This window comes from Panicum hallii, chromosome 5 (genome assembly GCF_002211085.1).
Source record: "Panicum hallii strain FIL2 chromosome 5, PHallii_v3.1, whole genome shotgun sequence".
NCBI lineage: Eukaryota > Viridiplantae > Streptophyta > Magnoliopsida > Poales > Poaceae > Panicum > Panicum hallii.
This window is the reverse complement of record NC_038046.1, coordinates 56,978,091-57,095,270: the sequence shown is the minus strand read 5'-3', so window position 1 is coordinate 57,095,270 and position 117,180 is coordinate 56,978,091. Positions and strand designations below refer to the sequence as shown.

General features: G+C 49.6%; 10 protein-coding genes across 17 annotated transcripts; 6 read left to right on the top strand and 4 right to left on the bottom strand.

Moving 5' to 3' along the window:
- The first annotated feature begins 36,780 nt into the window (after positions 1-36,780).
- On the top strand, positions 36,781-38,799 carry LOC112894414 (zinc finger CCCH domain-containing protein 2-like). The gene has a single exon (XM_025962118.1). It carries the CDS (start codon positions 36,907-36,909, stop codon positions 38,038-38,040), a length of 1,134 nt encoding a protein of 377 aa, XP_025817903.1. The 5' UTR covers positions 36,781-36,906; the 3' UTR covers positions 38,041-38,799.
- Positions 38,800-45,729: 6,930 nt separating this feature from the next.
- LOC112894023 (transcription factor RAX1-like) lies at positions 45,730-47,415 on the top strand. Of its 2 annotated transcripts, XM_025961585.1 has the most exons (4): positions 45,730-45,815; positions 45,928-46,091; positions 46,201-46,330; positions 46,457-47,415. In XM_025961585.1, exons 2-4 carry the CDS (start codon positions 45,956-45,958, stop codon positions 46,980-46,982), a joined length of 792 nt encoding a protein of 263 aa, XP_025817370.1. In that variant the 5' UTR covers positions 45,730-45,815; positions 45,928-45,955; the 3' UTR covers positions 46,983-47,415. The 2 variants fall into 2 exon arrangements, with proteins under 2 accessions (XP_025817370.1, XP_025817369.1); XM_025961584.1 differs by lacking the exon at positions 45,730-45,815 and having other exon boundaries at positions 45,838-46,091.
- Positions 47,416-54,831: 7,416 nt separating this feature from the next.
- Positions 54,832-58,393, top strand: LOC112891692 (serine/threonine-protein kinase Aurora-2). The gene is made up of 9 exons (XM_025958619.1): positions 54,832-54,957; positions 55,710-55,820; positions 56,471-56,617; positions 56,709-56,804; positions 56,899-56,994; positions 57,081-57,177; positions 57,278-57,395; positions 57,799-57,871; positions 57,987-58,393. The coding sequence occupies exons 1-9, from the start codon at positions 54,919-54,921 to the stop codon at positions 58,086-58,088; spliced, it is 879 nt and encodes a 292-aa protein (XP_025814404.1). The 5' UTR covers positions 54,832-54,918; the 3' UTR covers positions 58,089-58,393.
- Positions 58,394-58,738: 345 nt separating this feature from the next.
- LOC112891690 (ATP-dependent 6-phosphofructokinase 6-like) lies at positions 58,739-62,121 on the bottom strand. Its single transcript, XM_025958617.1, has 11 exons — positions 61,906-62,121; positions 61,509-61,555; positions 61,351-61,390; positions 61,062-61,262; positions 60,519-60,731; positions 60,362-60,430; positions 60,142-60,271; positions 59,992-60,032; positions 59,670-59,894; positions 59,205-59,408; positions 58,739-59,116 (listed from the first exon to the last, which is right to left on the bottom strand). Exons 1-11 carry the CDS (start codon positions 62,119-62,121, stop codon positions 58,898-58,900), a joined length of 1,605 nt encoding a protein of 534 aa, XP_025814402.1. The 3' UTR covers positions 58,739-58,897.
- Positions 62,122-70,236: 8,115 nt separating this feature from the next.
- Positions 70,237-75,777, bottom strand: LOC112891691 (mitochondrial-processing peptidase subunit alpha-like). The gene is made up of 13 exons (XM_025958618.1): positions 75,619-75,777; positions 74,291-74,536; positions 73,890-74,186; positions 73,631-73,798; positions 73,371-73,538; positions 73,196-73,276; positions 73,017-73,083; positions 72,507-72,601; positions 72,153-72,225; positions 72,005-72,075; positions 71,560-71,609; positions 70,722-70,834; positions 70,237-70,639 (listed from the first exon to the last, which is right to left on the bottom strand). Exons 1-13 carry the CDS (start codon positions 75,652-75,654, stop codon positions 70,587-70,589), a joined length of 1,518 nt encoding a protein of 505 aa, XP_025814403.1. The 5' UTR covers positions 75,655-75,777; the 3' UTR covers positions 70,237-70,586.
- A 5,102-nt stretch (positions 75,778-80,879) lies between these two features.
- LOC112894583 (NAC domain-containing protein 75-like) lies at positions 80,880-86,851 on the top strand. 5 transcript variants are annotated; one of them, XM_025962339.1, is made up of 7 exons: positions 80,880-81,035; positions 81,139-81,329; positions 81,477-81,654; positions 82,119-82,693; positions 83,310-83,564; positions 84,560-84,676; positions 86,118-86,851. In XM_025962339.1, exons 2-7 carry the CDS (start codon positions 81,213-81,215, stop codon positions 86,196-86,198), a joined length of 1,323 nt encoding a protein of 440 aa, XP_025818124.1. In that variant the 5' UTR covers positions 80,880-81,035; positions 81,139-81,212; the 3' UTR covers positions 86,199-86,851. The 5 variants fall into 5 exon arrangements, with proteins under 5 accessions (XP_025818124.1, XP_025818121.1, XP_025818126.1 ...); XM_025962336.1 differs by having other exon boundaries at positions 81,474-81,654; XM_025962341.1 differs by having other exon boundaries at positions 80,881-81,035; positions 84,575-84,676.
- Positions 86,852-92,303: 5,452 nt separating this feature from the next.
- Positions 92,304-94,635, top strand: LOC112895681 (profilin). Its single transcript, XM_025963667.1, has 3 exons — positions 92,304-92,544; positions 93,498-93,635; positions 94,279-94,635. The coding sequence occupies exons 1-3, from the start codon at positions 92,422-92,424 to the stop codon at positions 94,411-94,413; spliced, it is 396 nt and encodes a 131-aa protein (XP_025819452.1). The 5' UTR covers positions 92,304-92,421; the 3' UTR covers positions 94,414-94,635.
- An 8,436-nt stretch (positions 94,636-103,071) lies between these two features.
- On the bottom strand, positions 103,072-105,131 carry LOC112895432 (protein IQ-DOMAIN 14-like). The gene is made up of 3 exons (XM_025963384.1): positions 104,658-105,131; positions 104,202-104,411; positions 103,072-104,080 (listed from the first exon to the last, which is right to left on the bottom strand). The coding sequence occupies exons 1-3, from the start codon at positions 105,129-105,131 to the stop codon at positions 103,376-103,378; spliced, it is 1,389 nt and encodes a 462-aa protein (XP_025819169.1). The 3' UTR covers positions 103,072-103,375.
- A 5,219-nt stretch (positions 105,132-110,350) lies between these two features.
- On the top strand, positions 110,351-114,128 carry LOC112892322 (hexokinase-8-like). The gene is made up of 9 exons (XM_025959488.1): positions 110,351-111,281; positions 111,825-111,975; positions 112,049-112,231; positions 112,458-112,532; positions 112,618-112,773; positions 112,903-113,001; positions 113,083-113,213; positions 113,406-113,484; positions 113,568-114,128. The coding sequence occupies exons 1-9, from the start codon at positions 111,091-111,093 to the stop codon at positions 113,901-113,903; spliced, it is 1,401 nt and encodes a 466-aa protein (XP_025815273.1). The 5' UTR covers positions 110,351-111,090; the 3' UTR covers positions 113,904-114,128.
- A 155-nt stretch (positions 114,129-114,283) lies between these two features.
- On the bottom strand, positions 114,284-117,154 carry LOC112892323 (proteasome subunit beta type-7-A-like). 3 transcript variants are annotated; one of them, XM_025959489.1, is made up of 9 exons: positions 117,006-117,154; positions 116,447-116,588; positions 115,775-115,916; positions 115,595-115,691; positions 115,424-115,493; positions 115,245-115,349; positions 114,929-115,027; positions 114,539-114,632; positions 114,284-114,451 (listed from the first exon to the last, which is right to left on the bottom strand). In XM_025959489.1, the coding sequence occupies exons 2-9, from the start codon at positions 116,585-116,587 to the stop codon at positions 114,378-114,380; spliced, it is 822 nt and encodes a 273-aa protein (XP_025815274.1). In that variant the 5' UTR covers position 116,588; positions 117,006-117,154; the 3' UTR covers positions 114,284-114,377. The 3 variants fall into 3 exon arrangements, with proteins under 3 accessions (XP_025815274.1, XP_025815277.1, XP_025815276.1); XM_025959492.1 differs by having other exon boundaries at positions 114,539-114,629; positions 117,006-117,153; XM_025959491.1 differs by lacking the exon at positions 117,006-117,154 and adding an exon at positions 116,855-116,997.
- Positions 117,155-117,180: the final 26 nt, after the last annotated feature.

Here is a 117,180-nt window from a genome sequence, read left to right as displayed (position 1 = left end):
CCAAATCCAAACCGGCTCTCCTCCCCGGCCGGGGGGGTAAATGACCGGTTGCTTTGAACACGATGAAGGCAGCATCGACCTAACAAGGCATTGCCGATACGAGCGTAAACAATTCTGCCATTAGGGGAGCTCCGTCAAGAGGCTAAACTAAAGCGAGGCGATAGGATTAGGACCCGGCGCGTGGATTCTTTTTTTTGGTTCATCGAGAGCCCCTGCACATGGTGAGGAGAAAGGTGGTGTGTTCGAGTGGTGATTAACGTGAGAAACGGGTGTGGAATGGGAGAGGGAGAGAGAGATAAAAGAGGATCGATCATTGATGGGATAGGGAGGAAAAATTCAAAAAGGGACAAAGCTGGTGCTGTGTGGTGTGCAATCTTATCCTTGATCGTCGTTGCGATTTTCCTTCCGTGGAGGAGGATACGGGAGGATAATCCGGTAAAGCCTTTCCCGGGTCTTTTTTTCTGACCAAACCAGTTCCACAACCAACCGCAGCACGCAGGGAATTATTAGGCACTCTGCTTTTCCAACTCCAAGAACAATCCCTCCCTACTCCTCTCGAGCACCGTTGGGGGGATTTGATAGGTGGTGGATAATCTTTCCAAAAATCTTACGAGAACTCCTGCTCCTGTGGTGGCTGGCTGCGTACCAGGTGTCCAGCGAGGTCACGGACGGCTGGGACGGCGACTCGTGCGGCGCGGCCCGGCCAGGCCAACCACGTCGCGCAGCGGCGTCAAATCACGCCACCGAACCGGAAGAATAATGGAGGCGGAGCCCAAACCCAAAACGCTGCGGGCCTGGGAGGGCAGGCAAAGCTGATCGCACACCTCTTGTTCCTCTTGGTCCCTGGCAGATGCTAGCACCACAGGCAGGTGCAGGAACTGACTGACTGAATGGGTGGGAAGGGGAGGGAGGAAGCTGCCAACGGGACCAATCAGGCAACCGAGCCTCTCTTGTACGATCCTATTTTTGCGACGACCGCTCCTCACAAGAAGTACTCTCACGATCGCATCAGCTCACAATCCAGGTCTTCTCATACAGCCGCGTATCATGGGGGAAAGAAAAACAGGGTCTACACACGCGGAATCCAGTGGAGACGTGAGCTCCGAAAAATTCTGCGTGGATGTGAGCAGAAACCTAATCCTGCACGAAGCGAGCGTACCTTCTGGCCAGGACGATCCTGTACGCGTACCGACTGGCGACTTGGCCCCCCATGGCGAAAGGAACATGTGTTGGCTGCGTCCAGGTACAGCAGATGCAAGACATGACGGAAGCTGGGCATGCGATTAGCATGCGTAGTATTAGCAGCGCCCACTTGTTTTTGTTATGATCTTATTAGATTAACCAGAGCGGTAAGAGTCAGACCGCAACGGGATAGGCCGGCGGCGGTTCCTGACGACGGGGAAGCGAGGTGGACGGAGACAGTCGGGGAAGAATCAGCGAATTCTTCTTCTGCCTCCCTTCCGATGCTACGAAAAATTCTCCAACAACGTGTTCCAGAAAAAGTCTTTGCTGCTTGGGTTGCAGCCTGTGATTGCAGTAAGCTTTGGGTTCCAATTCAAGACCTGCTTAGCAAGCCAACGGATGGTACTCCCATCCGTGGAGGGTTTGGCAGTTCACATTCAGAGATCTGTTGCCACAATAGCGCGTGGGGGGAGGCGAGGACTGAGGAATGGCTGGATTGCTGATGTGTCTTGCGTCCATCTTGTGTTCGCAGTTGCAGGAGGAAGCAGAGCGACTTTTCAAGGATCATGCCGTCTGAACCGCTGCTGTTGTCGACAGGGTGGTTTGCTGTTAAGTATAGCAACAGGGGGCTGCAAATCGTCAGAGTGGGTAGTGCAGACATTAGACCGGCTGACCGATGCTTAAGGCTGGGCATGGCATTATTGGCTGCAGATCACCAACAAAATCAGCAGACAGTAAAGGGATACGACCAGTTCTGCAATTCACCATTAACCCTCCAAAACACGTCCTTTCAAAGAGAGAAAAAAGAAAGGAGCAAAAGCGTGTCAAAGTCAATTACTACCAGCTGTGTTCAGATAACAAACAGTGGACTGGTCACTGGTCTGGTAGTCATCATGTCATCGCCGGATGACGAAAGGGTAGTGCCGAGGCAGCCCAGGTAGCGACCAATTCAAGTGCTACCGCGGGATTACCAACACAAGGTGCATAGACATTTTAAATGAACCACCATGCAAATTTCAAGGGTGAACAAAAGAACTTCTTACACGAATTTTTGTTAAAACTTAATCGTGCATGGTTGTAGATAATGATAGAATCTGGCTACTCATTTTTTTCTTTTTTGGTATCGAATTCTTTACGTATTCTTAAAGGTGCTACCGGATAAGCCCACATAAACTTTCGGGCCGAAAACGCATAAGCCCAAATAAACATGACCTTTATTTTGGGCCGACTATTCTGAGAAAAGAAGGCCTCGCCCAAAATAAACTGTTTATGATGGGCCTCCAATCTAATCAGACGGCGGCTACAGCAACGTAATAGCGGTGCCATCGCGCCGATCTGTTCCAAATTTCCAATCCTGTTCTCTCACTTAAGACTTGACGATGTTTTGTGTTCGGTCACCAAGTTTTCTTTGTCATTTGTTCCGTGGAGAAGAAAGAAGTTTTTTTAAAAAGAAAAGAAAAGTGCCATGCAAGAGAGCTACTGATTGTATTAGAAGGATGAGTTAAGTCCAAATCAGAAAAATAAATAAATAAAAGAGAAAAGAAAGATCATCAACGCTACCAAGTGTACCAACACTTCGAAAGCGAAGAAGAAACAAGGCTTGTTCACTCGCCGATCGCCGCGATCCTCTTCCCCTCATGCTCGCACGCTACGCGCATGGATCCTCGCTGTACCGCGAGTACCAGCACGACCGCACGAGAGAGGACAATGGTATCCACTGTGAGGAGTCATTGACGTTCCGAGGGCGAGGGGGAGTCACCGCCTCACCGGGCACGGTCGGCGCATGCACGGCGAGATCGGCATAAATGGCCGGTGGCGCCCGTGGTGGCAGAGGCCACCGACGCGCAATGATACGGCCTCTGCTGCCCTAGCACGCGCTTCACGGAGAGCACTTACTAGTCGCAGCAGCACTGCGAGAACAGTAGGAAACGTCACCGCCACGGGTCGCCGTTACTCCACGCGCCGGCCACCGGTCTCCGTGTCGCCGGCCGGGAAGCAGACCTGCCGCCCTCGCCACGGCTCCAGACGAGGACGCGCGCCGCGCCGCGCCATCAGGGCAGCCACCCAGCTGTGCCTGTGCGGCGCCGGTGCCGTGCGGGCGCGACCAATCCAAAAGCGTCCCTCCCTCTTCTCGTTCACCGACCGCGCGCGCGCGTCGTGCCCGTGCGTGCCGCCGCGGGCGACGTGTCCGGGCGCCCCCCACATGCCACGGCCCCCCTCCCTTTCCCTCGCCGCCTCCCCCACCCCGCGCCCGCCCATGCCCGCGTGCCCGGGCGCCGCGGCGACCCGGACCGAGCACACGTCGCCCGGACCGAGCACACGTCGCCCGGACAGCCCACCGGCACGCGCGTCCGCCGGCGTCCGCGGCGCCCCCAAAAGTCTTTTCCGCGGGCTCCAGAAGGAACCCTCGCGCGCGACGTGTTCCGCCTGGCCGCGCTCGCACATGAGCCCCGCATGTGCCCCCCGCCCCGCGGCACGTACGGCCTCTGACCCACGCCGGCCCAGCTGCTGACTCGCCCCGCTACGTGCTGCTACCATACCAGCCAACCACCTCCACCTCGAATCTCGGACCCAAACACCCAACGAACAGTGATCCACCAGCCAGCCTCAGCTCACTGACCGTTTCCATAGTTCATCACGACTGTGCGTGCAGCAGCGTACGTGGCTGGATTACGGTTGATTAATTACACGCTTACTAATGGTCCTTCCTGTCGTGTCGCGGGACAAGTGAAGCTGAAGCTTTGCGAGAGGCTGAGCCTGAAACGGCCTCAACATTCCATCCGCAGCTACCCACACCACTCACACAACCATGCCGTTTCGAGTGCATTCTTATCCGTCCCCGGGCGATGATTTGCGTGCTAGCCAGGGCTGGCAGACCTTTTCCTTTCCCGTCTGAACCCGGCCGCTTTGCTTGGATTACAATCCACAACGACGCTTTGTCGCGGGCATTAGCATTAGCATTAGCATTACACTACGCCAGAAGCCCTAATCTGAGACGCGCCCTAGGCAAAATGCTAGACGAGCAGGGGTCGCGTCCCGCATTACCGCGTCGCAGATCAAAAAGTAATCTGAGACGCGCCTCACACGCGTCTCAGGTTACCAAAATGCAAGACGCGCCTCACTTACGGCGCGTCTCGCCTTGGCTTCGCACAGGCTTCCCTGAGAGCCAAATGTAAGACGCGCTCTAGGCTAGGCGCGTCTCGCATTAGTCAAAGATGAGAGACACGCCTCTCTTACGGCGCGTCTCGCCTTGGATTCAAACAGGCTTCCCTGGGAGCCAAATGCGAGACGTGCTCTAGACTAGGCGGGTCACGCATTAGTCACAGATGAGAGACGCGCCTCACTTACGGCGCGTCTCGCCTTGGCTTCACACAGGCGCCCCTGGGAGCCAAATGCGAGACGCGCTCTAGACTAGACGGGTCTCGCATTAGAAGCAGATGAGAGACGCGCCCACTTACGGCACGTCTCGCCTTGGCTTCACACAGGCGCTCCTGGGAGCCAAATGAGAGTCGCGCACTAAGCGAGGCGCGTCTTGCATTAGTCTACCCCCAACAGGAGCTTTTTTTCCCCAGCTGCATCCTGGAACTAGCCAGAATTTGGCAGCTGCAATCAAATACCTGCAAAAGATTTCAATTCACAGAATTCACCGCAATCATCGCACGCATCCATACAATTCACACAGTGCGATACACACAAGCAAAGATAGTATTATATAACAAATGTACAATCAATTAGCCTCGTCCAAAACTCAAAACAAGGCTCAACCTAACTCAAAACAACAATGATCGATAAGAACAATAGAGTACATGCAAAGCAAGTCTCTCAATCTACCTCAATGTCGCCTGCCGTGCTATGATAAATGGAACTCCCCCTTTGGGTTGATCACCTCCATCGTGAGGAACCCCGCTAGCCTCTCTCGGATATCCTTCACGTTACCAAGCGTCGTATGATTGAAATAATCATCTTCGTCCTTCGAAATATAATTACAAGCAGTTAGAATACAAGATAAAGACAGATATACTTAATTAGAACACGTGAGAATTCTTACCGTGAAATCCGGTTCCGCTGCAACTAGAAGCATGTTGTGGCAAACATAGAACCCACATGAGTTACCCGAGGGTTGCCGTGTGCACTACATGTCAAAGATAGATAGAAATTAGCATTTTGCGACACTTAGAACCAAGAAAACATCATAATAGTAAAGCGATTTAGTTATAATAGTTACCATCCACGCGGTGTGATGTGTAAACGCAACTTGACGTTGCTCTTTGTATCCTTCTTCGGCCCTAAGATGCCTGGCAAGAGATCTAAACAAAGACATCCGGATGTTATATTAAAAATGATTGTGAAATGGGCAAATGACAAAAAATTAAAGCAAACAACAAACTTACTCGTCAAGGATTCAGATGACTAGAGAATAATCACGTATCTGAGGCTTTCCCGACTCATCTGATGGAATGCTCGAGTCAAGGTAGAAGACTTGCTTGCTCTTGACATTGATGATGAGTGTAACCCAATGGTTGCCTAGGTTGTACGGCACGACAATGTGCTCCTTGTCAGCATGTACTCGCATGCACTTCACCATTTACTCGATAAGAACAATAGAAGACATGGAAAGCAAGTCTCAATCAAGCTCAATGTCGCCTGCCGTGCTATGATAAATGGAACTCCCCCTTTGGGTTGATCAGCTCCATCGTGAGGAACCCCGCTAGCCTCTCGGATATCCTTCACGTTACCAAGCGTCGTATGATTGAAATAATCATCTTCGTCCTTCGAAATATAATTACAAGCAGATAGAATACAAGATGAAGACAGATATACTTAATTAGAACACGTGAGAATTCTTACCGTGAAATCCGGTTTCTCTGCAACTAGAAGCATGTTGTGGCAAACATAGAACCCACATGAGTTATCCGAGGGTTGCCGTGTGCACTACATGTCAAAGATAGATAGAAATTAGCATTTTGCTACACTTAGAACCAAAAAAACATCGTAATAGTAAAGCGATTTAGTTATAGTAGTTACCGTCCATGCGGTGTGATGTGTAAACGCAACTTGACGTTGCTCTTTGTATCCTTTTTCGGCCCTAAGATGCCTGGCAAGAGATCTAAACATAGACATCCGGATGTTATATTACAAATGCTTCTGAAATGGGCAAATGATAAAAAACTAAAGCAAACAACAAACTTACTCGTCAAGAATTGAGATGACTAGAGAATAATCACGTATCTGAGGCGCGCCCGACTCATCTGATGGAATGCTCGAGTCAACATAGAAGACTTGCTTGCTCTTGACATTGATGATGAGTGTAACCCAATGGTTGCCTGGGTTGTACGGCACCACAATGTGCTCCTTGTCAGCATATACTCGCATGCACTTCACCATGTACCTAACCAAGTTGAAATGGAAACAAGCGGTTACATGTGTTAAATGGAAACAAGTGACTACATGTGGCTACAAGTTGAAATGAAAACAAGTTTAACTGTTGCATGTGCGTACCTGACCAAGCTATCTCTATCTGAATTCATTACTGTCACCGTCATCATCTGTGGGTCAATGTACCCACACTTCTTTCCGGTTCGACGCCTTGTCTCTTGTTGCATGTGCCTACACGATCCATATGAATTGAAATAGAAACGACTTAAATTGTTGAACGTATATCAAATGCATTGAAATGGAAATAAGTCTTAATCGACTTACATTGCAAAGCACCGAATGAGAGAAAGATCCAAAGCGTCGAGGTTGAAAAGGTCGAACAAATCGCAGAAGGCAACAATAAAGATGTTACCACTGCCCTCAAGCTGCAGAAAGTGCCGCTCTTCGTATGACACAATGATTTCCTGGGCTTCATTGACATTGCGCATGTAGTAGTTGTGCAGGTCCACACAATATTGACCTGCTGTCCGAAGCTCAGGGACACTAAGCAAGAACTTTCCAACCCTGTACTTTGGATTCTCAGAAGTGTAAGCCCCTGTAACCGGGTGTTTTATCCGCTCCACCTTTTTCTTACCCTCTGAGATCTCCCACTTCGTCGCCATCGGCCTGCTCTGTTTCTTCCTCACAGGATTAGCCTTGCTTGGCTTCTTGGGAGCGGTAGCTGGCTCTGTCGGAATAGGTGGAGGGGGGGTAATCTGAGGCTGAGTAGGGACAGGAGGATGCGGATCCGGTAACGCTTCCCATGTATCCGGCAGCTGTGGCCGTGGCTTAGAAAACGTCGGTGGCACTGCAAGACTCTGTGGCTGAGGTTCAGTGGTCGGTACTGAATCTGCATCTGCTGGATCAATATCAATACCAGCTCTCCGCCACTGAACCCTTCTCGCAACTGCATCCTGCAAAGTGGTCGTCATGTCATCTGGTGGCACATCCAGCTTGATATTCTAAGCAAACTCATGCAGTAAGTCAATCTTGACCACAGCACAATCAGCCCTGACCTGCAACAACAACAACAACAAAGCCTTTAAATCTCAAGCAAGTTGTACAAACCAAAAGAAAAAAAACAAAAAGAAATAGGAGAAAAGAAAAGAGAGGCAAAGACCAATGCACTGACCTGGACACCTTCAAGCTGGGGCATACCGGGATACACAAGCCCTTTCCCGACCTCCAATCGAGATGAATCTCCGACCAGCTGCACGAGCCAAGCCATCTATCGTATCTGGCTCCACTGATGTAGGCACTGATGGCCTCTCTATCCCTCTACTCTGAGAAGCACCTGCTGCAGTAGAAGCGAAGCTGTCCCTTCTCTCTTCACTCATCCTACTCCCCGGCAAATCAGGGAATGACAATCCCTGAGACTCGAAGATGGTCTTCAGCTCTCCAATCATCTCCATCTTCACCTGCTTTTTGATCTCATCTATGTCAACCTTTGATGAGGAGTCTCGAGTCCGCTTCCAGTATCTGCCTTTGTGTTCAGGGAACCCCTCTTTCCAGGTCAACTGACTGGAAACACCACGGACAGGACCCCGTTGCTCACGGGTTCCCAAAGACCTGGTGAGCGCATGAAATTCCCTCACTCCTTCATTTGAACCTTGGCTGCTCTCCATCAAAGCCCTTTGAGCAACTTCCTCAGCGCTCGTGCCGTAGAAATTGATATTGCCATCCTCCGTGAGCTTTGACCTAGCACGCATAAATGGTGCCAGCCGTCCCTCAAACGATTCATAGGGATTCTCAATGCCCCCCTCTGCTAGCATCTCATCCTCCTGCTCCTACTTGCGTTGCTTTCCAGCATATCCCGCTGAGCCAAGGTGGTGGTCAAGCTCGTTCCGCGCTCGGAGACCCCGAAAATACTCACTTGACTGTTGGAACTCGGGAGTATTCCACTTTTGAACAAGCTCGTCCCAGGCTTCTTTGGTCAACTCCGCATACTTGTCAAAAGGGTTCTCTTTCTTCTTCCAACACTTTAAAAGCCTGCACGACAAAATAATAAATCTGCATAAGTGACAGTAGATAATGAAAAAATGTTAGTAGATAATGAAAAAATGTTAGTAAATGACAATAGTAAGTGACAACACTTTACTTGTTCTTGTAGCTCCTCCAAGCTTTAAAGATGATCTTCATAGCATGCTTCGTAGCCTTATCGTGCAACTCTATCGGATATTCAACATAGGGTTCAATATCGTTTTCGAAGATTCTCTTTTTGTCGTCCCAAGACAAGTCATCGAAATGTTCCAAGGCGAGTGGAACCCTTTGCCGGGCAGCGAGGCCACAAACCCGTCCTAATCTCGCCAAGATTGACGGGTCTTCGGGTGCTGCCTCAGAATTGACCCGGCCACAACTTTTCACATCTGATGGCCACGTTGTCTGTGACCTTTTCTTTCTGCCAGCACCAGACGTGCTAGCTCCTGATTGTGACCGTGACGGCCGTCCTAATGATGCTCTGTCATCTGTAGGTTGCTGCACACTGTCCTCACTGCCTGCAGCTTGCTGCACGAGAAAGAAAGAAAAAATCAGATACAACCATAGAGTAACCGCTCCGAATCAGATACAACCATAGAGTAACCGCATGAATCCTATACCTAGGCCTAGACATGCTTAATACTTTAGTGATACATATTCTCGCGAAGTAATCTCCATTTTTTGAAATATATGACTTAATCTTTGGTCATTAACCGGTCTTTTTTTTAATTTGGCTAGGTTGGTCTCTTTTTGCTCTTGATAATTTGATTTGTTTTGAATTCTGTGTAGCAAAACATATTGTTGCTGCCTCGCTGGTTAAGTTGATTTAACATAAATATGATCTTGTCCAGCAACCACAAGAAGCTACAATGCCTGGAGCACTTTGCACATTATGTGTGTTCATAGAAGATGTTTCTTGCCTCATACATTCATATACAGGGTATGAACACTGACTAATTAGAAAGGGGGAAAGCTCACCTACGGCGGCAGTGGACGACGCTACGGTGGCTTGGGGCGGCGCCGCGGGGCCGGGGACGACAGCGCGACGGCTTGGGGAAAGCTCGACGGCGGCGGCACTCGCGGGGACGGGAGCTCGGGCCCGGGGGGCGCCGAGAGCGCGGAGCGGTGCTGCGGGGCCGGGGACGACGGCCGCGAGGGAGTGATGGTGTGGCTCAAGGATGACGGGCGGCGCGAGAGGACGGCGGCAGCGGGGAGCAGAGAACGGGTGTGAAAATTTGGCGATTCGACGACGGGCGGCGCGAGAGGACGGCGGTTTCGATTCGAGGGGCGCGTTCTAAATGCGCGACGTGCTTTACCTAAGGCGCGTCGCGCATCTCCATGCGCGACACACGTTACCTACGGCTCGTCGCACATTGTGATATGTGCGACGCGCCGTAGGTAACGCGCGTCTCGCCTTTGATGCCCCCGAGCTGGTTGCCTAATCAGGCGCGCGTGGGGAGGGGATTTTGTCCCACCTCACCAACGCAAGGCGAGTGCGTCCAGCTTATAAGCTTGGGCAGTCCTTGCCGTTTCGAAATTCCGATACATGTACCTTTGAGCCGCTGTTTCGTCTCTTTGCCCATGCTGGCGGTGTGGGTCTGGGCCCCGAGGGCTCCCTGCGGGTCGAACCCGTTCAATCTGTTCGTGGTACCCTGAGGGTTGAGCCCGGTGGCCTCGGACCCCAACCACCCCCGGGTAACTTTTTTTTGTTTTCTCTTTTTAGGCACAAGTGTTTTTTACATCATGGACCCCAGGGTCCCTGGGTTCCGCCCGGACCCCCTAGGTTTTGCCCGGACCCCCTTAGAATAGGAAAAATAATTACAGATATGCCCCTGCCATGGGGAATGCGCGACGTGCGTTACCTACAGCTCGTCGCGCATTGTTATATGAGCGACGCGCCGTAGGTAACGCGCGTCTCGCCTTTCATGCCCCCGTGCTGGTTGCCTGTATTTGTTCAGTTCCAGAACTGAATTCGTATTTCACAAATATTCACACATTATCATATCTCACAAAGGCACAATTAAAGTCACACAATTACCATATTTCACAAAGGAACAATTAAAGTCACACAATTCCCATACTTGACAAAGGAACAATTAATATACATTGTGTGCCCAATCATTTTGCTACTTTCCGTTGTTCCCTTGGTTTTTTGAAATTCTTGACTTTTTCTTTATGGTTGTTGTGCAAGTAGGGAGTTTTGTTGGCCGATGGTATTCTTGGCTTGATCATTGAGGTGGTGAAAGGAGGTATCTCATCAAACTGATCAAACTCTTCCTCCTCGATCGCATTCTCAACACCGACGATTCGCCATTTTCCAGGTATAACCACCTTGAGTCTTTTGTTTGTTGTGTCAGAAACATAGAACACTTGAGCCACATGTTGTGCGAGGACGAAAGGGTCCGTCTTGTATCCGTGACGGCTAAGATCGACAGTAATGAACCCGTACTTGTCTTTTTGTACACCTCTATTTGCATCAACCCAATTGCAACGGAAAAGAGCAATTTTATAACCGTGAAAGTCAAGCTCCCATATCTCTTGTATTTGACCATAGTACGCGGTTTTGTCCTCTCCGTTAACATCGTAAGTATCAACACGTACACCACTATTCTGATACATGCTTTTCTTATCTTGTCGTTCGGTGTAGAACGTGTATCCATTTATGTCATACCCTTGGTATGTCATAACGGTGAATATAGGACCAAGAGCCAACTTTTTGAGTTGTTCACTTATAGGAGTATCTGATCGTGAAATTCGATTCCGGAGCCAACCACAGAATTTGTTCATGTGTTCATTTGCTAACCATGATTCACTGTGTAGAGGATTCTCTCTAAGCAACAGCTCCTTGTGCTCATCAAAATACTCAGACACAATGTCCATTTATTGCAACACATGGAAATGAGCCCTATGAAATAAATCTCGATCTGGAATTATAGCCTTCTTCCCGATCGTCCCCGTGCCTGTGAGCCTCCCCTCATGACGAGACTTGGGAACACCAACCGGGTTACTCGGGTCAGCGTAGTTTAGGGCCCACTCAATGGCTTCCTCTGTACAATATCCTTGTACCATGCTGCCCTCGGGGAAAGCTCGATTTCTTACTAGTGACTTCAAGATGCCGTTGAATCTCTCGTATGCATACATCTGGTGAAGAAATACAGGACAAAGTAGCTTTATCTCCTTGATAAGATGGCCCGTGAAATGAAGGCTGATATCGAAAGAGGCAGGTGGAAAATACATCTCAAGAACGCACAAAGTTTCATAGTGCTTCTTTTCCAATGACTCAAGATCTTCTTCACTTAGAACATTTTGATCAATTGCATTAAAGAAAAAGCAAAGGTTCATAATAGCCTCCCGAATATTGACCGGTAGGATATTCCGAATTCCTACGGCAATCATCTGCGTCAGCAATACATGGTAATCATGAGACTTTATGCTGGGAGATAGCTTTAGATCAGGCATTGATACAAGCTTCGAGACGTTGGTTGAGTAGCCAGTTGGAACTTTCACACTTTTTAAGAACTCGCAAAACTCCTTCTTCTCATTCTTTGAAAGGGTGATGCATGATGTGGCCAGCTCCATTCCTTTAACGGAGTCATCATTGAGCCACAACTCTTCTCTAATTTTCATTTTCTTCAGATCAGCTCGTGCATGTGCGTGATCTTTCGTTTTTCCGTCCATGTTAAGCAATGTGCCGAGAAGGCTCTCACAGACATTCTTCTCCACGTGCATCACATCAATAGAATGACGGACGTCTAAGTCCTTCCAATACGGTAGCTCCCAGAAAATCGATTCCTTCTTCCACATGTCATCTTCTTCAACAACGACCTTCTTACCCTTCTTGCCTTTCTTCTCTCCTTTCTGCTTACCGAGGACAACATGGACATTCTTAATCATTTCATAGACATCATGACCTGAGAAATGCGGTGGAGGACGCCTCTTCTCGGCCTTACCGTTGAAATGATCACACATGTTCCGGAACGGGTGTTTCATTCCAACGTAGCGTCTATGTCCCATGTACACTATTTTTTTTGACTCACTCAAGTACTCAGAGTCTGTCTCTCTCAAACAATGTGGGCACCCGCAACCTACTTTCTTGCTCTGTCCGGACAAGTTCCGTGCCGCTGGAGAGTCACTGATAGTCGCGAACAAAATGGCGCGAAGCTGAAAGTACTCACGCTTGTACTCATCCCAGACCTCCACTCCTTTACACCACAACAACTTCAGATTGTCAACCAAAGGACTGAAATAAGTGTCGATGTCATTCCCAGGTTGATGTGGTCCCGGTATCAAGCCCGACAGCATAATGTACTTCCGTTTGTTACACAACCAAGGCGGAAGGTTTTATATCGTCAGAACAATTGGCCAGGTGCTATGTGTGCTATTGTTCATGAATGGGTTCATGCCATCTGTGCTCATTGCAATCCTAATATTCCTCGGATCTTCCTTAAATTTAGGATATCGCAAATCTATGTTCCGCCATTGTGTGGCATCAGCAGGATGTCTTATCAACCCGTCCACCTTATGCTTCTCCTTGTGCCATCGCAACAATTCTGAGTCCTTTTTGTTTGCAAACCAGCGCACCAATCGTGGAACAATTGGAAAGTACCAAAACACCTTTTTAGGTCCGCCCTTTATTCTGTTGCAGTCCTCATCATCACCACCATCTTTTCTACGGTTGAATCGATCGAGTCCACAAACAGGGCACTTCTCAAGGTCCTGATAATTCGAGCCACGATAGAGAATGCAATCATTCTTGCACGCATGGATCTTTTCCACCTCCAATCCCAACGGGCAGATAATCTGTTTGGCCTCATAAACGGTCTCAGTGACGGTGTTGCTTTGTGGAAGCATGTCCTTAAGGAGTGCTAACAACTCCTTGAAACTGCCATCACTCCATCCGTGGATTGCTTTCAACTGGAAGAGCTTCACCATTGCAAATAGCCTAGAGTATTTCAATCCACAACCAGGATAGAAAGGTTTCTTAGAGTCTTCGATCATTCTCTTGTACTTTTCGAATTCGCCACCTTTGAACTCATCGTCGCCGTGTCTCTCAGCATTGCAAACCATCTCCTCTATATTATCAACCTGTCAAGCCAGACATGAAAAGTCATATTAGCACGACCTTATTATACTAATTGTAAGCTTTATTATGGGGCCGGGTTTGATTAGTACCTGTTCCATGATGTCGGCATTGCTCAACCCTAGTATATCCGCCTCGTCCACATCGTCGTCCTCTTCTTCGACAACGCTATGGACCTCCCTCTCCACATAGGAATCCCTACTCTCTGCTTCATTAAGTCCTTCTTCACCGTGTTTATTCAAACATCGATAATCCTCCATGAATCCACGTTTGATCAAGTGTAATTTCAACACGTGCTCTTGAAGATATCGCTTCTCATTTTTGCAATTTTTGCATGGGCAATAAAGATATTGTATACCATTGTCCACCATATCTTTCTTCGCGTTCTTAATGAAGGCTTGAACACCATCCATAAACTCCTTGCAAAGGCGTGGACCATACATCCAACGCCGATACGACATCTATATAGAATATGAAATCAAAACGTTAGGATTCTCATAGTTTGAGGCCATGCACAACTAGTGTTTAAGTTCAAATATTGTTAGATGGCAAATGACATAATATCATGTGTTAGAAAAAATATTTTAAGATTTTCATCTTTACTTTTCATGCTATATGATTTATCTCGGATTAATTTAGTATTAGATGCTCTTAACGTCTGAAGACAATCATGAAAAAATCTTGGTGTATTTTCGAACATAAGTTATAATGCCCTATTCTAGCCATAAAAGTTTGAACTTAGAACTTAATTATTACATGGTGAAACAAAAGGAAAATTCAAACATTTTCGAAAGTCAATCGAACCAAAATTTTATTCCAAGGCTAAATGGACAAAGAAAGCTAATTAAGGCAGTAGAATGAGTTTTTCTAACTCTACTTATAGCACTGCAGTAAAGTACCAAAATGTGTACAGTTGTGATGGACGAGAAACACATTAAGATGGGATGGATGCGGCGGCGGCCTCGCTCGAGTGGCTCAAGTAGGCAGCGACATCTGCCTGGCAGGACGCACACACTGGTTGGGGTGAATTCGTTTGGAAAATGGGAGGGAAACAATCGTATAGTAGTAATAGCTAGACTTGACTTGGGTATAAAAGGCCCCGCTCGGCTCAAGTACGACGGTCATTTAGATCTAGAGTTGCGCTAAATTTTATTGGCCCAAAAGAATCGATATCATGTCGGAGATAGCTTGCCACTGCCCCCGTGACACACAACAGCAAGAAGAGGCTCGATCGTGCTCCAGCCGCCCGCCGCGACACGCTCCCCACGAGATCTCCACCGCCCGCCGCGGCAGATCCACCCAGCCTCACATCCGCCAGCACCAGTTTCCCCAGATCCACCCAGCCGCACCACCAAAGTATCAGACTGCAAGTTCGAACAGCTTGTTCGGACCTCCAGACCCCCAGGCGGGTCTTGTCTGAGGTGGGAACAAATGCAAGACGCGCCATCCAGTGGCGCGTCTCCCATCCGCATGATCTGAGACGAGCCAACCAGTGGCGCGTCTCCCATTTGTAAAGCGATCTGAGACGCGCCATCCAGTGGCGCGTCTCCCATCCGCATGATCTGAGACGTGCCATCCAGTGGCGCGTCTCCCATTTGTAAAGCGAGACGCGTCCCGGCTATTTAACGAAAGAAATATAGTCGCGAGATGTACTGCTGAACGAGATGAGCACGGCTGAAATCCCTCTCCTCAGCGTCCCGGAGACCGAGGACCTCGCCACCACCTAAATCCCCCTCCCCAGCGTGCCAGAGACCGCGGCGCTCAGCATCACCCTCCTCGACGCTTCCTCCGAGACCGCCGCGCTCCCGGAGTGCACCGCTTCGGAGATCATGGCGGTCGCCACCGGCAGATCTGCGGCGCCTCCTCCAGCGGGCTTCTCCACCACCAGCCGTAGATCTGCGACACGGGGACCACAACGCCCTTCACCACCAACATCTCCCGCGCATAAGGATCGGGTACCCCCCATTGTTGAATGTATTTGTTGGAATCGTCGCATTCTGCCTGAATCTGCATCAGCAAACCCACGAAACCCACGGAGGAAGCTTCTCTTTGTTTGCTTTAGTGGTAGTACTCTATCAATTTCTATTGTCTCACGAAACCCACGAAACACGAGCTGGTCCAGGATGAAATTTCCAAGCTGGTCGAAGCTGTTTAGCTGCTTCGGCGGCTGCCTCCCCTGCAGCGACTGTTCAGCCAACGTCACCCTAAACTGCTGTGGCTCGGGGAACAACAACGTTTACAGGGGGCAGGACGATGATTCAGCTCGCAAAGCTGCTAGCGCTCAGCCAGCGCCATTGCCTGATTTAATATCTATGTAATAATTAATATCGATGTAATAATAATTGCTGGATTTAGCTAGACATTGTAATGTATTGTGAGATTATTTGTATTTGAGACATTGTAATGTATTGCTGGATTGATTCCATGTAATGTAATGTACTGTACGCTACAGACGCGCCCCCCGCGCCCCCTCTTTTGGGGGCCCTGGATCAATGCGAGACGCGCTGTAAGCATCTAGGCCCTTAAGGTATGTTTCGGTGATTAATGACAACCATTATTGTGACTAATGAGTTTGTGCAGCTTTATAAATCATTATTGCTCATTTGGTTATATGTCAAAAGAGGCCCCTAACTTTCATTATTCAAAAAGGCGATCTCGGCATTCAACTCTATAACATGTCAAGACTAAGGATCTTTCTAGTCCTAAGTGTCATAAGGTTGAGAAGGACACTTAGGTTAGTATAGGTTTTATAGTTTTGTAGTGATCGCACTATTAAGAGGGGTTTAGGCTTAGTAACTTGAGCATGGACATGGTCATTTGAAAATGGATGCACACAATGGTCACTCAGGTTTCTAGAAGCTCAAATAAGTGGTTCTCAACTTATATCTCAAAAATATTTGGATTTCATTCAAGACTCAAGTCAGAAAAGACAAAACCAGAAAAATCCTTATCACCGGATTAACCGACGCCTCAAGTTTTCTATACGTCGGTTAAACGAGGTCAGCTGGTCTGGACAAGTCAATACACCGGTTAAACCGACGTTATTTGAAATTGGACGTCGGTGCAGTTGTCCAGAGACTCGGTTTTCAGTTGATCATTGGACAAATAGACTCACCGGTTAAACCGACGCTATTTGAAATTTGACGTCGGTGCAGTTGTCCAGTGACTTGGTATTTCTGTTGATCAATGGATGATTACACTCACCGGTTAAACCGATGCAACGACGGTTAATCTTCCCAAACAGTAACGGCTAGTTTTTCAAAAGGGGAGTTTTACATTCACCGGTTAAACCGACGATGACTATTGGAGGGACGTCGGATTAACCGGCGCTACGCAGTTTTTCTGGCAGCTTTTTCTCCAACGGCTCTATTCGTGTGAGCTGCCTATATATACCCCTCCAATGGGTCATTCTACTACTCTTGACACTAGGCAACATCCAAACACACATACTATAGTCAAGAGCCACCTTGAGCTTCAACATTTCATACACTTGTTCATTCAATCATTCAAGAAGCAAGATTAAGGACTTGAGTAGAGAGAAGCTTGTGTGCATCCATTCTTGGTGATTGGGTTCTTGCTCAAGTGAAGGCCTTAGCTTGTTACTCTTGGTGATTGGCATCACCTAGGCGATCTTGGTGATCGAGGTGATTCTCGCGGAGCTTGCCAAGGATTGTGGAAGCCCGGAGATAAGATTTGTACGTGGCTTGATCTCCACCACACCGGGATGGTGAACGGAGACTCTTAGTGAGCGCCCTCGTCTTGGTGACTTGGGAGGTGACAATACTCTTTGAGAGTGTCACAACGTGGATTAGGGGTGTGTGCCAACACATCGATACCACGGGAAAAATCCGGTTGTCCCTTGTCCACTTTACCTTTTCAAGCATTATCTTTCATGCAATTCGTTCATGTGCTTGATTTAGGAATCACTAGTTAGCTCTACCTTGCTAGGCTTTATCTCTTTTCATCTTATCTAGCTTGTGTAGGTTGTTTAGTTATCCGGTTGGTGAATTGGTGCCTTTCTAGTTTTGCATAGGTTAAGGTTGCTTTATCTTGTTTTAGAAATTGAAAAAGGCCCAATTCACCCCCCCCTCTTGGTCCATCGATCCTTTCAATTGGTATCAGAGCCTCGTTGCTCATTTGGATCATTAGGCTTCACCGCCTAGAGCTATGGCCAAGATGGGTGGTTCGCCGCCTCACTTCGAGGGCAAGAACTTTGCCTATTGGAAAGTTCGCATGGCCGCATACCTTGATGCGATTGCCCCCGAAGTATGGTTGGCAATTAAAGTCGGATTCACCGGAGAACCCACCCCCGACCAATTAAAATGGAATGCTAGAGCTAGAAATGCAATTTTCGAAGCTATTAGTGAGGAGGTCTTTGCTAGAGTTAATGGCATGGACCTAGCAAGTGATATTTGGAAGGAACTCATTGAAATACATGAAGGCTCCACCAAAGTTCGTGAACAAAAATATCACTTGTTTAGAGCTAAGTATGATTCCTTCAAAATGCTAGCTCATGAAAATTGCAATGATATGTATTCTCGCTTAAACGTCATTGTCAAGGACATTAATGCACTTGAAATATCCAAAATTGACAGTGCATCCATCAACCGCAAGATCCTCATGCTCCTCCCAAAGCCCAAGTATAACATTATCAATGCTATGCTTCAAAAGGAGGATCTCGTCACAATGGAAGTAGGAGAACTTGTGGGGGAAATTCGCGCTCATGAAATGAGCATTCTTGGTATGACCGAAGAGCCAACATCAAGCAAGTCAATTGCTCTAAAAACCAAGACAAACAAATCCCGCAAGCTCAAGATGGTCAAACAAGACTCAAGCTCAAGCAATGAAGAAGATGATCATCATGAGAGCTCATCCGATATTGAAGATGATGGAGAACTTGCTCTCATGATGAGAAAGTTCACACGCTTGAATGAGAAGATCAACAAGAAAGGTTTCAACTTTGACTCCAAGAAGGGAATGTTCCGGCCAATGGATGTCAAGAACAAGATTTGCTACAATTGTGGCGAAAAAGGACACATCCGTCCAAATTGCCCCAAGCCGGACAAAAGAAGCAAGGACAACAAGAGTAAGCATCGCCATGATTCAAGCGATGATGAAGAAGAGGAGAGGAAGAACAAAAACAAGAGATTTGGGAAGAAGAAGACCCATGACAAGAAGACCAAGCTCTTCCCAAAGAAGAAAGGGCACACCAAGAAAAGTTTCTTGGTGGAGAAACAAGAATGGGTGACCGATGTCTCATCAAGCGAAGACTCATGTGATGAAGAAGACATTGTCACCATCGCCCTCACCAATGAAGAATCATCTCTACCTCCGCCTCCTATGTGCCTCATGGCAAAAGGTAACACCAAGGTATGTGAGGTAGATAGTGAAGATGATAGTGATGAAGAGCTTGATCCTAATGAATTTACTAACCTCATCAATGAGTACACATCCGTCATCAAGAGGGAAAAGGGCAAAGTTAAAGTTCTTGAGAGCACTCATGCTAAGTTAGAGCTTGCCCACTCCGACTTACTTAGTAAGTACAATGACTTGCTCAAAAAGCACAATGAGTCACTTGTACTTGCTAAGCAAGTTGAAGAGAGCCACAAAAAGCTTAAACAAGAGCATAGGGAGTTGGCTCACAAGTATCAAGAACTCGAATTTGCTTATGAAGTAATTGACCCAAGTCTTGAGAAAGTTGTAAATGAAACGGTCAATGCTTCTACTTCATGTGATGACCTACTCATTGATGCATATGTCACTAATGTTGTGCCCGAGCTTGCCTCTTCTAGGGAAAAGGAATTGATGGATCAAGTGGCAAGCCTCAAGAGTAGTGTGGAGAAACTCTCAAGGGGAGAATACATCCACAAGGAGATTCTCTTCAACAATGCCCGTGACTATGGTAAGAGAGGTCTTGGTTCATTTCCGGAGCCAAACATGGCTACAACTCCTTCTCCGGAGATCAAGACAAGCTTCATCAGGGAAGTTGGTTCATATTGCCAACATTGCCAAGTCACCGGGCACCACACTAGGGAGTGCACTTTACCATCACGTCCTCTTCCTAAATTACCCAAGAATTACTCATCAATGTTTCAAAATAATCATTTTCTCTTGAGTAAAGTGAAGGGCAAGGTGAAGGCCAAGTTCATTGGCAAAATTGCTAAGGAGTCAAAGAAGAAGCTCCCCAAGCAACTTTGGGTCCCAAAAGCTCTTGTCACACATGTGCAAGGCCCAAAGCTTGTTTGGGTTCCGAAAACTCAAAAATAAATTCTCATGTGTGTAGGTGAACTACAAAGCCGGTGGAAAACATTGGGTACTTGATAGCGGTTGCTCTCAACATATGACCGGCAATGATAGCATGTTCACCTCACTTGAAGACCCCGGCGATCATGAACATGTCACCTATGGTGATAACTCTAAGGGGAAAGTCTTAGGTTTGGGTAGAATTGCAATTTCAAAAGATTTATCCATTTCAAATGTTTTGTTTGTAGAAGCACTTAGTTTTAACCTCATTTCTATTGCACAATTGTGTGATCTTGGACTAACGTGTACCTTTGACAAGAATGGTGTTGTAGTGACTTATGAAAAAGACAAGTCATTGGTATTCACGGGGTTTAGGCATGGCAATATTTATTTGGTGGATTTCTCTTCAAAGCAAACAAGCACCATGACTTGCCTCTTCACCAAGTCGTCTCTTGGGTGGCTTTGGCATAGAAGAATTGCTCATATTGGCATGAGCAACCTCAAGAAAGCCCACAAGAGAGGGATGATCACCGGCATAAAGGACGTCACTTTTGACAAGAACAAGCTATGCAAAGCATGTCCAGCCGGGAAGCAAGTAGCAACTCATCATCCTATCAAGACGATGTTGTCTACCTCCAAGCCGCTCGAGCTACTACACATGGATCTCTTTGGTCCAACTTCATACAAGAGCATTGGTGGTAACCTCTATTGCCTAGTAATCGTTGATGATTTTTCACGTTACACTTGGGTCATGTTTCTAGGCGATAAGGGTGAAACTCCGGAAATTTTCAAGACATTTGCAAGAAAAGCTCAAAGGGAATACAATTCCCCAATCGTGAAGATTCGGAGTGACAACGGCACCGAGTTCAAAAACATGAAGATTGAAGAATGGTGCGATGAAGAAGGAGTCAAACATGAGTTTTCCGCCACCTACACGCCCCAACAAAATGGTGTGGTGGAAAGAAAGAACAAGACACTCATCACCCTAGCAAGAGCAATGTTGGATGATTATGGCACGTCCGAGAAGTTTTGGGCGGAAGCAATCAACACGGCGTGTCATGCATCCAACCGTGTGTATCCTCACCGACTCCTCAAGAAAACTCCATATGAGCTCATCACCGGGAAGAAACCAAATGTATCATACTTTCGGGTCTTTGGTTGCAAATGCTTCATTTATAAGAAGAAAAGGCTCGGTAAGTTTGAAAGTAGATGTGATGAAGGTTTCTTTCTTGGTTATGCATCAAACTCCAAAGCATATAGAGTATTCAATCAAACCTCCGGGTTAGTTGAAGAAACATGTGATGTGGAGTTTGATGAATCTAATGGCTCCCAAGAGGAGGTTGTTGGCTATGAGAATGTAGGGGATGAAGAGATTGAAGAAGCCTTGAAGAAGATGTCCATTGGGGATATCAAGCCGGAAGAGATGCATGAAGGCAATGATCAAGGGGGAGGACCTTCCTCATCTACACCAAGCACCTCCACGGCACCCCTAGTGGATGAAGATCAAGATAAAATTGATCCACTACCTCAAGAAAATGTGTCAACGCCAACACCCCAAGTCCAAGAACAAGAAGAGCAAAATGTTCCACCACAAGCACAAGTCACTCATGATCCACCCCAACAAGCATCCACGCAAATACCGCTAGTGAAGCATGGTCGCATCTCCAAGGATCATCCAATTGGTCAAATCATTGGTAGTCCTTCCAAAGGAGTAAGAACTCGTTCTAAGCATGCTTCATTTTGCGAACATCACTCGTTTGTTTCTTGTATTGAACCCACTAGCATAGAGGAAGCACTTGAGGACTCGGATTGGGTGATGGCCATGCAAGAAGAGTTGAACAATTTCACCCGCAATGAAGTTTGGGTCCTCGAAGCTCCTCCGAAAGACAAGAACATCATCGGCACAAAGTGGGTCTTTCGAAACAAGCAAGATGAACATGGGGTGGTGGTACGCAACAAAGCAAGACTTGTGGCAAAAGGGTTTTCTCAAGTCGAAGGTTTGGATTTCGGTGAAACTTTTGCTCCGGTCGCAAGACTTGAAGCTATCCGCATCCTTCTTGCTTACTCTTCACATCATAATATTAAGTTATATCAAATGGATGTGAAAAGTGCGTTCTTAAATGGCTTTATTAACGAACTTGTTTATGTTGAGCAACCTCCCGGGTTTGAAGATCCGAGGAATCCTAATCATGTTTATAGGTTGCACAAGGCACTCTATGGGCTCAAACAAGCTCCAAGGGCTTGGTATGAGAGGCTTCGTGACTTCCTAATCATGCAAGGGTTCAAGATCGGGAGGGTGGACACCACCTTGTTCACAAAAGACGTCAACGGGGATCTTTTCATTTGTCAAATTTATGTTGACGATATTATCTTTGGCTCAACTAATGATTTACTAAGCCATGAGTTTGCTACCATGATGTCTAGGGAATTCGAGATGTCCATGATTGGCGAATTGACCTTCTTCCTTGGTTTTCAAGTCAAACAAATGAAGGAAGGGACATTCATTTATCAAGAAAAATATACTAAAGATATCTTGAAGAAGTTCAAGATGGATGAATGTAAGCCAATCAAGACACCCATGGCAACCAATGGGCATCTCGACTTGGATGTGGACGGTAAACCGGTTGACCAATCCCTCTATCGCTCTATGATAGGATCTTTGCTTTACCTTACCGCATCTAGGCCCGATATAATGTTTAGTGTGTGCTTGTGTGCCCGTTTTCAAGCTAACCCTAAGGAATCACATCTTTCTGCTGTGAATAGGATCCTTCGGTATCTCAAGCACACTCCTAGCATAGGCTTGTGGTACCCCAAAGGCGCCAGTTTAGATCTCTTGGGATACTCGGATTCGGATTTTGCCGGAAGCCGTGTGGATCGCAAGAGTACCTCCGGGGGTTGCCACTTGCTTGGGCGTTCTCTAGTTTCTTGGTCGAGTAAGAAGCAAAATTCCGTGGCTTTGTCCACCGCGGAAGCGGAATATATAGCTGCCGGTGCATGTTGTGCCCAAATTCTATATATGAAGCAAACCCTTTTGGACTTTGGTGTGAAACTAGGAAGAATTCCACTCCTTTGTGACAATGAAAGTGCCGTAAAAATTGCCAAGAATCCGGTTCAACACTCTCGCACAAAGCACATTGATATTCGCCATCACTTCTTGCGTGATCACGAAGCCAAGGGGGACATTTCCCTTCAAGGTGTGAGATCCGAGGAGCAATTGGCGGATATTTTCACAAAACCTTTAGACGAGAGTACCTTTGTTAGGCTAAGAAATGAGCTAAATGTGTTAGATGCGGCAAACGTCATGTAAGTTGCCATGTCATATAGAAAAATGCATACATATAGGACACTTGTCTAACCATGGCAAGATAGTGATGAGCAAGGGTTTAGCTAGAGGTGGTGGTCCACTTGTTTTCCTCTAGGCTTGTAGAAAGGCTCATCATGATGAAGCTTTCCATGGGATCAAATTTGACAAGTAGATCTTGAATTCTCGTTATGCATTTCTTGTCATATAGTTGTGCATCTCATGTTTACCTTTCTTTCGCATGTGTTTGTAATTTGCATTATCATTGCATGCGTAAAGGTCACAAAGGAGATCACTTGATGAAAATGAGACTTGTTTTACGTGCAAGATCTTAATTCATGAGAAGTGAAAAGAGTAAAGTGTTAGGTGCGTTATTGCCTAGTGAGCAAGGTCATTGTGAGTTTGAAGCTTTCCTCCTTCAATATTCCTATGACATGGCTCATACATTTTAAATTGACACTTTGTCTCTCTTGCGACTTACCCTTGATTTTGAAAAGAAAAACTATTTAAGTTATTAAGCTATCCTATTTTGAGGGGTAAAGTCGCCTATGCAAGTCCATTAACTTGAGTTTGGTTGAATCTTATAAGTTCATTGGACTTAGCATAGAAAAGTGAGCTGAGAGAGGGTTTTTTGGGTTCACCGGTTAAACCGACGTTCAATGGATCTATACCCATCGGTTTAACCGGCGTTACTAAGTGACAGCCACAGCTCAGTCATTTCAGGCGTTCAACCGGCGTATACAAAGTTTGCAGCATCGGATCAACCGATGAACAGAACACAATTCTGACCTGAAAATCAACTGTTATTTGCATCGTTCAACCGACGCGTTCACTTTTCAGATCATCGGTTCAACCGGCGTACAGATATGGTTTTAACAGGGTTTCTGGTAAACTACACCGACGCAATCAACCGGTGCTCAAAACCTAAGCGTCGGATCAACCGGCGATAAGAAAAATTGCGGGGTCCACATGTCATATGTCTTTCTTGCTCCCGCACCGCCGCCCACGACCTCAGTCCCCTCGCCTTCTGTCACCCGCACGCCTTCGTTCTCGCCGCCCTTACGCCACCACTCGCCGCCGCCGTCCGCCGCCGTCGCAGTCCACCGCCGCTCTCGGTTCGCACCACCACCGCCGTCGTCCTCGCCTTGCGCCGCCCGCATTGCGCCGCCGCCACACCGCCGCCCTCGCGCCGCCGCCGCTTGCACCCGCGCCGCTGCCTGCAGCCCGCGTGCGCCCACGCCGCCGCTGTCCGCCCGTGCCCGTGCCTTCACGCGCGCCCCCGCGCCGCCACTTCCGCGTCATCGCCGCTCGCGCTATCCCAGCCGTGCCCGCACGTCATCGCGCCCGCACCTGCATTTCCTGATTCACGCCTCACACCTCCACCGTGCCGCAGCCCACGTGCCTTGCACCGCATTCACTCTTTCACGCCGCGCTTCCATTCGCTTGCCCTAGTTTGTTGCGTCGCGTCGTGTGATCGAGATGGGTCGTGACAAGAGGAAGGGGAAGGAGATAGTGGTCGAGGAGCCCGCGCGCAAGCGGACTCGCGCAGCCAGGGAGGCCGAGAGGGCCGAGATGGTGGCTAAGGCCGCCGAGGAGCAGGCGTCTGGCCGTGCTCGTCCGTTCGAGATCAGGGACACGCCAGCCAGGGGCAGAGCCAGAGGCAGAGGCAGAGGGATGGGCAGAGTCCGAGGTGCCAGGGCCACCAGAGCCGTGACAGCAGCAGCAGCAGAGTCTGAGTCTGGGCAGTCAGCTTCAGCGGCCGAGTCCGATTCAGCTTCAGAGTCAGAGCAGTCTCAGGGGCAGGACACACAGCAGTCACCAGCTCTACGACGTTCTGGCCGCACCCGGCAGACGTCCCCAGAGGAGACTTCTCCTGCGACCGAGCGTCGCACTGGACCTAGGACGCGAGGAGGCCACCAGCCACAGGAGCCTCGCAGGTCCACAGCAGCAGCAGCAGCAGCTCGACGAGCCGAGGCCCTAGCGTCCGAGCGCGCAGTGTTCCGTATGGACACTGTCGTGCGTCTGGAGCCAGGCGTACTGCTCCAGAACTTGACCAAGGCCAATGCGGCGAAGGTCAAGAGGCTCAGATGGAGTGTACAGGAGGAGGAGTGGTTCCCCGTGACGCGAGACTGCAGGGTCGATCGCAGATTCTGGACACTTCTACAGGCCAGTTTCTACGAGACCTACCAGAGGCGGGGCCACAGGATATTTCCGCACAGAGTACTTGACTGGGTTTCACTGAGGACAGCAGCAGGGGGAGCAGATGTCCGCGAGCACTTTGTGCACTTCAGAGGTCTGCCCAGGTTGCTCTCGATTGAGAGGAACAGATACATTGAGGACTGGGTCAGAGTTTTCTATGCCACTGCTTGGATAGCCCCAGAGCGCAGAGCTGTTCACTTCATGTTTGGGGGGCAGGTGTTTGGTTTGTCCAGAGCGACACTCGCAGGGATACTTGGAGTTGATCTTGTTGATGTCTCTCTGCACGAGATGGTCTACGGTGATGCCGATCCACCACGCAGGGCTATGATTGGCGGGATTGCACCTTCTCACGAGGCGATCTCTCAGTGCTTCCGTCAGCCATTCCCTGCTTCCTACGCCAGAGTCCCCAGCTTGCTGACCCCTGAGGCCTACGCAGTTCACATGGCACTCCGGAGGACTTTGCTCCCGAGGAGTGGCTACCCAGAGGGGTTCACAGGTCTGCAGCAGCTGCTTCTACTGCACATCCTCACTCACGAGCCGTTCGATATTGTTGATTTCATACTGGCAGAGATTGAGGATGTCATCACTGATGGGATGGGAGTCGTGCGTCAGTTCCCATATGCTCACTGGATCAGTTTCATTTGCTCCATGATAGTGCCAGCTGAGTCACCAGTCAGTGTCGTATACAGACAGGACGAGGTTCCCTGGTTCCCCGTCTACAGACCGACAGCACCTTCGGACCGGAGGAGAGGCAGGCAGGCTGATAGAGCTGCCATGGCACGTTTGTCACCGGAGATACAGGCCCGAGTGGCCCAGGAGGACGAGGCACTGCTTGCTGCTGAGGCACAGCTTCCCGGAGGAGATGATGAGATTCACTGGTCAGACCTAGAGTCAGACTCCTCCGAGGATGAGGAGTACTTCCCTGCACCAGCCCCAGCTAGTCATGATCATGAGGCAGGAGGTTCAGGAGAGCCAGCTCCAGTGACAGCTGCTACTGCTACAGTTTCTGAGTCTCAGGTGTCTCAGCCGTCTGAGCTCACCGCACTACTACAGCAGCTGGTCACACAGCAGAGGGAGGATCGCCGTGCTCAGGAGGAGGCCAGGAGAGCCCATGAGGCCCAGCTTGCACAGATCCAGAGGGAGGCCGCCCGAGAGCGAGCTGCGACTGAGGAGCGTTTCGTCGGCCTTATTGATAGAGTCTCTCAGAGGACGGACGCTCAGTTCCAGCAGATGCAGCAGGGCATGATGGCGATGTTCGGGATGATTTCACAGTTATATTCTCACACCGGACTCGCCCCTCAGCAGCCAGGACAGTCAGGCCTTCAGGGCACCGGAGCACCTCCACTTGCAGTCACACCAGCTCCGGCCACTACTGCTCCAGCTTCTTCCGCGACTCCGGAGATCATGTTCTCACTGTCAGCACTTCTCGGGTCTGCGAGTCGTCCTATCTTCTCTCCTCTGCCTGCGACCTCACTTTTCCAGGAGTCACCCACAGCGGTGCAGTCAGTTGGCCTCCCCGCAGTACCACAGTCATTACCTTCAGGGGGAGGCGGAGAGGTGTCCTTAGCCCAGCAGTCTTCACAGCCGGCAGCTTCAGCACTCACCACTTCAGATGTTGATACATCTTCTGCTGAGCCAGCTACTACGTCCACGGACCCTCTCCCAGGCAGTGCTAGCACCAGGGCCTCGACGACAGCCTCGACTACAGCTACACCTCCGGTCAGCTCAGCACCAGCAGGCCCTTCAGACCAGCAGCTACCGGCAGTCACTGAGGATCCTCCGTCTGACGACGACGACGACGACGATGACCCGGATCGCTTCCTCGCCGTCCCGCGGCACCCCGATCAGTAGCCTTTTTGTGCTTTGATGCCAAAGGGGGAGAGGGAGTCAGGGGGAGGGTAGCTTTAGAGAGAGCTCGATCTGACTTTTGATGTTTCTTATTGTATTATATTTGATGTTAGTTCATGGATATGTACATTTGTCATTTGAGCATGCTGAGCTTTTGAGACATATCTATGGATTTCGTTTGGTTCCTTTCTTTTCGAGTTTGCTTGTGTTTATTCGTGCCTTATCTTTCTCGCTCTCTCGATATCTATGTTTATGTTGTCATCAATCACCAAAAAGGGGGAGATTGTAAGCATCTAGGCCCTTAAGGTATGTTTCGGTGATTAATGACAACCATTATTGTGACTAATGAGTTTGTGCAGCTTTATAAATCATTATTGCTCATTTGGTTATATGTCAAAAGAGGCCCCTAACTTTCATTATTCAAAAAGGCGATCTCGGCATTCAACTCTATAACATGTCAAGACTAAGGATCTTTCTAGTCCTAAGTGTCATAAGGTTGAGAAGGACACTTAGGTTAGTATAGGTTTTATAGTTTTGTAGTGATCGCACTATTAAGAGGGGTTTAGGCTTAGTAACTTGAGCATGGACATGGTCATTTGAAAATGGATGCACACAATGGTCACTCAGGTTTCTAGAAGCTCAAATAAGTGGTTCTCAACTTATATCTCAAAAATATTTGGATTTCATTCAAGACTCAAGTCAGAAAAGACAAAACCAGAAAAATCCTTATCACCGGATTAACCGACGCCTCAAGTTTTCTATACGTCGGTTAAACGAGGTCAGCTGGTCTGGACAAGTCAATACACCGGTTAAACCGACGTTATTTGAAATTGGACGTCGGTGCAGTTGTCCAGAGACTCGGTTTTCAGTTGATCATTGGACAAATAGACTCACCGGTTAAACCGACGCTATTTGAAATTTGACGTCGGTGCAGTTGTCCAGTGACTTGGTATTTCTGTTGATCAATGGATGATTACACTCACCGGTTAAACCGATGCAACGACGGTTAATCTTCCCAAACAGTAACGGCTAGTTTTTCAAAAGGGGAGTTTTACATTCACCGGTTAAACCGACGATGACTATTGGAGGGACGTCGGATTAACCGGCGCTACGCAGTTTTTCTGGCAGCTTTTTCTCCAACGGCTCTATTCGTGTGAGCTGCCTATATATACCCCTCCAATGGGTCATTCTACTACTCTTGACACTAGGCAACATCCAAACACACATACTATAGTCAAGAGCCACCTTGAGCTTCAACATTTCATACACTTGTTCATTCAATCATTCAAGAAGCAAGATTAAGGACTTGAGTAGAGAGAAGCTTGTGTGCATCCATTCTTGGTGATTGGGTTCTTACTCAAGTGAAGGCCTTAGCTTGTTACTCTTGGTGATTGGCATCACCTAGGCGATCTTGGTGATCGAGGTGATTCTCGCGGAGCTTGCCAAGGATTGTGGAAGCCCGGAGATAAGATTTGTACGTGGCTTGATCTCCACCACACCGGGATGGTGAACGAAGACTCTTAGTGAGCGCCCTCGTCTTGGTGACTTGGGAGGTGACAATACTCTTTGAGAGTGTCACAACGTGGATTAGGGGTGTGTGCCAACACATCGATACCACGGGAAAAATCCGGTTGTCCCTTGTCCACTTTACCTTTTCAAGCATTATCTTTCATGCAATTCGTTCATGTGCTTGATTTAGGGATCACTAGTTAGCTCTACCTTGCTAGGCTTTATCTCTTTTCATCTTATCTAGCTTGTGTAGGTTGTTTAGTTATCCGGTTGGTGAATTGGTGCCTTTCTAGTTTTGCATAGGTTAAGGTTGCTTTATCTTGTTTTAGAAATTGAAAAAGACCCAATTCACCCCCCCCTCTTGGTCCATCGATCCTTTCACGCGCCTTATTAAGTCTCGTCTCGTATTACTTTCTGTGGCTTTATAAATGATCGGAGACAAGCCCTCCCACGGCGCGTCTCGCATTGAGGTGGGAATAAATGCGAGACGTGCCACGTTAAGGCGCATCCCAGATCTCAAAATGATCGGAGACGTGCCCTCCCACGGCGCGTCTCGCATTTGTCTCTTACTCTCCCCCACCCCACGCAGCGCCGCGCCCGTATTTTTAGCGCGTCTCTCTTAGTATAATATGAGACGTGCCCTTAGAGGCTTGTCTCATATTGCTTGCTTCTATTTGCTGTTTTGGCGTAGTGTTAACCGGCCGTGGCGAGGCGAGGCCCTTCTTCTTCCTTTTTCTTTCTTGATAAACATTGGCTGGCTCTTCTTATCGGCTTGCTACCAACACACGCCGTGCCACGTCGTCGGCCTGCATGCGCTTACCCGTCGGCGCAGGTGGAGCTGGGCTTGTCAGACGCGGACGGGTCGGGCCAACTAACAGGATCTGGCAGAAGAGATCGTTAGGGGATAGGATAAGGGAGGCTGTCGCTGACGGGGATCTCCTCTGACAGTTGAGCGAGAGAACAAAAGTGGAGGGCGGCGAGTTGGTTGGGACGGCCGGGTAAGATCGCGATCCGACGGTCACGTGGTGGGGGCGCAGCGAGGTGGCGCGAGGTCCGACCGAATGCCGTTGCAGGCTCGCAGGTTGCAGCGACGATGCGAATGCTCCAACGAACCGTGCAAATCCTTTTACCGTCTACTCCACCACAGGGCCTGTCCCACTATCTGCATCGACCGATGGGAGGAGAGGATCGTTGCTGCAGATTTCGCTCGTGTGTAGACTGTCGCTGCTCAGACCGCGTTCACCGAATGCGATTGAAACGTACACCGTGAGACCAATTATTGTGTGCCCAAATTGACCGCTCCTTAGGCTGTAGAGGGGGAAAAAATGCCAGCTCCTAGTGCCCTAGAATGGCTAGGAGTGTCTTGGCATCCAGCTGTTTGTCGAGCTTTGGCTTCACCACTCCAGTTGACGTTCTGCCTGTCTGCTTCGTACACGGCAGCCAGGCGTAGACGCATAGCATTGTCCCCAGCGACCAACCGCTACTAGCTCACCCCCTCGAGACGGGACATTGTTAATCGCCGCCGCGTCAGCGTGTGTCGCTGTTACTTGCTCCATAATCCACTCCCAGTTACCCCACTAGTGACCTGATGACCTCGCCGTGTCACTGAGAGCTGAAACGCAGCCAGCTACTAGCAGGGAGCAGCTACTCCATGGTCCATATAATTGCGGCCACAAACGGGCGCGGCCACTGGCGGCGATCCGGGGACTCGGCTCCCGCCCTGCGTGCGTGCGCCGAATCTGACGGCGACTCAACCGGTTAACAATGCGAAACCTTGGCCCATCCTGCCGGGCGGCAGACATCTCGATCTGTAGCTTCTCTCCTTCCGACTCTGAAAAAAGGTCGCAGCAACTTGCGAGGATCGATGCAGAGTTGCAGACCCCAGGAAGCAACCCGATTGGCCGTTCAATGTGCAGTTGTTGGAGCAGCTTGCCTTTAACAGAGCAGATGACGTGGCTTTAGTTTGTTGAGCAAGATAACAGCGGGATGATGGCTTTCCACTAAGCTGCCACCGTATCATCCGAGAATCAGGAGGTGAAATAACAAAAGGGTTTCGCGGTTGCCTGGGCCATGAGATAGAGGTCGATGAGCAAGAGAGGAGAAGGACAGCGGCAGGATAAGGAAGAATCTCAAAGCTCACGTGGGGGCGCAGTAACCTAATGCTAAGCCACCCCCACTTGGCTCGTGCGCATACACGTGCACGCGGCTCAGGCTCCATCCCCAGAGTCTCAAAGCGGCGAGCGATTAAGCAAGCGGCCCGGTGGTTGCTTTTTGCGGCCATGACCTGCAAGCCGGTTCATTTAAAATGGGATAGCTTAGCACTAGCAGCAGTAACCAGTAAGTACTAAACAAGGCAATGCCGTTGCTTTTTTATGTGCTCATAGCGACTAGTGGACCAGACAGCGCCATGGCTCTAGTGCTGTGTGCATGTTGCCTGTGTAAACTAAGCGGCAGGGGGGGGGGGGGGTTACAGACAGGGCCATGTAACGGGGAACAAAACAAAGATGTGCCAAGGACGACGACCGAGCGGATAGAGCTGCTCGAGCGCAATCTTGGTGGATGTTCATGCGGGGGGCCCCGGTTAAATCTTTGGGTCTAAGCACCTTGCCGAATCTTGTTATCGAATCCTCCATCTCGTCCTCCTTTACTTTACCTTTACATCCGAACACTTCACTACTCGCAGGATGTAGGCCGGCCGGGGATGGGCGTGGGCAGAGAGAGATAGATCAAAAGGGGCTAGGATTGAACCGATGTTCCTCTCACAGTCTCACTGGTCCCGCCCCTCTGAATAAGCGAGAGGCAGCAATGGCAGGCCAGGCACGATGAGCCCAGGAGCACCGCACCGGACTCGGATCCGTCGTCGCTTCGGTCGCGTGGTCCAACGCGATCACGACTCCCAGATCCTCCGCGCGACCGTACGTGACCCGCCGCGTGCGGTGCATGCACGCTCCCTCGTCGCGGGCAGGGCGGCTATCCGGACCGGGACGGCACGCCGCGATCGAGGGTGGGGTGCGAGGGGGACCCGTACGCGCATGATGCCTGCCCGGCCGGTACGGTGCATGCACCACCGGCCTCAACTTGGACGGTCATCTCGCCGAAGCAAAGGAGAAAAGGGATCGGAGGAGGAACGGGAACAAAGCTGCCGGAATTTTCCTGAAACGGCCGGCCAGCGAACGTTCGCGAACCTCCGCTCGGTTCCGAGGCAAGCAAAGGCCCCTGTGCGTACGTACGGGCGGGTGACGAGCTCACGACGCACGCCGCAGCTCTCTGTGCTGACCTGCCCCAACGGCACAATACCGTGTTTGCGCATCCATGGTCTGATGCTCCATGACCATGGCGACGAGTCTTGGCTCTCACTCAAGCAGCTACCAGTAGGATGGCGCGTGCCGCGGCCGCAGGAGGCCAGGCCGGGCCGGGGGTAAAGACGAAAGGGCTGGAAAGAGGCTAGTAGCCTAGTACTAGTAGGGATAAGAACGGCCGGAACCGGGATTGATGCAAAGCCGGGGGAGCTTGTCAGAGCCTCATCAGGCGCTCTCGACCGAGATCGACAAGACGGGGGTGGGAATGATGAGTGCAGGCTCAGTGGTCACGCGACAGCGCTTGGCTTTAGCAGCGCGGCTAGGGAACGAGGGAACAAGAGCCTAGGCCGGGGAGCAAGCGGAGCCGCTCAAGGCAAGCAAAGGTGCCTTGCTTGCTCGACGTGACACGGCTAGCGCGCGGTAGCATGTACCGGTTGCAAAGCCAGCCAGCCTGCCTGCCTGCTGACACGCGCAGCAAGCCATGGCGCCGAGGGCATCCTGGGCACCGCACGCCGCGCACAACTCTGTTGCTGTTGCTTGCATGAACCAGCCACTCGGCTGGATGCACGCTGTTCTGATGGTGTCAACTTTTTTTTTTGTTTGCTTGCTACTACTACTGTACACTTGCCGAGGAAGAACTATGAAGCTAGCGATGTGGTAGCTCTTGTCTTTTGATAGGAAAGCAACTGTGTCGGTGTAGATGCGTGCACTGTACCACCTTATATTAAAGAAACGACAAGAAACAAGAGCTGGAAAAATTCGCGTCTGCCTCACCACGGGCCGTGCATCCGGAGCGTGAAGCTGAAGCAGTCGGTCATGGCGGCTCGGGTTCCATGGCACACGCGGTGAGCTCGGCGGAGTCCAACGGCGGCACACCACCGGATCGGACAAAGGCGATCATCATGAACGGAGAGGAGGAGGGGTGGCGGTAGCATGGGCCATCTTAACGTGCGTGCTACGTACTGTTCCCCGGTGGTCAGCATTTGCATGAATGGTCCGGTTTTATGGCAGCACGGTGCGCCCCTTCAAGGCTCCGATTGAAACCACACACAGGGTTCAACTGTTGCTATAGGACCGGCGGTACCGTGGCATTGAGAGCGGCGGCTCATCTTTATCTTTTCCGCTCTTTCTTGTTTGGTTTTGGCCGGAGGATTTCTCCACCCGGGTGGCGGAGTGCATCCGTCTAATTCTAGTTTAAAATGAGTTTGGAGCAAGTCAAGAAATGTTCGATCAAGAGGTGTATGGACACGAGAAGGACACGAGGATTTCAAGTGGTTCAGGCCGCCGAAGCGTAATACCCTACGTCCACTGTGTGATATATTGCTTGTTTTGATGAGAAACGGCTAACCCTCAGTGAATGTCAACTTCCTTGTGTGAGTGAACTCTTCTAAGAATTTGTGAAACTAGTGGTGTGTGTGTAAGCTTGAGACTAGTGAGCTTGAGGAAGTTTGTGAGGGCTCGTGGAACTTGTTCAAGCTTGTGTTCTAACGTGCGCGCTCTCCCTTTTATAGGCTCAAGGGGAGCGCGTACACTGAGCGGGGTCTCAATAGGTGGACCCGGCGATATATTAAATAACGTACACATCGGAGCCTTAAATGCCTCACATCCTGAGATCTTCCTCATCACCCTCTGTGCGTATCCTCCGTCTAGATATGGTCCTGTCCGTCTTGTTGGCATAGGGTCTGCTGCCGCTGACATGCGTAGAGGGGGTCGTGCTGTCGCTGTAGAGTCAGCTCCTGCTGACAGGCGAAGGGGCTACACTGACCCGCCGTGCTGTAGCCTTTGCGCACTACGTGGCCTTCCTGTAGCTGTAGCAGGTCATAACAACTCCTTGCTCACGCGCGCGGCGCTGCGATGTGACTATTCGTCCCTCGCCCACGCACGCGGCGCGGTGACATGACGCGCCGCCTCGGTAACTGGCGGGCTTACCGTGATGTCAGCCATACCTACCCCTCGTGTCAAAGGGCAGCCCATGCACTGTCTTGGACACGCTCACCCCAACCACCCGCATTTAATGCGGTAGTCGGGCTGGCTTCTCGCAGAAGGTTGGAATCCTCCGGACACGTGGCGGCGCTGGTTTAGCAGGCGCCTCAGGGGCACGTGGCGGCACCGGACCTCCTCCCCGGAGGGATGGGAGGTCGGGGCCCCCTGTCTGGCCCAGGCGCTGAGGCCTCCTGGGGGTCCGGCTTCTTCACGTGGGGGACCAGGACCACCCCGCGGCGGTCCAGCCTCGTGACAGCCGTTCCTGAGCACCTTTGTCCTTGCGGGCACGTGGAGGCGCCGGACCTTCTAGCGCATGGGGAGAGGTTCGGAGACCGAGCCCCCAGCCATCAGGCCCGGGCCGTACGCTCTGTTGCCCAGAAGCTTAGCACGTGGTTACGGATAACCTCACGCTCATCGGGCTGGACACACTATTAGGAGGTATCTCTGTTTGTATGTACCGACAGTTTCTTTTCTCTTCTCAAACCTGTCACGCCACCTTGAACGAGTGAACAACCATGGAGAAGCTAGTTAAGCGTCAAGAAATAAGTGCCGGATCTACACCAAAACAATTATGCTTCCACCCTTTGGTAATGGTCAAAGTGGCAAAGTAGCCCGTGCACGTGGAACGAAACGCGAGTGCTCCGTGCTGCTTGTTATTGCTCGATCTGCCGTTGAAATGGGCGGCAGGCTTACCGGCCAGAAAAATGGTACGCTTGCATAGATGATAGATCGCCGGAAACCCATGCATGTAGACGGCCGCGCACGACAGCGGCAGCGCCGGCCGGGACCGAGGGGAAGACGCCGTCGCCATGGGCGTGTTGGTGTCGCCGTGTCGGGGTTCCGGGGAAGCGCCTCCGTCCGAGGAAGGGGGCACCGTGCACGACCGTAGTACCAGCCCGTACGCGTGCGCGCGCGCTCGACACATCTCGTGATTGCCCCCGCCGCGTGGAGCGCCGTCGTTCGCCGGCCGGCCTGCCGTCACCCCGGCTTTTGTCGCCTGGTCGTCATCATCGTAACCGACAGCCTCTTTTGCTGTTATCGGCTTATCGCCGCCGCGCGCGTGGCGACAAGCGTAGCGCAGCGTGCGGTGCCGCCGCCGCTGGCGCGAGCGCGGCCGTCGGATCGCAGGGCTGGCTGATCTACGGCCGGCGCCGCTGCACTGGGAGAGCCTACCTTGCCCCCGCCATCAGTCCTGGCGCTTATGCCCCGGCCGTTCCGGTCCTCGCCGCCGCACATTCGCGCGTCGTCGTGCCCTCGCTCTGCTCGCGCCCATCCAAGCACGCGACCGATCGCGGAATGATCGCCACTGCTTCGCCGCATGCGATCTCTGCTCCCTCTCCATCCACATCCATCGCGTTTCGGCTGCGGCTCGCCGGCTCGGTCACAACCGCCTCGGACGAGCCGCCCGATCCTATGGACGCCCATCCTGCTCCTGTGCTGCACGCATTGAGATCTCCCACTTGAGCTTCGTTTCCAAAACAAAACTTGGCGAGGATGGACGGCACATGACGCGACGAGGCGCCGGCTTCGGTTTCGCCCGCGAGACCATGGGACTTCCCACGCGGTGGGACCGCATCGGGTCGGAGCCCCTGGTCTAGTGGTCTGGCCTTATCCCCGCGAGACTTTCCCAGCACGACGAGTCGTTAGCCCAATAGAAAAAAAAAATCACGGGCAGGTGGTCCGGCTCGCGCGGCCGCGGCCCACGTAGCGCCCCGGTGTGGCAGGGCATGCGCGGGGGCGTGGGCTCCGGCATGGGCGCCGCGCCGACGTGGCGCCCGCGATCCCGGGGGCTGGCGCTGTCCGGTTCCGCTTCGAGATCCTCTCCTCCGGCCGCTGGATTGCGTCTATTTGCTGCCTCCACCGGACCTACTGTAATTAACAGCCACAATTTCTTAGGAGCGTACTAGTACACGACATTAGATGCTGAGTACTATCATTCCAGAAGTTTCCAAGCCGGACTAGGATACTCCTGCGTCGAAACCTGTTCCGTACGTGGACGGTTGGATCACTCAGAAAAAGAAATAAGAAATTGGCGAAGAAGGATGAAAATCAGGAGTAGATAATGGGTTCATCTGGCGATAAATCCTGCAAATAGAATTTACAATTATCCTAACCAAGAATAGACTGAAAAAGGACCAGCATTATCCACAAGCGCTGGATATTTCTTTTTACCGCCTCCCAAAACGGGAATACCGCCAAACGGAAAGCCAGCCAGCGGCCATGCAGGCGTGCCCTGGATTGGGGAGGCCGCCGCGCCCAGCTCACGGCCATGAACCCACCGCGCCGGTGCCCTCCCTGCATGTGTCCAAAACAGGGGCGCCAGCCCCTACCCCAGGTTTCCAGAACCTACAGGAATGTCTATCCCAACCCTGCGGCTGCCTGACGGACCCGAGCCCAGGCGCCCCGCGTCTGCTTGCCGGGCCGCCAAAGCATCGCGCCCCCCACGCCTCCCGACGTGTCCCGAACCGGCAGCCCCGTGCCTCCACCTCGCCCTCCGCATGCCTGACACCTTCCCTCCGCGCCCACCACGCGTCCGCAACTCACGCGATCTTTTGCTCCCCGGCTGGTGCCGGGAACAACCACTGACCGCGGGCCGTGCCCTATCTTCGGTAACAGAACGCGGACGGCGTTAGCTCTAGGGGACTCCGCCGTCCGCCATAACCGTGGTTAGCTAACCGCGGGCAGCTCGCGCCCCGAGGGCGCGACCGTGGTTAGCGGGCAGTTTATAAGCGCGCGCCGCGTCGGTCTCGTCTCCCCCGTCCCCAACCCACGCACTGTCCCAGTAGAGATAAGCCGAGTCCACGAGATCCCCGTAGACCACCGGAAGGAAGCTGAGCCCCCCCGCGATCCTAGCGAGGCAGCAGCCAGCCATGATGATGATGGGCGAAGGCGTGAGCGTCCCGCCGTGGTCGCACCACCTCCCCGTGAGCGGCGTCGACGTCGGCGGCACCACCGGCGGCGACGAGATGACGCCGTACCTGCTGGCGGCGCTGCGCCAGTACCTGCCGTGCAACGACGCCAGCGCCGACGACGACGAGGAGGCGGCCGCGGCGGCGATGGCGGCGGGCGTCGACGGGTACGGCTCCGACGAGTTCCGCATGTACGAGTTCAAGGTGCGGCGGTGCGCGCGCGCCCGCAGCCACGACTGGACCGAGTGCCCCTTCGCTCACCCGGGGGAGAAGGCGCGCCGCCGGGACCCGCGCAAGTACCACTACTCCGGCACCGCCTGCCCCGACTTCCGCAAGGGCGGATGCAAGCGCGGGGACGCCTGCGAGTTCGCGCACGGCGTCTTCGAGTGCTGGCTGCACCCGGCGCGCTACCGCACCCAGCCCTGCAAGGACGGCACCGCCTGCCGCCGCCGCGTGTGCTTCTTCGCCCACACCCCGGACCAGCTGCGCGTGCTCCCCGCGCAGCAGTCCAGCCCCAGGGGCGCCGGCGCCGCGGCCTCGCCGCTCGCCGAGTCCTACGACGGCTCCCCGCTGCGGCGCCAGGCGTTTGAGAGCTACCTCACCAAGAGCATCATGTCGTCCTCGCCCACCAGCACCCTCATGTCGCCGCCCAAGTCGCCCCCGTCGGAGTCCCCGCCATTGTCGCCGGACGGCGCCGCCGCCTTCCGCCGCGGCTCCTGGCCGGGCGTCGGCTCCCCGGTGAACGAGGTCCTCGCCTCGCTGCGCCAGCTCCGCCTCAGCAAGGCCAACTCGTCCCCGGCCGGCGGGTGGTCCGGCTACCCGTCCTCCGCCGTCGCTTACGGGTCGCCCACGGCTGCCGGGCTCTACAGCCTGCCCTCCACCCCGACGGCCATGGGCGGCTTCATGGCCAACCTGGAGCCGCTCGACGTCTCCTTCGGCGGCTGCGACGAGGAGCCCGTGCAGAGGGTGGAGTCCGGGCGAGCCCTCCGCGCGAAGGTGTTCGAGAGGCTGAGCAGGGAGGGCGCCATCTCCGGCGACGCCGCGGCCGCAATCGGAGGCCCCGACGTGGGGTGGGTCTCCGATCTCATCAACTGAGGCAGCTGGTCAGTTACGTCTTTTGCGAGTAGCAAGGTGGCGATGGCGATGGCGATGGCTTTCTGAGGAAGGTGGTGGTAAGCCGTGATGGAGAAGAATGGCATCCAAAAAAAAAAATTCAGTGTCTGCTTCTTTTGTTGCTTCCAGTTTCTTGCGCTAATTCCCCCTGTACATATCTATCGCCTTGTGAATATTCTCGGCTGGTAGAGGAAGGATGCAAGGTGGTGGGAGGAGGGGTGGATTCGTTTTGGGGTTCTTGAGGTAGTGGATATCCAGAAAAAATAGTCGAGAAAAAAATAAGTAGAAATGTATTAGGTGGTGGTGGTGGTGGTCTGTGTCCTCTGTTGTGCATAGGGTGTGGAGGCAAGCGTGGCGGGCAGCTGATGGCGACCATCAAGGCGACGGAAGATGGCCGGATTTCCAGCGGGCACGGCGGCGCCGCCGCGGGCTCTAGCTGCTTAATTTCTATGATGCCGGAGCATGCTAGTTTGGTGATGTTTAAATAGTTCATCGTTTGCGCGTTATCATGCATCGGCTAGTTGATCGATTTCAACCTTGTTGATTACTACCCACATTTTGTTGATGTAATCTCTGTTCATCAAGACCCTCATTCCCTACAGCATATTTTGCATTACCTTTGTTTAGTAGCTGAAATCTCATTCACCCGCTATTAGAGGTGAATTTCCCTTGTAATCTTTTGCTCAAGTAAATGGCCAATCCATGATCTAATGATCAGTGTTCCTCTTTTTTCTATTGAAAGGAAGATCAGTGTTTCTCTTCTGCAGTATGCTCTGTACAGCTCTTTTCTGTGTGCTTGGTGACTTCGCTCTGCGTAGGCCCGGCGATATCGGGGCGCAAGTGGAGAGACTTGCGACGGCCGAAGTGAGAACGCCGTGCAGTGTTGATGGTTGGAACAGTGCCGGCGATGTGGGCGTGGAAACTCCCGCGAGCGCGACCGGCGGGTGCCCCCGCCCCAGGCTGCACGGGAGTCGCCGGCCGGTCATTTTCCCCCGCGGCTGGGGAAGAAAGGGCTCGCACGGCCGCGTGCCGTCGCTGTCGGTCGCCGCTGCACATGCGCCGCGGTACGCTGCCCGCGGCCGCCGGTCCTCCGCCACACAGATGGCCTCCCCTCCGGCGCTCCGAGACCCACTGCGCGCCAGAGAAGCGGCTCGTCGCAATAATAATCCTATCGGAGCACGCACGACTCGTCCACGCGTCCGACGCTCGCCGCCGACTGTTGTGACGTCCGCGGCCTGTAGGCCAGCAGTGCGCGTACAGGAGTGCGGCGGTGGCGCGGGGCAGAGCTGTCGCCGCCGTCGGAGACGGGGAGGCGGGCGAGGGAGCACGCGGGCTGGGGCCGGCGATGGGGACGGAGCCGGGGATGATGGACGTCGCGTCGCCCAGATGTAACGAGACAGCATCGGGCAAGATCGGAGGGGACAATAATGGCTAACAACGAAGCGCAACGCTCCCGGACCGGACCAGCTCCTGACTCCTGAGCTGAGGGGCTCTGCTGGTCCGATTCGACGCGACGTCTGGATCGCGGCGACTTTTCTTCCGCTCGCCGGCACGCACGCCGGCTGCGCCACAGCGCGTCCACTGTTGGGTGGCGTGGATGGCCATCTTCGGCCTGGCCGGAGCAAGCAAGCGTAGGGTGTGGCTGGCTGTAGCCTGTAGACTGTTGCATAGCAAGCTAGGAACCTGCAAGTGCAATCGAGATTCGAGAGCAATGCAATGCGAGCAACCTGTATCTGTTTCACTGCACCTGTGGGCTGTGGCTTTCGGCTTTCGTCGCGTAGGCCTGGCCGCCTGGCTGGAGAGGAGCATGTGGGTGGGTCTGGGCTCTGGGGTTCGAGTTGTTCGTGGCGGTGCGGTGTCCTAGTGCGGAGTAGCCTGTCTGGTTTTACGAGACAGGATGGCCTCTCTATTTTTACCTTTTCTAGCTTTATCTACTCCCGGTATAATCTCTATTTCCTTTTTTTCTTTCCTTTGCAAAATGCCGCGGCACTGTTCATTGCGAGTCTCCAATAAGTTTATCACTCCCCCTGTAAACCCTTGCTTCTGTAATCTGGCTACTTGAGAGCCGCAATCAATGAAATATACAGGTGGGGAGCCTCCCCCCCGGTTGACCGTAAAAAAAAAAGATTTCTCGGTGGTGAACTCTTGGGAATCCAGCTCTGTTCCAGCCGACATCTCCTTTGTTGTTGACGTTAAAATTGCAAGTATAATTTTTGGTAAGTAGGAGTAAACTCCAACATAATTCAATGTGCATGTTATTTATGCTCGATTCATCGTCCTGCTGTTAACATTGCCTTGGTTGAGTCCGATCCGACTAATGATGATGGTAGATCTAGTCTAATCAACATATGAGGTTTTTATTTCTTAATTTGACTTTGTCATGGATTTAGGTTCATAGCCGATCAACAGATCTATGTATATGATATTTTAGCCGATGCGTTTTTCAAAACTATTTGGAACTCTACCCGATGCGTTCCTTATTGTTTTACTGATTAAATTTTTTTTCTCTTATTAATCGTAGGTCAAATTGACTTGCACGTTCTACACCCGATTTGCAGAACCTGCATTGGAGATAAGCAGAGCTCTCAGGCCTCAGCGTGTCGTGCTCCGCAAGATTTACCGACGCTATTTAATTAAAAGTTGACAGGCCTTGACGGGAGCTGTTTCTCATTTTCTCTGAAGCTTTGACGGGGCTGGTGAGAAAGTAGCCGTGGTAACGAGCGAAGACTAAAGAGCAGAACCACGAGGATGAGATCCAGCCGAGAGTATACGGGCGCCATCTCCCCTGGTCCTCCAATTTCGTGACCAGATGCAGACGCGGCCATGCAGGTGCAGAGGATATCATCATCGGACATCGGCGCCGAGAGCGGAAGGCCGGCCTACCACTCTGCATCCACACACCACCACTCTGCTGTCCGTACGGCGAAAAAGCGTAGCAGAAAAGCCAAAGCAACCCAACCCGGACGCCCGGTGTGTGGTGGACGGAGCAGAAAGCCGACCGAGGGAGAGCCGGAGAGGATAACCACGTACGTACACCACGGCTAGAGGCGGCGGGGCTTCATCCACAGTCCACTGGCACGCCCAATCAGTGACAGCACTTGATTCTTGGCGTGTACGCGTGGGAGCGCCCGCGTCTTGCTTCTTGATTCTTGGCGTCTTGCGCTCCGCCGGCGGCCCCCGTCCGCCTGCTGGCCGCAGTAAAAGAGTGCAGGCCCGCCGCCGGCCGCCCACCGCCTCACCGCTGTCGCTGCACCGGCGCATGGGTGCTTGAACGGCGGATCTAACGTGCCGAGAACTCGAGATCGGCCGCGACTGAGGCCGTGAGGCCGGGCGAGACGAGATTGCGCGCTGGGACTGATAGGCCCGGCGTCGCCACCAGCAGGGCAGCAGGCAGGACCGCGTCCAGGGAGGCAGGGCCGCCGGTGACTCACGGTGGTTATCCGCATCCGCAAGGTCGGATATTTTCGCCCTGGTTACTCGCAGCGCGGCAACAGGGAGGGGGCACGTCGCCGTCACGTGAGAAAATCCCGTCCCCGAATCTGCTGCCGCTGGCCCCGCGCCGCGGCGACCTTTCCTTCTCGGGTAAACAGTCCGGCCGCGCCTTCTCCGTGCCGCACGAGGCGCGCCCCGCTGGGTGAAAACCGGAAATGGCCACCGCTCAGGTCCGCTCCCACTAGCTAGCTTCCGTCCGCTTTGTGCAGTGCTCTTGCAGTTGCATCGTGCATGTCTTCGTTCCAGCTCACGGAGGCGCTCGCGGCTCGCTCGGCCGGTGTCCGTTTCCTACAGGCAGGCAGCCGGCAGACACGCCGAAGCGACGCCGTAGCCTTTGGTAGGCTCGACCTCGACCCCGGCCCGACGGGACGACGGCGACATGGCGATCGAGCCCCGCCCTTGCTTCTTCAGCGATGACAGCGGATGGCGTCGGGGCTGGTGGTTGGCGGAGCGTGAGGGAAGGCACGGCCGGCGGGCGAGGTGGACCAGCGGCGCTCCGGCCAATCCAAGGTGCTGGTACCTTCTCAAGCCGATCCGCCTCGCTAACGGACAAACCAACGAACCAGCAGACCCACCACGAGGCCACCTTGAGAGCGACGGCCGAGCGGGTCGGGCTGCCACGTTGGCGGCTCGAAAATATCTCCCCGCCCGTACGTGGCACCCAGGCTGCCCCATCCGTCCGTGGTGGCCTGTCCCCATGCAGGCGCACGTACGGAGCACGTGAGGTGCAGGGCAGGCGTTGCACGCTGTGGGCTGTGGGTGCGGGGGTGTGTGCGGATAAGGTTGTCCTGCATGGGGTACGGGTGGTGGTGCTCCCCGCCGGGTCACGTGACGCCCCCGCGTACGGCGTCCGTGAACGGGCGGTACGCGGCGTGGAGGTGCGTGCATGGCCATGGTGTGGAGGCCGAAGGGTGTGGCTGTGGCCTGTGGGTGGGTGATCAAGCAGCGGCGGGCGGGCTACGGGAAAGCGTGAACCGAACGGCGGGTGCGCAGCGGATAAGATTCAGGGGCTTCCAGGCAGGAAGAGCTGATGCCATGCACACCATGCGGCCCGGTTGCTGGATCAACATCCTATTGCAAGTTTGCAACAAGCACCGGGCGGAGAGATTGTGCTTGCAGCTGCGGCCAGAACTTGCCGTCGGTCGCCTCTCTATCGAAACTCAACCCGTGGCACGTCACGTTCCTCTCTCGGAACTACGCCCGTAACCAGAAGAGAGAGAGAGGTCGTCGTCGTCGTCTTGTGGCCGGCGAGTGACGGAAGCTATCTTCTCCGCGAGCTGCTCGACCTGCCTACTCTGCTTCCTGTGCGGCTGCGCTGCTGGAGGCGTTGAGGCCAGCCACTACTCGGTACTCGTAAACAGCAGCTGTACCGGACGTCGAACACCGAGCCGATGCGGCGTTGCTGGGATTAGCTTCCTTGATTTTTTTTTTGTTGAGATTAATGCTCCTTGATATTTGGCCGATGCTTATAATACTGGCAGGATTTTTATGCGCCAGGCCACGCTGATGGGCCATACACCATCTTGCTCCAACGGGCCGGACAGCTAAGCTCAGCGTCACGGGCTCAATTTACATGGGCCGGAGAGGACGCATTTTAAGCTCACGGGGCAAGCTGCCAGGCCTAGGCCCATCACAAGGGAAAACGGACGTTGCCGCGGCCCGCCCAAAATCTGCAAGCGCAAACCGCCTCGAGGCCAGGGAATTCTTTCGTGTCATGAAAGCCCAGGTCATGTCACGATCAAGGCCTTCGGTTGTGAGGGTCCACGATCCTTGCTGGGTCCTTCCACCGATTCCTTTTTTTTTTTTCGTCTGCCCTGCAAAAACCTACTATTTTCCTATGTTCCTACGATTAAAGTGGTTCCTTCGCCCTAAAATAAAAAAGGTTGAGCTTAGTTTCTTGACCCTTTTTCACTTGAATTTGGTTATTTGACCTTAAAATAAATTTCATTTGAGTTCTTGGTCCTTCCATCCATTCCGTCTACAGCTGCCGTTAGCAAGCACATAAGACGCGTGCAAAAAGACTAAAATACCCCTCCACGTGTCAGATCCTTCTTCTCCACCTTCTCTCCATCTTCCTCCTTCGTCGCGGGAACGCTGTGCGGCCGCGGACACCTCGTCGTGGGAACGCTGCGCTGCCGTGGGCACCTCCTCGTCGCGCGCGCACGAGCTTGGGCGTCTCGGGTGCGCTGCGCGGTCGTGGGCACCTCCTCGTCGTGCTCATCGTCGGAGGACGGTAGGATCCCGACGGCGACTTTGATCTGGATAGAGAGGAATATGAAGTTGAAGATTGAAGGAGATGGAGAGATGAGGGCCTGCGACCGCCGCCACACGCGAGCCACCGCCAGCGCTCCGCCACGCGCGCTAGCCGCCGCGGCCGAGCTCCGCCCCGAGGTGCGCACCGTCGGCGCAGGCGCGAGCTCTGCCCCATGAAGGCCCCGCCGTTGGCACCGAAGGCTCCCATCCTCCCTTCCCTGGACGCAGCGAGAGGAAGAGGAAGATGCTGATGAGTGGGATCCGCTCGTCTATGAGAGACGGAGAGAGTTGAGTGGGTTGACCGTGAATAGTCATTTTACATTATTTTTAACACTGTTACCTTGTGAACCTAACGGAAGGGTCGGGAACCAAACGAAATTCGTTTTGACGCCAGATAACCAAGTTCAAGTAAAAAGGGGCTAAGAAACTAAGCTCAACTTTTTTTTTAGACCAAGGAACCAATTTACTATTTTCCTATCCTATCCCTCCCTCCGTTGTTCTTGCGTACAAAGTCGTAAGCAATTCTACTGCCTTTTATCCTCTTTGGAGTTTGGAGATCACAGGCAATGGCGATACTGATGGGCTCTAATCCAGAGCAAATCGCATGAGTGGTGCCCGTAATGATGGGCACCAACACCGGAAAGCTACAAGAACTGGCGAACTGCAGTACTACAGTCTGTCTACGGGGCTGTAATCATTTTGGAAAAAAGATATTTTAAGATCCAAGTAATCATCTCCATAAGCCATAGCTGAAAGAATCACTCCACCTATAAAAATGTCTGACTGTTAAAAAGAACTCACCTGTACATGATCAGTTGATTGTGGAGTCGATTCTCTGCTAAAAAGGTTGCGTGTTCTGTTGGGACCTGGGACCATCTCATGATTCACTGCAACATGGCAAATCTGCATGAAGCCATGAACTGCAGGGTTCCAGGGTAGTAGCTCTCGTTTTGAAGAAGGGGGGGGGGGGGGGGGGGTGGCAAAGCTCTGCGAGAATGAGAGCTGTAAGGGAAGCCAAAGGATCAAGTTGGGAAACTCCAGTGGCGTGTTCATGTCTGAAGGAATGGATTCGCCCACGACCAGGCGGCCAGACGATGACGGGAGTACCGGGCGCTCTCCGCCTTGGAGCAGGCATTTCTGCCACGCCGTGCCTGCGCCTGCCGGCCGGGTGAGGAGCAAAACCTGAAACTGCAGGCGTGACTTGGACCGTGCGAGGGTCCCCCTAAACATGCACGCACACCATGCTTTAACCATAACTTTGATACTTTGATTCTCGCTTGCTTTTGTATTATCTCCTCATGACTGCTTCACAGTTGCATGCAGTTGGTACCAGTTTCTCCTCCAACAAAATAAAAAGGGTTCTCTCTCTCTCTCAAAAAAAAAGGGAGATTATTACAAAGGATTCAACACAACAGATTACTCTGGTGTTATACATCTTGTCTCTCTCTATTGTGATCATCTGTGAGACCTGAAAGTTGATCCACTGAAACTGAATCCTGATCAGCAGGAGTAATTAGATAACTGGATCTCTGTAATTTGATTACTGAAACACTGTTGCTGTTGGTGTTCTTGTTGAGTAGTTAACCCCATCGTGCCGTGTGCGTGATCATGTGGGTGATACTTGTACCAAAAGTTGATCCTGAATTCCTGATCGCCCAGCAGCACGGCTGCAGCCTGCAACTGCAGAAAGGGTGCTGTGAGAAACGGCAGAAGCTGCCCAGGCAGGCCGACAAGGGGGTAGAAAGGGGAATCAATTTCAGGATGGGAAACCACGCCGCAGGATCGGTCAGTCCACACGTCTTTTCCCCGACACGCTCTCCCTCCCTTTCAGCTTTCGGTTTCACCCCCGTTTGTCCAAACACCACCTTTTTTAAAGACTCTTCTGGATTTCTGCAGTCTGCAGTAGAGAACGAGAGAGCCTACTTAAAAAAAAAAAGAACAACAGCAAGAAGAAGAAGAAGAAGAAGGACGAGACGAGGGGCCAATGGATGGCTGCAACGAGACAAGGACAGGTACAAGTACCACCTGGCACCTGCTCCCCCAGCACAACAGCCAGCCAGTTCTCTCCTCTCCTACTCGTGTCCTCTCTTCTCCTCATCCTCTCCATCTTGCCCTTGCGCGTAGGAGGAGCACGCAGGGCGGGGGTGTGCCCATGGGGAGGACGCCGTGCTGCGACAGGACGGCCGTGAAGCGGGGCCCGTGGTCGCCGGAGGAGGACGAGGCGCTGCGCAGCTACGTCCAGCGGCACGGCAGCGGTGGCAACTGGATCTCCATGCCCTTGAAAGCCGGTGAGCTACCCGATCGATCCTACCGTGTACTATGTATGGCACCATGCACGCGTCAGCTGCTAGTGATCTCGACTGACTGGTGCACGCGTGGGTCGCCGGCCGGCCGCAGGGCTCAAGAGGTGCGGCAAGAGCTGCAGGCTGCGCTGGCTCAACTACCTCCGCCCGGACATCCGCCACGGCGGCTTCACCGACGAGGAGGACGCCGTCATCATCTCCCTCTACAGCCAGCTCGGCAGCAAGTAAGTCGTGCTCCTCCTCTCACCTCTCCCTGCTCGATAAACGAACACGGAGCAAATGGAGGTTCTCGATCGTTTCTTTGCGATGCCATGTATTTGACCAACGCGCGCGCGCGCGGGGGCACGCAGGTGGTCGCTGATCGCCTCGCAGCTGGAGGGGAGGACGGACAACGACGTCAAGAACTACTGGAACACCAAGCTCAAGAAGCGCCTCCTCGCCGCCGCAGCCACCGCCGGCATCGTCTCCACCCGCTCCCCGCCATCCGTTCCGCGGCTACCGGCGCCGCCGGCCTCGACACCTTCGGCCGCGGCCACCTTCGCCACGCACGCGTCATCGCTGTTCCCGTCGCTCGCCATCCCCACCGTGAAGACCGAGATGTACAACTGCGACGACTTCCTGGTGCCGGCGGCGTTCCGGGACGACCCGTTCGCCGCGGCCGGCGGGAGCGCGGACGCCGCCGCCGACGGCTCCACCTCGGCCTCCGCGGCGTCGTCGGCGTCCAACTGGTCGGCGGACAACGGTGCAGTGGGCAGTGGCGAGGGGTCGTTCCTCCTGGACTTTTGCGCGGGCTCCGGCCTCGGCGCCGCCGACGACCACCTCCAGCTCCCCGGCGACTACTACTACCCTCTCGACCCGAGCTTGTCGCTGGTATAGCTTCATCGGGGTTCAAATCACAGTAGCGGAAGGATCGGTAAGACGGTAACATGAACATGTTCTTGGGATTGCTTCGATTATCGGACGCATGCAACTCGCGCATTGTCGCCATGAGAACTTTCTGGCTGAAAAATTCAGTTGCCATCTGGAAAGAAAAAATAGCCGTCGATCGCTCAGAGTTTCAAATGCGGTGTTCATTTCGGTTGCTTGTGTTGCCATGTGGCGCGTTCTAGCAAAATTCTGGTGGGAAAAGCACGTTCTCTCGTGATTACTAGCGTCTGTGCTTCGAATTTTTCATCCTCGCTTCACTTTAAAATGTCCCCAACTTGGAAAGACAAGCTGTTGTGTGTTCGATCAGTTCGTCAGGTTTACAATGTCTTTGCTATTATATGCCTTGATATATAATTGAAAGATCTTGCTCTTGCTTTGCGTCTGAATTGGTGCCTAGTCTGTGAGTGATGGCTTTCAGAGATGTTCAGTTTTCCCACGCCGGGCATCATACTCATACCCACATTTAGTGTCCTTTCTCCCAATCTAGTTGCTTGTGGAAATCTGGAAACTGTACTTACCAGAAGGGATTGTTCATATCTTGTGCCGGAGAAGCTGCCTGCCTGACGAACTCATCCCCACTACATTGAATCCTGTTCTTCCTACTCCTGTGCATGTTCGATTGGAAACCGTGCTGCAAAACGGCTACTTTTGCTGTTGCTGTGCTTGTTTAATCTTGTGATGCGTACTAGACACCTGCATCTTTGAATCAGTGAATGCCCGTGCCAATTCCTTAGCACGAAATTTGCATGCTGGACGGCGCGACTAGGCTGCTAGCTGAAGATCACTGTTCATCGTCGGTATGAAGAATCGCTCTTCCTTGGTGGTGATGATGATGATAGGATCACAAGCCACAAGGGGGGGTGGGGGGGGTGTGTCTCTGTCCTCTCCTGGGGACGAAACAGAAGGGAAACAGGAAATCAGGAGGACGGGACAGTGATGGGCCCACCGGAGAACAAAACTAGATGGATGTGGGGTGGGGTCCGCGCAAAGGGACAGAGGAAGAAGCTCTGATGAGGTTGATTAAACAAGATCGAGATGAGGGCTGCTTATCCTAATTAGCAGGCGCTGGCGTGATCCATCACGGAGCTATGTTTGCATCAGCCGACGTAAGCAACGGGAAATTACCCACCACCAAAGACCTGGAAGGAAGGTCATGGTCTTGTATTCATTTTTCCTTGCTGTAGGAATCCTAACCCCGTTTTACCTGGGGTAAACAGAAGCTCGCTTTGCCAAATAGAATTCGCAAAAACTAACCAGCAGCCAACAATTCGAGAGGAACAATTCTGGTTGAACAGGCGTGATAACTGATGCGATGGAGAACCGGAAGATGATGCTTCGTGCGGCCGGCCGTTGCGGGCGTGTCAGAGAACCGTTCGCAAGAAGGGCGGCAGCGGCAGAGCGATCCTGAATTCCTGACCTTGCCCAAGCCAAAGCTGCACAAGCCTGATCGCTGCAAAAACAAAGCATGTTCAAGTACTACCAGTGCTAGCATATTCCCTCAATCATGGGTGACAACTGACATTCTGACAAAGGGCAAGCATCACGGTTACTACTGATTTCTCCTCCACTTCCTTTGTCAAGAACAACAACGACTAACCCTCATTTTCCCAGCTTGTTCCGAGACTTCAGAAGGGAGCCGGCGAAAAAGGAAGCAAGAGGAGAAGAAACAAAGGCATCATCACGAGACGAACTTCCATCCCAAACAGTTGGACACCAAACCTTCCTTTTTCGCCCCGTTCCCTCCAAAACCCCCCATGATCATTCATATCCGCTCGAGCTCGTCGCCCCGTTAAGCTAGACAGGTCACGTCGACGGCCGGGAAGCACAAAAGGGCCAAGAGGAGGAGGCGCCTCGCCTTTGAATTCTTAGCCCAGTGTCTATACTTAATTATTAAACAAGACTGCAGGTCTGCAAGAGAGACTGACCGGACTTGCTGGGTCGACAGCGAGGTTCCACCGCCCGGGCTCCTGTCATGACGCCGGTTTTCTGAATATTCCCGCACGAGAAAGCGACGCGACACTTCTTTGGTAGAGCGAGTCTCTTCGACGACATGCGTGTAACTTTCGATCAAGTCAAAGACTCGCCGTACCGATGAGCATGGACCCTGATTTGCACGCATCTTGGCGTTCCAGACTCTTCCTTCCTCCTAGTGTTCTACTACCAGATCAAGGCTTCGCTCTGCCCCAAACTGTAACCGCCTGTGAACCTCTATGCTGTGGCATTACGGCGGAAACTCTCTGGTCCTTCCAAGAGCTGTCCGTTAATGTTGGAAGCGCTGCGTCCGTGGCTGGTGCAGGAGGTTGGAAGTTGACTTGTCGCATCTCTATGCAATCCATTGTCGCTTCCAAAACGTAAGAGTTTTTCTTTTATCTGAACCTTAGACTTCAGGCAACACAGCTTTTGTTTAAGAGATTGTTACTGTGCAGCTTAGGATAGACTCTGTGGCGATGTTCATCCAAAAAATAATGTATCCGCGCCGTCTTCGTCTCCCTTCAACCATGCCGGCGGCCGGGGGATAAAAATGGAGGGGAAGAATATGGCACCCTCTCTTCGGTCAATCGTGAACCTTGTTTCTCTTCAGAAATTAACAATGCATCTGTAGCAGACCTGTTTCTTTTTTAAAAGAAAAGAATACGTTTCGATAAAAAAAAGTCTGTTCATAACAAGTTGAGAACGAGGACGTTAATCTAGTCAATGATGATGGTGACCCGGAGCGTCCCAAGCCGACAAGGAGCTCTGTTTGGCCGTACTTGTCCGGGGGAGAGTAGATTTAAGTCACCAGCCGGAGCCCGGAGCCTGCTTTGGCTTGGCTGTCTGTCTGACTTGGCCTCCGAAATGATAAGGCGCGACGCGAGGGCGATGATTTCTTAATCCGATCGCGGATCCATTCCGCCGTGTCATTACGCGCGGGATAACTGGTCGATCGGTAGCGTCTCGCGGCGCGTGCAACGTGCTCTACTGTATTTGCATAGATTCCAGGCCTACATGGTGTGTGTACGTGTGTGTATATATATATATGAAAAATTTAGTCTACATGCACTTCTATCTACTCCCACACGTATATCTCATGACGTAGGATGTATGTGATCTAACGAAGAGTACAAGTTGCGGTTTGTTAGTCTGTGTATTATGCTGGTGTTTCAGGTGATGCTGGATGCATCAGTCTACTTGCTAACGATGTGTTGCTTTCTGAAGCGTCATCAGCTCGGCTATAAGCTTGTTCCACTTGTGTGACTGAGGGGTATAGTTTTCGCAAGGGTGTGACTGGAGCCAATGATTGAATCTGTGTTTCAAAGAGGCAAGGGTGAGGGTCAAGGGAAATGCTTCACTTGTGTAGTTGTGTAGAGTAAGTGGGTTGCCTAATAAGCAGGTTGCATGTGTTGAAAGACTTGTAAAAAAGATGCTTGGCAACTTTCTCCATCGATCAACAGAAAAATTATATGCATGCACGGAGATTATGTGTTACATCCATTTCGTGAATTCAATTTTCCCAATGCCACCACGATCGTTTTCTTTAAAGGAAATCCAACGGTGACCCCAGAAAACCTAACGGCCCAGCCCACTCTTGTAGAAGGCCCCACAACACCAATACTGCAGTCGCGAGAATTTTTTTAAAAAAAGGGATAAAAAAAAATTAAAATTCGAAAAAGGGGTGGCCGTTGGGAAAATTTAGAGAAATGGGTGCCTCCCGCCCGCTGAACGGGCGGGACGCGTGGGGCCCGGGACATCCCGCCCACCCAGAGGGCGGGATGTCACCCGAGGGCCTCTTCGCAAATAAATTATTTGCGAAGAGGTCCCTGGGAGGGCATCCCGCCCAACCAAAGGGCGGGATGTCCCGGGCCCCACGCGTCCCGCCCGTTCAGCGGGCGGGAGGCATCCCGCCCTTTGGTCGGGCGGGAGGTCCCCCACCGGCTATTTAAGCCCCAACCTGCCCCAAAAATGCCATTTTATCCAGCAAAAATCAGAAAAAAGAGAAAGAGAGAAGAGGAAGCGGCGAAGCCCCGTCCACGCGTCGATTTTGAGGTATATTCTCGTTCTAGCCATATAAGTACTTGAAAATAACTATAATTTAGGAAATATTTGTTAGAGTAGTTATGTTTTGAATAATTTTAGTATTTTCATTTGTTTTTAGTATAATTTATAATCTGAATAGTTTAGAATCTGTAAAATATAATCTGAGAGTCGCTGAAATTTAGGATCGTCGTTCGTTGTGTATTAATATGTAGTATAACTAGTTTATTAATAATTGACAGATATGTCTTCCGAGAAGGGTATTTTCAGTATATATTACGGAGAAGGAAATGTGATTTATGGGCCGAATGGGGTAGATTTAAGTGAATTCAACTGTGCGGTCAGAGGAATTACCAGACCGCACGAGAGGACATTTGAATCCCTATGCAACTGGTTAATGAGGGGACTAAGGATTAATCAGGAGACACACACTGTGAGTGTTCAATGCGTCATAAATCGTACCACTCACGCTTTGATCTGTGAGCTTATGCCACTTGCAAGCAACGAGGACTGGCTAACTTATCTGCAAAATGCAAGTCATTGGCAGTGGCCACTGGTACTCCTTGTCAGTGTGCACCAAAACCCTCCTTTGATAAACATTGAAGCTGGTCCGGGGGATGAAAATATTGATGAAGAAGTCGAGGAGGCAAACATTGAGGCAGGTGGCACCGCAGCACCTCAATGCGTGGCTGATGAACCAAAGTCTATTATCAGGTACATTCAGGAAAAGTACAAGTATACCATCTCATACAGTAAGGCGTGGAGTGCAAAACAAAAGGTGTTGGAGATGAGGTTTGGTACGTTCGAGGCTGCATATGATAATGTTCCTCGAATGCTGGCCGTCCTATGTCAGAGAAATCCTGGAAGCTACTATGACCTGAAAACTCTAGACAGAGGAGAAGGTCCGCCCCACATATTGCAGCGGGTCTTTTTCAGCTTGGGTCCATGCATTAACGCATTCCATCACTGCCGGCCTATCCTGTGCATCGACGGGACATTTCTCACAGGAAAGTATAGATTGCAAATGCTGACAGCTATTGGAGTGGATGGAAACAATCAATTGCTGCCTGTTGCTTTTGCTTTTGTTGAGAGTGAGAACACAGACAGTTGGTACTGGTTTCTGGAACGGGTTAAGCTTGCAGTCGTTCGGGATAGGGAAGATGTCTGCCTGATTCATGATCGTCATGCCGGCATACTGAGGGCAATTCTAGATTTGCAGCAGGGGTGTGTGGAGACCGGAGAGCCGCCCAAGTGGCGTAATATTCGCAGTAGGTGGTGCATGAGACATATCGGTGCAAACTTTTTCAGGCAATTCAAGAACAAGCACCTTATGGATATGTTCAAGAGGCTATGCAAGGAAACGAATCAGCAAAAATTTAACAAGCAGTGGCAGAAACTTGATGAACTGACCGGGAAGAAAAGAGCCGAGGACGCATCAAAAAACATAACTGCACAGGATGAAGCAGAGGCTTTGTGCTCTTTGCCAACAGATACTGCACGTACTCGCAGAAGGTCTGGGTCAGCGGTGAAAAAATTTTCTGAATGGATTGAGAATGAACCTAAGGAGAAGTGGGCGTTACTTTATGATACCGATGGTGCAAGATACGGTATAATGACCACCAACTTCGCCGAAGTTTACAATTGGGTGCTGCGAGGTGTTCGTGGGCTTCCACTGGTTGCAATTGTTGAATTCATTGTCCGCGGGTGTACCGATTACTTTCGGGAGCGGTTCAATAAAAATCAGATATTCATGCGAGATCCAGACAGAAATTTTGGATTCAAGGTAACAGAATACATGACTAAGAAGGCAGAAAGCGCCCGGCTACACCATGTACGGCAATGTGGAACACAGGAGCTCAAGTTTGAGGTATCTCCTAAAGATAGGGCGCGACATGGCATGAGGCGTCAAACTCCTGTAAAGGAGTGCATTCTCAAGTTCGATGGAACTTGTTGTTGCTCATGCATGAGGCCCAAGTTGCTACACTTACCTTGTTCTCATGTAATGGCTGCTTGTGCAGATACTGGACATCCTATCGATATATATGTTTCACATTACTTCAGAAAGGAGACAATTGCTAGCACCTGGCAGTATGAGATCTATGGGTTCCGTTTGGTTGGATCGTTCACTGAGACAGCGAATCCTGTTATCTATATTCCAGACCCAAGATCATCACGGGTTAAGAGAGGACGCCGTCAGTCACGGCGTATTCGTAATGATATGGATGAGTCAGAGCTCCGTCCGAGGATACAACGCTGCAGTGCATGTAATCAGATTGGACACACGTATAAACGTTGTCCAACCAATGATGCTGGCTCCAGTTGTGCTGAAGCTGGCCCTACAGGTGATGCTACAGATGGAAGACCTCCGGTTGCATCAAGAAGTGGGAGACGTCGCCGATCGAGTGCTAGTACGTCATCAGGCATCATTTAGTTGTAATTCTATTTAAACGTTGTTTGCTCATATGTAATATTTGCTGCGTTGAGATTCTATCAGACCTAGATACGTATTTGTAATATTTGCCGCATTGACTGAAGACACAATATTTGGATTCATGTATTTGTAATATTTGTAATGTTCATTATCATATTATTTTATTTTAAATGGCTTCATGTATTGTACTATCGTAATATTTAGATTCTACGTTGCAAACGTTATCGTTTAACTATCTTCGTACGAGTTTTCGATACCGTAATCTTCTTTGCAAAATTGAATTAATATTTTATGTGCATACATAAGAGTATGGCGAATGAATCTTATATTTGAAAAAATTCTGAATTTCAAATAGTTTCTGAAACAAATAATCTAAGAAAAAATATAACAAAATGAACCAGGAGCATAAGATTATAGGTTTTAGAACTTTATAGGTTTTAGAACTTTGACTATATATTAGATATTAAATAATATCACATTAGAGAATAACAATAGATTTTAATTAGAAAAGGGTTATAATTAGGTTTAGTTAACATTTCAAATTTGAAAAATTCAAGACAAAAGAAGTTAAATTTACATCAAATTTGAGTTTCAAACTTTGCACAAAGGTACCTAGAGTTTATAGAATAGTCATACCAAACTTCATAAACAACAAAGCATGAAATCCTAAAGTTATGCATAAACTTTCCTTAATCTTAGTTTTAAAATAGGAGTAAAAGTATTTTGTTTCAAACTAAACTCCATTAACAAAAGTTATAGAGTTTGAAATCTACTTTCTAACAAAACTAGTTTTGCTATTTTTGGATTTTTCTGTGAATTGTTACGAATTTTGGAAGCCAGAAAACACGTACACATGAATTTTGGAAGCCAGAAAACACGTACACATGAAATAACAGTGCACAGGGAGGCATCCCGCCCAGTTGCCGGGCGGGAGGCATCCCGCCCAGTGGCCGGGCGGGAGGCCTGCCAGGGACCACTTCGCGAATAAAAAAAGTTTTTTTATTCGCGAAGAGGTCCCTGGAAATTTTTTTTGAGCATCCCGCCCTATGGTTGGGCGGGATGCCTCTTTCCGCCCTCCCAGCGGACGGGAGGCACCCATTTCCCTAAATTTCTCCAACTGGCACCCCTTTTTCGAATTTTGTTTTTTTTTATCCCCTTTTTTAAAAAAACTCCGGGAAGCCCATCGTTCAATTCGGCGGCCTTAGATGCCTCAGCATGCAAGCCCGGTCCAACTCCGTCTCAACGAGGCCCCGCACGTGAGCGGCACGGGCATCCAGCGAGGCGAGGCGAGCGAAGGATTCGACCGTTGCGCTCTCCGCCCAAATCTTAAAAGCCCCCGTGTCCGAGTCCCCCATCCCCCCAGGCCCCAGATCGCCCCCAAATTCCAAACTCGCCTCGCCGCTCCTCCTCGCCAGGCCTCCGGCCCGCTCCGCTGCTCCAGCCATGGCGATCGCCACCGAGACGCACGGCAGCGAGGACAAGGTACGCCGCTCCGCCTCCTCTCCGTCCCCTTCCTCCCTGGTCGGATCCCGCTGCGGTCGTCGTGAGAGGATTCGGGGGTCGTCGTGTGATTCGGCGGGTCGATTCGTGGGATTCGGCGAGCGATTTGCGTCCTGGTAGCCTCGTGTTGTCTGATTATCGTCGTGTTCGTGGTCAAATCGGTGGGGGTTTAGTTTCCCGGTCCGCCAAATCCAGGGGATTTTCCCATCTCTTTTGCCCCCTTTTCGCGGGTGCTGTTGGTTGTGGACTCGGCAGGGTCAAGGAGACTTTCCTTATTTTCGTGGATATAATATTCAGCAGGATGCTTGTATTAAGATATCGCTGCTTTTATTAGTTGTCCAGTCCATTTTCCAGAAATCCTTTTGCCTAGTCATGGTTAGGGTTTGACCTCCATTCGTGCAAGCATTTGCGCCCCCTTTGCTTGGTTGGTTACAGGCGTGCAGCGTCAATGAAGTGAATAAACCTCTCGTTTTTGCTCTTATGTGCTTGAGGTCCATGAGAACCTTGGGTTAGAATTTTAACGCTTCATTTCGTGCTCGGTCTGGTTCTCCCTAAATTTCGCTCCATTTGGGTGATTTTGCAAACGAGGATTCATGACTATTTCAGGTTTTGTTTGGTTAGCATTCGCACCTTCCGGGTACTGTGGTAGTGGTCGCAAGCTTTGTATCTGGTGTATAAACTCCTGCAGGCTGCAGTGTAGGAAAGGTAATGACGCCTTTTGTTTCCTTTTGCAGGCTTCAGCCCATGCAAATGAGGAGAAGAGGTGGGTCATGTCTGATTTTGAAGTTGGCAAACCACTTGGGAGGGGCAAGTTCGGCCATGTCTATTTGGCTAGAGAAAAGAGGGTAAACAAGATGCTTAAGCTTTCTTATGTTTACTTAGCACTGTAATTTGGTGTCTAAATTAAGCAAATGGTTTACTGCACTGAGATTGCTGGGAGTTGATGAGCTCAGTATTGTAACATGTGGTCATCTACTGAAATGCACTTTTTAATATTATGGTATAGTCAGTAAATATTACCGCTGTAAATAATGTTATAGTCAGAACTCAGATCCACCTGTTCTAGAGCAAATTTGGTGCAGTTCACTTTTTTGGTTTATAAGCACAAAATTTTTTATCTACATGTTTCAGTTTTTTTTTATTATCCAAGTTCAGAAACATAATATTTGCCATCATGAATTTTATATATAATATACTTTGAGGTAGAAATTCTGATGCTGCTGCCTGCTAGATAAGATACAAATCTAGTAAACATGGTTAATGTAACTTTTCATTATGCCGTGTGTATTTACTCTTTGAGATGGCAGACCAGAGAACCATTATGTACCCTTGAGATTAATGATCTGTTCATCTGGCCCTTAATCTGCCCACGTTAAACATGCTGAATGTGAACACTGGAATGTATACTTTAGTATGCTTTTGCCATTTGTATTCCTTTTGTTAAAGTCATCCTAGTGAGCAGCTAGGGCTTACAGTATTTGTGTTTATGGAACAGAGCAATCAGATTGTGGCTCTGAAAGTTCTTTTCAAGAGCCAACTCAAACAATCTCAAGTGGAACATCAGCTGCGCCGTGAAGTGGAGATTCAGAGTCATCTTCGTCATCCCAATATTCTTCGCTTGTACGGATACTTTTATGATCAGGTAAAACATACACATTTCTAATATGGAGGTACCTATTGCTTCATTTTTATGCCAGATTGATCAACATTTGTCTGTCATACTGAATTCGCAGACTCGTGTTTACCTGATCTTGGAATATGCTGCCAAGGGAGAACTCTACAAGGAGTTGACAAGATGCAAACATTTTTCTGAGAGACGATCAGCCACCGTAAGTGATGCTCCACACATGTACTTGGTGAATTCATCTGCAGGCCGTCTTTACTTCCAAGGAAGTAGTAATGGAGATTTCCTTTTTATTTTAGTACATTGCATCACTCGCAAGAGCTCTGATCTACCTTCATGGGAAGCATGTCATCCATAGGGACATTAAACCGGAGAATCTTTTGATTGGAGCGCAGGTACTTGCACTATGCTTTTTGGTCCTACTGACCTGGGGCTGTACGCTTTTGGATACTTAAAACTGCTGTATGTTTCCATTGAACAGGGCGAGCTTAAAATTGCAGACTTTGGCTGGTCTGTCCACACCTTCAACCGAAGGCGGACAATGTGTGGAACTCTAGATTACCTGCCACCTGAAATGGGTACTTTGCTAACCATTTGCATCCTTTTATAAACTTATTCATGTTTTTTAGTGGCCTAGCTTGATTTGCTTGATTCTAAGACCTGCTGTGATTTGTCCAGTTGAGAAAACAGAGCATGATTACCACGTTGACATCTGGAGCTTGGGTATATTATGCTATGAGTTTCTTTACGGGGTTCCGCCTTTTGAAGCGAAAGAGCATTCAGAGACATACCGAAGGTAACTCCACAGCTCTGAATGTAATATGCAGCAATTTTGTCACTAACTTCTCCATATGCGTGTTCATTCAAAAAAAAACTTCTCCATACGCGCTTCTCCCTCAATCCACAACTCTGATTTCTTCTGACTTTTTGAGTAATAATCTGATAATTGGTGTCATCCTTTGCCACCTTAACAGATGTTCCCAGTTATAAAGCAAAATTTGAAGTCACATACAAGTGTTGTATTGATCACCACAGCTCCACATGCTTTTAGATCCATGATTTCTTCTATCTATCAAAATTTGTTCCGCACATCCATGAATTAATTGATCAAATCATTTGTATAGCATATTTGTCCTTAACCGCGTTTGTGACTTGAAACAACTGCTGTTTCTGAATCTGTCACATTTACTTGGATACAGGATAGTGAAAGTCGACCTCAAGTTCCCATTGAAACCATTCGTTTCACCTGCTGCAAAGGACCTCATTTCACAGGTAAGAGGTTACCATCTCAATTTTTTCCCAACCCCGATGGCGACTACAAAAATGGTTGTGTTCAGAATCAGATAGCCAAGAACGTCCCCTGGATCTCACCAAATGTTCTGTGCAGATGCTGGTAAAGAACTCAGCGCACCGGCTCCCTCTTCACAAAGTTCTTGAGCACCCGTGGATTGTCCAGAATGCCGATCCCTCCGGCGTGTACAGAGGGTAGAACACCTTCGGATCACTGCTGCACCCTCCACTCTCCCCAATTCGAGGGGAGTGGGATTCTTTACTTGTTTGTGTTATGGCTTCGGCCCTGCCTTCTATGGCCCTAGCTTTCCCAGCCAACCCCGAGTTGTAGACATCTTGTAGTGCTGTGTAGCTCAACGGAAATTCCAAGCAATGTGGATTAGAGTGTGTATGTGTCATAGGGCCGTGATCTCATCCGTCAAATGCCCTGTACTATTCTAGCATTCCCTGTTGAACAATCTTCTTACTCGTCTATATGAATATCGGTTCTGAAAATTTAACATCTGATGCGAGAGTGCAGTTAGTTATGAACCAAGGATGGTTGTGGTTTTTGGATAAAATGCATGGACGGTTCTTGAACTTGTGTCAGGTACATGAACTTTGAAAATACATATTCGGATCCTTAAACTTGCCGAATGTGTCATCTAACCCCTATGATTGTTGATATGGCATATCATGGTGGAGAAGTTGGCAAGTCAAAATCTTAGGGGTATTTTCAGGCACTTTGGACCTAGATGATATTTTAACAAAATATTGTTCATAAACAACATGCTTCATGTCAAGTTATATACTTTTGATCCGTATGCACCATTACCTTGATCCAGGAAGGCATACAACACTATTAGCCCATTCAAGAACAAAACTGAGCTTACTGTGGCGAAGCATGTTATTACGAAATGCTCACAGTAGATTCAATTCTATCATAGAGGTCTGTCTCTCTACAACGCCAGCACCCAAAACCAAATGATCATCTATAATTACATGCGTAATACTATATCCTCGTGCCCCTCACACTCCCGCTGCCGACCCATTGCACTTGGCCGAGTTCTTCATCGGCGAGCTCTCGCCTTCCAGGAGCTGCGTGTTGTGCAGGTGATGCTCGTCGTCGTCGTGCTTCATGTTCTCCACGTCCTCGTGGCTCAGGAAGCAGGGCTGGTTCGTCGAGCACAGCACCCTCGCCCACATCCGGTCCGTGATCACCACCTTGTTCTGCTTCTCGGTGATCCTCTGCAAAAGATTGTCCAAGTTTCAGGCCGCCTGCACAAGTGGTGTCCAGGAGCTGAGCTCGATTGGACAGAAGGTCCCCTGGACTTACATAGAATGGGATGTAGGCATGTCTGCCGTTGACCGGAGCGACGGTGAAGCCAGTGTACCCCGCCATGGCGCCATGGAGGGCGCTATGAGCCAGCAGGGTGCAGTAGACGTTGTCGGATGCGTTTGATTTGACAGCACGGATCATGTAAGTCGGGTCGATGTATTTGAGAGTTATGGGGAAGTTGGGCTTCTTCTTGAAATGATCCTGCACGACCGAGAAAGGATAGGAATTCAGTATTGGAATGTGATCAGGCACACCATTGTTCTAGCTCAAGAAAAGGACAGAGAGAAACAAGATAGCATTCAATTCTACATGGGCTTGATTTCCCAGAACTCTCTTTGTTCAAAACTACTGAAAATGGGGAGTTATCCTTTTATGATAGAATGATTGATGGGTTAATGAGGCAGGGAGCATTGTCGGTCCCCACATGGACAAGGAAATGAAGACTTGGACCACAAATCTGACCTTTATCTTCTGGGATAGCCAAAGGCCAACATCCAGAAGCAGCTTATTTCCAGAGGCATCTTGAGTGTCCACGAAATTCATGCTTTTCGCGATGAGATCCTGCCCCGCACCCTCAGCCACCACAATGACCATGTGACCATTGTCCTTGAGCCGTCTCTCGATGAACTCAAGGAGCCCTCCCTTCCCTTCAAGGTAGAAGGGTGACTCTGGGATTAAACAACAATCCTGAGGTAACAAGTAGAATGAAGTGGTCAGCCATGTAACTCTATATTCATTCTCAAGTTGAAATATGAGATGAATTAGCAGGCTGATATGAGCATACCACATCGCGACTGGCTAGAGTAGCATACATTGCAATAAACCCTGCATCAGTAGAAATTTAAAGCCCTTTAGTAACTTAACCAAATGCTGCAAAATATGCAGGAATTGACACAAGAAGTTGCAGCAAGTTTGCATAAGATGATAAACATACCACTGTTGCGGCCCATTAGCTTCACAACACCAATGCCATTTTCTGCACTTTCAGCCTCGACATGTGCAGCATTGATGGCTCTCTGGGCCTCCTCCACGGCAGTGTCAAATCCAAAAGATTTGTCAATCACCTGTGTAAGCAATTCAACATCAAGTTATACCCAGGTATAAACAATGAATTACTCTTTAAAGATGCAGGGCCACTAGAAAGAAGAAAGTACCGCGATGTCATTATCGATAGTCTTCGGGACACCAACAACGGAACATTTGAGGCCTCGTCTACGGACTTCCTGAAATCATTTTTCAAAAGTTCTGAGACACACAACGCATTTGGCATTGGACAAGCAACTTCCAGAATGATCTGCATGCCTGTATTACCTCATAAATTACAGAAGCACCTTTCTGAGTACCATCACCTCCAATAATATAAACCTGGTTAATACCACGGTCCTGAAGACAATCGACAATTTTGGCAGTGTCATGCCCTCCTCTTGAAGTTCCAAGGACAGTCCCACCTCTCTTGTGGATGTCGTTCACCGATTTCGGAGTCAATGGAATAGTATTTTTGGAATAAAAACCCTTGTATCCACCCTACATATCACACACATAATTAGTCCAGAAAAAATGAAGTAAGACAGATCCAAATGTTGACAAGTAATATTTTCATACGATATTACACAAGAACATCTTGGGGCTAGGTGACAACAGGAAATGCTTATCATTGTTGTTACTGTCAATAATTGAACCTTAGCTAATCCAACGAAATAAGCAGTTAAAAACGGGCCAAATTAACTAGTGAACATTGCTAGCATCGTAACAAAGCAGTTAGATACACCTAAAAAACTAACTAGGGGCATTGTAACTTCCACATGCGAAAGAATTAAAATGTTTTCACAAGACAGCCACTCTAAAACTCCTCACCTCTATGCCAACAACGCTGGTGACACCATACATATCATACAACCCGCAAACAAGCTCGCGGACGACCGTGTTCAGCCCGGGGCAGAGGCCTCCGCAGGTGACAATGGCCGCGTTCACCTCATCGGACTGGAAATACACCCTCTGCCGCGGCCCGGCACGCCGGAAGTGAGTGCCCCTCGCACTGGTCTTATGAACAACAATCTGTAACCAGTGACGCACACGATTAGCCCCAAGAAAAATCACTCTGAAGTCTTCAATTCACTGTTTGCCGGGGAAAAAAAAGCCTCACCTTTTGCGTGACGGTGTCGTCTGGGTTGACGAAATACTGCCTGAGAGAACACGTGGTGGGAAGAAAGGTCAGCTTTGGAACATCCGTGTCTGGATGGATAAGAATCAAATTCGGATGGAAACAGTAGATTGGAAGCACGAAATGAGGAGAATTCTTACTTGACGACCGAATACGCCGGATTGTCTTGGAGGGGATTCGGGAAAGTCTGCAGATCGACAACACCGATGAAATCAGTAATCAGTGAACATAAAGCTGAAAGCTGATATGCTATTTCAGTCTTTCAGATGCTGATTCCCCCTAATGCTGCAAACTCCATCGGACGAACTAATCACTTTTACTATGAGATCAATACGTGATAACTCAAATCCAAACTAGAATCAGCATGCCCTGAACCAAAGATAGACCAAAAGGAACCAAGAAAAGGCAGCGAAAATCTGGGGAAAAAATGGCACAGACCGAAAAGACTCGAGAGCTTTCCACGCCGAGAACTAACCGTCAGGAAACCAACCGACCCCAACGTGAGACACCAAGAACATGGGAGACTCTCGCACGCACCGGGAGCTCGGGCAGATAATCCGTGAGGTGCGGGACGTCCTCGAGGACGTAGCCCGCGTCGCCGCCCACCAGCTTCTTCTTCATCGCCCACTTCCCCGCCGGTGACGCCTTCGCGCCGTTCGCGGCGGCGGCGGCGGGGAAAGGTTTCTCCAGGTCAAGGAGCTTCTTCTTCACCGGCGCCGCCAGGGGTGCAGGAGCGACGCCGACGGCTTCCATCGCAGGGGGGCCCGTGCCAGTGAACACAGAGAAGGGCTCTTGTCCGCCTGGTCTGCGATCAACAATTGCAGTCCGATCGCGCGGCTATCTAAATCTTTATGCGAGTAATCTGGTGATGTTCTTGGCGTCTGGGGAAGCCGCGCGAGCTTATATATCGGGTTTGGGCTGGATTAGCGGCCAGCGCCGCCGTTAAACGTCGCGTTTGACGACGGCGACGGAGGCGGACCGGAGGGGGGCAGGGGAGCGAACAGGAGGTTCGCGGGTTTGGAGGAGGGGCTGGGCTTTCCGTTTATTTGCGGATATGCCATTCCGTTGCGTGCCGTACGGTTTGGAGAGGAAGAAATGTTCCGGCGCCTATAGAAAGTGGAATATTCCCCCAAGGCATTAGTACGGCGCACATTTTTTTAAAAAGAAGTTTCCCTTTCCTATTTTATTTGGGATTAGGATTGGTCAGTGGATGACATGAAAGATGAAATGACATGATATTGTGTAGAATATTATTGATTATTCTAGTAAAAATGTGTAATTTTTTTTGAGGATACGTGGAATTGAGCAAATGTGAGATAGCTCGCACTAGGGTGAAATTTTTTCAGAAAAAAAGAAAACACGGCACATTGATACGGTTAAATATAATTAGATGTGGTTTATTATTAGTACCAGATAAAACGGATAATCTAGACAAAATGCAATGAATACTTTAAATACCATGCTAGATAAACAAGATAATCAGATATCCATTTTGCACCCCCTAGATCAAACAAGCCCGGACCGAATCACACTTTAGTGTAGTTTTACATGGTAATAAAGTATGTTTATCATGGTGTGTCCAACTTCGAGCTCGATAACCTTGTAACCATATTCTCCAACACTAACTTGTCAATGTGAATATGAGAATTGTCCACGTGATCTAGCTCGGCAGATCGAAGGGTTATGCAACACTAGATATTTCAACCGTGTCGAGCATTACTGTAAGTTTTACTTTTACTAGGAGGGAAAAAAATCCTGCTTAGTCATTGTGGTTTGGTCTAAGGTGCTCACGCAAAGGTTGATGCAGTACTAAAAGTAGAAAAGAAGTCTATATAATCCTCTGAACGTATCTATGCTCAGCTACATAACCCCTTAACTACAAAACCAGGTATTTAACCCCCTCAACTTTGCAAAACCGGTTAAATAACCCCCTAGATAGTTTTACATAGTGGTTTTGCCGTACTAATGCGCTGATATGGACAAAGATGCTGACGTGGATCGGCTGACGTGCGGGTCCCGCTTGTAAGTCCCCTCTCTTCCTGTCTTTTCCCTTCCTCTATTTCTTCTTCCTCCAGACAAAGCTTGGCCGCTCGGACTGCTTGTGCCACCGGCCAAAATCCGAGCCCTTCCCTACACTGTTTCTAAATTCCTCGCGGTGACAGCTTCTTAACCCTCCAAGCTTCCTCCCCAGCCGCTCCAACACCAGCTCTATCTGCGTCCAGCTCGGGAATCGTGGATTCCCCATCTGTTCTAGCCGCCATAAGCGCCGCCATGGACCTCAACATTGAACTGCACCTTCCGGCCACCGTTTTCCCCGAACGACGGCTCAAATCGAACCTCGGTGATCCCCTAAAGCTCATGCTTCCTTCGTTTTATCATGTTCACCGACTTTCTACGGTCGTTCTTAGCCCTCGTCATCGGACTGCGCTGCCGCTCGCCGCCGGCCGGCTCGGATCACCGGCTCACGTGTGTAGCTAGGGGTTGGGTGCGGCTTGTCTCTCTGAGTGTCCCGGTGGTTCCCCCCTCGCCAGAACTTCACCGTCGGTGAGGGAATCGCGGGTCAAAACTACAAAATTCAGCACCGTTGATCACCGGCAGAGTAATTCCTTGCCGCCACGAGCTTCGCCGAGTTGCTGTGGACCTCTTGGGGGCCGGGGGCCACCTCCTATCAGCGAGGCATGCGGAGGGTGCGGGCGGGATGGGCGTGCCTCCTGACGCCTGGCGGCGAGGCACGTGGGGCTCGAGGGGCCGGCGGTGCGGCACGAGAGGGAGGGAGTGGCATGGACGGCAACACCAGGAGGGAAGGAGGGACAACCGGTGGTGCGGGAGGGAGGGAGCAGCGGCCAGCAAACACGGGAGGGAGGGAGCGGTCGGCGACAGGTGCTTCGTTTGGAGGAAGAAGACGATCCGGTGTCACTGGTAGGTGGGACCCACTCGTCGGGATCATTGGGACAAAATATTGGTGGCAACTTCAGCGTTCACCATGGCAAAAACCGTCTACATGGCTGCCAACCTAGCAAAACCACCTTGTAAAACTACTTTAGGGTTTATTTATATGATTTTGTAAAGGTGAGGAGGTTAGAAATCCGATTTTATTGTTTAGGAGGCGGTGTGATCCACTATCGATACGTCTAAGGATGGCAACGGGTATGAAATACCCGCGTACCCGCGGCTACTAAACCCGGTGGGCGCGGGTACGGGTTTGGATTTGTACCCGCGGGTACGGGCGCGGGTACAGATCTAAACCCAACGGATATTTTGTAACGGATTTGAAAAATTAATACCCGAACCCGCAAACCCGCCAGATCCACTGACGTGTGCGCCCGGGTGGTTATATATATACACAATTTTAGGGTTTCCATACCTCCATCCGGCCATCCCCGACGTCCCAATTCCCAGCCGCCACCCCGTCTTCCCGCCCGCCCGCCTCCGTCCGCCCCCATCCGCCCCGCCGCCGGCCCCGCGCTCCGCCACCCACCCCCCGCCCCGGCCCCCGGCTCCGTCCCCCGCCGCCGGAGCGCCGCCCCCCCCCCCCGGGCCGCCGGAGCCCCCTGCCCCCCGTCGCACCGGGTCCCCTTCCCCTCCGCCCCGCGGGATCCGGACCCGCGCTCCGCCCCCCCACCCCCCGCCCCGGCCTCGGCCCCCGGCTCCGTCCCCCGCCGCCGGAGCCCCCTTCCCCTCCACCCCGCGGGATCCGGCCCCGCGCTCCGCCCCCACCCCCCGCTCCGTTCCCCGCCGCCGGATCGCCCCCGCCCCCCCAACCCCCCCGGGCCGCCGGAGCCCCCCGCCCCCCCCCCCCCCCGCCGCGCCGGGGCCCCTTCCCCTCCGCCCCGCGGGATCCGGCCCCGCGCTCCGCCCCCAACACCCTCCGCGGCCCCCGGCTCCGTCCCCCGCCGCTGCCCGCGCAAGCTCCGCCGCGGGGGAGCCCACCCTCCGCCGGCGGATCCGGCCCCGCCCCAGCTCCGCCCCCGCGCGGGAACCCCCCCTGCCCCCCCCCCCCGCCCCCCGCGCGCGCGCGCTCCGCCGCGTCCCGCGTGAGCCAGCTTGCGGGTACATGGGCGTGCCCGCGGGTACGCGGATAGCGGTTACAGGCGTCGTTTCGTGCCCGTAGCGGGTTGCGGGCGCGGGCGTGGGTACGGATTTAGAAAGTTGATATCCGCGCGGATTTTACCCGTTGCTATCTCTAGATACGTCAGACTTTTTCGCATGGGCATATGTCATGTCTAGCTATACCAGGCAATCGAACTCGGCCGTCTGCTAAAGTTTTTCCATGCACGGTTTTTGAAGATCGGTGCCAGGACTCCCCTCACGTCTTGATTCTTCATTTCGCAAACCAGGGGCAGAAATGGAAGGCTGCTAGGCTGCTGCTTTTCCTTTTGTTTCTTGCAGGACGCTGTTAACATTGACTCGCGTGCCATCCTGCTACGGGACCCACCACCCCCGCACCCACCAACTTGGAAGGAGAAGGGCAAAACGGTCAGTACGGACTGTTAGCGTCCAAGAGGACGGCGGCACGGCCCGTAATTTTGTGTCAAAACCAGGCGCCATTCCGAGTGAATGTCACCTAGAAGGGTCAGCCTAGAAGGGTCAGCCGCTGGGAGACGAGAGACCCGGCGCACGGGATTCAACTCACCACAAAGGCAAAACGATCACAGACCAGCAGAAGAAAACATGGACGCTTTTTTTCTTCTTTTACTTCTAGATCACCACTGCTAAACACGGTTCATCATGGAAGAAAAATTTAGTTTCTAGAGCACGATCACGTAACATTCTAGGTCTTGTACCAGAGGGCCAAACAGTGACATGACACACCGTGTCACCATGATCAACATCACCCACACATGGAGATGCAAGCCCGGCCATCTCTTTACCATCTGCCTTCTCCACCGTCCGTTTGCTCGCCGATTTGGACGTTCCGGATGCGCCACTTTTGGCTGGACGCCGTTTCATTGGCCAGGCACGCTGTGGCGGTGATTGGCCGGGCTGGGGTTGGCACAAAAATAACGGGAGATTTTATTGCCCTTGCTTTCAGGGTGACGCGTGGCCCTGCGCAGCACGCCGCGTGCCCGTGGGCGTCACGTCACGGCCTCGATATCTTCTTTAGGATAATGAAAAATGAAAATATTATTTGGGGTATATCATAATGGAATAAAAAAATCAGGTAGCATCATTGTTTCCAAGACGCCTGGAGAAGCTACTAGCTTGTACGTGGTGATGGTTTCTTAATCTCTGCCAAATTAATGGAAAAAGAAAAGGAGTGGGGTGGTCACTTTAAATTGTACTGCGAATAGCGGAACACGCCCTAGATCATTGACGCTGAAACCAAATGCTGCCAGAACTGCGCACAGGGAGGAGGACGACGTTGTTTTTGACGCATGTTTGCCCGTGGTTAGTGCTAGTTCAGGTTTCCTGATGCATCCATCGTTACCCCTTCCCCAATCCACGCGGTTACGTTGTGATTGAACGGCCGTCCATCCAGAACAGCCTTCTTGAGCACCAAGGCATGCACACACATTACCATTGGCTGCAAAATATTCTTCTTCTTCTTCTTCTGGGCACAAATGGAACAAATTTACAAGTGAACCATGCTCTCTTGGAAAAAAGATAGTTCATGAAATTCTATCCATCATCACGTTGAAATTTTTCAGCCGATCGGCACGTCCGTCCTCTCCGGCTGCTAATTAACATGTGGATCGAGAAATACAAGGGCAAGACAGGGATTGCGTGCGCTCTGCACCGCCCACATGCAGGACGCCACCGGAAGAAGCCAGCCACGGCCGACCACGCATGTTCCTCGGTCGCCGCCACGTGAAGCGGACAGCTACTGCATCGGAGAGCACCCAAACTTTTTCTCTGTTTCTCTTTTCATTTTTATCGGGAGACTATGTGCGATCCGTCTTGGCTTCCTCAACCGCCCACCAGCAGCACCCCAGCTGCGTACGCTAAAACTTTCTCTGCTTCCTCCAACGAATATAAAAGAAACTTTTTTTTTTGTCTTTGGTCCTGATGAGCAACCAAGAGCAAATAAAAGTTTAAAGAACTCGTAACAGCCACTCGTATAAAAGCATCAGGACATTATGAAAAGGTAGCGTAACTATAGAATATATGGTGATCTGTGGTCAAAACCAGCGGGCTTTTGATAAGCTCTCACATGGTTTTGTGATAAGCTCGTTGCTTGCCAGGTGATAGGCTGCCTGCCCCTCGTTTTCGCCCGCCCTAGCAAGTGCAGGCAGGAGCATGATCCCCTGGAAGATGCCCTGCGCCTGACACTTGATTGGATATTCGGCAATCAGCTATGAGAGATTAGGTTCGGATGACTAGTTTGATAGCAGCTTAGGCACTGGTACTAACATTCTTCTTTATTTGCCGACCTAATCCAAGCCCATCTTGCTACTAGGACCTTTTTTTTTTTTGAGGTTTTGCTACTAGGACCTTGGCTCGCCCTACCTGCGTGTTGTTCATGTAGTAATGTTAACCCTTGGGTGAATATATTCGAGGCTGAATTAACCAGACAACTTTTGGAGAAGTAACAAAAAGAAAGAATTAATTAAGCAGCTTGAAAAGTTGCACGCTTTGGAGAAACTTGAAAAGTTCCCTATATTTCCACGAAATGGAATTAGCTAGCCATGTGGTGAGCTAATTTCGTGCATGAAAAATTCCGGCACAAAATCCATGTGCAGTTGTATATAGTTGATTGTCATATGATACAATAAAAATGATTATTCTTGGTCTCGCTATCTGAACTTGACTACTGCTATTATATGTCACCTCCAAAAACTTGGCGTCCATCGATATGCCGTCTACTTCTTCCCCTTGGGTTTGCTCAAGGTTCACGAAAGCTACGACATGCGACAAATGGGAGCAAGAGACCAAAGAGGAATTCCTCTACGAAAAAGAAAGAAGTTTGAAGAGGATTAATCCAAAGATCCTTCTATAGAAAATAAACAAAGCTTTTAGCTAGAGGCGAAGTCAACCTTGCCAATTCCCTTGCTTACCATTCCAAGCCAAAAGGATGCAACGACACCAGCCACTTAATAATCAATTGGATGGATGATGAGTTCCATTCCATGTTTTGATCCCACTTTGAAATGAAAATCATGGCGATAACACTGCAAAAATAGTTGGCGTTAACACTTAACCCCAGGAGACCTAGCAACTCACGGTTCAAATTTACCCTGCATGTCATATTATACCATCTCTTTTTTTTTAACAAATAAAGCAATAGTTCATTGGATTCAACCTATAATTAGTCAATTGTAGTTTAATTATTTATGTGATACAAAGTTACGTTCATAGGCAAGTATGTTTGCATACAAATATAGTAACACCAATTTTGTGTCAAAAGAATTATATATGTGTTCATTGAGTAATTGCTGGTTAAAGACATGTTCTAACGAAACAAAATGAGCCCTGTAAAGAAAAATGGAAGGAGTATGTTGTAGGCGATCATGCACTCCTAATCAAGTGTAAGGAACAGAAACCAACTTGAAAAGTAGCATGCTTTGTTTATTATTAAGCAGTGATGTCTGCATTAGGTTGCACACTTGTAGTTAACAGGTATATCACCCAAGCATGACACTTGATGGCTACCTTCATGTACATGTTTCATTTGATCTCTATCCATTGGTGCCAGCTAAAGGTTTGATCTATGTGTATAAACTACATAAGTTCCAACTGGTGATGAAGTAAGCGAAAACTACATCCACCATGTATCACCTTGCATGATCCGCGTTTAAATACTCGAAGTCATCAAATAGCATTTGTGCAACATAGAAAAAAACGTGTAATTGCTACCTTTTGACGTAGCACCTCCATAATGTTTAGCTTTCTTTCCCCCAAGTTGGCTCTATCAAATGAACTATTGCTCAAAAGCAAAACTTTGTGATAGTTAAACCAGTGTTGGTGCGGTTCTGTGAAATCTACTCTTTTGGAAGCATGCGTATTGCACTGTGATGAGCTACGATGTTGTCTTTAGGGTGTTTATGCACAATCCAATCGCACCAAAGCCTGAATTCATGGAGAAACACGGACAACTCGGCTTAATGTTGTTTCGGTAACGGAACTACGTGACGAGCCCACTGTTTCAAAAAAAATAAGAGAGGCTGTCAAGGTATTCATGATGGTTGCCACGAGAAACATTTACCTTAAAACTCTATTGCTTCATTTTATATTGTACAAAAGAAAATTTATGAACACCGAATGGTGATAAGCTTGAGCAGCTATCAGCAGGCCTCGTCAAGTTGTGATACCTCGACCCTTGGCGTCCAAACCCCAAAGAGAGGGGGGACATGAAGCGATCGCGAGCTGCGACGGCTGAAAAAACTGAAAACCATGGGGGGCTCTTGGCGCCGCGGAAAAACGCCGGCGCCTCCCGTTCTCCGGCAGGCAGCCAGGCAGTTTAGAGGTAGCAGCCAACCACCCGTGCGCCCGCCCACAATGGCCCTGCCGAACTGGAGGCCAGGAGCCAACAAAGACCAGCACATCTGCCAGGACCACCGCGTCGTTTCCTTCCTCCGACGTTGCTTCCCAGCGTCCGCTCGCCCCTTCCCGCCGTCCCCGAGCTCCGGGTCAGAAACGGCGACTCGGGAAAACAAGAGGCACGCCAATGGTGTCGCCATCTGGCGATTGGCGGCTCCAATTCCATGGGCCACCGGATCGTGACCGCTCCCCCTCGAGTCAAGGAAGTGTGCCGTCCCTTGAAATCTTTTACCACCTCATTCTCATGGAACTTTTTACCAGCAGCCTCTTTCGTGCAATTAATCTTCGGCGCGCCTAATTTCCATCGCTTCGATTAACAGACAGAAAATATGAGAATAAAACAGCCGGATATAGGAGTCAGGCTAGAATAGAACCTGTTCAGAACACAAATCGTGCAAAATTTCAGTCCAGTAGAATCATTATTCATGTGCTTGGACCAGAGAATGGTATTTTGTACACTCTTTGGGCCTTGTAAACGAAAGAGGAGCCCCGGTACCAGTTAAATTTACAAACACGACTGGCCTATCACCAGCAATAACCACGAACTCAAGTGCACAAATGTTTCCGCAAAGAGAAGTGGGGGGAACGGGTAATTGCAAAGTGAGCAAAGATTCAACGAACAAAATTGTATGAGGTTCCTTATTTCTCTGAAGAAACTTTGACCGAGAATAATGGCCTAGGTGTGGAAAATACGGGCTGTAAACTTGTCCAGAGGGCAGAAAAATTGAAGGCCCATGTACTCATTTCGAGCTGAACTTGCCACTGACCGACTCGTAAGTTGGCATATTCAGAACTGCACAATGCAAGCAACAGAATCAGAAAACTGCAGTTGATGTTGCACTATGTAAAGGTTAGTCATTTGGAAATAAACTTACCGTTTCCATGGGATGCCATTGTCAGCGGTGATGAAATGATCTTTTCAGCAACTGTTGCTACGTCTTTCAGAGTAACACCGTCAACAGCCTTGAGAAGGTGCGCAACAGGTTTCCTGCATGGTTTTATGAAGCCATGATTAGGTGGACCGGTGAAAGTATGATACAGAGATAACATAATAGGAAAGCACAGTGATTCAATTTATTTTCACTGACTATGTGCAATAATTTGCACAAACTTAACTGAAAGTTTATGACTATGCTCTAGGAGAACTCATGCCCTATGTGCCACTTATGTATGCATCTGGAGTTTGTTATCTTCTAAAACTTCACTGCAAGTTCATGACTATACTCTAGAAAAACTGATTACAGGTCTTTCAAAGAATCATTCTCTCAGTAACTACCAGTAGTCTACATAGTTTCAGCTAGTAGCCTAGTATTGCAGAATTGAATCCAAAAGATTTACTATGTACAAACACCTGCTTGCCTCTAGACACTAATAAAAACCAAGTACACTCAATGGGCAAGGCCTCCTTGCCTTCCACAGTATAAGAGCTAAATCAAACTTAAAAAAGAGTAACCTCTGAATGCTCCATGGCATCTAACATGGTTTTAAAATTACAGTTTGTTCTAGACTTGTAGTTAGCACGTACTAGTTGAGTCCTACAAGAAGACAGCTTCAAGATAAAAGTTGCACAGTACATCTGAATATCCCTGAACTTAGTTTCTAAAATATTGGAATCAATCATTTGATTTATGCCTTTCTCTGAAGCTATATCATAGCAGTATTCTGTCCTGATCTTGAAGGGAATAATCATAGGTATCGAAACTTTATGGTTACCTTTCCCCAAATGCCAGAACTTGGCGCCCCATGTCTTCCGTTAGTGATGCCTGTAAGTTTCAATTATTAGAGTGAATCATCAGCACAGTTGCAGAACTATATGGAGTTGACTTCACAAAACTACAAATGTTCACGACTAACTATCAAGGAGCTACACATCTTGGGATCAACAGAATTACAACTACTTGTGCCATCTCTTTCACAAACATACAACAATTGGCGTAGGACCACATGCCAGCCACACAAGTTATGTGTGAACCTTAATGTGGTCTTGTGTGGCTGGCATGTAGGTCCAAATGTTTTAGGTTTGTGAAACTAAGGGCACAAGTAGTTGCAAGTATGTGAAACTGATCTCAAAATCTGTAGTTCATTGATAGTTACACACTGATAGTTGTGGTTTTGTTAAATTAACTCAAATATATAAAATTTGTTGTTTTGTACGCACCTTTGATTCCAGGTTCGCTAATATTGCATATTTAGCTGAGGCTTTAGCACGATCCAGTTGGCTTTGGTCAACTGCAACAAGAAGAAATTGAAGTTTCAGGCAAGCAAGTAATCTGGAAGCAAGAGCCAAGATAGGATAGGTAGGATACCTTGCCCAGGAGTTGCAAGGGAAGTGAGCTCTCTGGCTGCCAGGTCAATAGCTTTAGGTACAAATGATGCATCCTGGTTATGACAACAATTTCATTATGAACCATACTTTAAATATAAACTATGGAACACATTTGTTTATTTCTGAACAACTGTTTTAACTCCTCAAATGTGAGTTTTTAATGTGAGCATGGTTTAAGTCATCGGATACAAAAGGTCAAAAGGATAAAAGACAGATACCAGTGTAACCATTTCCAACTGGCCATTCGCATTGAACAGTTAGATGATAGTTAGATAAAACAGTAGCATTATGCGTCACTAACTAATTATCTTGTGCAAGTAAATATGATACTTACAGTAGATGTATGAATTCCAAAGATGCCAGTGTTACTGTGAACATCCTTGAAAGCGGTGATTGACTTGATTTGGTCAAATTCAGTTACAAGGTGATCTGCACAAGCCATAAAGCATACATCAAATTCAGGCATTTATGATCCCATTATCTATATATAAGGCTGGCCAAATACATAGAGCATGACTACCTGGATTCATGATATTGTTTCAATCTTATCTTAAAGGATACAATAGAAGAAGGTGAACTAGATATTTAACAATTTAGGTTGCTTTGCCTTATAATATCTTGATAAAGAATAACCAAACGGAGGGTGGGAGGTATCAGTCTAGAACAACCTGGGAACAAATCCTACTTGAATTATCAGCCAGAAAATGATTAAGGTCAGTCCTGTAATAGAATTGTTTACATTACCTACCAACCTCTCCAAAAGACCTACAGTTACTCAAAATGCAGTGTATGTTATCTGGCATGCATCCTACAGGGTTAAAATATGAACATATGTTCTACTTACTTAGACGTGAATGCAACCCCTTTCCCTGCCTTCCCCAAGAAAAGATGCCACCACCACCAAGAAGTGTCTGTAAAAAAAATGCAGAGCTCTTGGTGAGTCAAACCTGAAAGTTATAGCAAATTCAAATCGAAGTGTCCTGTTCAGTAAAATTGTGAATCTCAACGATTTGTCTACTCAACCTGAAGAACTGATACAGTGGCAAAATCTTTTTCTTTTAGCCAACCACCAGGGACCTCAAATGCCAATGCAACATCTGTGTTCTATTTTGAAAGGGAAAAAAATGTAACAGATAATTTAGGTGATGAAAGAGGTTGCATAAATCATGTGATAATTGGACAAAATCTAAATGCCTACCAATGAATCTGCAGTTCGTCTATATTCACCACCAACATAGGTAGATTTCGGCCTTGTGGTTCCAGTTACACTGGGAATGTCAGACAGAAGCGGTTCAGCAATAGATACCAATTCATCATGATCAACACCTGATGCAGCTAGAACGATTCGGGGAGCAGTGTAGTTCTCCTGATACCCAAGCAATAAAAAGAACAGATAGCACGTCAATAAGGATACTTGCACATAAAGAATGCTAAACAAAATTTGGAGATGAATCTCACAGCTATAAACTGTTCCAGGACATCTGTATTCAATCTGCTAATTGAAGATTCTGATGCAATCAGAGGGTTTGCCAAAGCACCAGAATAGCCAGTAGAATGAAGAGCCTCCAAAAGCAATTTTTCAGGGTTACTTGATGCTTTTGCAAGCTCTGCCTTGAGCCTCAAAATCTACAAAGGAAACAAGTCAGCAAAGAACATAATCTATTAATCTAAATATCTAATTGACAAATGTGGAGGGGGGAGATCGAAGATGAAATACCTGTTCCTTGACCTCCCAATCAAGAAAAGCAGGGTTGCGTACACAGTCAATAAGCACCTCAACCATTTCAGGCATGTATGTCTTCAGCGCTCCATAAGTGTAGCTCATCATCTCACGGCTAGCAGATGCTTTGGCACTGCCACCTATCGCCTCAATTTCACGCACAACACGCAATTCACTCCTGTTGGTAGTGGTTGCAAAGGCCATTGTCTTCAACAGCTGACTGGCACCTGTTGCCTCAGGTGCTTCATATACAGAACCACAATCAACATAAACTCCAACAGAACAAGATGGTCCCTGGATAGGAAATAGAAAGCAACCTATTATCACCAGTTATCACCAGTTGCCAATGAGGACATGGATGAAACGAGTAGCCATATATAAAAATAAAGAGCACATACTGCAGATGTCTCAGAGGCTATTTTTACACCATTGGAAAGTGTTGTGATTTTTGTCTTGCTAGGCTCCACGAGATCTGGTAACGAAGGAGGAATAGTCACTCCTGGAAGCGCGAAATCTGGAGGTGGTAATGCATTTGAGCGTGCACCAGTCAACCAAGTCCAGAAGCCAACTGATGAGCTCTGTGCAACACTTGTGCTGGCAGACCTAATTGCAATATTCATCATTTGAGCATCTGCCCTATGCCTCTGCAATCAAAACAAAACAACCAAGATTAAGTTCAGTGGTCAAAGGCCTAAAGCTGATCTGTTCACTTTAAATTCAAATGAAGACTCCAAGAAAATCAAACTCTCTCTTTGTTTTGTCAATTATTACATTCAAAGTCTGTATTGCACAGAAATATTCTCATGTTGAATCTGGATGATAAGTTTTATACATCCTCACATAGAAAACGTTATCTCATCAAATACTGTCGTTCTATCTTCTACTTATAATAAGACGCCACAGTTGGTGCTAACGGATGAATGGATGAAACACTCATCAACACACTCACTGTTATCAAGGGTTTGAAGCACATGTACTGAACAGGTACAGCATAAACATACAGTCATGAGAAGTAAACACTGTTGTTTGAGAAGGATAACTTCATTATTCAGTCAGCACTCAAGAAAAATACTGATAAAGAATGAATCACAAGAGACATAACTAGGCCTTCCGAAATCTTATACTTCACTTGATGCAGCCTAAACACATAAAAAAGGGCCAGTGTAAAACAGAAACCAAGTATTAAAATGGAACAAACTCTGGGATGGATTTAAAGAGCGCGTGTATAATACACTAAGTCACTAATACTATATTTCAGGTATCAAACAACTAGCATAACCGCTCCTTTCACGATTTTGCGACAAGGAGATAGCAATGAGCCTACACCGATCCAAACTCATTCTACACAAAGCTTTCATGCCAGAAGCACAGGGTTCACTTGTCCCGCACATTCACATATCAATTCTACAAAAACAATCAAACAGAGCATTCATCATCACATCTCAAAGCAATACTTTCCCAACTCAACAGGACTGGGGCAAACATTCAAACAACGATCGTCACATGCAGCGCCAGAAATGCCCTCAACTCCTACGCTCACGCATCAAGTCCGCGCGTGCTCGCACCACTGACGGTGCCCAGTAAGGATCCGCGGCCTCGCAACGCGACCACAAGCGACAACGTCGCGGATCGGGCGAATTGCGGCGCGAAGCGCGCCCAGATCTACCGGAAATGGAAGGAGGTGAGGTAAGGAATCAGGATAGAGCTCCAGGCGGGGACGGCTAACCTTGAGGGCGCCGAGGCCCGAGACGGCGCGGTACATGGTCGCCGGCGCCTGCTGCGGAGTGGCTCGACGGAGTCGTCACCGGCGGCGCGGAGGGGGAGGTGGGCTGGTGGCGGAGATGCGAGAGGGAGGGATGGGATGGCGACAGGCCGTGAGACAAGTGGACGGCGACGAATCGGAAAGCTCTTGAGCTGTGCGCGCAACATATCGAGAGAGGCCGCGTGTGTGGTCGGCCCACTCATTTTGGGTCTCGAAATGTCGTGGGTCCACTAGGCCCAACTCTGTTAGTTCTGTTGGGCCGACGGTCCATCACACACCACACACGTGAACCGCGACGCGCCGTGCTGCCGGGCAACGACGAGATGGGGGCGACGGGCGAGGCGGCCAACGGCGCCGCGTGGTGGCTCCAACGTCTTCGTCGACGGTGGCGACGCGAGGGTCAGGTCACGTCGCGCGGCGAGGATGGTCGAGGCTCACTCCGCGAGGCGACCGGTGTCGATCGCCGCCGGGAGTAGATTGAGGTGCGCAATGGCCCCGCAGTCCCCCGGGCCTGGCTTCGAGGTTCGAGCAGGTTAGTTGTTTGATCGATTGACGATTAGGGATTCCGTAGTCTGCTTCTGTGACTCCGCTCTCAGTCTATCGAATTGCTGCGACTTGCTATCTCGTTAATTTCGTTGCATTTTCCGTTGTGTTTGGCGAGATTGTTCCATCAGCGCAGTAGGTTGCTCTCATTCAGCTACCGAGTAATGACAATGGGTGCCTGGGCGGGAAATCGTCACGCTAGGCATGCGTATAGCTTCGACCACCTGCTCGATGAAATGCAGATGTCAGTTCATAAATAGTAGTTGCAGCATTGCAGGTGGCTTGCATTTTATTTTATTTTTTTGGTCCCTGAAGATCTGTCTTGCACAAGGCTGTCAGATGGTCCATGCTGCTTGTTGGGCTGTATCTGTATGTGTTGGACATCAACATGATGATATGGGCCAAGTTGCCATGGACAAATCGAGGTTTGGAGTTTGGACACGACTTTGGTGCATGAATAGGGTTGGTATATGCAGGTGATTGGTCGTTGTGAGCGTAGGTACAGTGTCATTGGTCATTTGGATCGTTCCTCCATTAGCAGTTATTACTTGTTAGTGCTTTGATCGGATCACAATAGCGTATCTGGTGGAAGGCACAGATCAGGCATGCGACTGTACATGATCTAATGCATGATAGTCCTCTCTAGCTAAAGATGATACGGTTTTACTGAACTTACAATTCAGTGTTTGTAGTTGTGACGTAGCAATGTAAAGCAGTAGCTGGTAGCTACAGGTTGCTAGTTAGCTAGTCTGTTGATGTTACTTTCATATAGTCAATAAAATCTCCTCTGCCAATGGTCAATCGGTGAGTCCAAACAGAACTTTAATCGCTGGCATTATAAAATCTGACAAAATGCCACAAAATTGTGCCACTTGTTGGTTAGCTTGTGGAGCAAAATAGATAGTTGATCATTTTGCTTTGAGCTTTTCATGAGTTGTTCGCTCCTTTTCTAACATTAATGGAATACAAGGTCCAGTGATCTTCATTTAGCTGTTAGCTCCTTGAACAAACCTTTCCTATACACCCACTTTTTTGTCTGAACGTTAAAATAGCTTCAAGAAACCCCGCACACCCAGTTCTGAAGTAGTTTGACACATCCCATAGCTTCAACAAAGCTTCCCTATTCCCCATTTTTAGAACTCAGAAACACAATATTCTGAAGTAGGACATAATGCTGTCTGCCAAACAGCACACCCAGTGATTCTATATTCTAATCGTTTAAGAAAGACAATGGGTGGCACTGGTAAATTATCTCTGTTTTCTCAGTCGCTTATGCCTCCCATGCATTTCCTCATGTAATGTTGCTTCTTTCGATAAAGCAGTAGCTGTTGCAGTGTGATCAGCTAATGATTGTTGCTTCCCTTTTTGTCCAATAGGCATACACTTAAAATAAGCATCAAGGGAAGCATGTGCCTGAAGCTTGTGCTTGATGATGTTTAAAAGTCCTCATGGCGCATGGGAGGGGACCTGTACTCTCTGCTGAGCATGACCACAGCAGGTGCAAGCAGCACCAGCACGCATGGTTTTACATAGGACCTTGGCATCCCGCCTGCATCCGCTGTCGTCTTCGCGTGGCTTGCAGGTTAGCCTGTTGATCAACTGTAAAAACTGCGACGCGCTAACATTTTGTTACTGGAGCTGATGGCTGTTTTCATCTTCCTTTCACCCTCATTAGGTACCTATCTGTTGTCACGGAATGTGCTGAGATCGATAATGCGACCTGACTTTCGATATGTCACTATATGCGCACAGGTGGCGTTGCGCGAAGATTGAAGAAGATATCCATGGCGAACCGTTGAATAACACACCGCCAGACGTCGTCTACATTTTCAGGTGGACGGTCAGTTCTCAGAAAGATGGCTGTTCAGGTCTTACGTGGGAGTGCAGCTGCATCCATCAGTCCGTGGAGCTCAACCCGGGGAGATGCTGATTCCAGTATCCCAGGCTCCTCCAGGTACTCGTTACTTCGCTACAGCTAATTGCTAAATTACTGATTAGTCAAACACAGAATGCATTGCGCTAATTGATACTCCACACTTTAGTACTGCATGATCATTAGCCTTTTCGGTTGTTGCTTTCAGTCAAGCAGGGGACTCCATCCCTTTAGTCTGGAAAAAAAAAATATATATATATATAGTGTACTCCATCCTTTGGTACTAGTATTAGGATACGTATTTGCTGCGACTTCAGCATCAGCGTTTGCGCGCCTACCAAGCAAGCGCGATCGCAATTATGGTGAGGTTGCGACAGATCCGTCGGTTGGCCAGAACTGCGACTCCAAGGGTCCAAGTGTATGTACGTACACATGTACACAGACAGACCTCTCTCCTCTCCTTCCAAACAACTCGTGCTGATCTTGCATTATTCTGGTGTGCATTAGTCAAACATGATTAGCCATTGGTGCAGCATTTGCGAGTCTTGTGAGCCCAGCCAGACCCAATGAGGTGAGCACTGTGCTGACAATGAGGCCCGGCGCCATTAAATTAACTTGCCAAAAGATGATGATGCGTGAATCGATCCTGATCTCCCCCGCAAAAATGCCACGCGAGAGTGGACGGGAGTTAATTCTCCTCGCGGCCCCGGGCGTCGTGCGAGATGTCGTGTCGGCATTGGGAGGGGTTATCAGGTCATAATGGCCTGATTTGGCCGTGAGAGGCACAATGCAACGCACGGGGAGGTGGACTGGTCGAGAGATCGGTTGGGTTGGGGCAGGCGGGGGCAGCTGGGTCTTTCTTCCCTTCCCTTTTTGCCCCTCCTGGATGGAGTGAGGCGGAAGGGAAGAAGACCAGCGACCCGGGGGCCGGGACTGGAGCTCAGCTGCCGGTGTCCAGGTGTAGTTGAACAACCGAACCAGCTTGCCTTTTCGCGCCTTCTCGGACGCCGACGACGAAGCCGTCGCGGTCGCGGTCGCGCGCCCACGCGGGGACAAGCGAGCCTACTTACCTAGGCATGTAGTACTCCCAGTCTGAGCAGGCTGGGCCCACATCGTGACCCTCTGCAAGTGGGGCCCGGGGCACCAGCTCTGCTGCTGTGCTCACTGTTCGGGGCCATGCTCTGCTCTGGTGTCTGGGGTCTCCATGACAGCAATGGGGGAGCCACAGGGATTGCTGAACGGTGCTGGGCAAGTGGCACCTGGGCCCCAGCTGGTCGGACTTGGTTGATTGCGATGTGTGCCTTGTTCAGCTTGGATTGAATTTGAGGTTAGCATTAAAGCAAGAGGGTATTTGCTTGAAGCGGAATTTGCCCAGAGCACTATTATTTCGCTTCTAGCCGCATATTACCCGTGCCAACCTTTTTTTTAATCATCCAGACCCATGTCATGTGGACAAGGAGATGTGGCGAGATTCTCTCTGACAATCTTGCTCGTGGCTTCTATTTTCTTTGCCACAACTTTGGTAAGATAGGCAAAAATGTTTGGCAAACTTAGGTCCAACCATCCACAAAAGTAATTTCCATGAACTGCTTAGAACTATGTGTGCATTTTGGATGAATGGAATCTGGAAATTAGATGAATGCGCTTCATTTTATCTTCTGCTAGTGGTTTTCAGTTTCTAGCCCATTGCTGTGCTTTTAGTATTCAAGCTCGATGCATCTGAACGATTGTCATGAATTTTTCAGAACCATTCGATTCGATGATCAGCGGGTCCTGTGAAATCCCGGCAATCGAGCTGCGCGGGTTCAGAATGGGTTTTGGATGTCCATGATCCGGCCAACGGGAGCCTGCATTCAGGGTCGTGCTTGTAGGAGAAGGTTGCTCCTTGCTCCTTCGTCTGGGCACGCGATGCAGCACGAGCATATTTTTATGTGCTCTACCATCTACCCAGGTTTTAGTAGTATGTGAGCTGTTGGGGTCTATCAAGTGTTGTACTGCTCCATTTGCCTTGGGTAGGAAGCAAGCCCTGGGATTCACCCTGCCTCTCTTTCTGTCCTGCATCACGCACTCTCATGGCAAAAAGGATCATCATTCGAGCACAAGGCCTCCTCCATATGCCCATGTGAGACCTCTTATCTCTGCTATTTCTTGCTCCTGCAATTTGCAAACTTCATTATTGTGCAGTGGAAAGAAAATTCCCCTTTCCATCATCCCCCATGCATGCAATGCCGCTAGAGAAAAGAAAATCGAAACAGTTTTCCCTTGACCAATATTCAAATGTTTACTTTACGTGCATCGTGATTACTAGACCCTTTTCTGGTGTACTTAGATAACCTAAGCCGTTTAGTTCTTGCTGATGTCAGATTTGCGTGTTTGATATAAGCATGCATTGCTGCTGCTGCTGCTGCTGCTAGCTTGAGTCTACTAAATCCCTAGTAGATACAATCTCTCTCTCCGCGTGGGAGTGAGTGCAGCGCAGTGTGTGGAATCTGCAGTAACAGCTGTGGTGTAGTGAGGCAGCAGTTCTCTACATGCCTTTTGCTTTTGGTTGTCCTAGCTTGCCAGCCAGACAGTCCCTGAACTTTGAAAGTCTGAAGCCCGATAAAATATACTTGCATCAACAGTAGAACGCCTAAGGCAAGGCAAAGGTGCATGGCGCGGCAACATCTTACGGGCAGTTTAATTTAGCGTAGATGAAAGGTGTCCATGTCTTGTTTTATGCTTAAGCGATAGAGAGAGAAAGAGATAGAGGGAAGGGCTAGCTAGGGAGAGGAGGGGCCCTTTAACTTTTCCTCATGGGGTGTGTGGCTTCAGTTAAAGTAGGCAGGAATTCTGCTCTCTCTTGTATTAAACCGGTGAAAGCAGCTGCCTGCCTGCCTTGATTTTTTTTATATGTATGCCTCTCCCTCACTCCTTGCTCTCTCCTTTGCACCCCTAGTACTGCTCCTCCTCCTCGCGCTCTTCGGTTTGCTTCTCTTTCCTTCTATCTCCTTTCACTCGTCGTCTCGATCTTGTGTTCTTGCCGAATTGTGACTGATGGCCATATGCTTGTTTGATTTACTTGGCAGCGCAGCAAGACATAGAAGAATCCCCTACTACTCATGCATGAGCACCGCCTCCTCGCGCCGCATATGAATCAGACATGAATAGGGGCCACAGCAGCAGCTCCTCGAAGCTCATCAACGAGAAGCTCGAGGAACACCGGATCTCCACCGCCAAGCACTGCCCCCACTGCGGCGAGAAAATCGACAGCAAGCCGGTATGCATGTATATGTGAAGTTGACAATTTCGTTTTGCCTTTCGTTCTATCTGGGTGCGCACACAGTTGCACCCCCTCTCTAGCATCAGTACTGTGATACTTGGTGCAACCTTTTCTGATGGGATTAATTGCTGTAACTGCAAGAAGGATTGGGTGGGGCTGCCGGCCGGCGTCAAGTTCGATCCAACTGACCAGGAGCTGATCGAGCACCTCGAGGCGAAAGTGAAGGATGAAGGCTCGAGATCTCACCCTCTCATCGACGAGTTCATACCCACAATAGATGGGGAGGACGGCATATGTTACACCCACCCCGAGAAACTTCCAGGTGAGGGAGCTATCTAAGCTAGACATGAGCTGAAATATTACTGAACCATATACTTATACAGACATATTCCTGGCTTTTCGAGCTTTGCTTTTCGTGGAGTGATATATTGTATGTTGTGATTGTATCGCCATGAATTATGTGCCGTGGTTTGGATTTGGGATATGGCATATATTCCATTGTTCTCGATGTGCTCTCCCCTCTATTCTTAGTGTTCTCTACATGTGCTCTCGGGTATATGCAAAGAGAATTATTGTTTATGGAAAGTTGTGCCTACCCTGATCTACCTCTCTCCTCTAAGTCATGATGGTAAGATGCTTCTGAAGTTTCCAAATAGGTTTCTTTCCTTTCTATCTCTTATCTTTTTCAGAGGTTTGTTGCATCTTTCAAGAAACATAGGCCACCCACCCAAACTCAGGTTCTAACACAGTTCTTGCATCTATATGCCTTGTGCTGATGATCGTCAGGTGTGACCAGGGATGGCCTGAGCAAGCACTTCTTCCACCGGCCATCCAAGGCCTATACGACGGGCACGAGGAAGAGGAGGAAGATACAGACGGAGTGCGACGTCCACAAGGGCGAGACGAGGTGGCACAAGACCGGAAAGACGCGGCCGGTGATGGTGAACGGCCGGAAGAAGGGGTGCAAGAAGATTCTGGTGCTGTACACCAACTTCGGCAAGCACCGCAAGCCGGAGAAGACGAACTGGGTGATGCACCAGTACCACCTCGGCGACCTCGAAGAGGAGAAGGAGGGGGAGCTGGTGGTGTGCAAGATCTTCTACCAGACGCAACCCAGGCAGTGCAGCTGGTCTTCCGAACGGGGCGCCGCCGCTGCTGCCATGGCAGCAACGACAGTACAGGAGCAGCGTAGGAGGGATAGTGGCAGCGGAAGCTGCTCGTCGAGGGACCACGAGGTGTCGGCTACATCGTTCCCGGCCGGATACACGGTCACCACGGCCGTCGAGATGCAGCAGCATATGAAGCAGCACTCCGCGGACCATTTCAGCTTCGCGCCTTTCAGGAAGACCTTCGATCAGGAGGTAATAACCACCATTCTTCTTTATTAGCTCTGGAAGTACATGGGACTATTGCAGATTTTTGCTCTTAGAGAGGACTGGGATAGTGTCGAACGAAGTCTGTGCGAAACTGCTGCTGGTTAGGTTGGGGAGAACATCATGCTGCAGATCATCCACGATCCATTCCTATGCACCCATCATGCATCCTCCTGCTTTTTCCTCCCTCGATCTTTTCTTTTGGTGCGGATATATTTACTTTCTGTTTGATTAGATGAGCTAGCTTGTTGCATATATATGCATGGGCGTTTGGGTAGCTGACCAAATGTGCAGGATGTGCCAGTCTAAAGCAAAAGATGAGCTACACACCACAGAGTATGGACCCGTTTAAGTGGTTCGAGTCTCACATCATTTTACTCATATTGCAAGCAACCCTAGGAACCATCCACCCACCGTGAAAGCAAAAACTACCAATAAATTCCTTTTGAATAATTGATACGTCCTAGTCTCTTATATATACACACAGAAAAAAGAGAGCACAGTATGTAACAGCATAACTGAAAGGGAATGCGAAACTAAATATGTAAATAGAAAATTATATATCTAATTGAGTTTGATTTATACGTGTATATGTACGGAGCAGGTTGGCATAGGTGGTGATCAGGTGCCATCTAATCAGCTTGGACGATCAGAACAGCATCATGGCGTCCAGGAGCAGCAGCCACACCGTCCGGTGCTCGCGACCACGGCCGTCCCAGCCACGGCTTTCCTGATCAGTAGGCCATCGAACCCGGTCTCGACTATTGTGCCACCTGCAATGCAGCACACGTCAGTTGTTCTCGATCATGATCAGTTCCATGTGCCAGCAATCCTTCTACATCACCACGACAAATTTCAGGTGATTAATCCATCTTGGCTTGTTTTATTTCTTTCATGCATTTCCGAGAAAAACTAATTAACTAAGATCTTGTACAATGGGTTTGCAATTAGATTTTGCACACGAGTTTGGAATGACCAAATAAATTACATGAATGCATATGCATGTTTTCATAATTAGCGTATCTTTGTTGGTGTTTCTTATTTTCGATCTGATCTTTTTGTCACCCTAAATGCTTTTAAAATAAGTCCAAACCACGCTATAAGGTACATTTTATCTATTTTAATTGAATGGCAGTGGCGTATTCCTCTTTCTTCGTTTCTTTCTTCTTTTTAGAAAAAGTATGTTTTGCGACCAAAATGGAAAATGACAAGGGTCTTCGAAGGAGTTGCTACCTTTACTTTGCTTTATTGTCTACACAATCCTAGCACTATATTCTTACCCCAGATTTTGTAAAAAATCATATCACAAAATAATCTTTTCACATTATATTAAACGCACTAGTTTTAAAGATAAATGTACAATACAATGTATTTAAATACAATGACTATTTTCGTGTGTGTATTTAGTAATGTTCACTGCTGCATCATGTTTATATATTCCCAAGAATCGGGATAGGAACTTGTAAATTTGTGTTAAAATTAAAAAATAATTCTCAAGGACTCTATAAAACACATACTGTTTTGCAATAATCATTTGGCATAGCATGTTAAACCAGATATATTCATGAATGTCCATATTTCCATACTTACTTACATTTGTAATTTCAGACCGTGATCTTTTCTATTTGAAGATTTTATTCGATGCAATGGCAGCCATTTTTAGTAACATGTCCTTGGATGTTCTATTCGAATTAAGTCGATTGCACGCATACATATTGGCCTATATAGCTTGTAGAGAAAGAACCATCACATGGCCATATACTCTTTCCAATAGTTCCTTTTCCTTTTTACCCTCATTCTTTACCGAAACATTACTTTATTTACTGTTCCATTTCAACATTGTTGATAACAAAGAACATGCAACAACAGCATCAGCACCAACAGCCACAGCCACAGCAAAAGCTTGACCGCAGGTCTGCTGGCTTGGAAGAATTGATAATGGGCTGCACGTCGTCCACAAGCACAAAAGGGGTAAGTTGATTCCTTCCAATTCTTTTGAACCACGTACAAACATGCTGGTAGTAACTAGCTAGGATCAACATCAGCATATAATTACCTGGGATCCATGAGTCATATTTGTAAGTCTAAATTTAGAATATGTGTAAACGTCTAACGAATTAATTCGATCGCATGCATGTGAACATCTCATACTGAGCTTATTATGGTTATAAGCTACTACACATTCATGTTATCTTGATTATTTAGTATGTATAGACCGGAAAGCTGCATGTTCTCATGCAAGCGAGGTGAGGGATCGATAGCCTAGCTAGGAAAAGAAAAGACTGTACCAGGGGGGTCCTGACGAAACTTCAGTGTGGGGTCAAGTAGTCTCTTTGTCGTTCTAGCATTCTAAAACAAGCCCTCACCATGACAGCTTTTTCCTCCACATTAGGTTCCCTATTTTTAATTGATCATTTTAGGTGCTTTTACAGCATGCATGCCAACGAAATTGAGAGAGAGAGAGATCTGCAGACTGTAGTTCGTGTGTGTATATGTGTGTGTGTGTGTGTGTGAGAGAGAGAGAGAGAGAGAGAGAGAGAATGATCTATTTACTGTAGTACTCATAGTGAGATAGAAGAAACATCATGAATATATGCAAACAAGGACCACCCCTCTTTGCTTTGCTTTTGAGTGCCAAAGGAGAGAGGCCAAAGACCAGCGTAAAAACAAGACCATCCTTTCCTTGCTTTCATGACCATATAGGTGAAAACGAGAGCTTTTTCTCCGTGTCGGTAGCATCCTTGCTTTTTCAGACTATATAATAGTTTTTTACTGCTATCTCTTGAGAAAAGAGCCAAGCAAAAGGTGGCAATATCATTCGTGTCTTCTCTTCCACTCTTTTCTATGAATGTGGGTTCACACGAAAACCATGCATGCATGCACATGCTCTCATATTACTGTTTCCCGGCCGGAATAGTCTTGTCGAGACTGACAAACACATCAATTTAGATATATAGGACAAGAGGTTGGGTTGAAACTGCCTTTGATGATTAGAAGGTCAAACAGATATTTCAAGGTTACCCGGCTCCCAACTCGTTTAATGTACTATGAAATACGTTTCATAGAATAGAATAAAGAGAGGTCCCTCTCGAACAGTTTTTTTTTTATTTCCTTTGGCTATGCATTTCAGTTAACGAAAATAGTAACAACTCAAATATAGCAAACTGTTCGTCCCATCTTGAACATAAATACAGAACTAAACAGTCGGTACATTTGCTATAGATATGGATCTCTATCATACATAAGGACAATTAATGTCATTGTTCTCGCTGCCCTGGCATATATGTGTGCAGTGTGCTGCTCTCTTTCAAGTGATGCTGCCTTTCTCACCTATTCAACGACTGTTGCACTCCACCGAAGCAGTGAATTAGCAGCTCCTTTTTGACCCCCCCCTTTTCCTATTCTATTGCAGGAAACTTCAATTCCTCAGTCCCAAGAGACAGAATGGCCTTACCATTACTGGCCGCCTGACAACCAAGATCATCATGGATAGTAGCAACAAGGCTGTTAAATAGTGGCGATCAATACCAAAACTAACCACACAACTTTCAACGGGTTGGTCTTTGTCCCCTTGAATATACCGGGCGTTGCTTTAATTTCTTGGAGAATGTACTGCTGTTGGGAGAAGATAAAGAAAACAGATCTATGCAGATCTCTCCCTCAATGAAAAGAGGATGATAAAATTAGTTGTTGTGAACTCTTCAAGGCAGAAGAGAAAGCGTGAACAAAAAGAAAAGAAGAAAGATCGATGTGAGGAAAGGTATTGTTGTGCTGACATCAACACGGAGCATAGCTGGCTTAGACAATGCAACCCGTATTAGTGCAACTTAATCAAGTATAACTACAATCAATCCTTCGTTCATCACAGTTTTTTCATCTGTATTAGCTATTTTTCAATTGTAAAAAGTAGTCTTGTTTGCATGTACATTAACCCGGTGCCTTATTTGGTTTCTGAATCTACAATTATTTCCCCTTGGTTAATTTGTGCTCCAAATATGCATCGTGGAGGAATAAACTCAGTAGTTTTGTTTTGCATTTCTAGAAGCAGAAACATTGTTTATATGGTGGTTTTAGTGTACTTCTTTATTAGCAAGTAGAATTAAAACTACATTGTTTGAAAGGAATGAATTGAGCCATATATGATTACTGTATATGTCACTACATTGTCTAAATAATTATATTATGTTATGTCTATTAAGATGCAGTTGCATATGCTATTTCGTCCGTTTTTATTATATGACATTTAGGACAAAGTAATTGATCAGTTCATTTTTTTTAACTCATTAGCTTGTCCCAAACACGCCATGCATAAATTTTAAGACCGAATGACTATTAATAACATACCTCAATTTATTTGTGATTATAATTATTCCACGCACATGAGTCTTTTTTTTTAATTTAGCATACTTCATTATTTCATTACTGTGTCGCATCAATTAGTTATGCATATAAATGTTTTGAGGAGTGCATCAACCATCAAGTATAGGACACGACTAATTTGCTTCTCCTAAATGTCATATCATAATTTAAAAATGGAGTAGTATTAGATTTGGGACTCCTAGACCGACAATGCCATTGTATGGTGCTTGATCTTAAACTTGAATTGTTTGATTTGTTAGGATGTAATAAAAATGTTACTTATGTAAATTCACATGTTTCTAATAACCCGGAGCTAGGTTTGTTCTCATTTCATTTAATCCGTAAGGCATCCTTTGTATTCAACTAATTTAAAGCATGGTATGGAAGAAAGACGGCATGTCCATGCTTGTCTTAAGGTTGTCGATAGAATAAGCATACTTTCTCCGTCCTATGAAGAGTGCAATTCTAGTTAATTTTAGGCAGATTAGTGGTGGCTGAAAAGACTCCAATACTCTCATTTGTTTGCCATATGGGGAGTCGAGTTTTGAATATGGTATTAATTAAATATGGTAATGAAGCTATTTCAGACTTTTATGATGATACAAACTTTCAACTTGGTATTTGAGAAGCAACCTGCACATTTTTTCCCATGACAAGAACATCAGTTACATAGGCGAGTATAGGAGTAAAAATAATCATATTAAGTGCACTGCTGATCTTTCTTTTTTATCCAATGGGGAGTGCATCGGTCACCTTACAAGTTACAATTAAGTTCCATCAATTTCGTGTGGCTTAGAAAAGGTTTACGAATGTGCATGATGCATTGTTCCACATATATGTGGCAAGTACCGAGTCTTAGGGGTTAAAATTAGTGCTGTCAAGGGTCATCACCGACCCTATCTAGCTTAATTAATTGAACTAGTTTCTTAAAATCAGCCACACTTTAAAAAAGTGTTCAATAGATAGAACTAAAGAGAGTCGGCGTCGATTGGCATCTCTACCTGTGAAAAATTATTTGATAAAACAAGATTTAGAACACGAGTATTATTGTGGTTTTTGATAACGAGAAATTGAGAAGCTAGTTTCAGAGGGTGTGTGTGACGGTGTGAGAGAGAAAGACAGGGGCATGAAAAGTGCATGGTAGGTACAGTGGGCCCCATGATGCATGGTCTCGCTAGCATAAGGTTTCCTTTCGAGCAATGCACGCGTAGACCTCTGTGCAAGCTAAGACTTGAAGCGATGACAGATCGATCAAAGTTGTTCATTAGTTAAGGCAATGCAAGGAGAACGGCAAGGATCAGAGTATACGTTCTTATGAAGCTTTTCTTCTCGCGTACACAACATGTTGACGTGGGAAATATATGCACGTACAGGGGCGGAGCCACAAATTGAGTTGGACCCGGCCTACACCAATAAAAATTGATCTAATGTACCAGTTATATGGACATAGCTAAAGATGCATAGGCTAATTTTCACTACATACCATGGAGGTTAATAGAGTTTTGGGGGCTAGACCCGGCTGCAGCACCCCCAGCCCGGGTCCTAGATCCGCCCCTGTGCACATACCACCTCCCTTTTTTCGTAATTTTTCCATTACTTAATCAATTGAAAGTGCTAGAAAATGACAATATATTCATGTCTATTCGGCGTTATTACAAACGCTAGTTTTTTTGTGTACATTGTTGCTGATAAAAGTTTCTAATATTTGACCGTGCATTGAACCCCAAGCATCATAAATTTGAGAATTGATCGGGTAAGGTTTTTTAATAAAATTTGACCTGAATATATTTATTATTAGTTAGGCTCAGTCTACTGGAGATGCCCATAGAAGTTAGGATATGACTGTGTATGTTGATAGGGTGAGAATACATGCGTGTATGTGAGCGTTTATTTATATACCATGTTTCACTGAAAAGAAAAGCAATATATATCGCTAATGTTCTTCCTAACAATTAGTTAATTAGTCTGATATTCTGATTCGTAGGTAAGAACATACGAGACAAGCAGCATTATTATCATATATCCCCCCCCCCCAAAAAAAAATGCTATGTATCATTAGACAATGGAGATTCTTGGCTTCACCAGATTGATCGTATGGGGGTTGATCCTAGGACCTAACTAGCTAGGTAGCGCTTGCAGTTTGATGCAGTGTATGCTTGGAATATGATCTCTTTGTCTGATACAATGCAAACCCTTTCTGTACCATCAGCTATGTATCATGGAATTTGATTTGGCAGATGCTTCTGCGCTTGGTCTGATCATATATGTGTGCACGAGCTAATGGGGTTCTTCTTTCTAGGGTATATTGCTACTTTTATAGCTGCTGCCGAGAATCCTTGTACTAAGAGGACATATGCCTTGCCTTTTCTCATAAAACTCTTTAGCACCACTCACCAATGAGTTAGGTAAAGGAAAGGTTCTCCACGGAGACATCTCTGTACTGATGTTTTTACCTCTCATCAGTACTTCATATTGCTAGCATGTATTATTAACAAATTCAAAACATATTACAGTCTTCTTCTAATTGAGCCTAGCTAGCATGTATTATTGATCTTCTACTACTTTGCAGACATATATATGCATGCAGCTAGCTAGATGCCTCCAGGTAGAAATTGCTCAACAAGTTGATCATGCATGCGCACATGTTTGTCGTATCCGTTTGTGCATATACATATATATATATATATATATATATATAGGCCCTGGAACAGTGATGCTCGGATAAGACGTTTACATGGATCATCAAGCATCAACCTATGGTATGTAGCAGAGAAAACGCCAATTATTTCAAGTACATGAAGCACCTGTATAGTGGCGCATCTGTCTGTCCCTTTCCACAGGAGATAGAAAGCATAGAAAAGAAAGACAAGGGGAAGGAACGGAATGCCGTGTCTCTTGCTCCCTCACTCCGTCGTCCGATCCTCTCGTACTATACATGGGAGGGGAAAGCTGCTACCTATACACACCTACTTTTTTAATCCCATTTGATTATAATTTAGTTGGCAAAAATAAGATCTTGGATTATGAAAGAAACATATATATATATATATATATATATATATATAATCCATCAATAGGAAAAAGGAAAGGAACAAAAGAAACCAAATTCAGTAGTGCACATGTAGTAGTAGCTTAACCTTGCTCTAGGGCTCCCATGTGTGGTTGATTCGGTCCCAAAAGAAGTTGCAAGGAGAATTTTGCGTTAGTGGGATTGAGCATAATCGAACATGGCCTCCCCTCTCCCTTTTTGGATTCTCTCGCAACGGCACGTTGAGCTAGCTTTAGCCTGCTAGCTGCTGTCTTCTTTACCTTTAAGCGATTGTTCTGATGTTCTCTAATCATCATCATCTGCCGCTTGATCGAGCTCAAAGGCAGTTCGTTCAGTTCATGCGCTCCGATGCGATTCCGTTGTCTATGATTTAGTGCTAGGGCACAGTTAGGTAAGTGAAGTTCGTAATGGGATGAAGCCGAACAGCCGATCAGAAGCTTTGCGGCAACACTAAACAACATGAAGTCTTTTGGAGACTAGAACAAACTGATACTCCTAGCTCCCTACTTAATTTGCTCTTGGCACTTGGGCATATGCGGATGCGGGGAGCATATCTCGATTCGATCTGTGCGCCTCTTGCTTGGATCTGCACTGCACGCAGATTAAACCATGGTGGAATTTTAGAGCAGTACCAGATGTGAAACTGCTTGTGATGAACTAGCAAAAAAAAAACTGCTTGTGATGAGCTCTTCACATCTGTCTGAAAACGGCGTTCGGATGTGCGTGCATCATAGCTTTCCGTACAACAGTGCAGGCTTGTCGAACTCAGTTTACAATATTGCACGGCTTGAAGAACTTGTGTTTAGCCAGCAGAATGAAACGGCTGTGTTCTCTTTGTCGAGATGGAGATTATCTTAGCATTAACAGGAATACAGGATCCAATTCTACCGTTTTGCGTGGCAGCGGCTGGTTGGCGTGGGATATTATCGCGGACGACGGCGCTCGCGAGTTGGGATGCTTGTCGGCTTCTTCTTGGTAGTGGTGGCACGGCGTGGTGGTTTGTTTTGTACGGAGTCGAGCTGTGCAACCGTATTAATATCTTAATTCAACCCGTTGTTGTTTGAGTCGAGTTCGAGATGAGTTGTGCGGTCGTGTTGGCCGGTGGTAGTGTTATTGTTGTTTGTTGTGGTGTCCAATCTAAACGTTGTTTCTTCTTTTTAATATAATGGGCAGCTCTCCTACCTGGCTTGTTAAAAAAATATATTTCATGAACTGTAGGTACGAAGCCTCAGGTGGGCCGTGCGCTTTTGTACATTTTCCTGGGCGCTGCGGGCCGAAGGCCTATGGCCACGTTCAAGTTTTCCAGAAGGCGTGGGCTCATCATCATCGGACAACTGGGCCTCTCAGTTATTGCTCTTCGTCAACGGCGTATCTGGATACGGCCCATCTTAGCTAGCTGGGCCTGTCCATCAGATCCGAGCGGCCGAGCACGAGGCCTAGTAGCGTATTGTCCAATTGGTGGGCCGTGTTCCGTGGACGCAGAACCATCGTCATTCCCCGGGTGACGAAGCACTTAAATTTTAAATTTTAGTTTAGATAATAGATCGGACTCTAATTTTATATAAATTTTAAATTAAAAATATATAAAAATTAAATTAGATTATGAAAAAAGCACTAAGATGATGATCGTTATCACACGTTCATTCCCTTTTCCTTCGTCAGACTAATTTTTTTCTTCGTCAGACTAATTTTCCCGGTCAGGACTTGACGTCTGCCACTGAATCTTTCCAGCCGTGGAGCCATCGCTGACCCTGGAAGGCCATGTGAAGGGATTCCATTCGGTGCGACGCGACACGGAAGCCGAAAGCAATAACGGATCAAATCTTGGGAAACAGTGAGACCGAGACGGCTACCGCCCGTAGGATTTCGCTAGGATCGACCGCCCTGAGATCTTGGGAAAGCAAAAACGGATCAAATCTTGGGAAACAAGTAGTAGCATCTTGGAGATGACGCTGGATCAGATATCGGCCGTCCATGGAGGCACGGACGGAAGCATCGAATCGTGGAAAACGCAGTTTAGCCATTCAGGGAGCAAATCCGGAGGGAGAGAAACAAATAAAAACGCCTGCTTTTTTTCACCACCATGCGTCAGAGAACAACGATGCCCACACATTGAGCGGAGGCGAGACGAGGATGTGGATGGAGCGGCATCGGCGAGCTGCAGCCGCCACGTAGCGCCGCTGCGCTCGCATAAGTAGAGCAGAGGACCGGGAGGAGGAGCCAGCGGCGGCAGCGACTGCGAGTCCACGAGCGAGCGGACCGAAGCAGACCGGACCAGGAAAGCCGGAGCCCGGAGGGAGGCGGCGGCATGTCGTGGCAGGCGTACGTGGACGACCACCTGCTCTGTGACATCGACGGCCAGCGCCTCAGCGCCGCCGCCATCCTCGGCCACGACGGCGCCGTCTGGGCCCAGTCCGACGCCTTCCCGCAGGTCAGGCTCCCTCCATGGCTCCATCCATCCCATCTCCTCTCCGCACCCCATTCATTTCGTCGCGATAGGGCAAGCAAGCGGATCCTTAAGCAGATTGTCGTGGACGCTAATGTTGCCTTGACTCCGGTAATTGAGATAATGACATCGTCTCGGGTGCAGGTTGCTAGTGTAGTTGTTTGTCAACTCCTTAAGGTCTCTGACAAAACTGAAGAACTGCCCTCCACCTGCATCTCTTCAGTTTCGTCAGAGACCTTCAGGTCTTGGCATAGTGGCAAAGGGAAGATCGATCAATCAACCACTACCAGTGCAATTTTATAAATCTCTTTGTTAGTCTGGGTACGAGCTCGAGTACAGAATTTTTTTTTCTTGCTGTCACCTTTGTAGTGCCAATTCTGATTTAAGCATTATGTTCTGCAATAACTCACTCACACGGCAGGGATGTTTCTCCCTTTTTTACTGACAAAGGCACAGGTCATTCTTTTAACAGTTATTAGTAAAAAAATCATAAAATTTAAGCCAGCTATATAAAAGCTGCCCTCTTTGAACTTGTTTACAAAACTTCAAGTTTATTTATACTGATTATTTGTGTCTACCTTCACTGAACTTTATAAAATTTAAGCAAATGGTTAGGGGAGAAACTCCTGTTGAAAGCAAAGAGGTAGAACAATGGTGTCTTCAATTTTGAATTTGTGATATTTATCATTCCACAGCCTAATAAGCTTTTGTATCCTTATGATCATTTTCAAATTCTTTTGCAACTTAGTATATGTCTAATTTCTGTAAACAGAGCGAAATGTTTGCGATGTATGTTAACTTCTAAGATGCTTCGTGCTAATTCCCATTTCAGTTCATACAAATATTTTCAAAATTTTTATTTATTTTCTTTTGGAAAGGAGTTTTATTTATTTTTATTGCAGCACTCCTATATGAATATTTAAATCTGCATTCTGCAGGTCAAACCTGAAGAAATCACTGCAATAATGAATGACTTCAATGAACCAGGCTCTCTAGCACCCACTGGTTTATACCTGGGGGGTAGCAAATACATGGTTATCCAAGGTGAACCTGGAGTTGTCATTCGAGGGAAGAAGGTTAGGAGTTCGGGTTCCATTTCTTATTGCGTGGCGTATTATATTAAGACGCACTATTCGGTTAAAATTCACGGCCTCCTTTTTCTCAAGTCAACAATACATTATCGCTAGTTTCCACCAATGAAACGATTTTGTTGCAAAGTTCGGTTGACATATGCAGAAAATTGAACAGAACAAACTCCTTATGGATTTACAATGCAAATCAGTTAATACAGAAATAGCAAAGGACAATGGAGCATTAATCTTATTCGTATTATATGTATATGGATTGGAGAATTAGAATGGCATCCTCTCGTTTCCCAGCAGTTGTTGTCCTGGGCCTTTATTTCACCTATCCTTATGCCTTGGCCCTTTTGTCTGATAGTTGTAGGTCATATCTACTTAAGGTAACAACTCCCATCACGAAATGTAGATTCTGCAGTTGTTGGCCATCAGCTGGCTTCCTCTTGTTTTTGCCAAATCTGATGAGCGATGCACCAGGGAGGTGGTCAATCAAAGTAAAAAATTGATTTATTTTGAGGAAGAAAAACTAATTCCAGACAGAACTTATGACCCAGATAGGAGTTTCCTGTCTAGTGAATTTGAATGTTACCTGTAAGCTATATTGATTTGGGCTCTGTCCCATGTTTCTGATTATTTGCAGGGACCAGGTGGGATTACCATCAAGAAGACCAATCTAGCCATAATCATTGGGATCTATGAGGAACCAATGGCTCCTGGCCAGTGCAACATGGTTGTGGAGAGGCTTGGTGATTATCTTGTAGATCAGGGCTTCTAAAACCCAAAATCTGTAACTTCTGGCAGCCGGGGTTTGTGTTTGCTGAAATATGCCATCTGCTATCCCATGAATAACTAGCAAATGTTTGGACGAATACTGAACACGCGGCGGTTCCTCGTTGTATTGCAACGGCTTCCTACATTCCATGGGGCTTATATGTAATGTAATCTTTATAGACACTGGTTGTGAAATGCTGATCAATCTGCCTATCCTTTTTTTTTTCGACGAACAATCTGCCTATCCTCTTACTGGAGCTTACTATTTTGACGTCAGGTTTAAAAAACAGTTCATCTGTACACTCATAAGCATGGCATGTCATCTTTTCTCATCGGTATTCAGAACATTTACCAGAATGTTTCGCAGAACATTTTATCTCATTAATTGCGTGTTTCTGTTGCTCCAGGGGCCTCAGCGTACCATGCCTCTTAAATCCAGCAGGCAGAACGAATCGCATGGCATCCTATTCTGGGCGGAGTCACATGAATTGCGTCGCTCCCTGGGAGCCGAGCCTGAATCCTGAGCATTCTTTTATGTGGCAGCCAGCGGCATGTTTTGGATTCGAAACAGGCGTGAGATTACGTGCCCTGAGTGGGGACTGAACCTCGTGCTTTGGAATAAATTCCCTCACTGGATGGAGAGCAGGATCTGAGGGAGCCACAGCCTGCCTGACATTCCCAGGGCCAATTGTGACGTCCTGATCCTTCAGAAACAGTGGACAGATCGTCAGATCAGATTCTCTCTCTCTCTCTCTCTCTCTCTCTCTCTCTCTCTCTCTCTCCACTGATTCTTTGTACAGCACAGTTTTTTTTCCTCTGAATATAATGCTCAATGGCAGCCGCAACGCGTCTCGTTTGAATTCTGGCATGCAGGCAACCAAGTATAACTGTCAGGATTGCGTGTTGAGACATCAGTGACATGCTGCTCTAGAAACCGAAGGCTTTCCTTTTGCAAACGCGAGCGCCTGTTTGTGTGCCCGGTGCCCATGTACGAGGAAGTTTCCATACAAAATCTGTTCTTGCCTTCAAAGGCTTCAACGAAGCTTTGTTCCATACTTCCAACCCTCGCGTCTTTACCGTCCCTGAGTACGGTCTCAGTGCCCCTGTGAGGGCGTCTACTGTTAGAACCGTATCCGGGAGAATCTCTCGATCCTTTCGCTCTGAAGAAACGCCTGTCCCGGTCGCCCGCTGCGAGATCTGAATTCTGAAACTAACTGTAAGCACTGTCCTGGTAGCAATCTTGTAAATGCGGAGGTCCTCGAGGCCGGCCAGGGCCGCAGCGTACGTGGAATTTCCCGAGCTTTGGAACCCGCACCGCAGGCTTGTGCTCGGCAGCGATTCAAACGCCTTGCCTGCATGTGGAACAGCCGTTTGAAACGTTCCCGCGAAATGTGTTGGCGCTGCCACGGCCACCCTGATGAAGGTGGTGGTCCAGATCAGACCCCAGAGGTGAGAGCAAATGAGCCTGGGGTGATGGGGAGCCCTCGAGATTTTAATTGGGAATCAATGTGCCTGACCACGGGCTAGCTAGAGCAATGATGGTGGGGGGAGCGCAGGAGGATCGCCCGGCTCAGTTCAGGTGTTCCACTTCCTCTGAACAGGCTGCTGGCTCGCGTACACGCCATGATCGATGCCTTCAGGATTCTACAGGTTTCAGATCTCGCGGGCCGTGGGTTCAGGCACGGCGCAGGCTCGCAAAAATACGCGAGTGGCACCGCCAGGGCGCGGGCCGTAGGTACGATGAGTACGAACGCGAGCACGGCGGCCTCGGCGCCGGCGCCCGCTTCAGGCCCCGCCGGCGCCGCGGGCTCTCTTGCCGTGTTCTGCGCCGCCCATGATGCGCGGATGGGAGGCTGCAGGAACTCGCTGCCGTCAGCAGCAGACCACCCAAGGCCTGTGCCCGCTGATGATCTGAGCCCTAGCGCGCGAGATCTCTTTCTTGGGCACGCAAATCCAGCTACATCCGTGGCCTTGAAAACGCTCCGTACCACGTCATCAGGGTGCAGGGTTTTCACTGCCCGGCATCCGATTTATTTACAGGCATAGGCAGAGTTCAGTCAATCTTTCAAGAAATTCACCGCTCATTTCACGAAAGATCGTGAGGGTGAAAGTGCAAAACTTATCTACACCGTACCACTGCACCGCAAAGGACACCTGCTGCGTCCTGCTTGCTACGAGAGGCAGCTCACCAGTCTGGCAGTCACCGTTGTCTTGCTGATCAGCTGATCCAATGTTGCTAGCTGCTGGAGTACCAATAACTCAGCAGTAGGTCAACCAACAGATAAGCGCACTATGCACCCCGTTGGATCCTGCCGGTTGCAACGAATGCAAGATCCAAGCTTTCGAATCCTCCTTCTCCCTCCTTCCTGTGAAGTGTGGAAGTCAACAAGCCTAAGCTGAAAGCACGGCCGTATCTTGGCAACTGTAACGGGGGAAATGCAGGTAGGCCGGCTACCGCTCGTCCTAGGCTCACTGATTGGACAGAATCCCGATTCAAAACAAGTGGCATTTCTAAACTGCTGCTACTCCCCAGCAATTCCCTGCTAACCAATGCAGTTTAAGCACAGACTAAACTACTGCTCCTACACTGTTTCTTCTGCATGCATTGCAGGAGTTGTATATTCCATGAGGCTACTCCGAGTATCAAATCTATCAGACGCTAGGCTGCTCCAGGGATTCAAGTGAATGACAGATTAGGCCGCCTGCATTTGACTTAAAGAAACCATGGCACGCGATCGACCTGGTCCAAAAGGATTCAAACTTTTTGAAACGGGAGTGCATGCATGCTAGTTTAACTGGCGCGGAGGTTGGGATTAGGGCGCAGATAAGATGGGTGCTTAATGACAAACGGCTACATGAAACTTATGTCAAGACGTCTCGTTTGGCGTGCTGATTAAATTGGCGATGCATGTAGCAGGATTCGCCGGGGCGTGCATAGGAGTTTCAAAAATCAAGTGTATGAATTCAAGGCATGCAGTTGCCACTGTAAGTTTGGATGACTCGATAGTCTTTGAACCAGGCCCCGTCCTCAGTTTTTATTGGCCCGGGGCGGAACTAAAAAGAGGGGCCCCATAATAATATAGTAACAATAACAGCAGTAGCAATAAAACACTTGTCTTTGTGACTCTGTCAACTCATCTATGGATCCTCTTTGTGATTATGTCAACTCATCTAAGCGTTTCCTCTTTTTCCTTTTCTCACTGCCTGATGGGTGCCTTCTAGATGATATGAGGGCGCTGGAATTTTAGAAAGGTAATCATCAGACAAGACATTGAAATAGAGGGCACTAGGGCAGATGCTAACAGTTGAATTTTGATTCAACGAAGGAGGATCAATGAAGAGGCTTACGAGTGCAGGGAGATTGGAATCCAATTTGCCTCCAATCCGGGCGAGTAGATGAATCGCCAGCAGACGACTGTGAGTTGGAGCGATGGCCGGTGGCCGGCGGCGTTGAATGTTACGTCAATTAGATGGACGTGAGGCTTATTAGCTTGTACTGTAGCCTTTAGGCTTTAGCGCTGCCTTTGCGGCTGTCTGCTCTGGGCTCTTGTTTCTTGCTTGGACCTGTCCCAGTTGTATGTATATACTTATGTATATGTATTTGGATTTTGGAGGCCCCAACGTTTTGGGGGCCCGGGGCGGGGCACTGCTCGACCCTCCCCCCCCCCCCCCGAGGGGCGAGCCTGCTTTGAACTTGTTACATCTATAAAAATTGGAGGAGGAGATTTGGCGCATCTTTAAAATGTGAATACTAAGAACAGAAACAATAGTGCAGATGCAGTACAGAGTCTGAACGGCCTGAGCAGTCCCTGCATTATTCACGAATAAGTGTCGTTATAATTGTCTTAAATCATACCATTCCAAACTTCGGTTGCATACTACTACTTTTTACGTAGAGTTAAAAATGATACGTGTAGATTTGTCTCGAAATGTAGCTTTATAAAGATGTACTTTTTTGCTATGTTTTATAATTATTTTGGTAAAAAAACCCTTCCGCAATACAATTTGGTAAAATAAATAATTGAGTAGCCACAGTTATATTTTGGAGACCTCCATGTCCAAAACATGACGTATTTGTGACTAGAGAGATTATATTGCTAGGACTGAAAGTGGCAACATTTAACCTGAATTTACAATCAAGCAGCAGGCGTTGCAAGCCGATTTGATTCATCAAATGCGACCAGATGCTGGCACTGCATCGACACAGGAAACTGAACTGGCATTGCTGGGCTCGATGCAAACAACATACGGGCCACTGGCATCGCTGCGAACATTTGTCCGTGTTTCGTTGTTTGAAAAACTACGCCACGCAAAAATGTTGATTCAAACCTACTCAAACTCTCAGGTGTCACCGTGCCAGGTTAGGTATGTAAAGCATTTAATTTGCCCCTAAAAGATCATGTACAGACAGGACACGAGAAGCAACGGCCAATGCAATACGACGAAATGAAGCAACAAAAGGACAGGGCCGAATTGAACCTGATCAGTCATCATAGGTTTATTTATTCAGTACTACCAACAAGTGTCCTTTCAAAAAATTGTCTCTACTAATAGCAGCGTTTGGAGCTAATAATGCATTCGAGCTGTGTGTAATTTGGCGTTCCGGCAAGGATTAGCATCGAAAGGGGAACACTAGGCCGACAAGTGGTGGCCTGCGGATTCATGTGCGCCCCATAGGTGACCTGTTACCCCAAAACGGAAGGTTCTGCGCTGCGAGCTGTTCGCGCGCCGCATGTGACGTCGCCCCGTCGCGGATCTCGAGGTGATCAGCAAGCATCATCTCCTGTAAGTGCGTTTTCCTCCTGAAGCTCCGGCCGGTACCGTCATGTTCGCTTTTCAAATTTGAAGCGGAAGAGGCTAGCTTTAGCTAGGTTACACGCCGGCGACTGTAGTCGCGTCGCTCGAGCTCTGCCCGTTAAGACGACGACGTGCGTAGAGAGAAGAGGACAGGGGAGGGGACAAGATGCGCAGCAGATAGGGCTTCTTGTTTTATGATACCCATGGGAATACAGGACGGGGCATAGAATATGCCCATCATCTCGCCGCAGGCAGCGTATGTACCCTGCTCCTCTCCACAGTAGAGCTAGCTGAGCGTACGGCGTATTGCCTCTACGACGTTGCGTGCAGACAGCACGCGCATGCATGTACGCTGCGTTGCATGCATCGATGCCTGCTGCAATCATCCATGCATGGCTGCAGGCTACTGTTGGTCCATGACTAGTAGGGAGCATGCCGGATACGACGTGTCGGATCGGAGCACACACCCTAAAAATTTGGTAAAAGGCAATAGAAAAAATAAGCTACGACGGCAGTACGCCACCACCATACGCCGGACTCCGGATCGTATTACGTCAGGGGCCGGGGGCACTGTAGGCGCGCAGGCCGTGAACGTCTGGACGAGAAGGCGGGGAGCGAGCAATGGGAGCGTGGTCGATCGATCGTCTCCGGCGGCGACAGGGGGCCTCGAGTCGAGAAGCGTGCGCGCCGCAGCGGGTGGCCGCAGGAGGAGCCGCCGCCCAAAGTGGGCAAGTCACGAGTGGCACAGCAGCGAGACTGCAGCAGGGGGAAAAGTCCTCTTTGTAGCCATGCCTGATGCCTCTCCATCACTGTCGCATCAGATCAGCCCCTGCCCCTGTTGGCCGGATCGAGGCGGCGCGGCGCGGCGCTACTGCAGCTGCATGCATGCGTCGCCGGAGACGCCGGGGAATAACGCCTGGCTCCACCGGCGGGCGGCCGCGGCCGCAGCGAAGCGACAAGGAGGAGGACGGGGAGGCGCCGCCGCCGCGCGCGCCGATGCGTTGTTCATCTGCATGGGTCTGGGCGTCTGGCCGCCTAGCTGGGGTCATGCCTGTGAACCGCCTGATGAAAGTCTGGCCGCGCCCACATCTCCTGGTCCGGCCGGCGTCGTCGTCCCCTCTCCCACTCGCCTCACCTGCGCGCCCTGGTGCTGCTTGGCCACTAGCGATCGATTCCTTCCCGCCCCGCCATCCCTCGGTCTCAGCGATGGTGGGCGACGGGCTCGAGAGGCGAGCCGCAGCCGCAGCGGGCCGGCGCTGGTCGACGTAGTAGTACGTACAGCTTTTCATGCATGGGCATGGGCATGATCAGCTGATGCAAGCATGCTGCATGCAGAGCGACTAGTCAGCTGATCAGTCCCTCTCCCTACTACTACCACAAATAAACATACTATTAAGTTTGTTCTAGGTCAGGCTATGTATCTTATTTGACTAAGATTATATCAGGGAAAAAAAGACCAAAAAAAACTATATTCACAAACCTCTATGATAATTTAACTTACGGCAAACTCGGAACTTCTTATTTTCATGGGGAAATTACGAGCTCAAGTAATCCTATGAAGCCTCGGCCATTATTGCTCCAACAGGAAAATTTGAACAACATTCAAACGCAGTCTGCGAGAAGGTCGAGCAGTCAGCAACGCAAGCATGGCAATTGGCAAAGCCCAATGAGAAGGAAGAAAGGTCGATCGGGCGGTGCGCTCGTGGCGCTAGTAGAGTAGCCCAACACGGGGCCCTAGCTAGCTCCCATCAGCAGCACTCAGCAGACGCGAGCGCAGGAGCTACCGGCTACGAGAGAATCGTCGGGTAGAGCAGCAGCTGCTGCCGCAGGAGCAGGGCGCGGGCAGTGCGTCGATCGAGTGCCTGCTCCTGCCTCCCTTGCCTTTCTCACCCATCAAATCAGAGCCTAATCATTGCTGAAAGGAAAGCTACTCGTAGACCGGGCCAGCAAAAAGAGGAACTTTCACATCATCGCCACTAGCTAGCTGAGCTGAGCTGACGAGAGCTCGGCAGCCAGGGCGGTGCCATGGCGCCACCGCACCATGCCAGCTGCTTGCTAACCCCTACGGAGTACCTGCCTACCACCACAAGCACAAGCACGCATGCCGCTGGGGTCCGGTTAACAGTAACACGCGCGCGCCGGCCGGTACGCTTCTCTCACTGGGCGCTCGATCGATTCATCTATCGATCGATCGCATGCCGGGCCTTGCCTTGGTTCGCGTATTGACGTAGCATGATGCCATGGCGAGCGAGGACGCGAGGAGGTAGCTAGAGGTTAGGGACGGACGATCGAGCTCGCCTAGCCTGATGATCTCACTCTAGTCTCGCCTCACTGGCCACCCCGGTTGACCTGACAACTGACATGCAACGTCATCTTTTCTTTATTTTGCCACCAGCTAGCTACACGACTGCCTCTACTGATGTGAGTACGAGCGGTCGAGCGCCCAGGATCTCCGTTTTTGATGGATGGATCATGCGACGGCAGACGACAGGCAGGTCTAGCTAGTAGCTAGCGCGTTTCTAACTGCTAGCTCGGGCTAGCCGCCTCACATGGGCGATCGGATCGATCTCAGCGGTTTGCTGCGGCTGATTGTAACTATTGTAGCTAGGCCTTGGCCTTTGAGGTTTTAGAGTTGAGACCTCAACATGATACTATGATAGCAGCCGGGAAGTACAATCTGGATTCCTTCGGAAAAAGGACTCCTGCAGCTGGATTTATTTTGTACGGCATTTTTTTTCTGTTGATCTCGTGCGATTTTTCTGGTGGTAGTGTAGTACCAATGGAGTACCATCTTTCAAACACGCTCGAAACTTCACCGAGCTGCCGAGCCGAGCCCATCCACGCATCAGCCGGGGCCTGGGAGTGGGTCTATGCTGAGTGCGCGCACACGCGCGTACGGCATGGGCACACGCTAGCGGCTAGCTCCGTGCGAGAGGAGACGAGACGAGACGGGGGCACTGTACCTGCCTGTGCGGTGGCTCCGCTTGGGGCCGCCCGGCCGGGGCTGGTTCTTCCGGATGTCGCCTCTTCCGCCGCGGGAATATCCGCGTCCCGTCGGCGGGTTCCGGGGCGTTAGGGAACAGTGGAATCCCATCACTTCGTTGTTGGCACTGTGCGTGTGAGATCAGCTCGCCGCACAGTTCCTAGGACACTGCCGCCCGGGGCCCCGCCGTCTAGTGCCCAGCTACCCATAAATACGCAGGGCAAGGCAGCAGTACGCCGAGCAGTCTTCCCCTGCACAGTGATGGACCACATCGCAGCTAGGCGTGCGTAAGCGCGTGCTCGCACCGTCTTCAAAATCACGGCGATGGACGATCGATCTGGCCATGGTCGCCGAAGACTCCCCGTCGCTAGGACGCTAGCTACTCCAAGAACTGGGCGTCCGGAGCAGAACCCTTGGCCGGAGCAACTCGTCCGGCGGGGGGTCGCCGGGAGGGCGCGGGGGCGCCGGGGAGCGCCCAGGCCCGGGCCGGACGCGATCGGGGTGGGTGCCGCCTCCACAGCGCGCCGTGCTCTCCCCGGCCCCGGGCGCCCACATGGGCACATGCGCGCCACTAGCTCCGCGCCTCCGCCCGGCAGGGAGGCAAAGCCCATCTCGCCTCGCGTCGATCAAAACCCGCCAAGCGTGGGTGGCTCCTTCTTGTTGCCTTGCTCTTTTTGGAGTTTTATGTCGGACACCGCCGGCGACGTGCTTCCCGTTCGAAAACGTCCTAGATTCCCTCTTGGAATTCTTTAGGGATGGCCGGGATCGGATCGGTCCGTCACCATCACAACCACACGGGCATCGAATCAAAATCAAACTCCACGACCGTTTGAAAATTTAAAATGCTGGGATGATCTCTTTGCAGCGCTCGTGCGACGCTTGTGATTCGAAACGAGGCAGAGCTTCTCTTGATAGTTGATACGAGTGGGTGGAATGTACATCTGATTGATTCAGGTAGCGCGCTACTATGAGAAGAAGAAGAAAAATGAAAATGAAATGAAATGTCCCTGCTTCCCACGAAGTTATTGTATGCAAGAACAGCAGAGAGATCGAGACAGGGCGAGAAGGAGATTGAAAGGATTCAGAGATAGCAAGGAATTAATGAGGAAACTAATCCCAATTAGCAGCGCTGATTAGCCATGGCCAGCGGGCGAGGAGCGGCTTCGTGGATTGATGGGCTTCACGCTCACCACCTCCTCTGCAGGAAGAACGCGTCCCGCTCCCTCTCGGCCGCCGCGGCGGCGTCCGGCGGGCGCTCGAAGCGGCTCACCACGGCGGCGCGGAAGTCGAACGCCTCCTGCGCCACCGCGCGGTTGCTGCAGGGCTTGTGCGCCATGCCCACAAGGCCGCTCAGGCTCGCGCGGGCCTCCAGGACCACCTCGCTCAGCGGCACGCGCTTCCGCGGCTGCTGCTCCGGCCGCTGCTTCGGCGCGCTCTGCGACCGGGACTTGGCCTCCGACGACTGCGTGCTCGACATGTACCCGGGGCACCCGACGCCGGCCCCCGCGCCGCAGACGCTCTTGGCGGGGGTCGGCGGCGCGAGGAACGGAGCGGCGCACCGGGGCGTGCACTGCGCCGTCGCCGGCCGGGGCTTCTCCGGCGCGCACCACTCGTACTCCGGGAAGTGGCGCGAGCTCGGCACCGCGATGCGCGGGGGCGCGCCGCCGGGGAGATGGCACGGCAGCAGCGGCGACGACACCGACTGCGCGTACCAGTCGTCGTCGGTGCGCTGGGACGACGCGCGCGACCGCGGCCGCCCGGTGTCCATCTCCACGATCTTGGGGCTCCGGTCGTACCCGCCATACGACGCCGACTCGATGCTCGCGGACAGGCGCCGGCTGTACGCGGCCACGCCGTGCTCGCTCCGCGTGTCGTCCGCGTACCGCTCTTGCTGCAGACACAAGGAACCGGCACGGATTCGTCAGGGGACGACACAACCTCGGACGACGAGGACCCCAGGTGCAGCATGCTTTGCTTCGGCCGGAAGCGAAAGGATTCGAGGTTTGACTCACCAGCGAGAAGCGCGGCCGGACGGGAGGGTGGTGGTGGAGGGGCGGGAGCTGCGGCACGGCGCGGCCGCGCGCGGCGCGGACTGTGGCCTGCGCGCGGACGAGCGCGTGCATGCTCTGCAGCGCGGCCGCCGCCTGCCTCCGCACCAGGTAGCCGCGCACCAGCGCCTGCAGCTTCACCAGGGCCTTGAGCGCTCGCAGCGCCTTCTTCGCCTGTGCAAGGAAGGATTCATCATGTTAATGATTACTTAAGGAGGATTAATTTGGAATTTGCAGTGCAAAAGATAAGCATGCACATGAACCAAAAAACAAAAGAGTTTAAAGAATCTTGAATGAAAGTGCACAGTAATCAGAACCAGCTGACTGTCGCATGGTCCCCTGTGTTCGGGTGACGAAAGAAGGAAGACGAAGGGATCAAGAAGGGATGGAAAAGGAGAGGTCGTTTCGGTAGCCACTGACCAAGAAACCTCTGAATGCCGTCTGGATCTTGACGGCGGCGCCGCCGCGACCTCGGGGGTCGAGGACGGCGCCTCCGCTAGCGAAAACCGGCCCCTGGCTGGTGAGGCGCACGACCTCGACCGCGGCCTGCGCGGCGGCCACGGCCGCGTCCGCCGCCGCCGCGGTGGCCGCGGCGACCGCGATGGCGCGCTTGCTCTGCTCCCGCTCCGTGTCGCCGTACAGCGACTTGAGCCACGCCGCCTCCGCCGCCCGCGCGATCGCAGCGTTGGCGCCGCCCTTCGCGGCCCGCTCCGCCGCCGCCGCAGCCGCCGCGGCCGCCTCGGCCGAGTCCCGCGACGACCGCGCGAAGCTCCATCGCTTCCTGTCCGCGGGGGGCGGCGCCGCGGACGCCCGCCTCTGCGGGTCCTTCCCCTGCTCCTTCCGCCCTCCGCCCCCGCCCAGCAAGCTGCGGAACCACCTCGCCGCCTTGCCCATCCCCCCCGGAATTCGCAGGTAGCCCCCCACCCGCCCGGCAAGAGAGAGGACCCCCGCAACCGCGCCGGCGCGCGCTCCGAACCGAGAGCAGTGGTAACTGAATGGTGGAAGGAAGTGAGGTGCGCGAGGGTCAGAGAGCGGCGGGCGCCCGTTAAAAAAAGGGGGAGCTCCCAAGTTTGAATAAGAGAGGGAAACGGGAGGGGAGCGGGTTGGGAATAAAAAGAATGGGAGGGGCGCATTCGCAGTAGCAGACAAAAGACGCCATCTCCCGGCCGGAAAAAGATGCGAGAATTCAGACTTGAGAGGGAGGCTCGCACACTGGATCCGGTTCCTCTGCAGTTGTTCGAGTTACATCAGAGGGACGTCGGAGCTGCGGCACCGTTCAATCTGCATCCGACGGCAGCATACGGGAACGAGCGTTCATCTAGTTTGGCCGGAAAACGTGCTGCCAACCTGCTTGCTGCCCATTTGCAGACTGATCAGAGGGATAGAAAAACTTGCGAGACCGATGCAAAGGCATCAGGACGATGGAGCGAGACCAACGGAAACGGGCCTGAGGAGCGAGCTGACTATCGGCTTGCTTAGTTTCTCTGCGCTACAAACTTATACGTAGTCTGAGTAATCTTATTCCTCTCTTCATCCATCTTTTCTCGTGGAAGAAGCAGCCTGTTGAAATTTTTTTCTATACTAGGTAAATATATCTGTATGTTGCTATGGTATAAGTATCGAATATATATAGTTGCTCTGGTGTTAATCCGTAGGTATCTACGTGATCGGGTTATGCACCGAGGGCTGGTCCGACTCGCATACGAGGTGGACCAAGGCCCACCTGTCAATGACACAAGGCGGACCAAACCAAAAATTTAGATAAAAATATTACGCTTTAGAAATAGGTATAGACTACTGATATTAAGGGTCTGTTTGGAGGAACTAAAGTTAAGTGCTAAACTTTAGTACATATTAGCACTCATGCATATGCTGTAGTTTTTAAATCTTGACTAAAGTTTAGACCACTACTTGATTGATCTAGCGTTAAAATTTTACACTTTCACCTATTAGCACTTGGATCCTAACGGAATCTAAGTTGAAATCTTATTTTCACACCAATTTACAATTCAATTCAACCGGGCGTCGATGTACGACAGAGAGCGGGATGTGGCACTCAGCGACGGTGAACGGCGATGAGCAAGCAGCAACACGGGTGTTGCGGGCGGCGGCCAGATGTGCAACGTCCAGCAAAACGCTGCAAATAGAGATGAGGATCCTCTAACGTACTCCGGCGTCACTAACGTGTGGATCCGGAGCCACGCGCAGTGACGCAGGAGTACGTCCGAGGATTTGCTTCCGCAAAGAGATGCAACTTTCTCCTCGTGTGGCAGTCAGGCTATTAGTTTATGGGCCGTATGACAAATAATCAATTAGGCTGGACTATAGACCAAGTTCCTTGTTTCTCTACAGTACCGTCGTCGGATGCTGAACGGATGGCCAGCAGCAACGACGTCCCTCTGAGGTAGATTCAGTAACTTCAGAGGAACCGGATCCCGCGCACTACACTCGTAACTGAATATTGTTAGTTTTTGGTCGGATTTGCAACTGATGCTTACAACTTTTCTTGCGCAAACGAACGCTGGACCTAGATGCAATGCAACGAAAGAGTTTTTTGAAAAAAGCCTACGGATTAAACAATGGCACTGCGATCCAAATCCAAGAGATGGATGGCGGTTAGCAAGCGGAGGTTCAGAAGGTTTAATTTGGTTGCCTGCGTGCCCGGTGTTCAAAAAGCGGCAGGATCAGTTCAAAAAGGGCGAGGAAGCCGCCGCCGCCGGTGGCCTATTGTATTTTCTAATGGCCGCAGTGACGTCGTCTGATCTCTACTAGGAGTATCTTCTAGTATAGTATGCTAACGTGTCGTCGCAGGGGCGCACCACACCTGCAGTACGAGCTGCATGTGATGGACGTAAAGGAAAAGGGAGAGTTAAAAGAAAAAGGCAGCTCTGATAGATGGAACGAACTCGTGTGAGCACATTGCACATCAGCACACACTCGGGCTGCTGGAAAGACACAAAAAGTCAGCAGCACCCAGGGGCGCCTGCTGCTTGTCTAGGGCGGGCCGTGGCATGGTGGCCACGGAACGGTGAGAATGCTAGCTAGAGCGCTTTGGCATCTGGGGGACGTCGTCCTCCTTCCCTTTTCCTCTCACGTGTTCCATCACGAGCGCACGCGGCAACTTCGGCAGGCTAGCTAGCTCCCCCCCCGGGCACTATGCCAACATGCCGTGGCGTTGCAACGAGCCAAGGCGCTCCCGTACTAGCGGCCCAGCGGATCGCTTGACGAAACAGTGCAGGAGGAGGAGAGGGAAAGGTAGCTAGCTAGCATGGAAAGGGTTAGGCAGAGAGGGAGGGGGAGCGCTCGCGCGTGTGTACTCCACTACATACGGCGCAGGCGTACGTACGGTGCAGCGGGCCGGGAGACCCACGAGGGGATCGCAACTTCTCTCCGGCCATGAAAGTTGAGCCGAGCGCGGTGGCAGCAGAGGCGGCAGCTTTCGTTCGAGTGTACTACTATACCAGCATGGGTGTGCGCCGCGCCGGCCGGATCTCCTCCCTCGTGAGCGCCATTTGACTTTGCAGCTCGTATCTCATCAGGTCCGTTCAAAATTGAAGGACCATGGTCAGGGGGCAGTGGCCACCCGCCCTCGTCTCCGTCTCGGCTACGGTGGCGCCGTGGTGGTGGGCGGCCACCGGCCCGGGGCAAAGCAAAAGGCGCCTTGCGCGAAAGGATCTTTGCGAGGACGTCACCGGGATAAAGGGGCGCCGGCCGGGTCGCCGTGGACGCGCGCACGTACAGGCGCCACGGCGGGGTCGGCGCCATACGGATTTGGAGCCACAGGTGATCGAAAGGAGCCGCCATGATAAGATTCTGCCTAGGGAGCGCACATGCACGATGTCTTGCTGAAGCTTTTGCATTGCTCGCGGGCAAAGCAGAACTGGAAAGGTCCTCTGGTGGTGGCTTTGACGGCTCCCCCAGAATTCCTCGTCAAATTCCGGGCGCCAAGCACAGGCAGGCCCTCCTCTTCTCAACGGAGCCCGTGTGCGTTTGTATTTGTATCTCTACACAGGGAAACGGGGATCGTCTCGTCTCTGCGCGGAGTGCTTTGACCAGGTAAAGGAAGAAGGAAGAAGCTTGGTTCGAGTTGGCGAGGCCGCCCGCGCGGGTGGGGCGACCGATGCTGAGGCAAGCATGACCGTCGCCGGCGCGGCCGGCCTCGTGGGTCTGCGCGCCCGCCCGTCGTCCTCGAAGCCCAGCCACACGTGCAGTGCGTCGCAGACCAGAATCACGATCATGATCGGCCTCGGAGTCGCAGGCCTCTGCACTGCACCGCACCCAGGAAGGAACGCCACTGTTGCTGTGCTTGATTTGAACATGACGTGCAGCCAACTGCTGTAGCATCAGGCGAGGACTGCTGGTACGCTCTCCACTACCGCACCTGATCATGAGGCCGGAGCACGGGGCACAGGAGTTCCGTCGTACCCGTGCCGACACGCGACGCTACTAGCAGGACGTTTGATGGCTCGCTCAAGTCAACTCAGCCGGGCTGTGTGCATGCGTGCTGGTGCTGCTGACGCCTCGGAGAGTCTGAGGTGAGATGCAGCGCCATGCAGGCGTTTGACCGCGCGCGCTGCTCGTTGTTCACGAGTCGTGGCACGTTTTAGATTCACCGATGCCGTAGCATCAGGAGCCCAGGAGTTCAGGAGCGAGCCGGAGTTTGTGGCGGAGTTACCACTGGCTCCCCTTAAAGATCACCGTTTCCCAGGCCCTCAAACCTTTGACTCGTCATCCTCAGTTCGCGGCTCGCAGTACACTCCGGCCACCGGAGACCGAGCCACAGTAGTAGTCTTTGATTAGTTTTGGCAGGTGCGCTCGAGTTGCACGGCGGGCACTCCGACGTGCCGTCGAGAGCCGGAGCTTCCTTGGCAAGGGTGCACGGTGCCACAGTGCGCCGCGCGCTGATTGGATACACAAAAACACGGCTCGCGTTCCAGGGGGAGCGTCGAGCGTGGCAGGGTTTCCGAGCTCGTTTTGGCACGTTTCGGAGCGCCGGTGGTCGGTGGCTACTGGTGAGGTGAGTACGGAGTATTTTCCAATGACCCCCTTTTGGCGCCTCTCGGTTGTCACGTTCCTGTACGAATCCTGCCTGCCTGGGGCCTTGTTTAGATCCCTTCCGACTTCCAACTTTTTACACTCTCTCTCCATCACATCAATTTTGGGACACATACATGGAGCAGTAAATGTATGTAAAAAAATAACTAATTGCACAGTTTAATTGTACATCACGAGACGAATCTTTTAAGCCTAGTTAGTCCATGATTAGATAAAATTTGTCAAATACAAACGAAAACGCTATAGTAGCAAAAAGTTCCAAAAGTTATAAAGATTTGCGATCTAAACGGGGCCTGGGTTTGAACAAAAAGAAGCAAGGGCGAGAGAAAGAAAGGTAGGCGTCCCGGGCCCAGCCCAATCATGCGAGTTTGAACCCACCACCCCCCGGGCCTGCTGCGGGGAATCCGTGAGATTTCGCACCACCACTTTTCGCTGTATGGGTTCCCCGTGCGATGCGCCCATGCTCGCCGCGCCACCAATCGCCGGGCCGGTCAACCCGCCTGGAGCTGCGTGCGCGGAAGCCCCGCGCGCCTCGAGAAACGGCCTAATGGGTAATCAAATCAAAGGCCTATCCATCCGCGAGCTCCGCAGCCGACGCCGGGCCGGCGGCCTTCGCGTTGCTTGGGTGGTGTGGCTCGCGGGCCCATTGGTTGGCTTGGTGGTAGCCGTCGTCTCTGGGCCTTTAGAGGCCGCAGAGGCGCGGATAACGGGTTGCGTGGGCTCGAATGAGTGGAGACAGATGGGCCGGACTAGATTTCAAACCCATGTGTGTGCTGGGAGCCTGCATTTTATCCCCTTTCCCCAGCTTCCGTATCCGCCGTCACCAGCCACCGCCTGCGTGTACGTACATCCTGTACTGTACGTAGACGGTCGTTGGCAATCGGAGCGTACACGACGCATCGCTCCTCCAGTCCTCCCTGCTTCCTCCGAGTGGGACACGCGGGCCAAAGTTCGCATGCCAGATGTCCTCACCTCTGTCCACGTTGCACCAGCCCAAAAAATTGCCTCTCCCTCCCTCTGATGAAACTGCCCACAAATGCCTCAAGGCAAGGCGCAGCATCAACACACACTCATCAGGAAGACTAGAAGAACTCCAGCACGTCTCCCACAAACCCTCTCCCTCCCAAGATCACAGCTCACGCAGACGCTTCCACTCGCCCCAACCCGGGGGGCCACCGGCCGCCGTCCGCGGGTGAGGGCGACCCTTCCCATCCCGGGCTCCCGGCCAATTTCTCCTTTCACCTCCACGGCAACCTGACGCAGGAACCTCCACTCCATGTGATCCCCGACCCAATCCGGCCGTTCCGCCCCCTGGATGGAATCTATTCCCGGAGCGCGCTAGCGTGATCCGCCCCCGCGCATCTCGCTCTGCAGGTCCCGAGAAGGTAGCAAGACAACAACGCCGCAACCACGCAGGAGCGCACGAGGCGCCGCCCTGCCCTTTTCCCATCCAGTTGAGCAATCAGTCGCCGAGAGATTGCCAAATTTCACGTGCCTCGCCCGTCTTTTCATGAGGATCGATCAGTTGCCGTTCCAAAACCGAGGATGCCATATTCTGCCCCCCGAAGAATCCCAAGGTTCCTGACTTTCCGCTTACTGCGGGCAGCTTTTCTTTTCCCCTTCTCCCCTGATCGAGCTGTTCCGAGCTCTTCGACGCCCTGCCATTTCTCCCCGCTTTCCTGAGCATTTTCCTTGGGTTCTTGAGTATAAAAATCCCGCCTTTTGTTGCCTTCGTGTCTCCTCCCGGTTCGAGTCCCCGGATCCACGATTCTAGATTGGCGAGTTGGGAGTTGGGGTCATGACGGCAGCCGAGGCGGTGGCAATGGCGGAGCAGGTGGTGGCGGACCTCCGAGAGAAGTGTGAGACGCCGCCGGCGCTGCTGCGCGAGGTGGCGTCGGCGATGGCCCACGAGATGGGCGCGGGACTGGAGAAGGAAGGCGGGAGCAGGGTCAAGATGCTTCTCTCCTACGTTGACAAGCTCCCCACAGGGTCAGTGTCTCTGTTTGCTTGTCTGATCAGAGGAAGCTTAAGTGTTCTGTTACTTTTTTGGTTTTAGCAACAGCTGAATAGTAAAATGTTTCTACGACCACCTGATACGATTCTTGCATGCTCATCAACACTGTTAATCAACACTGTTATCAAGAACGAAGTACCAAGCTGTTATTTATCTGATTCTGTTGGTGGCAATTTAATATGACTAGAAAGAAAATTGCCATCCCATGCTCAATTGACTGCGCTCCTGTTTCTGTAGCATGGAAGATTTAGTACTCAATTGTACAGTGTTTTGTCTAGATTCAAGGTGGCTGGCAGATAGTACTCCCTCCTTCCAAATTACAATTCTTTTTATTTTTAAACAAAATGTACATCTGGATGCATGAAAATATATATATCTAGAAAAGATAAAACGAATCGTAATTTGGGACGGAGATAGTATAATCTAAGGGTGGTTGATGAAGATTGCAGATTTCGAGGCAAATTTATCCTTGTCTTGCGCACCATTACAATTGCTTACTTTTATACTGCTGAATTTAGGGGAGAGGAAGGATCGTTCTATGGATTGGACCTAGGAGGAACAAACTTCCGCGTCTTGAGGGTGCAGTTGGGTGGGAATGAGAAGCATGTCGTTAACCGTGAGTCCAGAGAAGTTAGTATTCCTCCAGAGTTGATGTCAGGGAGCTCCTCGGTAAGTATAGATGTTCATATTTCACTTACTGCGGCTGATTTGGATCTGACATTATGCATTTTCAATATCTCAGGAGCTTTTTGGTTTCATTGCTTCTGAACTGGCCAAGTTTGTTGCTCATGAAGAGAAGTGTGCTAAAATATCAAATGGAAAGAAGCGAGAACTAGGCTTCACATTTTCATTCCCAGTGAAGCAACGTTCAGTTGCTTCGGGTACCCTTGTCAAGTGGACAAAGGCATTTTCCATTGATGATGCTGTAAGTCTTCATGTGCCCATAAGCCCAACTTGTCTTTGTTCAATGTAAAAATTATGTCAATTGAAGCACTTCAAAGATCCTGTATTGCTGCTCCCTTATTATTGTAATGATTTTGTCTTTTCTCAAGCTACTTTAGTAACTATGCAGATCAACTATATGCAGTGTAAGTTATGAACTTGATTGTTTATTGAGAAACCTTCCATTACATTAATTTCTCTGAAATCAGGTAGGTGAAGACGTAGTGGCTGAATTGCAAACGGCTATGGAGAAGCAAGGTCTGGATATGCATGTAGCTGCACTGGTGAGTATCAATAGATTTTCTATATTGGAGCCCCTTCAATAAAATCAAACAACTTGTGTTTTCAACAGATCTTTTGATGAAGCAGATTAATGATGCTGTTGGAACTCTGGCTGGAGCAAGATACTATGATAAAGATGTTGTCGCTGGTGTCATATTTGGAACTGGCACAAATGCAGCATATGTTGAGAAGGCAAACACCATTCCAAAGTGGGAAGGCGAGTTGCCCAATTCAGGGGATATGGTAAGGTTTGAGGCTATTCTTTGCACTATTCTATTAGTACCCAGAGAACAAATATTAGTTGGACCGTGCTACTTTTTTTATAAAAAAATGAATTTGTACACAACTTTAATGCCTTTTCCTTTGTTTCAGGTCATCAACATGGAATGGGGTAACTTCTGTTCATCCCATCTTCCTGTCACTGAATATGATCAAGAATTAGATGAGGAGAGCCTGAATCCAGGAGAGCAGGCAAGTATTCGTGTAGAAGATTGTCTGTTTTTTCCATACTGTTTTTTCTCATGTAGCTGTCTTGCTTTCCATTTCTTTCAGATCTACGAGAAGTTAATGTCAGGAATGTATTTAGGTGAAATTGTAAGGAGGGTGCTCCTTAAAATATCATTGGACTCCTCACTTTTCGGCAATATTGATCACGCTAAGCTCAAAACCCATTTCCTCTTGCGGTATGTTGTTGTCTGCTTGTCTTCCCTGGAGTTAATGCTGATGCTATAATCAGAAATGAACGATGTGAAACATTGATCTGAATGCATGTTTCCATTGGTACTTCAGCAAATTTGATGCTCTAATTGAACAGACTGTCAAATTCAATTCAACCTTGACTTATACTGATAGATATTGGTTTATGTGGTTTACAGGACTCCACATATTTCTGCAATGCACCATGATGAAACACCTGATCTGAAGATTGTGGCTGAAAAACTAGAAAACCTAGAGGTATGTTGATCTGGTGATCATTGCACCACAATTTATACCTGAGCCTGGTATAAGTATGTGATGCAATCTGTGTGTATTTACAGATAACAGGCACATCCTTGGAGACTCGAAAATTGGTTGTAGAAATCTGTGACATCGTGGCAAGAAGGGCAGCCCGGCTGGCTGCTGCAGGGCTTGCAGGGATCCTCAAAAAGCTCGGGAGAGATTGCAATGCCCAAGAGCAACGATCAGTCATCGCCATTGACGGAGGATTGTTCGAGCACTACACAAAATTCCGCGAATGCTTGGAGAGCACACTGGGCGAGTTGCTGGGAGAGGAGGCGTCCAAGTCAGTGTCCGTCAAGCACGCAGATGATGGTTCAGGAATAGGTGCTGCCCTGATTGCAGCTTCGCAGTCTCAGTACAGAAATGTTGAATGATATAGTAATAGCTGGCAAAAGTGTTGGCCATACATGTAGGGAAGATTAACTAGCTAGTAGCTCGAATTTCTTCCCCACATCTTAACAGTCCAGCATGTGCAGTTCACAATGCTGAGCTGGAAGCAATCTGTAACCGAAACGAAGCTTGACGAAGTGACTATGCATAGTTCCAATAACAGCATAGTTGCAGAGGTCTCCTAATCATGAAATCTCGCAACTTATGAACTTTTAATCATTTCATTTATGCATGAGCCAGCCATAGACTGTAAAATTGCTGAACAAGGTGACGTCCACCTTTTTTTTCTCATCTTTATCAAAGTTCCACAAACACGCCCATGTAAAAGCTAGTAATAAGCACGGATTCCGGACAACAGTTAACGCTGGCACATGTACCAAGCTTCTTTTTTCTTTCTAAAAAAAATGTGCCAACCAAACCATAACCATAAGTCCATTACAGCATACATGAATACATGATCATTCTTCCATGGCATCACCGACGGTAACCTCACCCTTGGTTTTCAAGGGAGTAATCTTCGTCGACAGTACCTCTACAAACAAAAGAATGGGTTATAATTTTCACAGCCTTATGCAATGCTAATTACACGAAACACAAAAGAAGTGACGCAAGTTCTTACCAGTCTGTCCCTGGACAAAGCTGTATCCCTTGGAGCTGACGTATGTCCTTGGATTTGGCAACTGGTGGTTCCTTAAGTATTCAGTTTTACCCTGCTAACATCATTACAACACTGGTCAGAAAAGGTCGAAGCTACTCAGTACAAGAAAATTGTGGCTTGTGAAACAGTTCTAGTAAAGGAACATCATCATGTTCCATGCATGATATAAGTTACCACAGATCAAACAAAACTATACAAAAAATTTTATGCGATACTATTGACCCTTAAATTTTAAGCACCTGCTTCCTTTGTTTCAGGGGGCCTTCACATATCCCTTCTTTCTATACAGTCTACACTCTACAGAGCATGTGTATTTTAATTGAACGCAGCTCTTGGTAGATATAGCCATACCTTGGTAATTACACAAACATCGACATTGCTGCCACTACCCAAATCATTGAAGATACCAGCACAAATTGCTTCTGATACAAGCTGTATTCCCTCTTCCCTCTGGGCAATTGAGATAATTGAAGTCAGTAAATTAAATAAAACAAGGGTTTTCAATTTTTTGAAGAGACATGTTGGAATATGGATCATCTTGTTTGACTTGTACAAAACATGCAACTAAATGGTTCCACTCAAGACAAACAATAGTGTTAAGTGTTTAACAAAAAAGGAAATATAAAGAAAAAACATTCTGCATAAACTAAAATGCTGTGGCACTTACCGTGAGGCCTTCTTTGTACTTTGATTCAAAAACTGACATTGCAGCAAGGGACCCTGAACCCATTGTGGCAAATGGCAGTGTGTCTGTTGAACCATGTGGATAAACCTGTGCATGACAAAGTCAATGATATCATATTTGAAATTTTCTTTGTGGTGGATCAGACAAATAATTGTACTCACTGTGTGTAGATGCGGTCCAGTACAATCAACTCCACCAAGAACAAGGGCCGCGCTAACATGACCTTGATATCTTCAATAAAATGACAGACCAAGTTAGATGTCAGCTCCAAACTGAAAGTGCTCATACTACTTAACATAACTTTTGAGTGAGACTGAGAGAGCGAGGATAACCTAAAAAGGTGCGATTTTAAGAGTGTAAGAGTTGTTACAACTCTTGATACGCGACCAGTTGCATATCGGTGGAGCTCCAGCTGGGAGCTAACCATGTCTAGGGAAAAGGTATAGTAATTATCTTCTTGTCAATGAAATAGACAAAAATGCAACAAACAAGTGTAGTATAACTAATCCTACCTGTTACGGCCTCCGTATCAGCAGCAGTTCCTGCTCCACAGCAATAGATATTTGGTGCCATATAATGAATTTTCTCACAGTTCTTGTCAGCAACTATAGGCCCCTCAGTTGCCCTTGTGTCTGCCCCAAGAACAACACCATCCTAGAAAAGAATGTACAGCGATGAGTGATCCAAGTAACATAATGGTTAACATCCCAGCCATACATGTGCCTAAAAGGTTAAACTATAATGTCCATGGAAAGAACAAACAATGGATGAGTAGTTTATCAATCATAGAAGTTGCTCAAACCAGAAGGCGCTCTATTCTCTTGAAATCTAAAAATCACTAATGCTGAACGGGAATGCAGGCTAGACTTGTTAAAACAGCTTAACTCTGCTACAGGCATATAAACAGCAGATGCTAGGAGTCTAGGATCAACTAATCTGCCACATCGCAGAGCTAAACGTCCAATAAAAGTAAATTGACTAGCGGGAGGAAATTCCCACAGCTGATCTACATAAACGGATAAACCTCACCAACGATACTTCATTACTTATGCAGTACTTTTAAGGCTTATGGAATCTGACTTAGTAAAAGCAGGACTTCTCCATACTATATCCCCTTAAAATAATTTGAATCCTATTCAGAAAATACCAAGAAAGCAGTGGATATATATATATCCCATACATACCGCAAAAACCAAACCAACAATTGTAGTCCCAGTCTTTCTGAAACCGGGAACCTTGAGGCCCTTCTTCTCCAGCATGCGATTCCTGGGGCACAGATCAAAGCTGAACCCGCCCTTGGCAGGGACATCCATTGACGCAACCATCCTGCACAACGACCAAAACACTTAGTAAACCTTATGTCAGGCTTCCTTTATGGCATTATCTTCGCCTTCAATTCCAGCAAAAGGGCTACTGAGATAGAATTCTACTAGTGCTTGTTGTTCCGTTTTTCTGTAAAAAATCACATACTGATGGGGCATGTTTTGAACTTCGTGGGCCGTTCAAAACTTCAAATCCGCAGCCAGAGCATAAATAAGAAGCGCACTTTACACGTACGCGAATGGAACCAAACAATCGAGGAGAGCGAGCACCTCCACCCGCGTTGTTCCGCCAATGGCCACAGAATCAAAGCACGGGGCAAGGCGAACCCTACCCCGCCGCCGATCGAGAGTGAACCGTCCGTACAGGCAAGGAGGAAACAGGAGCGAGAAGTGAAAGCGGATAGGTGCGCCGCGACCGCACCTGAGAACGGGTTCGGGTCAGACGCGCAGCGAAGAAGCGACGAACTCTGGCAACCGCCTCGAGCTCGGGTCGACGGCGGCGGCAGCACAGATTGGGGAAGAAGAAAGAACAGAAGCGAGCGGTACGGGGGCCTCCTACTCGTGATGGGCCAGGGCCGTCCGATCAGGGGCCGCGC

What these genes read in the sequence shown, in the direction of transcription:
- LOC112894414 (XM_025962118.1), top strand. Translation starts at nt 36,907, where the DNA reads ATGATGATGATGGGCGAAGGCGTGAGCGTCCCGCCGTGGTCGCACCAC.
- LOC112894023 (XM_025961585.1), top strand. Translation starts at nt 45,956, where the DNA reads ATGGGGAGGACGCCGTGCTGCGACAGGACGGCCGTGAAGCGGGGCCCG. An exon ending in CTCCATGCCCTTGAAAGCCG is followed by an intron (nt 46,092 to 46,200) that starts GTGAGCTACCCG and finishes GGCCGGCCGCAG; the next exon opens with GGCTCAAGAGGTGCGGCAAG. An exon ending in TACAGCCAGCTCGGCAGCAA is followed by an intron (nt 46,331 to 46,456) that starts GTAAGTCGTGCT and finishes GGGGGCACGCAG; the next exon opens with GTGGTCGCTGATCGCCTCGC.
- LOC112891692 (XM_025958619.1), top strand. Translation starts at nt 54,919, where the DNA reads ATGGCGATCGCCACCGAGACGCACGGCAGCGAGGACAAG. An exon ending in ATCTTTTGATTGGAGCGCAG is followed by an intron (nt 56,995 to 57,080) that starts GTACTTGCACTA and finishes TCCATTGAACAG; the next exon opens with GGCGAGCTTAAAATTGCAGA. An exon ending in CAAAGGACCTCATTTCACAG is followed by an intron (nt 57,872 to 57,986) that starts GTAAGAGGTTAC and finishes TGTTCTGTGCAG; the next exon opens with ATGCTGGTAAAGAACTCAGC.
- LOC112891690 (XM_025958617.1), bottom strand. Translation starts at nt 62,121, where the DNA reads ATGGAAGCCGTCGGCGTCGCTCCTGCACCCCTGGCGGCGCCGGTGAAG. An exon ending in ATTATCTGCCCGAGCTCCCG is followed by an intron (nt 61,556 to 61,905) that starts GTGCGTGCGAGA and finishes GTCGATCTGCAG; the next exon opens with ACTTTCCCGAATCCCCTCCA. An exon ending in CTATCGATAATGACATCGCG is followed by an intron (nt 60,272 to 60,361) that starts GTACTTTCTTCT and finishes TTGCTTACACAG; the next exon opens with GTGATTGACAAATCTTTTGG.
- LOC112891691 (XM_025958618.1), bottom strand. Translation starts at nt 75,654, where the DNA reads ATGTACCGCGCCGTCTCGGGCCTCGGCGCCCTCAAG. An exon ending in TAGCCTCTGAGACATCTGCA is followed by an intron (nt 74,187 to 74,290) that starts GTATGTGCTCTT and finishes TTTCCTATCCAG; the next exon opens with GGACCATCTTGTTCTGTTGG. An exon ending in CCTTGCAACTCCTGGGCAAG is followed by an intron (nt 72,076 to 72,152) that starts GTATCCTACCTA and finishes TTCTTGTTGCAG; the next exon opens with TTGACCAAAGCCAACTGGAT.
- LOC112894583 (XM_025962336.1), top strand. Translation starts at nt 81,213, where the DNA reads ATGAATAGGGGCCACAGCAGCAGCTCCTCGAAGCTCATCAACGAGAAG. An exon ending in GGAAGACCTTCGATCAGGAG is followed by an intron (nt 82,694 to 83,309) that starts GTAATAACCACC and finishes TGTACGGAGCAG; the next exon opens with GTTGGCATAGGTGGTGATCA. An exon ending in ATCACCACGACAAATTTCAG is followed by an intron (nt 83,565 to 84,559) that starts GTGATTAATCCA and finishes TTGATAACAAAG; the next exon opens with AACATGCAACAACAGCATCA.
- LOC112895681 (XM_025963667.1), top strand. Translation starts at nt 92,422, where the DNA reads ATGTCGTGGCAGGCGTACGTGGACGACCACCTGCTCTGTGACATCGAC. An exon ending in AGTCCGACGCCTTCCCGCAG is followed by an intron (nt 92,545 to 93,497) that starts GTCAGGCTCCCT and finishes TGCATTCTGCAG; the next exon opens with GTCAAACCTGAAGAAATCAC. An exon ending in TTGTCATTCGAGGGAAGAAG is followed by an intron (nt 93,636 to 94,278) that starts GTTAGGAGTTCG and finishes GATTATTTGCAG; the next exon opens with GGACCAGGTGGGATTACCAT.
- LOC112895432 (XM_025963384.1), bottom strand. Translation starts at nt 105,131, where the DNA reads ATGGGCAAGGCGGCGAGGTGGTTCCGCAGCTTGCTGGGCGGGGGCGGA. An exon ending in CGGCATTCAGAGGTTTCTTG is followed by an intron (nt 104,412 to 104,657) that starts GTCAGTGGCTAC and finishes TTCCTTGCACAG; the next exon opens with GCGAAGAAGGCGCTGCGAGC. An exon ending in TCCGGCCGCGCTTCTCGCTG is followed by an intron (nt 104,081 to 104,201) that starts GTGAGTCAAACC and finishes TTGTGTCTGCAG; the next exon opens with CAAGAGCGGTACGCGGACGA.
- LOC112892322 (XM_025959488.1), top strand. Translation starts at nt 111,091, where the DNA reads ATGACGGCAGCCGAGGCGGTGGCAATGGCGGAGCAGGTGGTGGCGGAC. An exon ending in CATTTTCCATTGATGATGCT is followed by an intron (nt 112,232 to 112,457) that starts GTAAGTCTTCAT and finishes CTCTGAAATCAG; the next exon opens with GTAGGTGAAGACGTAGTGGC. An exon ending in ATATGCATGTAGCTGCACTG is followed by an intron (nt 112,533 to 112,617) that starts GTGAGTATCAAT and finishes TTGATGAAGCAG; the next exon opens with ATTAATGATGCTGTTGGAAC.
- LOC112892323 (XM_025959489.1), bottom strand. Translation starts at nt 116,587, where the DNA reads ATGGTTGCGTCAATGGATGTCCCTGCCAAGGGCGGGTTCAGCTTTGAT. An exon ending in TTGTTGGTTTGGTTTTTGCG is followed by an intron (nt 115,917 to 116,446) that starts GTATGTATGGGA and finishes ATTCTTTTCTAG; the next exon opens with GATGGTGTTGTTCTTGGGGC. An exon ending in CTTTGTCCAGGGACAGACTG is followed by an intron (nt 114,452 to 114,538) that starts GTAAGAACTTGC and finishes TTTTGTTTGTAG; the next exon opens with AGGTACTGTCGACGAAGATT.